Genomic DNA, 144,179 nt, shown 5'->3' with positions numbered 1-144,179 from the left:
CCAAGTCTTCATTTTACAGGAAGTCTTCTCTAATCTGATCACACACACACACACACACACACCCTACCCAAGTTGATTTCTGTGCTCTTTTCAATGCTGCCATAATACTCTGGGATATTTCAATCACTATAATTATCAAATTATTTTCCAATAATTTATTTGTATGTTTAACTGCATTAAACTGCAAGCCCTTTGAAGCTCAGGGCTATATGCTTGTGCTCCTGATATCTCTAGTGCCTGCTATACTTCTTGGTACCCAGTAAGCATCAAATAGGCTTGTTTTGAATGAATGAATAAAATGGAAAGTGTTAGAGCCAAGTATGCATGCCAGTGGTCAAAGTATTGCTACTATATTATAAAATCCTGAATTAATGCAGAGGAAACATAAAAGAAGACAAGGAGAAATGTTAGAGATTAACTCAACAGACTTATTATTGGAGCAAAGGAAGAGGCCAATGTTGGATCAGTGATATCTTTGGTGACTAGGGAGATTGAAATACAGGAAGAGGTGCACTTCTCAGGGGGATTTGTGGGGTGCAAAATGGTGAACTCTGTGGTAGATATGTTGAGTCTGTGGTATCAGAGGGAGCTGGTCTGAGAGATGGGAGTTGCCAACATTAAATGGTGTTAAAACCATGGGCATAATTTAGTTTGCCCAGAGAAATGTAAAGACTGAGGATAGGAGACATCAGTTGTCTTTTATCTTCATTTTGAAACTTCCTTCTTCCCCATTATATGTTCTCCTTGGCATTCATATTAACTTGAGTTTATTTGTACCCAGATGGATGTGCACTAGAGAGTAGAGGAATTCAGAGTGTGATTTGTCTGTCTGGATTGCCTGGAGAAAGTTTGACAAAGGGATGTCTTCTGAGATAAGATGTATCAAGAAGAGCATTTTGTTTAGCCTAGTGGTTAAGACAGCTGTGTCCAACACCACAGTGCCTGGCATCAATTCCCAGTTCTGGTTCCTGATGCCAGTCACCTGCCAAAGCACAGCCTGGATGACAGCAGTGTTGGCTCCAATGACTGTGTTCCTATCACCCATGTGGGAGACCCGAGTTGTGTTCCTGGCTTTTGGCTGCAGTCCCAGGCTAGCTCCGGTCACTGTGAGTATTTGGGGAATGAACCAGCAGGATCAGAGTTTTTCTCTCCCCCCTCCAATTAAAAAAAGTTAAAAATTGTAAAAAGTATCAAGAATGAGATCAATGGCAGAACCTGGTATTTGCAGAGAAAGTTCTTCAAAGATGTTATATTGAATGGCTACTATTAATGAATCCTAGAATTAAGGGCTAATTATTCATTTCTCCACTTTGCTCTCTTTCTAGAAGTGTATCTTCAAACTATTCCTATACATAATCTTGACTTATTTACTATTCCTAAATTAGTATTACATGATAAGGAAAGCATATATACCCACTTGTATGCATAATTATGCTAAACAATAAAGTATACTTAGGTTCAAATAAAATACATTTTTAATAATCTCTGGCTTCAACCAAGCCCTGATAAGAAACCATTTATGATATGAGATTTGAACTTCAAGAGATAACTTAAGGAAAGAACTACACATTTTAGATTTTGTTTTTTCTCTTTTATTTCACGTTTAAAATGCTTTATTTATTTATATAAAGGGAACAGATTTCATTATTTCACATATACAGTTTTAAGAACATGATACTTCCTACCATTTCTCCTTCCCTCCCATCATCATCCTCCTTCTCTTCTTGTTTATCTTTTAATTTTTGCATTGACATACCCTCAGTTATTTCTTTATTGAGTACGGATTTAGTAAGAAGTTATCATTTTTTCAGATACTAACTAGATCCTGGTCACACAGTCATGGTTATGTCAGTCTACTGGGGCTTAAAACAATATGGTTCTTGGGTAAAAATTGGGGACTAAGATGGTATACCAGGAGAAAAAAGCTGGAGAGTTGGAAGAACACTATTACTGATGATAAAAGTCAGTGGGAAGGATGGGGAGTGAATGAGTGAGGAATTACACAATATATAAATGGAAACAGGAAAGATACAGCCACATTTAACAATATGAGGGTACTTCAAAAAGTTTGTAGAAAATGGAATTAAAAGGTGTTTATTTTGGCACAAAAATTTGACATCCATGTATATGAGGGCTCTTCAAAATGTTCACAGAAAGTACATCTGAGGGGCCAGTGTGGTGGCCTAGCAGGTAAAGCTGCCACCTGTGATACTGGCATCTCAAATGGGCACCGCTCAAGTCCCCACTGCTCCACTTCCGACCCAGCTCCCTACTAATGGCCTGAAAGCCAGAGAGGATGGCTCAAGTTCATGGGCCCCTGCACCCACGTGCAAGACCTGGAAAAAGCTTCTGGCTCCTGGTTTTGGACCGGCCCAGCTCCGGCCACTGCAACCATTTGAGAAGTGAACCGGTGGATAGAAGATCTCTCTGTCTCTCTCTCTCTCTGTCTCTCTCTCTCTCTGTCTCTGTGTGTGTGTATCCCTCTCTGTCTGTAGCTCTGGCTTTCAAATAAATAAATCTTTTTTTAAAAAAAAGTACATTGGCAAATATGCACAGATTTTAAAATTTTTGTATAAGGGCCGGCGCCGTGGCTCAACAGGCTAATCCTCCGCCTTGCGGCGCCGGCACACCGGGTTCTAGTCCCGGTCGGGGCACCGATCCTGTCCCGGTTGCCCCTCTTCCAGGCCAGCCCTCTGCTGTGGCCAGGGAGTGCAGTGGAGGATGGCCCAAGTGTTTGGGCCCTGCACCCCATGGGAGACCAGGATAAGTACCTGGTTCCTGCCATCGGAACAGCGCGGTGCGCCGGCCGCAGCGCGCTACCGCGGCGGCCATTGGAGGGTGAACCAACGGCAAAAGGAAGACCTTTCTCTCTGTCTCTCTCTCACTATCCACTCTGCCTGTCAAAAAAAAAAAAAAAAATTTGTATAAGAACAAAGATATAAGTTTCAAACATTAAGTGGGCTTTTGGATTCCTGACATATATTCACTAAGGTGAATTTGAGGAGGCCTTAATTGATACTGTGGCATACCAATGTTATTGAAGACTTCTATGATATAATCTAATATAATTTGTGAATAATCTGGAAGTCTTTTGTTCTCTTTTCTTTTTCCTTTTCTCTAATTTGTTGTTCTTTCTTAATATATACTGAAAATATTATTCTTGTTCTGAAGTTTGTATTTTAAAATTCTTTTTAAAGATCTATTTTTGCTTAGATAACATATGCCTGCATTTTGTACAAGCTACATGGGAAAGACATAAATATATATAAATATAACATCGCATTATTCATATTTAGGATTACTGCAAATTGAAATTTCAAGCAGATTCTAAATTGCCCTTTAAAAATCTCTGCTGAACTTTCAAAGAGCTTAGATAATACAGCAGTCTGATAATTATCTACTCACTTTCATTCTCCTCCTCTTCCATTGTGATCAGTTGTGACTGGAGTCCAGCACTGTCGTGTAACAGGAGTGAACCAGAGGATGGAAGGCTGACCTCTCTCTCTCTCTCTCTCTCTCTCTCTCTTTCTCTTTCTGTGTAACTCTTTCAAATAAAAATAAATAAATAAATCTTTTTTAAAGTATGTATTTATTTGACAGATAGAGTTAGTGAGAAAGAGAGACAGAGAGAAAGGTCTTCCTTCCATTGGTTCACCCCGCAAGTGGCCACCACGGCCGGAGCTACACCAATCCAAAGCCAGGAGCCAAGTGCCTCCTCCTGGTCTCCCATGAGGGTGCGGGGGCCCAAGCACTTGGGCTGTCCTCCACTGCCTTCCTGGGCCACAGCTGAGAGCTGGACTGGAAGAAGAGCAACCGGGACTAGAACCCGGTGCCTATATGGGATGCTGGCGCCGCAGGTGGAGGATTAACTAAGTGCACCATGGCACTGGCCCCTAAATAAATAAATCTTTTAAAAAATTGTGAGTGGAACATAATTGTTCAGCTAGACTTGTTTCCCAGACTCACCTGCGGCTACTGTGTCCTAGAAGTGATGTGTGTCCCTTTTAGAACTGGACTTTAAGGTAATTAGTGTGTACTTCTCCCTGCTACTTCTTCTCATGGGCTAGATCACAGAATTGTTCACAACCAACTTGTACTACGCACATGAGGACAGTAACTTGGAACTGTCAGGATGACAAAACAGAAAGAATCTGAATCCCTGAATATATGGAAGGGAGCCATTGATCGGAACCACCAATTTGAATCTGATGTATGAGATAGAAATAAACTTTAAAGAGTTAAGCAATGGAATTTTTTTTGTATAATGACCAATTTACCCATTATTTTAATATAAGGACTGATCAAATATGGGAAATGTTTTTAATTGCTCAGCTGTTTCAAGTGACATGTCAATCCAGTAAGAGAACGAAGATAAGCTATTGGTAACAGAAGGCAAATTTTAATCACTTGATCTGAATCTTAACTCGTTTAGCATTATATATTTTGCTACACAAAGAGAGAAGTAAAGTGACTGCTTCACACAATGGAAAATACAATGGCCAAACTGTGCTAGAGTTTCAGGTAAAAAAATTGTGTTATCTACAAGCTTCAAAGACTGATGTTAGATTACAGAAAATTATTGAGGTTGGAGAAACTTTTTTCCCAATTGTTTTTATAATTTTGTTTCCTTTTGAAAAGTTATCATAAAATAAAAAATCACAAAACAAAAGAAAAGTGATTGTGGTACTAGTGCGCTACACAAGCATCCTGGAGGTGTGCAGCATGTGTCAAGGGAACAATAGCAAGTTTAAAGAGAGGGAGTAGGCAACCGGTAATAAGAGTGCTTCCAAAGTTTATTTAAAAATAGTCTCTTCTTTATGATTTTTAAACCAACTTCCAACACTTCTGTCTTTTCTAACTTTTGGACTGGGTCAGAGAGGGGCATTAAGACAGTAAAATGTTTTCCACAACTCACATTTTCTGTGTAATGTGGATGTGCTGGTGTAAAAAGGCCAATGTCCACCCCTTAAGATTACTTGTGGGTCACTTGAACATACATCATGGAGAAAGCAGTAACTTAAGAGGTGGAGCCCACAGCACACTCTCATTCCTCTAAACGCTTAGTCCCATCAGCAGCTTCAGTCTCACTTCTACAATCTTTCCCATCTATACTCTCAGGTCTTCATTGTCTTCCTTCTACTTTATCCCTGAAACCACAGAGAGGATTAAATTTCATATTTGAGCAAAAACTAAAGTTCATCCATAGTTTTTTAGTCTTGGAAGTTAAAATCAAGAAAAGCTTAATATAGCCAGCACCACGGCTCAATAGGCTAATCCTCCGCCTTGTGGCACCGGCACACCGGGTACTAGTCCTGGTCGGGGCACTGGATTCTGTCCCAGTTGCCCCTCTTCCAGGCCAGCTCTCTGCTATGGCCCGGGAATGCAGTGGAGGATGGCCCAAGTGCTTGGGCCCTGCACCCCATGGGAGACCAGGAGAAGCACCTGGCTCCTGGCTTCGGATCAGTGCGGTGCACCAGCCTCAGTGCGCCGGCCGTGGCAGCCATTGGAGGGTGAACCAACGGGAAAAGGAAGACCTTTCTCTCTGTCTCTCTCTCTCACTGTCCACTCTGCCTGTAAAAAAAAAAAGAAAAAAGAAAAAAAAAAGAAAAGCTTAATATAGAAGTTTTAAAGTATTTCTAATGAGAATAAACTTTTCTGTTCTTCCCCTTACCCCATTTTTTTTGTTTTGTTTTGTTTAATGATCTTCACTGACTTTATTTTTGATTCTAGAATCAGGCAACTCTAAACTTTGTAAAATAGAATAAAGGTTCTGATGGTCTGAGTAAAGGAAGTTGGTTTTATAGACAGAGAAAGGCTTGAAGAAGGCAGAAACAAAAACAAAGAGTAAATTGCTCATTTCCAAGTTACTCTCCTGATAAAGCAGGGACAAGGAGACAGAACCACAAGGAAATAACTATTGTAGTTAATATCAGGTTATATAAGATAACTTTTTTTTGTGGATTCTTATTTTTTAAGTCTATGAAGACTTCACAGCTTTTTGCAGGTAGTATATTGACAAACTGAGCCTAAAAGTTATTTGGAAATGCAAAGAATTACAACAACCAAAACCATTTTGAAGGAAGAAATAAAATTAAAAGAATTACACTACCTGACTTCCACCCTGACCAGGAAGCTACATTAATCATGAGAGAGTCATATTAGCAAAAGGAAAAACATAAACTCAATAGTTCAGAGTAGAGTCTAGATATACAGTTACACATTTGCTATATTCAAATGATTTTTTAACAAGACTCATAAAGAAAGTCAGTAGAGAAGAGAAAGTCTTTTCACTGTATGGCACTAAAATTGGGAGGTGTAGACCTTAACCTCTATCTCGAATCATATACAAAAGTTAATTCAGAATGTACTATGAACACAAATGTAAAAGCTAAAGCTAAAAGTTTCTAGAAAGGGCAGAGGCGGTGGCATAGCAGGTTAAGCCAATGCTTGGGACGCCTGCATCCCATATCTGAGTCCCAGTTCCAGTTCGAGCATCTCAGCTTCTGATCTAGTTTCCAGCTAATGCATTCTAAGAGGCAGCAGATGAGGGCTCAAATGCTTGGGGTCTTGCCACCCATTTGGAGACCTGAATGGAGTTATAGGTTCCTGATTTCAACCTGGCCCAGCCCTGGCTGTTGTGGTCACTTGAGGTGTGAACCATTGGATGGAAGATCAATATCTCTCACATTTCTCCCTCTCTCTCTCTCTGTCTTTGTCGCTTTCAAGTAGATAAAAAGAAATAATAAATGAATGAACAATTTTTAAAAGCTTCTGGAAGGGACCAGTGCTGTGGTGTAGCGAGTAAAGCCACTGCCTGCAGTGCCGGCATCCCATATGGTTTGAGTTCAAGCTGCTCCACTTCCAATCCAGAGCTCTGCTATGGCCTCGGAAAGCAGGGAAAGATGGCCCAAACCCTTGGGTCCATGCACCCACGTAGGAAACCCAAAAGAAGCTCCTGGCTCCTGGCTTCGGATCAGTGCAGCTCTGGCCATTACGGCCAACTAGGGAGTGAACCAGCAGATAGAAGAACTGATTGAAAATGAGCCAAGGTCCAAGAGAAAGTATAAACAACATAGCAATCTGAAAAGGACTTTTAATCAGAATATTAATATTTTTAAACTCCTATAATGCATTCACAAAAAACAACTCAGTTTCTACAATTAGCAAGACTTGAACAAATGCTTCAAAAAGAAGATATGTGAATGTCCAATGAACACATGAGAAGTATTCAAGATCATTAATCAGTCGTTAGGAGGCCCAAATTAAAACTACATTAAGATGTCCTTGGAAACTCACCAGAATTACTAATATTTAAAAGATTTTAAAACACCAAATGTTAGCCAGGATGAGGAGCAAGCAGAACTTTCATCACAGCAGGAAGGTAAAATGGTATAACTGCTTTAGAAAACTGCTTGACATTTTCCTATAGAATTAAACACATGTCTATCCTATGACTCAGCAATTCAAATTCTGGTACTTATCTAAAAGAAATTAAAACATTAGTCCACAAAGGATGTTGTGTAAGAATGCTCATAGTTGCTTTAATCATAATAACCCCAAACTGGAAATAGCTTATGTGTCCATGAATCAGGCAAAAAAAAAAAAAAACAAGAAAAAAACACAAAAATATAGTATAGTCATACAGTGAAATGCAAACTCAATAAAAAGAGACAAACTAGAGACACAGGCAAAAATATGAATTAATCTCAAAAACTATTGAAGGGCGGTGCTGTAGCATAGTAGGTTAAGCCTCCGCCTGTGGTGTAGTAGGTTAAGCCTCTGCCTGCAGCACCAGCATCTTATATGGACACCATTTCCTGTCCTGGTTGCTCCTCTTCTGATCTAGATCTCTGCTAATGGCCTGGGAAGGCAGTGGAAGTGACCTGAATGCTTGGGTCTCGGTGCCCACATGGGAGACTCAGAAGCAGCTCTGGGCTCCTGGCTCCTGGCTCCTGGCTTCAGCCTGGCCCAGCCCTAGCCATTGCGGCCAGTGGGGGAGTGAACTAGCAAATGGAAGATCTCTCTCTGTCTCTCCCTCTCTCTCTCTGTAACTCTGCCTCTCAAATAAATAAATAAATCTTTTAAAAATAATGAATGAATGAATGAAAATATGAATGAATGAAAGAAGTGAGATACAAAAGAGTACTGGGTATATAAAGTTACGTAGCACAATCAAACCCCACCAAATTTATGGTGAAATCAGAACAGTGGTTGCTTCTAGAAGTGCTTGGATGTAAGGAAACACTCTGGTTAATGAAAATGTGTCAATATCTTGATATTGGTATGAGGTATTTGGATATATGCATTTGTAAAAATAAGTCTACACTTAAGATCTGCATGTTTCACTGCTTCGATTATATTTTGATTTAAAAAGAGAAACTTATAACCTGTAAACAACCACATCATGCATTCACTCGCCCTTCTAGCCTTACAAGTTCAAAAAGAGTACGCTAAGTTTAAAGATCTATCCTAAATGCACCCACTCCATCATTTAGCATTTTGGGCCATGGAGGGTGTTACCATGAACATCATATGCAAAAATAGAGACACCATGTCACTAGTCATAAACCACAGCAGACCAGAACACGAAGTAAAATCAATCAAATTACCAACCTCAATTGGAGGACACATTGTATATTTCCAAAATGCAAATAAAGGCTAGCAGAATAAATTTAACTATATTTAAATAATATATCTAGATATTTAAAAGAGAGGATTACGTTCCTTTAGTCCTTAAAGATAAACCAGTCCATATTACCATTTCTTCTCTTCATTAGGAACTAGTCAATAATATGCAAGATACTTAAATTAAAATCCAGCTCTTGGGGCCGGTGCTGTGGTGCAGCGAGTTAACGCCCTGGCCTGAAGTGCCGGCATCCTATATGGGTGCCGGTTCGAGACCTGGCTGCTCCACTTCCTATACAGCTCTCTGCTATGGCCTGGGAAAGCAGTAGAAGATGGCCTTGTGCCCCTGTACCCACATGGAAGACTCCAATAAAGCTCCTGGCTCCTGGCTTTGGATCAGCCCAGTTTCATCTATTGCAGCCATCTAGGGAAGTGAACCAGAGGATGGAAGACTTCACTCTCTCTCTCTCTGCCTCTGCCTCTCTGTAACTCTGCCTTTCAAATACATAAACATACCATTTTAAAAAATCCAGCTCTCAACATTAATTTTCATCCTGAGTGTCCAGATATGCATGAAGTAAATAGTTTTTCTGGTTTAGATTTTAGCAACACACAGTAAAGACAATACACTTAGCTTTGGAGGCTGGAATTTGGCAGTCTTTTCAGCATGGAATGTAATTAAAACTCTCCCCTATCTTGTTTCCCCATAGCATTCCACCCCTTTTTTCAAAACCTTGTATTGAGATCATAGTGGACATTTCCCCACTTGTCCCTAATTTTCTTGACCTATTACCCAAATTCCTTCCTTAAGCAAACTTCAGTCAGGCTCCTGTGAGTCCTCTTCTTGACTACTCCCCAGTCTTGACCTATAAAAAGATTTAAACAAACATTGGCATAGTTTCTAGCAGCTCAAGGCTGCATCCCTATAATAACACTAGCTCTCCTCAAAATGTCTTCCCAAGATTGCCAAAAGAATTCACTGTTTGTTCTAGCCAATACCTAATGACAGAGTTCCTATGTCCCAGTCTCTGTAGGAGAGTAGAATTTTAACTCTGATAAGCACCAGTAAGCAAACCCAGAGGAGTTCCATATGGATAATCTCCCTTTCCCACTTTTTTATAATTTCTCACTTCCTTGATTCTACTGAATCTCCTCTCAACCTCCTCCGTGTTTCCTTATTTTCCCTTTATATTATTTGATTTTATTTTAAAGGCAGAGAGACAGAAATAGAGAAAGAGAGAGAGAGAGACAGAGAGAGAGAGAGATAGAATCTTCCATCCATTATTCACCCCCCAAATACCCACAAAAGCAGGGACTGTGTCAGGCTGAAGCCAGGAGACAGTAACTCAAACCAGGTCTCTCCCATGGTAGGCAGAGACCCAACTACTTGAGCCATCACCTGCTGCCTCCCAGAGTACAATTTGCAGGAAGCTGAAATCAAGAATAGAGCCTGTACTTGAACTCAAGCCCCTTATTATCCCTTTAAAACTTTATCCCTGTGGTGTAGTAGGCTAAGCCTTTGCCTGTGGCACCAGCATCCCAGATGAGTGCCAGTTCTAGTCCTGGCTGCTCCTCTTCTGATCCAGTTCTCTGTTATGGCCTGGGAAAGCAGTGGAAGATAGTTCAAGTGTTTTGGCCCCTGCACCTGTGAGGCTCCTGGCTTCTGATCAGCCCAGCTCCTTTGCAGCCATTTGGAGAGTGAACCAGCACTCTCTGTCTCTCCCTCCCTCTGTCTGTAACCCTACCTCTCAAATAAATTAACACCGAGAGAGAAAGAGAGAGAGAGAGAGAGAAAGAAATGTAATTGAAATAGTGTAGATGTGCATTAGGTAAAAAGTAAAGCTGTCTCTTGCTCTTATTCCCTGATTTCTTTCCTAAGAGCTTTTATGATACCTTTCAAAATTTTTTTATGTAGCCTCAGAGAATTTCTGAAGTATGTTTAAAACATATGTTTTCCCTCCACAATTAGAATCATAACGTATACACTATCATGTAACGTTACATGCATCCCTATGTCAGAATAGATACCTCACAAATTTTCAAACATTGAGTAGAATTATCTTATTTGAATTTTTAATTATATATTTGAAAGGCAGAGTGACAGAAAGGGGAGAGAGAGAAAAAGAGAGAGAAAGAATCTTCCATCTGCTTGGTTTATTTCCCAAATGCCTGCAACAGCTGGGGTTATGCCAGGCTGTAACCAAGAGCCAGGAATTCCATCCAGGTCTCATGTGGGTGCAGGGACCAAGTGCTTGAGCCATCACTTGCTGCCTCCCAGGATGCATGTTAGCATGAAGTTCAATGGGAAGTGGAGGTGGAACTCCTGCATCCTGGCTTCTGATAGCCCACCTTCAGCCGTTGTGGCCATTTGGGAGTAAACTAGCAGATTGAAGGCCTCTCTCTTTCTATCTCTTTCTGTAATTCTGTGTTTCAAATAAATAAGTAAGTCTTAAAAAAAAAAAAGGAATCCTTCCTTCTACCACTCTTTGTAGATTGTTTGTGTTCATTTTTTAGATTTGTATTTAGTTATTTGAGAGGTAGAGTTACAGACAGAGAGAGGGAAAGACAGAGAGAAAGGTCTTCCATCCACTGGTTGACTCCTCAAATGGCTGCAATGGCTAGAGCTGAGATGATCTGAAGCCAGAAGTTAGGAGCTTCTTCCGGGTCTCCCATATGGGTGTAGGAGCCCAAGCACTTTGGCCTTCCACCACTGCTTTCCCAGGCCACAAGCAGAGAGCTGGATCAGAAGAGGAGTAGCTGGGATACGAACTGGTGGCCATGTGGGATGCCAGTGCCACAGGCAGAGGCTTAGCGTACTATGCCATAGTGCCATCCCAGTTTGTGTTTTTAATATATCAATTATTCTGAATGTTCCTATTACTTCATCATTTTTAGTTGATTCTCTCAGAAAACACTTTATTTCTTGCATTTAATGGTAACTTTGACTCCTCTGTTCCACAATACATACCTCTCCTTTTCAGTCTTTCATTGATTCATTCAACAAATAATTGCATTTCTATTGTGTGCTAGGAACCGGATTGTCTTGAATCGAACAGCTTTGAGTACTATTTTTGGAACTGTGTTCATTGTAGGGTACAATGAAAGACATATATGTCTTTTTCAATTAATTTTCATAGGAAAATTAGTGTTCTTATGCATTATTAATAAGTGTGATAGCAGTATTTGCTTTGAATTATATACATTTTTCAGTGATTTTATCAAAAATGAATATTAAATTTTATCAAATGTCTTTACCAAAACTGAGGATGATCAAATTGGTTTCTTAATCTTTTCATATAGCTAACTGTATATTAATCTCATTTTAAAATTAATTTTATATTTCTGCAAAGAACTGAAACATACTGCTGGATTCCATTTACTAATATTTCAAACTCCACTGGAATTCTAATGCGGACCTTATTCTATTCACTAATATTTTACCCAGAACTTAAGTATAAGTGAAATTTCTATAGTATTTTGTAACTATTTAAATGCCAGAAAAACATGCATTCCCTTAAACAAAAAGTCACATTGACTTCGTAATTTTGTGTTGACAGACTCCTGATTTGAGAAAGAAGCAGAAAAAAGCAGGAGAAGGCTCACAGCCTTTATTTGAAATCTTCATTAATTTGATTTATGAGGTCATCAATAGAGCTGAAAAAGATAAAAGAGCCTAGCCTTTGATTTGCCAGGCTATAAGGGCTAGTTACCAACAAGTAATGCACAAAGCTTAAAGCTTAGGGTATGTGTTTGTCATCAGCCAGACTGGAGTTCAAGCTTTGGCTCTGTCATTATTGGCTTCATGACCTTGGAACAGTCATTTACCTCTTTGTGGTTTACAAAATGGGAATTATCACACTAACTGCCTCATAAGGTTGTGATGAAGATGATATGATACATTAAAATGGTGGACACAATAGCTAATATGTTGGACGTATTCAATCAACTTGGCTATTATTACAGATTTTTAGTTTGCACTCTTCTCTAAAGTTAAGACAAAGGGCTCTGCAGTCCATAAGCTATAGGTGTTTTCACACCAAAAAGCTTATGCATTTATCCTCTAACCCATTGTGGTTAACTGTATGTCAAGGAGTGGGTCACAACCTCTGCAAGGTGTTTGGACTCACAATGTTTACAAATTTAGAGAATATTGATATTTACTGTGGTCTACTGTAGCATCTCCCTCTGTTAGAAGTTAAAGTAATTTTGAGCCAAGGCTATACAATCAAACAAACATAATTAAAACAAGAAAAAAGATTTTATAAGACACAAACTTTTCTGCCTAAATTAAATATGAAAGTACCAAATGTGGGATATTGATCTGGCAATGGCGGTAGGTCACACCACAGTCAGTTTCTACTAATGAAGCTGTTCTTTAAGGGACAGAAACAAAAATGTCCTATTTTCTGAATCTTAAAATAGTTACCTTTTATTATAGACCCTCCTTGCTTACTGAATTCCACTGGGAATGTTATTTCTCTCTTTCTAGTCAATGTTCTTAAGAGCCCATTCTAGTGTCCACTATGATTTCTGGAAACAAATTACACAACTGAGGTTCCGGGTCTGACTTCCACTGAAATGTCCAGAAGAAAAACACCCTCTTACCCCCCAAATGTGGGGGAAATGATGACTAATTATCTCTCCTCATTTCCAACTCCTCAAATGCATGAATCTCCACTGACAGTCACAGCCAACCCAGAACCCTAGAGGACATCAGGTCATTGACTTTACAAGAATGGTTGCAGCAACTGATCATTCTGAGTTTTGACCAAATGTTGTTAATCCTCTGATTATCACTTTCCAGGACAGTACAGACCATTATATGCAAAGGTTTAATGGAATGGCCCCATGTTAGGCCCAACCCTTTTTTTAATAGAAAACTTTTATTTTATAAATATAAATTTCAAAAGTAGAACTTTTGGATTATAGCGGTTCTTCCCCCCATAACCACCCTCCCACCTGCAAACCATCCCATCTTCTACTCCTTCTCCCATCCCATTCTTCATTAAGATTCATTTTTACTTATCTTTATATACAGAAGATCAACTCCATACTGACTAAAGATTTTAATAGTTTGCACATACACAGATACACAAAGTATAAAGTACTGTTTGAAGATTAGTTTTACCATTAATTCTCATAGTACAACACATTAAGGACAGAGATCCTACATGGGGAGTAGGTGCACAGTGACTCCTGTTGTTGATTTAACAGTTGACATTCTTATTTATGATGTCACTAATCACCTGAGGCTCCTGTCATGAGCTGCCAAGGCTATGGAAGCCTCTTGAGTTCACAAACTCCAACCTTATTTAGACAACGCCATAATGAAAGTGGAAGTTCTCTCCTCCCTTCAGAGAAAGGTACCTTCTTCTTTGATGGCCCTTTTCTTTCCACTGGGATCTCACTCACAGAGATCTTTCATTTAGGTCATTTTTTGCCATAATGTCTTGGCTTTCCATGCCTGAGATACTTTCATGAGGCCCAAGTCTTTAATGAAACTCACAACTCCTGGAACAAGCTAGGGTTGTTGCTGGTCTACTTTTCCTTGCATAAGAGTAATCAGATTACACATAAGGCTGTTAAAGCAAAAATATAAGATACTCTAACTAGAACTGGGAAAATAACATAATCCCCCCAGCCCCAGGGACTTGCTGTATAAATGAAATGCAGCCAAGTGTCCTAGAAGACCAGACACAAAGGTCTTGTGTCAGGTAAATGTGTAACAGAGGGATAACTCCAGAGGTAACCAGAGTGCAAAGGATTTGCGATTCAAACACACACACACGCACACAGGATTTGTTAAGCAAAATTAAAGCGAAAAATTAAGAGTATATGTGTATTAAGGTATGTTTGTCTAAATTGTGTCTTATAAGCAAAAGAAAAAAGGAAAATGCAATAATATAAGCCTTTACCAGTGAGTTGTGATATGATGGGTAGTTTGGGTTATTTTCTTCAAATTTTAGTATTTTCATATTTTCTACAATGAATCTGTGTTACTTTTATGAAATAGAAACACAAAAAGTGGTCTTTTTTTTTTAACTAAACAGACTCTCAATGAAAATAGCTGTAACTGAGCTTATTTAAAAGTATACTTAAAATCAACACTTCCTATTCAAGAGGCGTGGGTATAATCCTTAGCTGCACCTGCCTCTAAGTTTCCTGTGTGGGATAGGGCAGAGGCTTTGGCTGAGAGGGTTGGAAAGTCTGCTTGGGTGATTCCAACAACCCTTCTGCACCTGAGATGAATGTGGGGAGAGAACAAGGTGTTCCTGTTTGGTAATCAGACAACCCTCACTGTGAAAATGATGACTGGCCAGCTGTGGTTAAGAGGACACAGAACCACATCTCCCGATCTTTCTCACTCTGCAATTAATGATCAATGTGAGATTGGAAGGCAGTTTTGTAATTATTAAACAAAGGTTCACAAATATTAAGGTAAGACAAAGTTTATGGTCCACAACCAAGACAGAGTCAGTGGAACCATCACGAACAGGATTCCAGACCTGATACTACAGAAAGACAGAAAGCGGTAAGACAAGCAACAGCTTGTTATTATGGAAAGAAATGGGGAGACTACAAAAAATGAATGGAGAGAAGGCACATGGATTGAAACTTACTTGCCTGCTCAGGAAGAACAGGAGCTGATATAATAATTGGCATTCAGGCTGGAGTGTTTGACTCCTTTGAAATTTTAAGGAAAAGTTAGAAGACTCACTATTCCTGACTCAACCAGGCACAAATTGCCAGAGACACCTATGCATATGGAAGGAGTACAACTTCATTATCACCTATTACAACTGATAGTTGGGAGAAAATGTCGATCTGCTTTTATCAGATGAACTCAGAAAAGCAATACTGGAAAATCAGGAGTTTTAAAAGAGGTTTGTCCAAGGGCTTACAAGGTTCTTTGCAGCAGTTAAAGAAGTTGCCCTTGTTAGCTGAGTTGCCTAGGAACTCACCAAAAGGCCCAGGTTGTGGCATTTCAATCAGTTCAGGAGTAGAATAAAGAGATTGCCAAAGTATGTCAGCTTGAGTCTGTAAGTATAGTCTACAGTAAGTTGAAATCATCTCTGTCATCCCTTTTCCTTAGATGTTCATAGGCCTGGATTTTCACTCACACATCTTAGACTGTCTCATCGAAGGACTTCACTTGGAATTTCATAGCATATCCACTATACTTGAGTGCACATCAAGTTCACTTTTGTTACATGTTTCTGAATTTGGTCATTTCAGTAGGTATATTTAGAGTAAAATATTTTCAATTAGAAAGTTGTTTTTGTATCCTATCCTATTCTAACCATTACAGCTTGCCCTTAAAGAGCTATATCATCTTCCCCTTCTCTGCGTCCTGATGGCTTCTTTACCTCTCTTATGAAACATCTTATTTTACATTTTATTACTATTTGTATTTAATTCGTCTATCATATTGAAGCCATTTAAGGCAGTGTTTGTCTTACTTGCCTTATATAATCTCTAACACTTAGCAAGTGGCAGGAACATGAGAAATGTGTTGAGTCGAACTGAATGTAATTACTTGATATAAATGACGCGAAGTATGTTGTCCTAGATAATTGGTACAGAATGTCCAGATTGCATTCATTGTACTACTTATATCCATCAATCAAAAGCCTCCTTATTGTCCTGCATTTTTAATGACGAATCACCACAAACCTCCCAGAAATCTCTTTATTCCCATCAAGAATTTTCTCCTTGGAGAAGGAATTTGGCAGTTAAGCTGCCACTTATGATGCCTGTATTCCACATTGGAGCCCTGCTTCTGACTCCAGCTTCCTACTAATGTACGTCCTAGGCGATGGCAGATGATGGCTCAAGTAGCTGGGTACCTACCGCCCATGTGGGAAAACTGGATTGAGGTCCTTGTTCCTGGTTTCAGCCTGCCCTGGCCTCTGCTGGGGGATTTCTTTTTGTCTTTTTCTGCCTTTCACATAAATAATTTTTTTAAAAACTGACTTATAAAATTATCATTTAACAGAAAAATGAATTCTCTCCTTCCTTTCATCCCATCAGCCATGGAGCTCTGCTGTTTCTGCTTCTGCAGTGTCTTTTCCCTTGTCTCATCCCTGCTGTCCTGGTATGGGCCTAATATTTCATAACCAACAGTGTGTAAGATGCTCCTAATTTGTCTCAACCTGTCTGCTACATCTTTCTCACCACTACCATAGTGACCTTCCTCAAATAGCTTCAAATCACTCTCAGTTACCCCAGATCTAAGTGGTTTCTCCCAAGGACCTCAACTCTGGTCTCAAACCAACTCCCTGATCTTTTCTCCACCTAATGGCTCCACAAACCCCATGCTCTGCCCACGTGGATCATACACTAACACAAAATATTTACTGCATTTTCATCACTCTGTCTCTGCCAAGACCCTTTCCTACAATTTCAAAAATTCTACATGAAACTCAGATTTATGTAGAGTCAAGATTAATGGAAAGAAGTAAAAGGGAGGTACTGGAAATTTTTTTATTTATTAGCAATCATTGTGTTACTTCAGCAACATGAGGTACAGAAGAACTGAAGCTGAAAGTAGAGACATTCTTAACATCACTCCTACAGTATAGACCATGTTGGTATCAAAATCCCAGGAAGCAAAAAGGGATTCTTTTTTGTTTTGATTCTGGAAGAACAGAAAGTTTTCTGTGTTTTGTTTCCTGATCTCTTGAGTGCCTACAAATATGCCAGCCACATAGTAGAAACTAAATAAATACTGTTACATGAAGAAAAAATATCATGAAGCATATTCCATTTAGAAGAGATTGAGTTCAAGATGTATTTAATATATGCCCACTCTACATATGGCAGTGCATGACCACAGGGGACCAAATACAGAAGGGCACAGGAAGCCATGTCCTGCTCTTGAAGCCCCAGACAAGAGACCAGCACAGTAGGAGTATTTGCAATAATTCAAGTGTGGAATCCATGATGCCCAGGCTCATTTACCTCAACTGTAAAGGAAGAACACACAATATCTTCTAGTTCCCAGTCTTCTCTTGCTTTAAGCATACTCTGTACATTTCCCAGATGATAGCCCCCGGGGGAGCTAATGTCATGGCCACTTGCAATGCCAGCATCCCATATGAGCACCAGTTTAAAGTCCTGGCTACTCTGTTTCCAATACAGCTCCCTACTAATGCACCTGGGAATGCAGTATTGGATGGCCCAAGTATGTGTGGGCCCTTGCACCCACATGAAAGACCCAGATGGAGTTCTAGGCTCCTGGCTTCGGCATGGCCCAGCCCCCTGGCCATTGGGTCCATTTGGGGAGTGAACCAGTGGATGGGAGCTATCTCTCTCTCTCTCTCTCTCTCTCTGTGTGTGTGTGTGTGTGTTTCAAATAAATAAATGAATAAATCTCTTTTTTAAGTGTCTAAAAGCCTGGGGCTGTGCCTTGTCAACTCTGTATTTCCTACAGTACCTGTAGGAACTTTGAGGAAATTTGCAACTAATTGTTGTTAATTACCTGTTTACTTTTCTATTTTAACTGAACTGATGGGACTGTAGTTGCCCAATTTTTAAAATTAAAATTAGAATAAAATAATAAATGCTCTCTAGAAAATATCTCCAGTAAATAAATATAGAGAGAGTATGCTGTGAGGCAGAAAACCACATTCAGACAACAAAGAGTTTTGGGCAAACTGCTTGACAAACTTGAGCATGGCTTCCTCACAATCTCATGAGGTGGTGAACATGAAATGGCTCTCTAAGTAGAAAGAACATTCCGGGGGCTGATGCTGTGGTTTAGTGGGGATAGCCACCGGCTGCAGTGCCAGCATCCCACATGGGCGCCAGTTCAAGTTCTGGCTGCTCCACTTCTGATCCAGCTCTCTACTATGGCCTGGGAAAGCAGTAGAAGATGGCCCGAGTCCTTGGGCCCCTGTACCCACGTAGGAGACCCGGAAGAAGCTCCTGGCTCCTGGCTTTGGATCAGCTCTCAGCTCTGGCCATTGCGGCCATTTGGGGAGTGAATCAGCAGATGGAAGACCTCTCTCACTCTCTCTCTCTTTCTCTCTCTCTTTCTTTCTCTCTGCCTCTGCCTCTCTGTACTGCCTTTCAAATAAATAAATAAATCTTAAAAAAAAAAAAATTCCCTACATGAGTTAGTGCTTTTACCACCAATCAGTTCCTCAATCAGTTCTTCATGGATGGCTGCAGTCCCACCACAAACTGCCACTGCCATCTGCTCCAATCTGATTAGTCAACCAGGTAGAGAATGGGAGAATCTGATCTTTCTTTGTTTACTTCCCCAAATTTAAACTGTTGCCCATGTAGCATCTACAAGTTAAAATGTAGCTAGGGGCCAGTGCTGTGGCACAGTGGGTTAAAGCCTGGCCTGCAATGCCGGCATCCCATATGGCACCGGTTCGAGTCCCGGCTGTTCCACTTTCGATCCAGCTCTCTGCTATGGCCTGGGAAAGCAGTGAAGACAGCCCAAGTCCTTGGGCCCCTCCACCCACTTGGGAGACCCAGAAGAAGCTCCTGGCTCCTGGCTTCAGATCAGCTCAGCTCTGGCAGTTGCAGCCAATTGGGGAGTGAACCAGTGGATGGAAGACCTCTCTCTCTCTCTCTCTCTTTCTCTCTCTCTCTCCCTCTGACTCTACCTCTTTCTCTGTAACTCTATCAAATAATGAATAAAATAAATATTTAAAAAATAAAAAATGTAGCTAAAATCATGTTTATTATTGGAAATATTTGTTAACTAATTCAGGAAGAGGATATAAGAAAGTCAAGAGTAGGTAAAAAATTCTGCCTGTATTTGTAAAAATATATGACAGAACAAAAACTAAAGAAATTATCTAAAGAAGGTAAAACATATGTTCAAAGGAGTATTTATTGCAACATTGCTTACCATGGTGGAAAATGATGACTTTTCAATTCAGCATCAGAGACACTCCTACAGCTCCTCCTGTCCTTGATTCTCAGGGTCAATACCTTTGGTAAAGCAGAAGAACTTATTTAATAGAGGTTCTTGAGTTCACCTCAGTATTTTTTGTTCAGTAGGTTTAGTTCAAGGCCTAGAAATTTTCACTGAGCATCTGTGACTAAAGCAATGGATATGGTGCACTTAGAGTACATGTTTTTAAAGACAATGTAACAACATGGAAAATATCATAATTAACTCTTAAGTTAAACAAGCTGAAACAAAGGTGTACAAATGTGTAAAGAATGTATATTCAGTAGACAATGAAGATACAAAATAGATTTTATAAAATAGTTTGTTTCAGAGAAATATTGTCTTATTTCAAAGGCTGTATGCTTATACTGCTTACATGATTTTAAAATATGTACAAGTATTTATTCAGATCAAACAATTGGTGGATTTGGGATTTTATGAACACTTGAGAAAAAGAAGCAGTCAATAGTTGTGGTTCCCCCATTCCCATAAAGCCTTCTATTTCATGGTAGTGAGTAAATACTTTAGAAAAATATCTCAGGTTTGTCAATGGGTAAGAGGACAAGGCATGACATGGAGCCATAATTAATGTCTCTCAGATAAAATACCAATAATAATAATAACAGCAACTACTACAACAAATTTAGAACCCAGAAATGTCCACCCTATGACAATGTAGGATGCAGACATTGTAAATGCATCATATGTTATAATACCATAATTGTTCTTCCAGAACCATCCCGAGGACTAAAGAACTTTGCCATCTATAGGTTATGGTTGTTCCTATATTAAAAGACTTTGGTATGTTTTCATTTTAAAGATTTATTTGAAAGACAGAGTTGCAGAGAGAGAGGAGGTAAGAGAGAAAGAGAGGTTCCCACCCACTGGTTCACTCCCCAAATGGCTGCAGTGACAGGACTGGGCCAGACCAAAGTTAGGATCCAGGAGCTTCTTCCAGGTATCCCATGTGGGTGCAGGGGCCCAAGTACTTAGACCATCGTCCACTGCTTTCCCAGGTGCATTAGCAGGGAGCTGGATTGGAAATGGAGCAACTGGAGCCCATTTAGGATGCCAGCATTGCAAGTAGTGGCTTTAACCCACTGTGCCACAGTGCCTGCCCTGACTCTGGTATCTTTTAATCCTTCAGCACTTTTAGCTGAGATGCATTCTCTGGCATCACATAAGAAGAAATCAATCAAAAAACTTCCTAATTTACAAAATAATGACTTGTAATAGCTTTATCTTTGGAGTCAAATCTTAATAGCTAAATCTTGGGCAATTACAAACTAGTAAGCATTTCTTCCCCAGGTCTCATTCATTTCCCCGGGCAACTTTATAATGCCCATATGTCCCCATTAAAGTGAGAAGTGGTGGATGCTGGAATCATTACCAGGTTAAGTTAAACCTTGTTACCTGAAAGATTCAGGTCAAAGTGGACCTTCTCAGCTTTTCAATAGCTACCTCTAATTTCTACTTTGTCAAGAACAAACATAGCCTTAGAATGCCTTGGATATAGTGGGCACAGAAATAGCTGTCTTCTCAGAACTGACAGAAAGGAACAATTTACTCCAGCAAATCAATTACTTGTAATATCTAGAAATGTAATGCAAACTTCAGGCCATGATCAGAGCAACATAGTATGAGCTATCAGCAAAGTCCCATCAAATATACTATTTAACTACATAGGAATAGGAAAAAGGAATTCAGATGGCATTAGATATATACTTCCCTTACTCACAGACAGATAGGTGCAGGAATTGGCTTTTGACAAATATTAGAATGGTCAGATTGGCACCTAATCATAAGCCCTACAAGGACATTTAGAAATGACTAAACTGGGGTGGGTGTTGTGCTACAGCAGGTTAAGCTGCAATTTGGGAACCTTGCATACCATATAGGAGTGCATGATTTGAGTCACAGCTACTTGGTGCTTCATTTCTTTTCTTTACTTCTTTCCTTCCTTACTTCTTACCTTCCTTCCCTCCTTCTTTCTTTCAAGAGAACAAATACGGGGCCTGTGTTGTGGTATAGCAGGTTAAGCCTTCACCTGTAACACGGGGTATCCCATATGGACACCAGTTTGAGATCTAGCTGCTCCACTTCCAATCCAGCTCCCTGCAATGGGAAAGCAGTGGAAGGCCGCCCAAGTCCTTGGGCTCTTGCACTCATGTGGGAGATGTGAATGAAGCCTCAGGCTCCTGGCTTCAGCAGGGCCCAGCCCCAGCCATTAGGACCATTTGGGGGAGTGAATCAGTGGATGGAAGATCTTCTCTGCCTCTCCTCCTTTCTCTGTAATTCTGCCTTTTAGTTAGTTTGTTTGTTTTTAACTTTTATTTAGTAAATATAAATTTCCAAAGTACATCTTATGGATTACAATGGTTCCCCCCACCATAACTTCCCTCCCACTTACACCCCTCCCATCTCCCGCTCCCTCTCCCATTCCATTCACATTAAGATTCATTTTCAATTCTCTTTATATACTGAAGATCGATTTAGTATATATTAAGTAAAGATTTCATCAGTTTGCACCCACACAGAACATAAAGTGTAAAATCCTGTTTGAGTACTAGTTATAGCATTAATTCACATTGGACAACACATTAAGGACAGAGATCCCACATGAGGAGTAAGTACACAGTGACTCCTGTTGTTGACTTAACAATTTGACACTCTTGTTTGTGGCGTCAGTAATCTCCCTAGGCTCTAGTCATGAGTTACCAAGGCTATGGAAGCCTTTTGAGTTCGCCGACTTCGATCTTATTTAGACAAGGTCATAGTCAAAGTGGAAGTTCTCTCCTCCCTTCAGAGAAAGGTACCTCCTTCTTTGATGGCCCGTTCTTTCTACTGGGATCTCACTCGCAGAGATCTTTCATTTAGAGTTTTTTTTTTTTTTCCCAGAGTGTCTTGGCTTTCCATGCCTAAAATACTCTCATGGGCTCTTCAGCCAGATCCGAATGCCTTAAGGGCTGATTCTGAGGCCAGAGTGCTATTTAGGACATCTGTCATTCTATGAGTCTGCTGTGTATCCCGCTTCCCATGTTGGATCATTCTTTCCCTTTTTTATTCTATCAGTTAGTATTAGCAGACACTAGTTTTGTTTGTGTGATCCCTTTGACTCTTAGACCTATCAGTATGATCAATTGTGAACTGAAACTGATCACTTTGACTAGTGAGATGGCATTGGTACATGCCATCTTGATGGGATTGAATTGGAATCCCCTGTAGTAGCCACATTTTTAAAAAGTAAAAAGAAATAATTGGAATTCATTAAAATTGTATTGCAACAAAATGTACATAACATAAAATTTAACATTTTTAGCATTTTTAAATATACAATTCAGTAGCATTAAGTATATGCACAATATTACACAATTCTCACCCCTATTTGATTACAGAATTTTCTCACCATTTCAAACTGAAATTCTATACCCATTAAGCAATTACTTCCTATTTCTTCTTTCCCCAGCCCCTGGTAACTGTCATTCGACTTTCCTTTTCTTTAAGGTTTATTTATTTTTACTTATTTGAAAGGCAGAGGGGAAAAGAGAGAGAGAGTAAGTTTCCATCTGCTGGTTCACTCCAAAAATGGCTACAACAGCTGGAGCTGGACAAGACGGAAGCTAGGACCTAGAGACCCCTATCTGAGTGTCCCATATTGGTGGCAGGGACTCTAGTACTTGAGCCATCTTTTGCTGCCTCACAGGGTAAGCATTAGCAGGAAGCTAGAATTGGAAGCAGAGCAAGCTTTCTGATATGGGAAGTAGGTGTCCCAAGTGGCAGCTTAACCCATTACACCTCACACCTAGCCTTCTACTTTTCTTTTCTTTTTTCTACTTTTCTTTTCTATGAAATTTGCTTATACTAGGTATCTCACATAAGTGGAATCATGCAACATGTGTCCTTTTACTTCTGGCCTATTTTACTTAGCATAATGTTTTCAAGGCTAATCTACACCATGGCATGTATCAGAATTTTATTCTTTTTCAAGGTTGCATAGTATTCCATTGTAGATAATAGATAGAAAGATAGATAGATAGATAGATAGATAGACCACATTTTGTTTATCCATTTATCTGTAGATATAATTTGGTTGTTTTCATCTGTATTAGTCCACTTTCATTACCTTAACTAAAATACCTGAAAAGAGCTTCTTGGAAAACAAAAAGTTAATTGCAGCTTGCTGTTTACAGGTAAGGATCAGGTGGCCCAGTAGTCCAGTGTCTGTAGAGCAGTGATCACACGGTGAGCCAGGGAGCAAAGAGAGAACAACTAGGTAGAACTTGAACTTGAGTACTCAAACCTCTCTTGAAATACACCCTCTGAGGTGACCCCAGTGACCTAAACACCTCTCACCAGGCCTACCTCTCAGATGCCATTATTAGATCAAGTCTTTCTTTTTCTCTTTGCCTGTCTCTCTGTGCATGCGCACGTGTGTGTATCTTTAAATAAATGCTTAAAAAGAAAAAAATCATATTTTACATTATAAAAATTCTCAAAAATCCTATATAGTTGTAGTATTTATTAATTTAGGTCCTAAATTTTTTATCAGAAATAATTTGATCTATATTTTGATTACATGAAAGTTATAGATTCATATACCCAAGTTGTTCTACACATACTTTAGAACATGTAAATTAATTAAAACTAAAAGAAATTTTAAATTTAATTCTTTAGTCACTCTAGACACATTGTAAGTACTCAATTGCCACATTGTCTTGGAGCTGCTAGATGGGATAGCACAGATGTAACAAATTGGACAGAAATGCCTTTCTCTTGTCCCTCACAATGTGGCTCCAGCCTACTTTGCTTAGCCTCTTTCCTACTACTCTCAGGCCTATATCCTAAGCCAAGTGATCAGGATATGAACTTAGCAAATATGTATTGAGCACTGACCATGTGTCAATCATTATGCTGCTAAGCACTGGATATCATAGGAAACAAAATCGTGTCTGCATGGAGCCCCAAAACAAGTGGAACTTGCAGACATAAAGATAAATACAGTCCACATTATAACATGTTGTGAGTCCAAATAGGGAACATGGTGTGAAGATACGACAAGCACATTTAAACAAGATAATTAATCACAAAAGAACAATACCTTACAACTTTGGCTAAGTACACTGAGAAAAAAAGTAAAGGGGCTAATGTCAGACATAATAGTATGTCTTATCTAGAAGGGAAAGTTCCCTGGGTAGAAACTGAAACTAACGTAGAAGGGACATGTGATGGAGTACAGAGAGGGGCCGGGTGGTGAAGCCTACAGGGGAACACTTCTCTTCCACATTTTGCCCTCCCTTACTCCACTGACACTCTGGCCTTGTACTAATGTATGTCACTTTATGTGCTGGTATCTTTTCCACAGGTCAGAAAAGTTTTCTCCTTCACCTTCATGTGCTTATACCATAGAGGATGGAGCAGATACACTTGGCCAATCTGGTTTTTCCTTTTTAAAGATTTATTTATTTATTTGAAAGTCAGAGTTGCACAGAGAGAGGAGAGGCAGAGAGAGAGGTCTTCCATCGCTGGTTCACTTCCCAGTTGGCCGCAACGGCCAGAGCTGCACCGATCCAAAGCCAGGAGCCAGGAGCCTCTTCTGGGTCTCCCACGCGGGTGCAGGGGCCCAAGGACTTGGGCCATCTTCCACTGCTTTCCCAGGCCATAGAAGAGAGCCGGATCGGAAGCAGAGCAGCCGGGTCTCGAACCAGTGCCCATCTGGGATGCCAGCGCCTCAGGCCAAAGTATTAACCCACTGCCACAGCGCCTGCCCTGGCCAATCTGTTAAATTGGATTAGTTAATGGCTCAAGTAATTGAGTCCCTGCTACCCAAGTGGGAGACCCAGATTGGATTCTGGGCTCCTGGCTTATGGCTGGCCCAACTCTGGCATTTAGGGAATGATCCAGCAGATGAAAGCGCTCTCTCTCTCTCTCTCTCTCTCTCTCTCTCTCTCTCTCCCTGCCTTTCAAATAAATAAAAAGTTTTGAAAAAATAAAAATCAGATTGAAATAAAAGTATCATTGTAATTGGCTACTTTGTCTCATCCCAAAACAGTCTGTGACCTAATTAACTGTCTTTATCAAACTATTCAGTCCTCTGCTTGCCTCAAAGCGCCTGAACAAGACTTGGGCAGCCCTCCAGCAACTCAACCACCCAAAGGGGTTTTGTTTTAGGTCAGGTTAGGGCTACAAAGTCTTCAAACCCATATGGGACATTTCGAGGCCTCAAGGAAATATCCTGACATGCAAACTCTGTACTTTACATGGTTGTCAAGAAATGCAAACCCGTCTCCAAGAAGAGCTTGCTCTTGGCTAGAAGCACCATCCCTCTGCTAGGGACTGCAAACACTATGGGATTCTTTGCTCCCTTCCATTGGTTGTGAATTGAAACTTCATGATCTGGGGCAAAGAGGTATGGAAAGGGCCCAGGCTTGGTTCCTTACACACCTCACCTGGGCCAGAATCTCTGGGCCTGTTTCTACATCTGATCCTCCAGACACGTCGGGAGGATTGAACCACAAGTGAAACTCTAACAGCCATGGATGAAGAAACTGCTTTTGGTGCCTCTAAGGTTTACAAGGAACTTGGAGGGTGGGTGGGGGGAAGGCAGTGTATGACCTCGGTGCCAACAGAAAAACCACTAGGTTTCCTTTTCTTACCCTCTCTGGTGAGTCAGCCTTCACGGAAGATGGCTCAGTAGAAAAAAAAAAATAGCCCGTTTGTAAAGTACACCAGGAGGAAGAGTGTCAACGTCACAAATTTGTGAAGGCATAAAAATCATATATATATATATATATATATATATATATATATATATACACTTAACCTCAACGGGAGCCGCCGGTCACTGTTCCACCCTCGCCCTGGGCGGCAGCCACGCAGGGGTTAGCCCAGTTTATCTGGCAAGGCTCAGCGGGGATGATAGAGATGAGTTACGACTTGGCGGCTTCTCTCCAGCGGCCCTCCAGAGCACTAGGCCTTGGCCGAGCCGCCCACAGGGACATATTTTCTTCCTGCCGACTTCCCCTGAGCCGCGTCTCCGGACCCGGGGCGCCCCACGTTCCAGCCTGGACTCTGGGGTCTCACGGGCGTGGGGCCACCGGGAGGGAGTCAAGGCCGCTTTCCAGTCTTCCCTCAGGCCGGCATCTGCCTTGGGATCCCACACAACTCTGCGCCCCCTGCTTCCTTCGCCCCAGCTCCCACCCCCACGTCGCGCGCAGGGTCAGCGCGGGGACGAGGTCCGGTCATTGCCCGGGAATGACCCGGCCTGGCCGCGAGCGCCGCGCGGGGCGGGGAGGGAGCGAGAGCGCGCCTCGCGAAGCCCCGCCCCATCGCCAGATGCGGCGCCGTTGGTGCGCGGTGATTGGTGGGTGCGGCCGCGGGATGAATGGGGTGACCGCGGCGGGGAGGGGGAGGGGTGAGCGAGGAGGCGGGGCGGGGCCGCGGAGGGCGCGGGCGGCTAACGGTCCGGGTTCCCCGCGAGGGGAGGGGAGGGGAGGGGAGGGCCGCGTAGGTGGGCGTGGGTGCGCGGCTGGCGTGGTGTGTGGGGCCAGCCTTTGCACTGGGGGCGGAGGACTAGGTGCACAGGGAAGTCGCTCGCGCCCGGGACCGGGGCCTGAGGGAAGCCGTGCCCCTGAGGCTGCGTCCCGGGCGCTGGCAGCGCGGTGCGCAGAGATGGCCGGGCTCGTCCCAGGGGCCGCTGCGGTTCTCGAGCGTGTGTGTCTGTGGTACCCTGCGGGCCCCGGCTGTGGGGAGTGCTGTGAGCTAAGCAGACGGGACTGAGGAAGAGGCAGTGTGACTAGGACAAGAGCCCTCGCCAAAGCTGACTGGTAGCCCCGCCGAAGGCCCTGGCGCCTCAGTCACTTCCTCATCTCTCCCACGTCTGAATTCCCATAGAGCTTTTTTTTTTTTTTTTTTTTTTTTTTTTGCACTTCCTAAGGCTCATGACTTTTTACCATGTATTGTAGTTTTATCGTCTCAATTCCTGGCGTAGAACAGGTCCCCTGAACATAGTAACCATGTACTTAGCATCCAACTGACTTCCAGATTTCCGCTAGGTACTGAAGATCATTTTGAAAATGAATACGGCATTCATGAATGTTTCCTGAAAGTTACTTCGATCCTTTTGTGCTTGCCCTATACACCCACTGTGGCATCCCTACTCCTTGGGAATTTTTCTTGATTATTAAACTTCAAGGCAGCTTTCCAGGCTTAGTTACTAATTTTTAAAAAGATTTTATTCATTTATCGTTCCAATTTTAGTATATGTGCTGCCAAAGCGAGCACAAGATTTTATTTATCTATTTGACAGAGTTACAGTGAGAGGGAGAGACAGAGAGAGAGGTCTTCCATTCACTGGTTCATTCTCAAATGGCCGCAACGCTGGGAGCTGGGCCGATCTGGAGCCAGGAGCTTCTTCCAGGTCTCCCACATGGGTGCAGGGGCCCAAGGACTTGGGTCGTCTTTTACTGCTTTCCCAGGCCGTAGCAGAGAGCTGGATAGGAAGAAGAGTAGCCAGGACTAGAACCTGAGCCCATATGGGATGCCAGCACCGCAGGCAGAGGATTAACCTACTGCGTCACAACGCTGGCTCGGCCTAGTTGCTTCTGAGTTGGCTGATCCAATAAACTGCACCTGCCCATTAGCGAATGCAAACGTGTTGCATTGTTCTTCCCCTTTAGACATGTGTGTATTTATGTGTTATAATAGTAACCTGCAATGACTTAATTCAAAGTAATAGAGGAAATGTTTACCAATGTTGGGGAACATGGATTGGGAAACGGAGGTGCCTTCCCAATAAATTTCCTTGATCAACAAAGAAGGAGCTCAATTTGTTTTCAAAGTGGCTGGCCTTGCTCAATCCCTCTTATGAAAGTTGGCAACCTGTGTGCCAATCTTCTTTGATATGAGAAAAATATACTTGGGAAAGGCAAATTTTTGTAACTGGAATATTGACACAGTTATCAGTATTGTTGATTGTTGTGACAAGTAGAGTAAATAAACTTTTATTTCAGTTTTTCTGTCTTTGGTTCTATTTCATAAAGTTTTTTTTAAAAAGATTATTTATTTACTTGAAATTCAGATTTACAGAGAGGGAGAGACAGAGAGAGATCTTCCACCCACTGGCTCACTCCCCAGATGGTCACAACAGTCAGGGCTGGGCCAGGCGGAAAGCAAGGAGTTTAGAATTCCATCTGGGTCTTGCCCATGGGTGCAGGGGCCCAAGCACTTGGACCATCTTCTGCTTTCCCAGGTACATTAGCAGGGAGCTGGATCAGAAGTGGGGTGGCGGGGACTCCAACAGTGATCATGGCATCGCAGGCAGTGGCCAGTTGCCAGCCCCAAAGTTAAAGTTTTAATGTTATCTTTTCCTACATAATAAATTATTCATAAAATTAATGACTCGAAATGTCTTTTTATCTCAAAGTTTCTGCAGGTGAGTAATTGGTTCTCTGCTTTAGGGTTTCTCACAGACTACTGTCAAGGTGTCAACGGGGGTTGTAATCATCACAAGGCTCTACTGGGAAAGATTCATTTGCACGTTCACTTGTGTGGATTCAGACCTCATAGGATATTAGATTGAGGACCTCAGTTTCCTAGTTGTCTGTCTGTTGGTAGGAGACCAACCTTAGTTCCTTGCCAGCCATATGAACATCTCCAATATGGCGTTTTTGTAGGCAAGAAGCTATGAAGAGAATGCCAGTTAGATAGAAATTACCTTCTTTTCTAACCTAGTCTAGAAACTGACATTCCATTTGTTTCGAAGCCGGTTGCTAGGTTCAGCCCACGGCCATGGATATCAGGTGTCAGAAGTCGCCTGCCACATCACAGCACAATACACTGATGATCTGAATGTGGGACTTCAAAAGTCCTGGCATATCCTGAAACAGCCTGCAGTGTTTTGTTAGCTATCATTATCATACAGAAAGTAAACAGCCTCTGAGAGTCCAGTTCAATAAACAGTTATTGAATGTTTACTATGTCCCTAACACAGCACCGTTGTAGAGATAACAAATATGAATGCCTTTGATTTGGGGAAGATAGGTATAAACAATCAGTATTATAAGTGAAATAAAAAGCAATCAGAATTATACGTGAAATAAAACCTTCACAGAGTGCTCTGATCATGGGAGAGAGAAGGAAAGAAGCACTTTGTTCTAGATCACATTCAGGAAAGTAACAAGTGTGAGGAGATGAATAGAAAAAATGGTTAAATGTAGATCAAGACTCAGAAGTTAATTTTATGTACCAACAAGAAATAAAAGCAATAGCATATTGTATTCTGCATTTTCTAGATGTCAGTCTAAAGCTGCCCCAATGTTATGCTCATAGGGTATCTGACAACTTTTAAATTTTATAACCATTCTATGGAATACATTTGATATAGGGTAGCATATCATTTAGCCATTCAAATTAGAAGTCAACACTGCAATGCTGTTTAATCCAAGAGAATAAACTGAATAAACCCCACATAAAGACATACATGAATGCCAAACAATAATTTTCAAAAGTAATTAAACTAAACAGAAACTTGTAGAATTGGAGCCTTAAGACATAGTCACTCTTAGCAAAAGGTGAACCTAAGATTGTGAAAAGAAATTGTATTAAAAGTTTCTGATACTGGGGCCAGTGCTGTGGCATAGTGGGTAAACCTGCCACCTACAGTGCCACCATCCCATATGGGTGCCGGTTCGAGTATTGGCTGCTCCACTTCCAATCCGCTATGGCCTGGGAAAGCAGTAGAAGGTGGCCCAAGTCCTTGGGCCCCTGTACCTGCATGGGAGACCCAGAGGAAGCTTCTGGCTCCTGGCTTTGGATCAGCTCAGCTCCAGCCATTGCAGTCATTTGAGGAGTGAACCAGCAGATGGAAGACCTCTCTCTCTCTCTCTGCCTCGGCCTCTCTGTAAATCTGCCTTTCAAATAAAAATAAATAAATCTTTTAAAATTTTTTGATATGTAACAGCATGCCTAATACTGCAGGTGCACAAAAACAAGGTCTTTTGTGGTACCTTATACAGATAATTAAAAACATCACACGTTCTAAAATGATAATCACTTATGACTAATTGAGAACGAGTTTTTTTATTTTATTTTTTAATTTTTTAATTTTAATTTTTTATTTTTTGACAAGCAGAGTGGACAGTGAGAGACAGAGACAGAGAGAAAGGTCTTCCTTTTTGCCGTTGGTTCACCCTCCAATGGCCGCCGCGGCTGGTGCGCTGCGGCCGGCACACTGCGCTGATCCGATGGCAGGAGCCAGGTGCTTCTCCTGGTCTCCCATGGGGTGCAGGGCCCAAGGACTTGGGCCATCCTCCACTGCACTCCCTGGCCACAGCAGAGAGCTGGCCTGGAAGAGGGGCAACCGGGACAGAATCCGGCGCCAGCCGAGAACCAGTTTTATAAATGATAGAATTAGGGCAAAGCATATTCTGTACTGTATTATCAGTTCCAACATCTAATAAACTACTTTCAGAACATACTACTTCAGCCAAACATGCTCCTTATCCAAACATGCTCCTTTTTTGCCAGCTCTGCACAGCTGGCTTTTGGCTAAAATTTTAATTATCTATTTCCTAGAAATCTTTAGCTCATTAATATGCTACAGAATGGAATAAGTAAGTTACAAAAGTTCTGACAAGCAGCAATGTTGAGAGTCTGTCCTTGTTTAAAATGTTATCTTTAGCATAACTTAGCATTTGAAGTAATTGAGAACAGACTTTAGTTCAAGTCTTAATTCTGCACTAATTGGCTTTGTAGTCTCAGGTATGCCCCTTAACTCTTCTTTGGTTCCATATTCTTATCTCATTTTGGTGCTGAAAGAATAAAATGAGACTTTAGGAACTTATAAGTAACCAAAAGGGAAACAATTGGTACCAAATTTTATTTATCATCAAAATAAATATCACAATAGTTTGTATTTCTAGAGAAAGTCCTTGGTATTCAAGATAACTAGTGCATTTAGAGAGAATAAGATAGCTCAAACCCACGCAATTTAAAACCTAATGTTTCCTTTTCGTCATAACTGTAGTCACAGTCTTTATTCACAGCACTTTAAGAATGTTAACTTTCTTGGCACAAGTTAATTCTTCAGATTTTAACATTTCAGGAAGATGGAAGAGAAATTTACTTTCATTAATATGTTACCGATAGATAATACTTTTCAAATTATTATAGTTGATATTTTCTTCTCTTTGACAAGTTTTGACCAAATGGTACCTAAAAAAAAAACAACGTATTTTACGGATTTGCACTTCACTTTTCTATTCACTCATTTGCTAGCCATTCAATATTTATTTAGCTCTTACTAGGTGCCAGGCAGTGCTCTAAGTGCTGGTTGTACAGTGATCAAAGCAAAGTTTGTGCCCTCAGCTTACTGGGGCGGGGGGAGGAGGAGATGATAAATACTAAAAAGTAAATCTATAATACAAGAGGATTTCCGACATTTGTGGGAAAATATAATGAAAATATGTGTTTTGGTGCAAAAACATTAAATCCTCACATAGATTTTCCATAATATGAATTAAATGCTAAGGAGAAAACTTAAGCAGAGTGAAAGGTCTCTACAGTGTGGGAGACAGGGAGAGACATGTTACAAAACTGAAGAGCGGAAAAGTCTCTGAGATGACATTTATGCAGAGAACAGAATGAAACAAAAGATATAAATCTCGGAGTTTTCTGGGTTAGATCATTCGAGGCCTGAGGGACTAGTAAGTGCATAGTCCTTGAGGCAGTCAGGTGTTCAAGGAATAAGAAAGAGGTCATTGTGGATGGAAAACAGGGAAGCTTTAGAAGGCCAGAGAAATGGCAACGTGCTAAGTCATGAAGGATCTTATAGACCATTGTAAAGATTTGACTGTTCCTCTCCATGGGATGTGAAGTAGATAGATGGTGGTAAGCAGACATGTGTCATAATTTGGCTTTGGTTTGAAAAAAGATCACTCTGACTGCTGGTGTGGGCCTAGACTGTGGAAGGCAAAGGCAGAAGGAGACATTCAGTTAGGAGGGGCTGTGGTTTGAACATGCCTATGCATGGATTTTCAAAAATTTTTTGTATCAAAATAAACATCTTTTGATTCCACTTTTCACTAACTTTTGGAGGTATCTTTGAAAATTTTCCCCTCCAAAACTCATGGTGTAATTTGATTGTCATCATGGCGGTGTTGACAGAGGGACCTTTAATAGTTGATTAGGTCCTTAAGTGGGATTAATGCCTTTCTTGCAAGAGTAGATTGTTATAAAGGAGGCCCCTCTTCACACCTATTTGCTAACCCTGCTGTTTTTCTGCGAAGTTATGATGCATACAACAAAAGGTTGTTTCACAAGATGCCCAGTCTTAGATTTCTAGCCTCCAGAACTGTGAGCTAAAGAAGCCTCTATTCTTTATCAATTAATTAGTCTCAGATATTTTATTATAAAAACAGAAAATGAACTATTGCAAAATTCTGGACAACTAAAAGTCACAAAGTGGGTGGCTATGGTAGAGATGATGTAAAGTAAACATCCTGGGTACCTTTTGAAGGTCAAATAGTAGGATTTTGCTGATGTCTTGGAAGTAGGAGGTGGGAAAAAGAGAAAAGTTAAACCCATCTCTAAGACATTTGGCCTGAGAATCTGGATTGGTGCAACATGGCAGGCTAGGCCTGGGCAGTGCCTTCAGGTAGCTCATAGTCATCAAGATGAACACTCAAGGATGAGAACAAGATAACCCACGGTACATGTTGTCCAACAGAAGCAAGAGGAGGAACGGCAAAGTGACAGTGGACGTGTGGAGCTGACTCTCAAGATCTAAGGAGGAAAGGACACGAAAGGACACTGCCTTTAATCACTTCTGCCTCCAGTAAAGATAATACAGGCCAATAGGAATTTAGGGCATCAAGATAGCAGAAAATAAGAATTAGAAGAGAAGGAAAAAAGTATCAACAGAGGGACAAAAAAAAAAAAAAAAGACAGGAACAGAGACTGTGTATTATCCGCATAAAATAGTTTATACTTGGCCTATATGTTAATCAACTTTGAAACATCCAAAGGCAAATGCCATGCAAATACTGCCTAATCAAAGAACAGTTTCATTAATTAGAAATGCATTCTAAGGAACTTCCAATTGTATTTTTAAATTCAACTGTAGCTGCTATAACAATAAAATGCCCAGGATGTTACATACTTTTTTCTCAAAAGCAATACTATTCCAACTTCTAACACAATTAGATTGTGTGGAGATTTGGGTCCACTGATGAAACCTAACAGCAAAAGGTAGAATGCTGCAGAATTTAAGAATAAATAAAGAGAAGGAGGAGGTAGAGAAGAAGAAAATAGCTCTAATGAAGGTAACAAAATATCATTTCTTGGGGGACTCCCACAGTGTTTTGTTACCAAGCCTATCTGTGTTCCTTATCAGGAAGGTGGGTTAATGGGGCAAGGATGGCTGCAGCACAGTCCTTAGATTTTGGCCGGCCTGGAGTCTGGTTCTGATGCTCCATAAAATCTTTCTTGAACTCTATTACTCAGTATGCCTGGTATGGAATCCTAGGTGTTCTTTGGATTTATTTGGAAAAAATGCTCACAGTTATGTCAGTTTGACCATTTTTCTTGCAGCTTTACCCATGAATGCCATGACGCTGAAATCTGGAGTGATTCTACCATGGTCATATTAGTTCACACACCAGGGTGTACGGTTAGCTATTGGGGAGTGGGGAGTTCCTTCCAAACGACATATTTATGTCTTGGGAATCCTAAGTCTCTGGCTGAGGGATGAATGAGAATATGATCTTATTAACTTAATGTTTGAGAGGACTTAATAATCCTAGGACTTGACCACCTGATTGAGAGTTGGAATGTGGAGCTGAGAATGGAAGCACCAGGGTGATGATGGTGATGGTGAGGGACTTCATTCATTCATTCATAACCGAGGGAACCACACTAAAATCTACAGATAAACCTCCAACGGAATTTACAACCCAAAACAATGGAGTACATACACCCAAGAGATTGAGTGAGATAAAACAGTAAACAGCTATGAGGCAGAGTTGTCAATGCTATAATGGAAACCAAGATAACAGTCAACTATGAGCCATTAGCCACAGGGTATGGAAAAGATACCATGGGAAGAAAACATTACAACTTCATTTTTATAGTAAAAGTCATCTACTATTTAACATTAACTTGAAGTTACATGTCTATAATTAAAGAAAAATGCAGATATTTTAGTAGCATGGGCTTAACATTTAACTGACAATTGAATACAATACAAACAACTGACTGTGGTATAAAACTCGAGAGTGTTTGAATCCCACACAAAATCTTAAACTTTTAAACCCGGAAAGGCAGAACTTAGGGTGACAGACAGCTGCACCAGCCCTGGTTTTGAGCTGTTGGAAGAAGAGAGAACAAAGGAGATATGATACCAAAATCTCTATGGCACCAGCTTATGCTTTTCACATGCCCAGTGAAACAAAGTTCTGTAACTCTTGGACTTTATTGTAGCATTTACCGCTCTGCATTATTTTTCCCAGCTGTATGTCATTTTACAGGTGGAGGTGGCCCTTGAAGTATTTTCGTTTTCTTTACTTCTAACACCTAGCATATATTGTCTGGTAAACTGAAGACATTCAGTCTATAGAGTTGAAGGGCAAATGGGCAACAATACCAATTATCTGTGACGAAGACATTTAAATTATCCAACACAATAGCTCAGTGCCTGGGACACACTGGCACGTGATAAACAGACTGTAAATCGGTGAAAGAATAGATTTGCCTTCATTAAATGGCTGACGGATGGGTGAACACGGTGTAGTAGAAATACAGCAGGAAGGACATAAGAAAGCTAAATTTCTGACGCTTGAAATAGGATGAAGGCCTTATCTGGGTAAGTCCAAATATCGGTGAAAAACTGCAAGACTCCTCTGCTCGTGCCCTGAGCCTCTTTTGTCTTAAATGCAGACTCTGCCTCTTGGAAAAAAGCATCACTCACTCCACCACGTTCCCTCCATTTACAGGTCTTTGGAGTAACTTCTAGAGCAGAAATGGAGCTGGTAGTGACAAATAAAGAAAAAAACGCCCAGGAAAAACAACAGGGTAACTCTGTCCTAAGGGAGCTGAGGCTGCAGCAAGTTTTGAGTGTTTTTTTGTTGTCGCTGTTGCTTCCCTCCAGTGGTCTCCCGCAGGCATTTAACCCTTTCAGGCAAAACCAAGACCTACATCCCCTTCAGGACCGTGGAGGCCGTTCGGAGGGCGGGCTGCGGCTGCCCAGACGCGGCCACCGACTCCTGCCACCACTGGGATCAAAAGAATCAAAGAGTTCAGCGCAAGGGGAACTTCACTGGCGCTAATGCGCAGGCTCTCGGTTCCACGCAGGCTTATTCGGAAGAAAGGGGGATAAAATCGCCGCGAGACACGTGAACCCGCGGGGACCAACCCCGGCCTCGGCTCCCCACCGCATCGGATCCTGGAATTTACAATCACGAAAGTTCTACCGGCCCACGATTGGCTGCGGGGCCACATGACATCATAGCGCTTGATTAATCCTTCGCGCCCCGATTGGCCGGCCGCGCCATTGTGACGTCACGGTCAGCCCACGTTCTGATTGTAGATACCCGGCGCCTTCCTCTTCCCATCGCGGCGGATCCTCGCTCGCGGCGCCTCCCTCCGACATCCTCCCAGGCTCCTGCTGGCCACCGGCGCTCCGCTACCGCCGCCGCGTCGCTGCTGCTGCCCCTGGGGCCAGGAGGTAAGCCGGCGGCTCCGGGAAACTTCGTCTGCGGCTGCCGCTCGCCATGACACCCACGTTCGCGCGCCCGGGGGAGCGGGGAGGCGAACTGCCGTTAGGTCCCGGACCCGGCGGTGCGGACCGAGAGCCGCCGGCGTGGCCCGCGCTCCACCCCGCGGCCGCCAGCCGGGCCGGCGTGGGGACGGCTCGGCCCCTCGGCGCCGAGGCCGAGGAGGGCGCCGCGGGAGCTCCGCCGTGATGCTGTCGCACCTGTTCGGCGGGCGGCAGCCGCGCGCGGGCTCTTGGCCGGGCTGACGGACGCCGCGGGGACTCGACGCTGTGCCCGGACGGGAGCAGAAGGATGGGGCTCGGCGCGCCCGAGTCCTCCCGCCCCGTCGGGGTGCACTCGCGGGTGAGAGGTTCTGCGAGCGCCCTCCGCCCTTCCTTGTTGGGGGTGGGGGAAACGAGACGTAGGCGAGTTTGGGGACCTGGTGCGGGGGTCGCGGGTCGGCTTAGGCATCCGTCGCTCCGGCCTTGCCCTCTTCTCCCCGCCTCGGTCAGCCTTCGGGACCTTCCATCCGCCCCTCGGAGGGAGGCCCGCTAGTCGCGGACCTCTTCGGTTTTTATTGAAACCAGATAACCGCAGCCCTCGGTATTCGGGGAGGGATGAGGCCGGTGGGCTGGCGAGAGGGCGGAGACTGGAGGGCCACCCGGCGGCCCTTTTAGGGAGTCTGGGCGCGGGAGCGGCCGGCGTGCTGGGAGGCGCGGCGCCGGAGCTGCCCTGGGCCAGTCGAGCGGTGGGGCGCGTTGTGTTTCGAATTTTAAGAAAAAGTGCCCTTTTCGTGTTTGCACGCTAGCGAGACCACCCTCCCCCAACCTCGAGGCGCAGGGAGCAGTGACTAGAGCGCGAGTTGTTCTTTCCGAACTGCCTTGCAACCGTTCCGTGCTCTTGCACTTGGTAGTTCCCCTTCTCACGATTGTGAGTTAAGATCACCGCCGGGTTCCTGGACTGCAAATTTGGAGAATACATTTGGCTGGGTTTTGCAAAAAAGGCCGGGGTGGGGGGAGAGGGTAGGAGGGGTGGAGGCGACGGGTCCAGCTTGGACGAATCCTGTGCATGACTTATTAGCTGGACTAGGGAGCCAAGAGCTGCTGCTGGGGAATTGTGGGGAGTGAGCAGCCTTATTTCTTTATTCTAAATAGCGGGACCGTGGCAGGAAGTGCTCTGTAGGGTTGTATGAAAAGCTAATGTTGCTTCTTGGGTTTTGAAACTCATTCCCCTAACCACTTGGCAGGTAACCTGTTGGTGTGCACTTGTTTTGCTTGCACGTCTCAGGAAGCAGCATTTGATGCAGCATCTATAGATAAAGACAGCCAACTGGTTTTGCATTAGATGGCGGTGGCCAACACTTTAGCTTTGCAACTGTGGTTGGAGTCAAGTGGATCACTTTCCTAGTCAGCCTGGGATTCTTCAGGACAGCTCTGCTTTTGAAAGAGAAATGGTGCTCATTTTCGCTTTTTAGATTCTTAGCCCAGAATCATAACTTCTCGTTGCCTGGAACTTTTACTATACTGTTTCTCTCTCTTTTTTTTTTTTTTTGCATTTTCATTTCTCTTTCGATTCTAACAAAGGCAAAAGGGAAAATGTAGATGGTTGCAGATGGCTGATTTTACCAAGTGTAGGCTAGAACTTTACAGAGAAGGAAAAGTAGAAAGCGTATTCGAATCTGGTGGTCACATTTTTCAAGAAAAGTATTTCCTGGCTTCAGACAGTGTTGTCACCCCCTAACTCAGTTTCCTTGTCTGTAAATGGGGGCTCCTTGTTGCTTTCTCAGAAGTCCTCTCAGATGTTAGTTGTCCTTAGGCTGATTTTGCAAGATGACTGTCTGAACACCCCTGCCCCCATGAATTTCGAGAGATGATAGAAATGAAAGAGCCCAGCGTGGGTCTGCCAAATGTTGGCTTGATAAATGTCTCCTTCTCTCTTTTGGCAATCAACAGAGCTGCTTTTTGGTTAGAGACTTCATTTTTGGATGATTCATGTTTACAAGTGTCTTGTTTTCAGTACCTGTTCTTTTGTTGTCTCTGTAATTATTGTTTGTCTTCCTGCTTCCAGAGGTGACTGTCCTGTCCTTGGATGTCTTATTTCCAACTTGAATTACATAAAATCACAGCCATACTGTGTTTGCCTTCCTTGAGGGTGACTTTGGTGCCTAAGTAGATAGTGGAGTGTGTAAGTAGACAGTTCTGCATTTTTCTTTCTCCATCCACTTATTTGCCCTTCCCTGAGGAATTTTGTAATTTTTCGGTTACATCTCTGAGCCTTTCCATGCTTCAGCTATCAATGAGTAACCATTAAGTTGCTCACGTGTCTCAGCCAGCAGCATTTGGTGCAGAATCTGCAGATACAGACAACTGCTTTCCACACATGATCCTTATGACATCCCTGTGAGAAGTTTTATCTCCTATGTCTTTTTTTTTAATTTTTTTTTTTTTAATTTATGTGACAGGTAGAGTTATAGACAGTGAAAGAGAGAGACAGAAAGAAAGGTCTTCCTTCCATTGGTTCACTCCCCGGATGGCCACCACGGCCTGCCCTGCACCGATCCCAAGCCAGGAGCCAGGTGCTTCCTCCTGGCTTCCCATGCGAGTGCAGGCGCTCAAGCACTTGGGCCATCCTCCACTGCCCTCCCGGGCCACAGCAGAGAGCTGGACTGAAAGAGGAGCAACCGGGACAGAATCCGGCTCCCATGTGGGATGCTGGCACCGCAGGCGGAGCATTAACCAAGTGAGCCACGGTGCCGCCCCCCCCCCCCTTTTTTTTTGAGAACAGAGGGCTATAGATGCCAAGTGACTTGCCCAAATTCACATTTGAGGATACTTTAGAAAGTTAATTAAAAAACAGAATTAGAAGATTTTTTTGGTGCCAAAATTTTTGAAATCTGCGCATAGCTTTTTTAAAAACTTTTATTTAATAAATATAAATTTCCAAAGTACAACTTTTGGATTATAGCGGTTTTTTCCCCCCATAACCTCCCTCCAACCCTCAACCATCCCATCTCCCACTCCCTCTCCCATCCCATTCTTCATCAAGATCCATTTTCAATTATGTTTATATACAGAAGATCAACTTAGTATATACTAAGTAAAGATTTCAACAGGCTGCACCCACACAGAAACACAAAGTATAAAGTACTGTTTGAGTACTAGTTTTACTGTTAATTCCCATAGTACAACAAACACATTAAGGACAGAGATCCTACATGGGGAGCAAGTGCTCACTGACTCCCGTTGTTGATTTAACAATTGACACTCTTATTTGTGACATCAGTAATCACCTGGGGCTCTTGTCATGAGCTGCCAAAGCTATGGAAGCCTCTTGAGTTCACAAGCTCCGACCTTATTTAGATAAGGCCATAATCAAAGTGGAAGTTCTCTGCTCCCTTCAGAGAAAGGTATGCCCTTTGATGGCCTGTTCTTTTCCAAAGCTGGGATCTCACTCACAGAGATCTTTCATTTTAGGTCATTTTTCTTGCCACAGTGTCTTGGCTTTCCATGCCTGAGAAACTCTCAAAGGCTTTTAAGCCGGATCCGAGTGCCTTAAGGGCTGATTCTGAGGCCAGAGTGCTGTACGTAGCTTTTAATGATGTGTTTTCCTCAGACTTATTGAAGATACCACATAGCTCTTGTCTCCTGCAAGTTTCCTGCTTATTCATGTATGCTCACGGGGCTAGATCATTTGCCCAATGTACTTTGTGCCATAGATCTAACCCTGTTACTCCGTATCTTAGAAATCTAGCATTGTGCCCTAATAATCCACACAAGATTATCATTTTGTTATCTCAAGTCCACCTAAAGTCTGTTCCCCTTCTTTTTAGCCCATATGAACTCATTATTGTTATTAATTTATTGACTTTTCAGTTATTGAGCATGTATTTATTTTTTTTTAACTTTTATTTAATGAATATAAATTTCCACTGTACAGCTTATGGATTACAATGGCTTCCCCCTCCCATAACTTCCCTCCCACCTGCAACCCTCCCCTCTCCCGCTCCCTCTCCCCTCAAGATTTTTCAATTCACTTTATATACAGAAGATCAATTTAGTATAAAGATTTCAACAGTTTGCACCCACATAGAAACACAAACTGAAACATAGTGTTTAAGTACTAGTTATAGCATTAAATCACAATGTACAGCACATTAAGGACAGAGATCCCACATGAGGAGCAAGTGCACAGTGACTCCTGTTGTTGACCCAACAAATTGACACTCTATAGTTTATGGTGCCAGTAACCACCCTAGGCTGTCATCATGAGTTGCCAAGGCTATGGAAGCCTTATGAGTTCACCGACTCTGATCATATTTAGACAAGGTCATAAAAGACAGGGTTAGGATAGTAACCAATGATCCTAAGAGTGGCATTTACCAGGTCTGAACAATTGTACAGCATTAAGTGGGGAAGAGGACCATCAGTACACATAGGTTGGGAGTAGAGCCATTGGAGGTAGAGTAGAGGTTATGATTACGAAGCAATGAGGCCCAAGTGCACTAGACAGGGTCTAGAACAAAGGACAGAGTCATTATTAGAGGAGCTAAGAAAGGTGCTGTCTAAGCTACAATTAAGTTTTCTGATGGAGAGGCAAATAGAACCTGATAGCTTAGAGCCAATAAGATCTGTGGCTCTGACCTGGGTATCCTTCGACTCCAGGGCAGGTCCATTTCCAGTGATCCAACTCTTGGCAGAGCTGCCAGGGCTCTTCACAAGCTGACTTCTGCTGAAGCCCAGGCTTACCACATTGAAAGCCACTGCAGTGGACTGGCCTGTTGGGTCTCCTTGAGGGCAGATCACTGTACAGATCAGCCATTAATAGGCCTGCCACCCATTGCTTCTGATGCCTAGCTTTCTTTTCCTCCTGGTTTGTGTTAAAGCAGACCAGAGGATGCAAGTCAAGGGAGTGCCCGTTTCCCATCTCTAATCTTCGGTGGCCTGAACTACAAGTCTATAGTCACAGGCATGTTCTGTAGTAGTTTTTCTAAGGTAGACAATGCCCATGAGGAAAATTATATTCTCACTTTAAAACTTTCTTTCCCTTTGGTCTGAAAGGGAGGTTTTTTCTACTTACTGTATACTTCGCTGATGGCGAAGTAAATCTAGCTATGAGATTATTATTTAAGCTCTTATTTTGGCTATGCTATTCCAGAAAAATGTTAGCCATCTCTTTTATAAGGTCTAAAGATTAAATTGTGCATCCTACAGATTCCTTCATAATAGAATTAGTTTCCTACCTTGAGGAGAATAGAGAAATGAAAGAACAAGTTGGGCTTAGGATAGAGAAATGAGGGAGCAAGTCCTAGATCACTTGCTGACAATAGCAATATTACATGATTACTTAGCAAACCGTTTCAACCATTAGATAACAAGTTAAGAAAACATTTACCAGAAGGTCCAATGCCTTCTATAAATTTTAAGAATCATGTATTTGGAAACACCTCTTAAATATCTAACATGGTGTAGTTTGTTTAACCAGTATGTATTTAATGAGTGTGTGTGGGTGGTAGGTTAGGTATAAAGACAAATGACACAGTTCTGGATATTCTAAAGGACCTCCTGATTTGTTTTGCTCTTTAAACTTTTTAGTTCCCAAATTAATCTGCATCTTGGACCAAAGGGAATCAGAAGCAGATTTCTGGGGCACTTGGCAGCCTCCTTCTGGGAAAGCTTTATGGCAGTGCTATCCATGTTGGACATATGAGTCCTTATATACCTTATAAATGGGTAAGAATGCTTTTGGTGCAAGAAACAGAATATCTGACTCAGATAGGCTTAGTTGTGTACCTGTCCTGGACAGTCCTCAGGGCAAGATTTTTGTCCCATTTCTCAGAAGTCCTTCCAGATGTTAGTTGTCCTTAGGCTGATTTTTGCAAGATGACTGCCAGGAATTGTCTGAACATCCCTCCTCTACCCCACATAATTACACATAGGAACTTCCCTTCCTACCACCTTCCAAAGAGTCTTCTTGGTCTTGAAGTGATTAACTTAGCCTTGGTTACTTGAAGCACTAACTGGAACAGTGGAAAGTTGATAACCTGGGACTATCCTCAAGCTGGAAAAGTGAGGAGTTAAATCCTACCCAGTCATGTTGGCTATAACGCCTTCAGGGAGGGCAAGCTCGAACAGGAGAAAGTTAGCTACAGTGACCATTATATGGACCTCCAGAATGTCAGCGCTGTGAACAGATGACTGGACTAGATGCAACAGAAATGAATCAACATTTGGCTTCTTCAGCCTTATCTCTCTCTTTTTAAAAATATGTGTTTATTTATTTGAAAGGCAGAGTTAGAGAAAGAAGGAGAGACAGAGATATCTTCCATCCGCTGGATGACTCTTCAAGTGGCCATAACAGCCAGGACTGGGCCAATCCAAAGCCAGGGGCTAGGAGCTTCTTCTAGGTCTCCCAGGGAAGTGCAGGGACCCAAGCAACTAGGTCATCTTCCACTGCTTTCCCAGGTGCATTAGTAGGGAGCTAGCTTGGAAATGGAACAACTGGTGGCCGCATTGGATACAGGGCATGGCTTTAGCCTGCTGAGCCACAGCCTTATATTTCATAGAGGAATTTTAATTGACATTGAAAGCAGTATATGCATTTTAAATCAGAGGGAATTTAAAGAGCAAGCAAGTGTAGAATTATCGGGTAGAAAGAAAGTAGTCCAGTTGGCTGAAGCTGATAGGGTGGAAGTTATTATAATAATAGCAAACTTCTGTTGAGTTAGTGTGTGTCATTGAACACTGGGAGGATTCATCTCAGTTGTTAGTTGGTTCTGAAGCATTTGTACTTTACAGGTGAGGAAGTGGAGACTCTGAGAAGCTTAGACAATTGCCCAAGGTCGTAGAGCATCCCAGCCCAGATTGTCTTGAAACCCTAGCCTGCTCACTCTCCTGAGGTGTTTGGCAACAGAATAGCACTAAGCTTTTGAACTAGAACAGGTGCATGATGAGTGCTGCGTTCCAGAAATAGGAGTCTCATCATAGTATATAGGATGGATTGGTGTGGACAGAGGCTAGGAGAGTGGAGAGGGGCTGGGAGGCCATTAGAGGTGTCTGGGGCAGTGGTAAGGCCTGACCAGAGACCTAACCATGAGCCCAGATTGGAGAGAGAGCAAAATGTAGGAGGTTGTGTCCAGGATAGAACCTGAAGACCAGTGGATTCCAGGGCTGACAAGGAAGGATGCTCTAAGACTGGGTATAGAAGAAACATGGTGTTGCAAGGAGAGGGGGAAGCTTTATAAGCAGATGGAAATTGTCCTGACAGCCCAGACAGATACCTAGAAAAGCCATCTCTTTCTCTCTAATCTAGATTTCTCCTCTTCATGGTCGGACTCTGTCTTGGCCACTTTTTTTTTTAAAGATTTATTTTATTTGAAAGGCAGAGTTGGAGGGAGGGAGGAAGGAAGTGAAGGAAGGAGAGAGAGAAATAGAGAGAGAGAAGTATCTTCCATTTTCTGGTTCACTCCCCAAATGGTCACAGCAATCGCTGGACCAGGCTAAAGCCAGGAGAGAGGAGCTTCATCTGGGTCTCCTACGAGGATGCAGGGGCCCAAGCACTTAGACTATCCTCTGCTGTCCTCCCAGGCACATTAGCCAGGAGCTGGATTGGCAGTGGAGCAGCTGAGACTGGAACCCCAGGGCCCCTATGGGTTGTGTGTGCTGTAGGTGGTGGCCTAACCCACTGCGCCACTGCGCCACTTCACTGGCCCCTTATCCACTTTTTTGGCTGCCCTTTTGCAAGTCCATGTTTCTACAATATCTTATCCATTCTCAGACAGCTTTTCACATTTTTAACATCTGGGAAGACACACAACTTACAATTAGACACCTTTCTGCATTTTAGTATTACTGAAATCAGGATGTGCATACCCACCTTTCAGTGAAGTTTCATTGGAGAGAGAAGGAAAGCCCCAGTATTGCAAAAGCTCCTGAAACCAACTGCTGGCAGAGCCACGGGTAACAACCAAAGCCCCTGGGATCTTTCCATTAGCCAGTATACCTTGGCTCACATAAGAGTTATTAAAATATACATAGCCTCATGATACAGGATTAGAATAAAGCACTTGCAGATTTGTCTGTTTATTAAAATGCAAATAATGGGAGAAGACTAGAAGGCATGGCTGTTTCAGGAAGGTGCCCCATTCCTGTAAAAGAACCCGGCTACTGTGGTTTCTTGGCCTAACTTACTACTAAGCATAAGAAAGTCTACCCTGGGCATTGATCTCTCTCTCTCTTTCTTTTTTTTTAAATGAAGATTAATTTTTTTTTCATCTTTGCCAAGAACAAATCCTTTGTTTCTGTTTGGCCAGGAACAGAGAATGAAAATTGAGATCATTTGGGTCTACAAAGGTCTGTGTCAGAATTAGTGTTGGAAATTGACAATTACCAAAGCAAACAGCTGCTGCTTTTCTCTTTAAGATGTTCTGACCTAACAGAATGAATTGTTCAAGAAACCAACCTGATCTAATTTTGAGTGTCTGTAACAGGAATGCGTAACATCCAACCCCGATTTCAAACCATAAATGTTACCATTGCCAAACTTTCTGGGTCCCTTGGGGGTTCCTGCTGCCATGCTTCTTCCCTGAGAACATTTTTAGGTGACTTGTGGGCATTGGCTTTTAAGATTGTGTGGTCTGGATTTAAAATATTCATACTTGGTGAGTTTTTAGAAAGACTAAATTCCCACTCTTCTCCTCCCCCTCCCCCGCCCAGTTCTGTCTGATGTATGCTTGGGATTGCAAGCATACATATCTTCAGTTAGACTTCTGTACTTTTTGTTTGCTGTCTTCATGCTGACTAGGACTCAGGAAGTTTCTATTTCAGCTTTTTAGACTTCAAGCTAAGGGAGGGAGGCTAGCAGACTGCGGCCTGATGGTTTCTAGTGCCTGCATTCAAGGCACTGTTTAGGGACTCAGTTTCACTCCTTCACTCCCTCTGGCCCCTAACTGACCCTAGTACTTCCCTGTGTGGCCTTGCCTGTGTGGTGTGGCCCTTCCTCTTTGAACTGTAAGTAATAAAACTTCTTTTAATGGCAAAAAAAAAATCATTAGTACTGAGACTGGCATGCTTTCCCTGATTGGGATAGTAATCATTTTGTGATTTTTAGCTGTAATTCTCAGAGTTATGCAACAGATGTTCAAGGTCATGGAAATGTATACTATGAGAAAACTATGCATGAATTTCAGGGGTTTTTGCACCAAATAAACTAATTATTTAATTCCATTTTCCATGAACTATCCTGCTAATGCTGTCACCTGCTGTGCTTGTGAGTCTCATTGATATTATGTTCCCCTTTGTCCCCTCCCTGTTGCCTGGGTCCACAGTGTGGTCCTGTCGGAGCCCATCTCTTATAAACTCATACTAAACAGACTTCATGAAAGCCACACTAGAGAATTGACCATCCAGGTGCTGGTGCTGATGTGCTTTATCTGAGTTCTTGAGCTCCAAGTTACTTGTTCCCTCTGTGTCTTGACACACAGCAAAAGCTACAGCAAGGTGAGCTGTTGTGAATTTCTCCCTCCCCAAAGGATAGTTCTCATGATACCAAATTCAATAATTGTTCATTTGCTTCCCTGGGAGTTTGGCAGTGGGTTATATGTCCCCAGGGATAGTGTTCAGGGTCCCTCTGCTTCAGTCTTTGGCAGAAGAAATAAATTACATTCATATTTGCAGAAGTTGTTGACACCTCTGTTTGCTGTATTTGTTAGCTGATAATGCACCTCTGTGAAAATTTGAGTTTGCTTCTGACAATTTCTGAATATTTGTTATGCATCTGATATGAAATCAAAGGGCATCTGCTGTGCTGCCTTTAGTGAGGAAAGCTGTAGAAAGTAGGTTAAAGATGATGCCTTTTGGATTAGCAGCCACAACACACTGTGTGGAATTCCAGCTCTGTCACTTTGGGCTGTCTGGGCTCAGGTACGTCCTCAAGACTTCAGGTCCTATCTAGAACTTGGAGGTGAAAGTTCCCGTGCGAATACTGCAGGATGTTAGAAACACTAGTGGTTTAAGTGAAAGGTAAATGGAACCATCACTTAATTTGATTCACATGGTAAAAGATCCATTGGATAGGATGTTTATTGAGGCATTTTTTTATAATAGCAGAAGATTGGGAGTCAGTAGGATAAATGTCTTGAGTTTTACAACATCTGAGCAGTAGAATACTCTGCAGATTTGTTTTTAGAAATTCTTTTTTTAAAAAGATTTATTTATTTATTTGAAAGTCAGAGTTACACAGAGAGAGAGAGAGAGAGAGAGAGAGAGAGGGAGGGAGAGAGGCCTTCCATCTGCTGTTTCACTCCCCAATTGGCCGCAATGGCCAGAGCTGCATCGATCTGAAGCCAGGAACCAGGAGCTTTCTCCAGGTCTCCCACGTGGGTGCAGGGGCTCAAGGACTTGGGCCGTCTTCTACTGCTTCCCCAGGCCATAGCAGAGAGCTATATCGGAAGTGGAACAGCCGGGACTTGAACCAGCGCCCGTGTGGGCAGCTTTTACCTGCTACCCTACAGTGCCAGCCCTGAAGATTATTCTTATACAAGCCCCATCGTGTGGGGCTGCTGTCTGTATCTGTAGGCTGTACAGATATTGCCCATCACCTTCAGTTATGGGGGTTCTTAGACTGTTTCAGAACTGAGTTTTATTTCTGGGTGTGGGTCACTAGGTCTGATGGCTAGGAGTACCATAATTCCTAAACAAGAGAATCAGAATTCACAGGATGGCTTATACATTAACATGGAGTCTGACCAGGTGATGAAACAACTGTTTGCTTTAGACACAGTCTTATATATAGAAGAGATGAATACATGATTACTTGTATTTGCTTTTTGAAAAAGAATGCCACATTATAAACAGGCTTTTCTCCCCTCTTTTACACACTTCAACACTGCCTTCTCCCTCTCTTCATTCACTCCCACACCCAAACAACAGTTATAAAATGTGGGTGTTTAGATTGAGTTTAAGAAAAGATATGTTTTCATGTTTCATGCCTTATTTATGGTACACAAGTTTGAATTAAAATCTTTGAAGACATTTTCTCTTTGGGGGTTGCTAACTATATCAGTTGTTTGTGCTCAACTTGGGCTGTAGCACTGCCTTTATAAGTTTTGCATAAATTAGTTTGGAGAACATGATAATTTATTTTGAATATTCAAGTAATCACATCAGTTAAGTGACTGCAATCAAATAAGAATTATAAGTGACTGCCCATAGAAGAAAATGTTGCTTAGGAGTCTCGTGAATATGTGTCTTCCAGCTATTTGTAATTGCACTCTGTTGCTTTATGTGTTTAAAATATGATTGAAGTAGTGCCCAGCCTCTTTAAATTAAATCTCAAAGGGAACAGTGAAAGGCATGCATAGTATCTTGATGTGCATTATCTGCTTTGGCCCTTGTCTGTTTTCTCTGAAAGTATGCTTCACCCAAGAAGGTAGTTGCTCTGTGAAATAGATGGAGCTTCTCCCAAAAGCCCCCAAAAGACAATATCTCAGGGTTTCCTTGTCCCTAGGAAAATGCTGTAAATACTGTGGTGGTTTTAGTTTCATACCAGCTCACTTTGCAAAGAGTGACAGGGTTTGGAATGGGCTCAGTAACCCTAAAGGAGGTTGGCCATGACCTCACTGACAGCACGATAGGTGTTTTGCATTGAGCAGTGGTATAAAATTCATCATCTTTTTGAGAAAAGGGACTGGCATATTTGAAAAGGCCTTTCAAAGTTCAAGATTTAGATCATCCTTGTGAATTGCTGTTGGAAGACCAAATCTCACTGGAGGGTTCCTTGCCCATGAACTCCAGTATCCACTGGACTATCCATTGTCCATCTCAGATATTATGTCTAACCACCCCTTTCTTCTGCACTCCAGAGGCATAACTTCGTAACTTCTCATCAGCTTAGTTGGTATGGATGCCTCCAACAAACCTCTTCTATTGACCAGCATGGTCAGGTGTACTAGTGTCCATCAGTTTGTCCAAGCTATCAAGCTGGATGGAAGCAGTGCTTGGGTCCTTTTCTCTCATCATCTACCTTCTACACTACTCCCTCCAACTGTTAGTCATCATGTGCTATTTGTTCAGGTTCCTTTCAGTCCCTCTGAGCCAGTCCTTCCTAGGCACCCTAACCCCATGGTTCCAGTACTCCCAGTATATTGTCGCTTCAAAAAATTTTTGGAAAAATGGATTTAAATGATGTTTGGGGTGGGCATTGTGGCATAGTGGATTAAGCCACTATTTGGGATGCTCATATTGCATATCAGAATACTTGGGTGTGAATCTCCGCTCTCCTCTTAATTCTTTTTTTTTTTTTTTTTTACTTTTTTTTGACAGGCAGAGTGGACAGTGAGAGAGAGAGAGACAGAGAGAAAGGTCTTCCCTTGCCATTGGTTCACCCTCCAGTGGCCGCCGCGGCCGGCACGCTGTGGCCGGTGCATTGCGCTGATCCGAAGCCAGAAGCCAGGTGCTTCTCCAGGTCTCCCATGCAGGTGCAGGGCCCAAGCACTTGGGCCATCCTCCACTGCACTCCCTGGCCACAGCAGAGAGCTGGCCTGGAAGAAGGGCAACCGGGACAGAATCCGGCGCCCCGACCGGGACTAGAACCCGCTGTGCCAGCGCCGCAGGCGGAAGATTAGCCTATTGAGCCGTGGCGCCAGCCACCTCTTGATTCTTGCTAGTGTACACCCTGGGAGGCAGCAAGTGATGGCTTAAGAAGTCAGATTCCTGCCACCCACTTGGGAGATGTGGATTAAGTTTTAGGCACCTGTCTTCAGCCTGGGCTGTTAACATTTAGAGAGTGAACTAGTAGATGAAGGATCTCTGTCTTCTCTCTCTGTTTCTCTGCCTTTGAAATAAAATAAATAGAAATTTCAAATTACAATAAAAGATCTTTATTAGGTACAAAAAGTTCTAAAGTTCATACATATAAGAGGTCTTAAGAAAGTTAATGAAATGCATCTTAGGAGAAAAATATTCAAGGATTTCAGGTTTTTTTTTTTTTTTTTTTTTCCAAAATAAACTTTCAATTCCTGTTTTCCGCAAAATACTGCCCTACACCCTGGATTACTACAGTTTCTCCCTATGCCTTTCTGTCCTCTCTGTGTTCTGGTCCCTACTCTATTGACAGAGAAGAGTGGTGTTCTGGAATGTTTATAGGATCATTGCAGGCTACTTTGAAAGCTTCATTTATTCCCATAATCCAGTGCCATGAGGCAGGCAAGGGGCACGCGACCAGCTTTCACCCTGAACACACAAGGCTGGCATTGCGCGAGTGTGCCTTGCCAGCTTCCATCCATGCTCTGCAGGGCTTGAGCTTCAGTGGCTTCCTCATCACTTGTCCCTCAGCAAAACCACAGCAACACAAAAGCAAAACAAAATCCTCACTAAGGAGGCTCTCTTCCTCAGACTCAAACCCTCACACCCTACCTTTGGTCCTCTCCATGTGAATTGGACGTTCCCACCGCTTGCTGGCTGTTTGGCCTTGGTCCTCACACCTAACCTGTAGGTACCTGTTTCCTCACTCTTAAATCAGGATGACCCATGCTTTCCTTTTCTTGAGTCCTAAGCATTAAAGGAGGTTCTTCCTGTATAGTGCTTTGCAGAGTGTCTGGAGCGTGCTTACTTACTGTCTGGCACGCAGTGTGTCTCTTACTTGCATGAATATATCATAAATGCATAAGTACCTTTCACATAGAATTCAGTTCTGTAACCTGTGCTAGTGGTTGTATGAAACTGAGCGTGCCTCCCTGGCCTGGGAACACTTCAACAATGAGGAGCCTACCTGGGCAAGGGGACTCCAGCAGGCAGGTTTCCCAGGCCAGGGGAGTAAAACAGCAACAACTTTCAGACCATGCAAATGGTTAGACCTCCTACCTGTTCAGAGTGGAGGTTACACGTGCTGTTTTTTTTTTTTTTTTTTTAAAAGGGCCTTTCTTATTTGCATATACCTTGTTAAGCTTTCAGGAAGATGATGCCTGTGCCCCAGAAGAAATAGACTCTGGTGTATAGGAACCCAGCTATTTCATGATAATATTTAAAATTTTATTTATTCAAAATGCAGAATTGAGAGGGAGGGAGGGAGGGAGGGAGGGAGAGAAAGAGAGAGAGAGAGAGAGAGAGATCTTCTATCTGCTGGTCCACTCTCCATATGACTACAATGGCCTGAGCTGGGCCAGATGGAAGCTAGGAGCCAGAAGCTTCTTCCAGGTCTCCCACGTGGGTACAGGGGCCCAAGCACTTAAACCATCTTCTACTGCTTTCCCAGGCCATAAGCAGAGAGCTGGATCGGAAGAGGAGCAGCTGGGACATGAACTGGTGGCCATATGGGATACTGGTGCCACAGGCGGAGGCTTAACCTACTATACCACAGCTCTGGCCCCTTAGATATTTTTAAACTTGATTTTGGTTGGCAGCAACATGGTGCCCAGGCTAAAATAGATCTTAAAGTTTGGACAGGGTGTATCTGTTTTAGTAGCCACATGGCCATTACTTCATTGGTCACTCATACTCACTGTTGAGCATTTCTGTGTACTATTCTCTGCTGAGAAAGGTAGATCCTATAGAAACATGTAACGGTCCAATTAGGAAGATAAAAGATTATAATCCAATAGGGAAGATGAGGTATGTAGCAGTTGATTTCTCAACAATGTTGTGGTGGATTCGTTTCTGAGAGGAGCAGCATGGTGGGGGCAAGAGGTGCGGAGTCAACACACAGACCCCGGGAGTCGGGTGAAAGCAGGCTTGAGGCGAGCAGCCCGCAGACTCGTTTATTTGAGTTAGTACAACAGCTTATGTAGCCAAGATCAGCCAATCCGGTCAAGGGGCGGTCTATGCCCCAACCAATCACAGCCTGTTGCCAGGCAGTTTCCAAAGCCATCCAATCACAGCCTGTTGCCAGTCAGGCTCTTGTCGCCAGTTTCTGAAACCACCCAATCACGGCCTGCCGTCAGTCAGGCTCTGTTGTGATGTGGTTTCCTCTGTTGTCATGTGGTTTCTGAAGCCATCCAATCACGGCCTGTTGCCAGGCAGTTTCTGTTGTCAGTGGCCATCTTGGCATGACCTTTTCACCTCAGCGGCCATCTTGGCATGAACTTTAACCTCAGCGGCCATCTTGATATGACATTTTCACCTCATTCCACCACAGAGGTGTGTACTTGAACCAATAGATAATTATTGATACTGCCAATATGGTTATATATGTTGCTATTAGATTCAGCTGCATGGGATCCCAAAATTATAATGGCTCCAATTTTGGGATTTCAAAACAAAGGAGAAATGCATCACCCAAGAAAGGTCATCCAGAGCTGATGGAACCCTGCCAAGCTCCTTATAACTCACTGTACATAAGACCTAAGAGTGTGACACACCCCCCCCCCCCCCAATCTTCCAGGCAAGAGGATGGAAGAGACAAAGCAGAAGCATTAATGGTGTGTTCTCTTAGGGGCATTCATAGAAATTCTCCCTGTACGGTTTTATTTGCATCTTTTTGGCCAGAACTTAAATGTGTGGCTCCAAGAGGCCACACATCCTGGCTTTGGATCAGCGCAGCGCCAGCTGTGGCAACGATTTGGGGGATGAACCAACGGAAGGAAGACCTTTCTCCCTGTCTCTCTCTGTCTAGCTCTGTCAAATAAAAAAAAATTTTTTAAATTTTAAATAAAGCTCCAAGAGGCTGGGAAATCTCATCTCTCTTTTAAAAGATTCATTTTACTTATTTGAAAGGCAGAGTTAGAGAGAGACCTTCTGTCTGCTGCTTCACTCCCCAAGTGGCCACGACCACCATGGCTGAGCCAGGCCCAAGACAGGAACCTGGAACTCCGATCTAGGTGGGTAGAATTCCCACATGGGTGGCAAGGGCTCAAGCACTTGGGCCATCTTCTGCTGCTTTTCCAGGTGCATTAGCAGGGAGCTGGATCAAAAGTGCAGCAACCAGAACTCCAGCTGGTGCCCATATGGGATCCCAGTGCTGCAGGTGGCGGCTTAACCCACTGCACCTCACTGTGACTCCTCATCTTGATTCTCAAAAGCTGTGTGCAGCTAAAAGCCATGCTACTATGTCAGGAGTCTGAGCAACAACCAGCAGTCTGTACCACAGCTGGTGAACAAGATTGACGGTCCCCACTGGATCTGCTGGAGCTTGGAGTCTGGTGGAGGACACTGCCAACATGAACAGACCTTAGCAATGCAGCGATGAGGCCTAGGGAGGTGTAGATTGCAGTGGGAGCAGACAGAAAGGACATCTCAGACCGACTGAGCATCAGTGTTAAGTAGTAATGCGTCTGGTGGGAGGAGGAAATGGGCAGGAATTTGGAGGGCAGAGGGCCAAGACCGAAGAGGATGATGTGTTGGGGATGGGTGACCAAAATTGCAGAGCCAAGAACAGACCTGAAAGCTAACGGGCCTGCTGTCCAGTGTAGGGGGAAAAGTCTAGCCTGCTTCCAGGGCTGGATTCCTGGGGAAGTTATGGGGCTAGTAACAGAAATAATAGAGTCAGAGGAACAGCCAGTTAGGAGGGAAAAGTAATGAATTCGGTGATTGGCTTGTTGAGTTTAGGGTTCAGAAGTATCCTGTGTAGGGGGAGAGGAAGGGCACGTAGATAGATACAGGCCCTTGAGGCTGGGATTGGCATGTAGGATGGGTGACATTGGTCATGATTAGTTTTGCCCTTTCTTTACATTTCTCCAGTGAGAAACCCTGTATACCTCAACAAATCCACTGTGTCACCTTCTCTGCAGATGCAGAAGGAAAAACAGACTGAAATTCAGTCTCATCACACAGACTACTTCAGACGCTGGGCGCTGGGCGCGTGAGGCAGGAGCCCCTTCTGCAGCAGGTGCTAGCAGAGTGTCCCATAGATCAGCTCAGTTCCAGCACAGTCTGTCTGGAGGGAGGGCAGGTCCCGTGGTTTGCCCCCACCGCGGACACCAGGCACAAATGCACGCCTCTGGAACTCCTTCCTGGCTGACAGGCCATCAGTGGGTGTTCTCACAGTCTCCTTGGGTTCAGTTTGCCAGAGTGGCTCACAGAACACAGGGAAATGCTGTACCTACATTTACTGCTTTATCGTAAAGGAGGTTTTGAAGAACACATTGAACAGATGAAGAGATAAGTGGGGCGAGGTCTGGGAGAGGGTCATGGAGCTGGGGTCGGCTTCCTGTTTACCTTCCTATAAGCCTCAGCGTGTTCAGGTGTCCACAAGCTCTCTGAGCCCTGTCCTCTTGGGGTTTTGTGGAGACTTATTGAAGCATGAACAGCCATGGAGAATTGTGATTGGGCATGATGGTCTAAAGGGAGTAGACTGGGAGGGGAACCCAGCAAGGCCTGTCGGTTCAGATTCTTCTTGCCTCCTCCTGGGTATGGGGCAGGGCCCCTTCTGAAATGGGAGTCTTAGGACCTACTGTCGGAGAATTGCTTCATGACTGACTCCGAGACAGAATGGCAGGAGAAGATTAAAGGTTATTTTTAGCTTTTATGACCTGCGTTGCAAAATAGAAATTGAAATTTCTGTGACCTCCCTAGGAGAGAGAAGGGAGCAAGTGGAAGGAGGGCATGAGATGGCCAGAGAGACTCTGCTTTCTGAGGCCTGCCTCTGAGTGTAGTGCTCCAGCATCCCACATCCCAACAAAAGATGATGTGAAAATTCTCGGTTTCTTTTTTTTTTTTTTTGACAGGCAGAGTGGATAGTGAGAGAGAGAGACAGAGAGAAAGGTCTTCCTTTGCCGTTGGTTCACCCTCCAATGGCTGCTGTGGCCAGTGCATCTCGCTGATCCGAAGCCAGGAGCCAGGTGCTTCTCCTGGTCTCCCATGCGGGTGCAGGGCCCAAGGACTTGGACCATCCCCCACTGCCTTCCCGGTCCATAGCAGAGAGCTGGCCTGGAAGGGGGGCAACCAGGATAGAATCCGGCGCCCCAACCGGGACTAGAACCCGGTGTGCTGGTGCCGCAAGGTGGAGGATTAGCCTGTTAAGCCATGGTGCCGGCCGAAAATTTTCGGTTTCTGAAGTTCTTTATTGTTGGTAATTAACTTGGCTGTAGTGATTAAAAGTACAGCCCATTTCCTGAGAAATGGGAGAGAGGCCGTGTTAGAGCAACTGTGGAGAATATTTTGGTGTTAGAGGTTTTTTCCCCTGTGGCACCATAAGGCCTCTGCACCTGTCTGTTGGTATTTTATCTGTTTGGTTACTGTCCTACCTAATCACTTCTGTACCATGGAATTTGAGAGAGAGAAACAAAGAGCTCCCATCTGCTGGGTCACTGTCCAAATTGCTACAATTGCCAGAGCTGGGCCAGGTAAAAACCAGGAGCCAGGGTTCCATTTGGGTTTGCACATGGATGGCAGAAGCCCAAGCATTTGGGCCATCTTCCGCTGCTTTCCCATTTCAGGGAGCTGGGTCAGAAGTGGAGCAGCTGGGACTGGAACTGAAACCCATATGGGATGCTGGTATTACAGGCACTAACCCACTGTGCCACAGTGCTGGCCCTTGAATACAATTTAAACGTTGGAAATCTTTATAAAGTTATGAAGTATGACTAATAAAGTAATGACTTCAACAAGCCACAAATGAAAACCTGTTTCATTATAACTATTGTTACTTACATTTCATTCTCTGAAAGGGGAAGTAAGATGGAAGCAAGAGATCCCATTTGTTCTGTGTTGACCAATGAAACTTTCTGTTCTCCCTTCCCTCGGCTCTCTGATTGGCTGAAATAAGATGTATCTGTTAAATCGCCATGTTGTTATTGGTGTAAGACAGAGCCCTTTAGTATCCTGAAAGCATAAGCTGAGTGCAGCACAACTTTGCTGTCCGACGCAGGAGGAAATGGTGACCGTCTCGTTTTTCCATGCCCATGGTTAACTTTGGAGCTGCACGCTCTCCTGTAGTCAGGTTTTCTTCCTTCTCGTCAAGTTGTTTTCCCTTGTGAGACAATCTACCTGTCTTTCAGACTTTCTTCTGTAATATTTTCCAAACTAAGAAAGCAAACAGGAAACATTTGGTAGGGAGAAGCCTGAAGATGTCCACTGTTGGGATAGTGATGTTGTAATTGCTCTGAATTCTGGTGTAAAAGCTTTGGGTGTCTTATTACACATGGGGATACATCAGTGTCCCCTTACCGCAGGTGCTGGAGGGGTGTCACACGGGATCTCCTCTGTCATTGACACTGTTCTATTGGCAAAGGAATATGCTTCCAAACTAGGAAAGGAAGGCATGCGTGGAGAACTGGAATGTCACTCTCAGATTCTTACTCTGAAGGCAGGTGATGTCATTTTCTCCCTTCCCTCATTCATCCATTCATTCACTTCCTCATCCTTCCCCAGCCCCCGTGTACAGATGTGTGCATACAAACACTTTCGCACTTAGGAGGAGGTTAATAATGAAATGCATGGCATTTACATTCGGTAGTGTCTAATGTGACTTAGTCACAGGAAACTGGCTTCTCTTGTTATTTATGATTTAAAATTTCAGTCTGTGGCAAGTAAGTTTCCAGGAGTAGTATCCTCATTTGAACTGAAGGTTAGTGTCATTCTAGGGCTAAAGAATACTCAGTTTTATGCCCACACCATAATGTGAAAATCAGCTCACCCCTGTTTGGTTGCTTGTGTTGAATTTCTCTTACTGCCACACTATATATAATTTAATGGGTTAGTAGGGAGCCAGAAAAAACTTAATTATTTCACAGGTTACTTATAATGATAATTATTATATTTTTTTATTTTATTCATTTTTGTTAGCACAGTTTCAGAAAAGCCCATTTTAACTAACTAAGGCTTTGGAATATCTGTTCATTGTTTAAAATTGTGTACTCCGGGTTTAACTGCTAATGTTGAGTATAAGCATTCCTTTTTTTTTTTTTTTAAAGATTTATTTATTTATTTGAGAGAGTTACAGAGAGGCAGAGGCCGAGAGAGAGAGAAGTCATCTATCCGCTGGTTCACCCCTTTTGCCACGGCCAGAGCTGGGCCAACCCAAAACTGGGAGCCAGGAGCCTCTACTGGGCCTCCCATGCAGGCACAGGGGCCCAAAGACTTGGGCTGTCCTCCACTGCTTTCCCAGGCCATAGCAGAGAGCCAGATTGGAAGAGGAACAGCCAGGACTCAAACCGGTGTCCGTGTGGTATGCTGGCACTGCAGGCAGCGGCTTAACCTGCTACGCCGCACACAGCATAGGCCCCTAAACATCCCTTTTTTTTTTTTCCAGGTTTATGATACTTCAAAGGTTTGTGGGAAAATTAAAATTAAAATATAAGGAAAAAAGTTTGAAGTACATAACGTAGCTTTTTTTTGTGGTATGCATTTCACATGAACTTTTTGAAAAGATTCCTCATATGCATGGGAGCTTCAAATTTTTTTGTACCAAAATAAACTTAATTTTTAATTTTATATTCCATGAACTTATTGCAGTACTTTAATGTGGTATATTTGCCTTTAAGCTGAGAAGCTCAGTTTATAATGTCTTTTTAGAGATAAAACCTTCTAGAGTTCTTAGTGCAACAGCTCTCAAACTATTTGGTCTCAAACTAAAAAGTTAGTGAGAACCTCAGAGATGCTGGATGATATTTACCTTACTAGAATTTCATTTTAAATTATTTTAAAAGAAAATTTCTAAATAATTATTAATATTTAAAATAACAAATGCATTACAGGATTGTTTAAGTAGCTCATTTGTTTATGAGATGTATGCTTACCAAAACAAAGTGATTTAGTGATGACAGACAGTGCTTGACATTTGCTAGTATTTTAGGTCTCTGGCTTAATGAAAAACAGCTGGATCTTTTTACGTGTCTCTGTAGTCATTCTGTTGAAATATCCTATAGCATGTAGCCTCTGGAAAACTTGACAATAATGAGAGAGAGGAGAAGGAAAAAGTAATACTTTAAGATTATAAGATAACTTTGATCTCACAGAACTCCTGACAGGGTCCAGGAACCTTGGGGTGACTGGACTGTACTCTGAGATTCTCTATATGAATAGATCCTTTTTATTGTGTTTTTAAAGAATGGTTAAACTTCTGCTTAGCTATTAGGGTGACTTTTTCTTTTACCCTTCTTCCTTCAGTAGCCATTACCTCCTGTTTCCTTCTGAGTAAATTTCTTGATTTATGCTGCAAGATACATGTATGTCACATTAACATCTGAACTTCATTGGGTGGACTGACTTCGGTCTTTTTAGCAAATGAAATATTTCTGGGGTACCCATTTAGGAGGAATAATACTTGCAAGTAAATTCATGCCTCATAATACCGGTTGCTTGGGTGGGACTTTAGCAGTTAATTTTACAGATAAAAATCCAAAGTGGAAATGAGTAAATGAATAGATTAAGGAGTGTAATGAAGACCTGGGAAGACAACAGTGAAGGCTCAAGTAATTGGTCTCCTGCCTGCCACCCATGTGGAAGATCTGCAGCTTTGCTGGCCTAACCCCAACCCTGGTTACAGACATTTGGGGTATGAACCAGAAGATGAGAACTCTGTTGTTTTGCCTCTCAAATAAATTTTAAAAATTATTTTTTGTTCAGTGTTGCTTGACATATTTATTATTCTTATTCTTTATTTTGGACATAGCCTTGTTTAAATAAAAACTTGAAGTGTCATGTCCTACATCTTCATCCTGTTCCATGTAACCACTTAACTTTAATCCCGTGTGTTACAAAAGGATCCCTCTGACCGTTGTCAGAGATCCAGTGTTGGATCAGGTCAAGTCTACTCTGAGTAAAAGTTAATAGCATTAGCTGTCCTTTTATTTTGTTCTAGGGAATTCTCTCAGGATATTTATAACCTTAGGTTCTGTGCTATCTGATTCAGGTGCTGGTACAGTCAAGCTACTACATTTTAAGATACTGATGTTTTTCTGTCACTGAGATAGTAGATACTAGCTACATGTAGCTATTGAGTACTTAAAAAATGGTTAATGCAACTGATTTAATGAATTTAAATAATTACATGTGGCCTGTGTCTGTTGTATTGGACAGTATAGTGTCAAGAGTGTGTGGCATCTTCCTTTTTTGAAAAAAATTTTTGACACATAATAGTTGCATATACTTATGGAGTACAATGTGATAATCTGATGGCTGTGTACAACGTAGGATGATCAACTAAGGGTAATTAGCATTTCTTTAAATTGAGAACCTTTAAACTCTTTAAGTTATTTTGTGATATATTACTAAATTATTGCAAATTAGTCACTCTACTATACCTTAGAACAATAGAATTCATTCTTCTACCTATATTCTGGTACCTCTTTATCCATCTTCCTTTTATCCCCACCCCCTACCCCCTTCAGTCTCCAATGACCACTATCCTGCTATTTCTATGAGGTCAGTTTCTTTGACTTCCCATGTATGAGGGAGAATATGCAGTGTCTGTGTTCTATGTCAGGCTTATTTCACTTGACACAGCATCCTGTCCTGTGTTGCTGCAGATGATGATTTTATTCTTTTTTATGACTGAGTAGTATACCATTGTGTATAAATATTTTAACCCATTCATCTGTTGATGGGCACCTTGGTTTGTTCTTTATTTTGGCTACAATAAACAGGGGTGTGAAGATATCTCTTCTACAGACTGATTTGAATCCCTCTGGATCTTGTCTGGATTGCAGTTCTATTTCTAGTTGTTGTGTGTGTGTGTGTGTGTGTTTTTTTTTTTTTGAGGAACCTCCATACTGTGTTCGTGGGACACTAGTTTACATTCCCTCCAACAGTGTATAAAAACATCTCTTTCTCCCCGACCTCTCCAGCATTTGTTATTTTTTGCCTTTTTGGTAATACCCATTTTAACTGGAATGAGATGATACCTCATCATCTGATCTTCCTTTCCCTGGTGGGTCATGATGTTGAGCATGCTTATATACTTGTTCTGCACTTGTCTTCTTTGAGAAACATCTGTTCAGATCCTCTGCTCTTTTTTTTCATCAGATTACTTGTTTTTTGCTGTTGAACTATTTGTGTTCCTTACATATTCTTGCTATTAATCCCTTGTTGGATGAGTAGATTGCAAATATTTGCTGATTGTCTTTGGCAGCTTCTTTTTAATGACTCATTCCTGGCACATTCCTGACCTCAGGGTTTCTTGCAGGCTCATCCATTCATTTTAGCAAGAGTGTTGTTTTAATATCTTGTCTCTCAGTCTCAGATGTGTCCTAGCAGGTAAATTTGACTCATTTTGCCTTAATCCTGGAAATGGAACTAGAAGGTGAAAAGGGGGGGCTGTTGATATTTGCTGCTTTTTTGTAAGATCTTGAGATTAGATGAGATTTGAGAAGAAAACGGGGTTCAGAGAAGGATTTTTAGGTTGGGGAGGCTGGAGGTGATTTGTCAGCAGAAAGGGGGATCCTGTGGAGAAAAACAGTTGAAAGTGAAAGGGGGAACGGGAAACGAATCATGAAGTGGGCAGGTGCAGTGAGCGGCTGGACAGACTGAGCTAGTTCTAAGGAACCAAATGACGTTGCAGCTGTGTGGCTTTTGCTGCCGGGAAATGGTGCAGCACTCCTGCTCTGAGGGTGTCCAGTCTGGTGGAAGCAGGATCGTGGAAAGCTGACCTTGACCTTCTGTCTACTGCCTCTGATGAAGGCTGCGAAAACTGAGTCAGCCATTCTTGCTGGTACCTATGGGACAGCCACCACAGGCAGGGTGCAGCACCCCAGCACCTGCAGGGTAAAGGTGGGGCCACTTCTAGCTTTCCACGTCCTCCCTGTTTTATCCCCTGCTGCTTTCTAGCCACAGGACCTGGCAGACTGTAAACCCCACAGGTAAGTAATGAGCCCCAGAAAGGCCTAGCTTGTGCCCTCAAGGACTTAGATGTTAATCACGTGATGAAGAACGTGTATTTGGGAACCAGAGTGAGAGCCTGGGTGGAGGGTCCTCATCCAGCCCTGGGCTTTTGGGGGAGGAGTCAGGGAAGATGTCTCTGGCGCATGCCCTCTTTGAGTGTGGGTTTCCTGCACAGGCAGGAGGGAAGTGAGTGGGGAACAGGATATGCAGATAAGGGTGCACTGGAGAAGGTGGAGGTAGTTGTAGGGGACAGTGAGGACAGTGAGCAGGAGGGAGGGTGGAAGTAGGGCTGGGGAAACAAATGTGGACCAGGGCTTGGAGGGGCCTCTCAGCAAGGCAGGGATTGTGGATTGTGTCCAACGAGAAAGGGGTACAAGGCTTCAGGTGCCATCAGTTTGGGAGGCTTAAAGGAAACTCTCCAGGGCGGGGGTGGGTTGGAGGGGACCAGTGTAGATGCCTGAAAGGCAGATGGAGTTCACAGACAGGCCTTGGTCTGGGATGGTGGTCCACGAGGGAAGAAGTGGATCCACAAAGTAGCTGTGTACTGCGGTACCCTGCCTTCTTTCCACTGCATCCTTTCATGCTTGCATGTCTCTTCTCACGCTGTGCCTTCAGCTCTTGAGAGCCCCATCAACATTCTTCCTGCCAGGCCTTCCCCCAGGTCAAATCCTTAACAGCCTGGCCAGATGCTACTTGTGTGACATCTTCCCTGATGCCTTGCTTAGAATCTATTCATTGAGCAGATATCTACAGAGGGTCCACATGTGCTTTTAAACTCATTGCCGACCTGGTTTTCTGGCGCAGCAGAGTGTTAACATATGACAACCAATTACATGGCTGCTTAATGAAATTGGAAAGTAGGATGTGAGCCATTCCTCAGGCCCACTCAACATCTCAGACCCTCTGAAGTGTGTGTATAGCTCGCTTCCAACTCCACTCTTCGGGAGCATTTTCTTTTCCCCATTCCTTGACCTATGCCCACTCTCTAGATTTTTTTGTTTAAGATTTATTTATTTATTTATTTATTTGAAAGGCAGAGTTACAGAGAGGCAGAGGCGGGGAGGGGGGGTGTCTTCCATCCACTGGTTCACTCTCCGGATGACCGCAACTGCCAGAGCTGTGCCTATCTGAAGCCAGAAACCAAGAGCTTCTTCCCTGGTCTTCCATGCAGGTGCAGGGGCTCAAGGACTTGGGCCATCTTCTGCTGCTTTTCCAGCCCATAGCATCGAGCTGGATCAGAAATGGAGCCAGGACTCTAACTGGCGCCCATATGGGATGCCAGCAGTGCAGGCAGTGGCTTTACCCACTACGCCACAGCACTGGCCCCTACTGTCCAGCTTTTAAGCAGGAGTACCCTGGCTCTCCCTACTTGCCATAGCCCTGCCCCCTTTGGCCTGTACTGGGTGCTGATGTGGTCGTTAATACTACAAGTGTGCGTGATTCCAGTTGTGTTGGAGAGCTGTAAACTCACTCCATACAGAAGCATGCTTGTACAGTATCTGCAGATAGCAGCACATCACCTTCACCATTTCCCATAAATGACAGATGTGGTGTGAGTACTTTTTAAAAAAGAATATATATTTGCAAGACTTAAAGAGAGAGAGGGAGAAATGGAGAGAAAGAGATCGATCTTCTATATGCTGATTCACACCCCAGATGGCTACAGTGGCCCTGGGCTGGCCCATGGTGACGCCAGGAGCCAAGAGATTCATCCAGGTCTCCCTATGGGTGCCAGAGGCCCAAGCACTTGGTCTATCTTCCTCTGCTTTTCCCAGGTCATAACCAGGGGACTGGGTTGGAAGTAGAGCAGCTGGAATACAATCCAGCATCCATATGGGATGCTGGCATCACAGGCAGCAGCTGAACCCACTGCACAGCAGTGCCGGCCCCGATGTGGGTACTTTTTAAGAAATGATATTTGGATGTAAGCATACATTTGGCTTAAGTTACAATAATGGAAATCTTAGGCAAGATTTTGTATTTTAGTCTAAAGGATGATACCCAAATTATTTCCTTTGCTTTTTTTTTTTTTTTAATAAATTGTCTGATTCTTGGTTAGGCCATCTAAACACATATGAAGTTGGTCAGTAGTAGGTTGAGTGAGAAGTTTAGAGCAATCTGGAGAGTTATCTGACAACTGATCTTTCTGAAAGGACATTACCAGGAAGGGTAGGCTGTGCAAGTTAGAGAGTGGGACTGAGGGTAGGGCAGAGCCAGGGAGGCCAGATGACCTTTAACACAGTGCCTTTCCAGCTAGGTGCACTCTACCTGGAACAGTGTTATCCGCGTCACCAGAACCCCCTTTGTCTCAGGTTAACCCACACTTCCAGCCCCGGAAGGAGAGGCGGGGCTCCTCTACACTGGCCCAGCACAGGCAAACCTCTAGTGTTTGCTGTGGTTCTGCAAGTTCTCCCTAACAGCACACCTAGGGGTAGCCTTGTCTCCTGTTGACTCATTGTGCAGATGAAGTCCTGACTTTTCCTTTTTTTATGCCAGCTCATTCCTCTGCTTTTTAGTCTCATTCTAGGCCTCTCTAGTTGTTGCAAGCTCATTGCCATGCCCTGATTTTTTGTCCCCATAATTCTTTTAACTCTATCTAATCCATGGTTTTAAAATGTGTGTTGTAGTTACATACATTTAAAAATTAATATCCATAGATTAGAGATCAATCTGTCACTGATTTTTTTACTTGCTGCATACTCATGCTTTAAGGGAATCATGAGAAAAACCTGCTCCCTTTCTGGCCCTACAGAAATGACCAGTGCTGAACACACAAACACACTTAAATACACTTCTTATTCCAAGTTGTGTTACCCTCCAGGGCAAAAAGTTTCTAGTTGAGATTTTTTCAGTTACAGTCTCCCTGAAGTCAGGTTATCATTATACTTGCTTGTATGTCATTTCTGCCTGAGAATGAATACTCAGGTGTGCTGTCTCCAGGAGACCAGAGTCTAGCTGATGAATCATTTGAATGGGGGAAGAGAAACCAAATCAAGTGTTATGTTGCTAAAGCATTGTAACTAGTTGGACACGGTAGCTTGTTGACATTCTATTTTGTTCACCATCATCTTGGTGTCAAGTGGCTCTGGTGGTGTTTCTCACATTTTGGGTTACTACTTGGGACCCAGTACTGTGTCATGGGTTTCGACAGGTTGCTGGCTTGATGCACGGTTGTGTTTTCCTAGCAGATAAGAATTAAATTGAGAGCTCAGGGTGTGGAGCCAGCAGCCAGGGTTTGAATCCCATTTCCAACCAAGTACAGGCTCCATAACTTCTGTGAACCTCCATTTCCCCTGTAAATGAGAGAACTAATCCTTTCCAGGGTCACTGAGAATGAAATTAAGTAGTACTGGCCAGCGCCGCGGCTCACTAGGCTAATCCTCTGCCTGCGGCGCCGGCACAGCGGGTTCTAGTCCTGGTCAGGGCGCCAGATTCTGTCTCGGTTGCTCCTCTTCCAGGCCAGCTCTCTGCTGTGGCCCGGGAGTGCAGTGGAGGGTGACCCAAGTCCTTGGGCCCTGCACCTACATGGGAGACCAGGAGAGGCACCTGGCTCCTGGCTTCGGATCAGTGCGGTGCACCGGCCGCAGCAGCCATTGGGGGGTGAACCAATGGAAAAGGAAGACCTTTCTCTCTGTCTCTCCCTCTTACTGTCCACTCTGCCTGTCAAAAAAAAAAAAAAAAGAAATTCAGTAGTATGTGTGAAATGCATGGTGTGATGCACGTAAAACATGATCAGTATAAGTGGCTATTATGATTATCACGGGTATGTGTTTTGTTTTCTATGTTACTGAAACGAAGTACTTGCCGATGGAAGAGTGTTAGGGCTTTTGAATGAAATCTTAACTTGTTAAACATTTTAGTCCCTAATGATGCAAGAATTGTCTGATGCTGGAACAAATCAGGCGGGGGGATGCCACCTCATCCTATTAAACCTTTGATAGCTCATCTCAGTGACTGCCAGACGTTTTGCTCATGAAGTTGTCCTTTCAGTGGGACTGCATTCTCAGATGGGGGGCCACCTATCACCACGATGGTGTTATGACCCAGGTAGAAGAGGGTTGACTCTAAAGTGAAAATGCTTGTGTCCCACACTGCTTGTTTACTCTGGATGTGGTGGCTGAGCCCAGAAGTACAGGCAGAATTCATTGGAGTTTCTCATTTGTGTCTTGCGACACGTGTGTGAAATTTATCTGTGAGCAAGTCAGAATGTTTTCCCAACAGCTCCCTTTGTGCCTCTACGTGGGATTGGGAAAAAGATCAAGCTGTTTTATGCTGCTTTATTGACAACAATAATAATGACCTAAACTGAACTTGGCTGACGCAGCTGCTGATTAATGAAAATGTCCTGTCTTCTGCAAAATGTTATGTACACAGTTAAAAAGTCAGCTGGAAAAGTCATCCTCCCTCAAATTCTTCACGCATTGGGCTTTTTAAAGATAGTTTTATAGACGTCTCTGTTTTCTGTGTGGTGCAGGGCCCCTTTCTACTTGGGATTGTAGATTTAGTTTTTTAAAAATAACAGGCCACAGCCCTATACAGAACAGATACTTAGGAAATGCTTGAACTGTGCTTTTTAAATCCAAACTGTTCTCAAGGATCCCTATTGTTTATGTGGGGTGTGATACTTCTTATAGGTTTTAAAAATAACTAGACTTAGCTCCTCGTGGAATGCAGACAATTCCATTTACTATTTACTAATAACCCTAGAGAATGAAAGGCTCTTAACATAAGTAACCAATTAACAAATACCAGATGATATTCACAAATTAATCTTTCGGAAAGCAGAGACACACAGAAGTTGTTATTCATTTTTTTATTATGACTGCCAGCCAGAAATGACTGTTTTCACAAGTTTTCAGTGTATCTACTTTAATTATTTGTTTGTAAGGCAGTGTTACGAAGGAGAGAGAGGCAGAGAGAGAGGTCTTCTATCCACTGGTTTACTTCCCAAATGGCCACAATGGCCAGAGCTGGGCCCATCTGGAGCCAGGAGCTACTTCCAGGTCTCCCATGTGAGTGCAGGGACCCAAGCACTTGGGCCATCTTCTGCTGCTTTCCCAGGTGGATTAGCAGAGTGATGGATGGGAAGTGGAGCAGCAAGGTCTCAAACCAGCGCCCACGTGGGATGCTGGCATCACAGGTGGAGACTTTATCCTCTACACTACAGCTCTGGCCCCTCTATTTTTGTTTTTAGAAGATTGGTTTATTTATTCAAAAGTCAGATTTACAGATGGGGAGTGGGAGGAGAGAGAGAGAGATATGCTGTTTGCTGGTTCACTCACTCCCCAAGTGGTGCAGTGCCCAAGGCTGAGCCAGGAATTTCCTCCAGGTCTCTCACATGGGTGACAGGGAGCAATCACTTAGTCTGTCTTATGCTGCTTTTCCCAGGCCATTAGTAGGGAGCTGGATTGAAAGTACAATACTGAGACATGAACCAGTACCCATATGAGATGCTGACAACACGTGCGTTGGCTTTGCCCGCTATGCCACAACAAGGGCCCCAGTGTATCCAGTGTTTCAGCCATTGGGATTTTGATTGATGCTTTGGACATACCTGTAATTTCATATTACACTGAATTAGTGTAAAGCAAATTCCCCTCTATGAGATTACCCAGTTGTGTCCATGGTGCAGTTCTTTTATTTTTTATTTTTATTTTTTTTTTAAATTTTTTGACAGGCAGAGTGGACAGTGAGAGAGAGAGACAGAAAGGAAGGTCTTCCTTTTGCCGTTGGTTCACCCTCCAATGGCCGCCGCGCTGCAGCCAACGCACTGCGCTGATCCGATGGCAGGAGCCAGGTGCTTCTCCTGGTCTCCCATGGGGTGCAGGGCCCAAGCACTTGGGCCATCCTCCACTGCACTCCCTGGCCACAGCAGATAGCTTGCCTGGAAGAGGGGCAACCGGGACAGAATCCGGTGCCCCGACCGGGACTAGAACCCGGGGTGCCGGCACCGCAAGGCAGAGGATTAGCCTGTTGAGCCACAGCGCCGGCCCATGGTGCAGTTCTATAGACTGCTTTGTTTGGACTCTGCTGGTGGGACTGTTTATAGTGGTACAGATGTTTTGGAGAAGAGTTTTGCAATATATATTAAGATGCTTTGACTTAATTGGGCAATTTCTGGGAGTCTCATCAATGGAAATAATTTAATACACAGCTAAAATTTTGTGTGTAAAGATATTTGTGGCAGTATTATATAAGAATAACAAAAACTTGGAAATATTACATGATAACAAAGTTTATATAAATATTACTTAAAAACTCAAAATGATTATTTTAATTTTAAATTTAAGATTTATAAGTATGCACTTTCTTAGAAAAATACAATTACATTTTATTTATATTTATTATGTAATAATAGCACAGCTTCAGGCTAAATGTTCCACCTGAGCTATCTTATCTGATTAGGTCAATACTATTCTCATTTGACAGAAATAATCCAGGTGAGGAAACAGAGGTTATCAGAGGTTAATTTGCTCTAGATCACTCTACTTGTAAATATTCTAGTTCTTCAGAAAGTTCATGGAAAAGTGGGATTGACAGATAAGTTGATTTTGCTTCAAATAAAATTTTGAAATTCATGAACAATATTTCGTAACATTCATTTTCAGTGAATTCTTTGAAGGCCTCTTGTATGCATGCATCTCAAAATATCTTGCACCAAAATAAATTTCTTTTCATAACATTTTTCTATGATCTTTCTGAAATCCCCTCATAGTAAAAGAGTTCTTTTACTATACTTTTAACACTTTTTACTACTACAACAGTTTTTGCTACACTGTTGGTTGCTTTTTTTGTCTTTTCTTTAAAATGCAACATTTTTTCTCTACTTTTCACATTGCCCATAGTAAATATCCTTTTTATAAAAAATTTCTATAGTTAACAGAGGGAGTCAGTGGATGTAGTGGTTGAAGGAACAGGCTGTGGAGTCAGTCAACCTGCTATCCATGTGACCTTGGATAAATGACTTAATTGATGTCTATCTCAGTATACTCAACCATGGAAAGGGGATATGTGAGAAGCTAGGATGAGGATTAAATATAAAAGAGAAAGCATCATTTGAAGTGGTGGGCCGGGGTGGGTTCTAAATAATTATCAGCTTCTGGATATATTCAATGCCTTGGGAAATAGCACTTTGGTTTGGAAAGCTTTCTTGTGAGCAGTCATTAGCAGACCATTTAGTGAAGGAAATAGCAATTTGCTAAATAATTCAACCCGCTGAAGTGTGTAATTCACAGTGGAACATAGCTGGCTTAATGTTTTCTTGGGACAAAGGTACAGCTAACCTCCACATCCATGGATCAAAATTATTTGGAAAAAAATTGTCTATATTGAACATGTACAGACTCTTTTTCCTTACTGTACTTTTATTGTATGACAGCTATCTGCATAGCATTTACATTGTATTAGGCATTGTAAGTCATCTGGAGATGAGTTGAAGTATTCAGAATCATGTGCATAGGTTATGTGCAAATACGATGCCATTTTATATGAGAGAGTTCAGGATGCATGGATTTTGTTTTCTAAGGGGAGTCCTGGAATTGATCCCCCATGTTTAACCAAGGGATCTCTATACATACATCCTTAGACAGATGGGTAGTTTAGATTCTAGTTTAAGCTTGAACTTACTAAACTGAATGTTATAAACTCAGTGTGCAGCTCATCTGATAAAATTTTCCCCACTAGAGAACATATCAGTACATGTTTTTCACTGATTTGTACTCCACTAATTCAAAATATGTGGCATGCCTCCTAACTCAATGTGTATAGAACATAACACATGAAACTGTGTAGCTGACTTATGATGAATAAAATAAATGGAGCAGCACATTTTTTTTTTCAAATTGTTTCTTTTTTTTTTTAACTTTTATTTAATGAATATAAATTTCCAAAGTACAGCTTAAGGATTACAATGGCTCCTCCCCCCATAACTTCCCTCCCACCCGCAACCCTCCCCTTTCCCGCTTCCTCTCCCCTTCCATTCACATCAAGATTCATTTTCAATTCTCTTTATATACAGAAGATCAATTTAGTATATATTAAGTAAAGATTTCAACAGTTTGCACCCACATAGAAACACAAAGTGAAAAATACTGTTTGAGTACTAGTTATAGCATTAAATCACAATGTACAGCACATTAAGGACAGAGATCCTACATGAGGAGTAAGTACACAGTGACTCCTATTGTTGACTTCACAAATTGACACTCTTGTTTATGGCATCAGTAATCACCCTAGGCTCTTGTCATGAGTTGCCAAGGCTATGGGAAGCCTTTTGAGTTCACTGACTCTGATCATATTTAGACAAGATCATAGTCAAAGTGGAAGTTCTCTCCTCCCTTCAGAGAAAGGTATCTCCTTCTTTGATGACCTGTTCTTTCCACTGGGATCTCACTCGCAGAGATCTTTCATTTAGGTGTTTTTTTTTTGTTTTTTTTTTTTTTTTTTTTTTTTTGTTTTTTGCCAGAGTGTCTTGGCTTTCCATGCCTGAAATACTCTCATGGGCTTTTCAGCTGGATCTGCATGCCTTAAGGGCTGATTCTGAGGCCAAAGTGCAGCACATTTCTTTTCTTTCTTTCTTTTTTTTTTTTTTTACTGAATATTACTTTTTTTATTTTTTTTTATTTTTTATTTCATAAATGTGAATTTACAAAGTGCAACTTTTGTATTGTTGTGGCTTCCCCCCCAACCTCCCTCCCTCCCGTGGCCTTCCCCTCTCCCTCTCCCATCCCGCCCTTTATCGAGTTTCATTTTCAATTACCTTCATATACTGAAGATCAACCTAGTATATACTAAGCAAGGATTTCAACAGGCTGCACTCACACAACCGCACAAGGTGTAGGATATTGTTCGACTAGTAGTGTTTTTAAGTTTCATAGTAAAACACATTAAGGACAGAGATCCTACGTGGGGAGCATGGACCCAGTGACTCCCGTTGTTGATTTAACAATTTGCACTCTTATTTGTGACGTCAGCAATCACCCGAGACTCTTGTTATGAGCTGTCTAGGCTATGGAAGCCCCTTGAGTTCACCGACTCTGAACTTGTTTAGTCAAGGCCGTATCACAGTGGAGGTTCCTTCCTCCCTTCAGAGAAAGGCGCCTCTCTCCTTGATGACCTGTTCCTTCTGCTGGGGTCTTATTCACCAGGGTCTTTCATTTAGATTGTTTTTTGCCACCGTGTCATGGCTTTCCATGCCTGTGAGACTCTCATGGACCTTTTAGCCAGATCCGAATGTCCCAAGGGCTGATTCTGAGGCCAGAGCGCAGCACATTTCTAATTGAGCAGTGCTTTCCATATTCCCTTCCTTGGGTCCGCCTGCCCCTGTGCTCCCTGAACCATTGCTGGCACCACGTGTGGGGTGCAGAGTGAGAAGCCAGACCTCTGACTTCCCTCTCCCACCTGCCTTGCTTAGGATGGGCTGCATCTCTGTCGTGTATATTGTTGCGGTAGTTTGCTAACTGACCTAATGCTGATCTCACCTTCTCGCCAGCCTTTTGCCTGCCCCAACTCCCACCCAATCTGATCCCCAGTTGAAAGTCAGAAAAGGGCCCTTACCTCTTCAAAATGGTTTTTTTCTCACACATTCACGTACACATGTCTAATCCCTGACAGCCAAGCCTTTACTCTCTGCAAAGCCTCCTCTGACCTGCTGGTCCCCACCTGGAATTGACTGTTCTCTTTTTATGCGCCTTGTTTCCCGTCCATGTACTTGATAATGGCACCTCCATCTCTTCATTAGAGTGAGTTACTGTTTCTCTGTGTCTCTGAGGATATTAGGAGAAACAAACCCAATTTTTTCTATTTGCTCTTGATACAGGCCACTTCTGTAATCGCAGCATGTGGGCATTTTCCCTACCAGCCAGCAAGCAGTCAGCTCTACAGAGACACCAGCAGGGGACCCTCTCATTCAGTTGAATTCTGACACTTTCCACCTGAGCTCACAGAACTCAGGGACACCCCTCAGAGTTACTGGTTCCTTATAAAGGAATTTTAAAGCATACATGAGCAGTCAGATGAAGGGGCTGGATCCGGCTCTGGAAGGGTCCCAGAGGGGATGGGATGTGACACACCCAGCACATGGACGAGTTTCTGTGCATCTTCATGTAAGCCTCCACGTGTTCAGCTGTCCAGAGTCTTCTCCAACCCTGAGCTTTGGGTCTGCACAGAGACTTCATTGCATGGGCACGATTGAAGCCTAAACAACTATGTAGAAATGTGATTGGGCAACAGAGCTGTGCTCTAATGCAATAGACTGGATGTGGAAACCCAGCGATGCCAGTCTGTGCAGCATTCCTTGCTCCCAGGTACGGAGCAGGACCCCTTCTGAAATTGGGGTCTTAAAATTTAGCATCAGACCAGGCAGGTTGGGGAATTTCTTTATGGCCAGCTCCAAGACAGAAAGGTGGGAGAAGATTAGATAATTAGTTTCCATGGCTTTCCTTGGATAAAAGAAGGAGCAGGTGACTAAGGGCAGGAGAAGGTCAGAGAGAGGGGGATTTTGCTTGAGGTGTGCTTCTGAAGCCTAAAGTGCTCCAACACAAGAAAAGTCTTTCATCTTTATTACGCTGATGGTGTTCTGAAGCTGTTGTAGGAACCAAGGACAGAAAGCCAAATATGTCCTAGCCATTTAGGAAGTAACAAGAGTTAATGAGCCCCGGGGCCAGGGCTGTAGCTGCTGCCTGCAGTGCCGGCATCCCATATGGGCGCCAGTTCAAGTCCCAGCTGCTCCATTTCCAATCCAGCTCTCTGCTATGGCCTGGGAAAGCAGTAGAAGATGGCCTAAATTCTTGGGCCCCTGCAGCCACGTAGGAAGACCTGGAGGAAGCTCCTGGCAGCTGGCTTTGGATAGGCGCAGCTCCGGCCATTGTGGCCATTTGGGGAGTGAACCAGTGGATGGAAGACCTCTCTTTCGCTTTCTGCCTCTCCTTCTCTCTCTGTGTAACTCTGACTTACAAATAAATAAATAAATCTTTAAAAGAAAAAAAAAGGGTTATGAGCCATGAATGGTGGCTGAAAACCAAGAAAGTATATATCATAATTCATGCTCCCCCTAATCTCCCTGGAGAGGCAGATTTATCATCTTGCGGATGGATTTGAGTCTCCTGTGCCTATGCCATTGTGTTAAATATATACATTTGTGTGTATGTATGTATGTTTGATGAATGTTTGCTGATGGTAATAAAAATAGCTGCTGTGAGTTGAGATGCTTACGCATTGTTGAAGTGCTCCATATAACCTCATTTAATTTCACAGCAGCCCTGTGCAGTTTAAGCATTATTACGCTCCTGTCCATAGATTAAGAAGTAGGGTTAACAGCTTGCCCGAGGTCATTACAATATCAGAGCTCAGTGGACTGTAACACAAGCTAGCTGTATTACTGTTTGCATTTGCTCATAGACACAGTAGGAATTCTGACGTAGGCCTATTGGTGTCATTTCATTATGAGTCTAATAGTTAAGTCTGGAGATTTGTCAACCACTGGCAGCAAGAGTTCTTAACTTCTGCTGGGGACTTGTCAGTAGATTTTATCCAAACTCTCTGTCTTTTGGTAAAAGGGAGGAGGTTGCATTGCTTTAATTATATTTTCACAATTGGTTTGGGACTCCCAAAAGGTTCAGACCCACTAATATAATGTTATTTCTATAGAAAATTGTTTTCCAAAGGGCAAGTGACCGATGTGCAAATGGACAGCTGGAACACAGTGGAGATTGTGTGTTTTGATAACTTGGCTGATTGAATGAAATGAGTGAAAATGATTCACCCTGGAGACTAGGTTTTTAAAAAGTGGTAATTTTCTTTAGACTCTGTACTCATTCCCTTTACTCTCAAATAGAAAACTGCCTCTCTGTTGTGGTGAATATGTGCTCCCGGTCCCCAGATTCAAGCCTGGAAGCCTTCTAAGCCCCAGTGGGAAGGTGAGGCTTTGGGGAGGTGATTATGTCTAGTTCAGTATGTTTATAAGCACAGGAAGAGAGACTGCCTCCTCTCCCTCCCAAGTTCAGCGATCTGCAGGCTACAAGGAAGGTTTTAATCAGGAACTAAATTTGCTGTCACCTTAATCTTGACTTTCCCAGCCTAAAGAGCTGGAGGAAATAAATGCGTGTTGCTTAAGCCACCAAGTTAGTGAAATTTTGTCATAATGGAGAAAGCTGACTGAGACATTCTTCCTTCCCTTTTCCAACCTGGTGGTCTATGTTGAATTGTTCACATATATGAAAAAAAATTATTGGAGAAAATAGTAAAACACTTTAAATATGCCATTACTTCTGTAGTCATATTCATGTTCCTTACATAATTGTTTTCATTTGATTCTGCATGGGAAAAATGCGATAGCTTTTCTAAATCGAAGTAGATACTGTACACCATGTTAAATTCTTTCCTCCATGCCTCCACATGTTCTTACCTTTTAGAGGGGTGTGTGTGTGTCTGTTTCTGTGTGATTGTGATGTGCTGTTGTTAATTGTGCTGAATTTCTGTGTTTTGAAATGAACTGAAAATATGTGTTCCCATAGGATGACAGCTGGATTCTGAGCTTCAGGAGACAGACCGTGTTCTCTGTACCTGCCACCTACCATAGTGCCTTACACATGTTTGGGGCTCAGTAACAATGATTTGTGCCACTTTATCATCTAAAGTCTTTTTCTAAATTTTTTGCCTGATTACTCTTGGGAAGGAATTTTTATAGCTTCCTTACCCAAACAGGTATTTTCTCTTTCTTTAGCTATGTCTTTAATTTTCACTTTGGGACCAGTTGGTGTCATTCCCTTGGTATACCGGTGGTATTTGGATACCTAACTGACTTCATGCTAATTTGATCACTAGCTTTCCTTCATTTTGTTACAGCAAAATGGCTTTTATGACAGCTTAGAGTTGAGTATTGCTATTTGGGGAGAAGTGAAATGGAGGAAAAATCTTATAAGCCAGTCAGAATATTCAGTTACATTAGTATGACAAGATGAAATCCTTGTAGTTCCACTAGAATGTAATCACCTTTGGGCCTAATTCTCAGTCTGTCACCTTTAATGGTTTTCAAGGGAGTTTTAAACACAGTGACACATTTGTGGAAAGTAGTACTTGGTGAAAAGGGGAGAGGCATTGCCAGGAAGGGTTCTAATCTTGCTGGAGACTTTCCAGAGAGGGTTATAGAAATCATCTCATCCATTTCTGGAACTCATCCACTGTGCTCTGGAGGGCTGTGGGCGTTGAATGGCTCCTTCCTGGTTGTCCCAGGCACACCCTGTACACTGCATTCACAGTGACAAGATTCCCCAACATGGTCAAAGTGTTTCTTAACCCCTTTGTGTGTTTCAGTGGGTTGACAAAATGATCCAAACAATAGAAGAAAGCAGTTTTCATTTTTATAAGTAAGCTCTTACTGTTTTTTTTTAATCATCAAAAACTTATAGAATCTGACAGTCTGAAATTATTGATGATGTTGTATCATTCCATCTATGAGAAAGGAAGATGGTTATGGAAGCAAACTGTTTTTAGGAACTTCTTACGTGAAGCTGTAGAGTCCTAACAGATTTATCCCAATTATCCATGCCTACTCATATACATACTGTAAAGTTGAGATAATGGCATTTCCAATTCTCACTCTGAAGTACTTGGTGATCAAAAATATGCCTCGAATCATCCAGTCTATTTTATTCAGGAGGGTTGTGTTTAGTACTTCATGATGATTTTACTCTTCAAAAACTAACCTCTGTGTGAAATGTGTGATCCTTGCAGTGAATCAGAACACTAGGCTCATCAAAATACCATCCCTAACGCCAGAGTAGTCTAGGTAAGTAAATGCTCCTGGGAAGCTAGGTCAGACTGCTAGGAGACTGATGAGTAGTTAAAATACCAGCATTTAAGGAAAGGCCTTAACTGTAGTGAATGGAGACTATCCCTTTCCAACACAACCTACTGCAGTCATAGATACCCAAAAAGTTACCATTGGGTTGGAGAGGTTGGTTTCTTAAAAAAAAAAAAAAAAAAAAATGCTTAGACTGGCTTGTTGGTTTGTTTTCCTAGCTGTTGTGGATTTACAAAAAAAAAAAAAATTTTTTTTAAAAACTAGGCCGACATAATTGTAGATTTACTTGAAATTTTAAGAGAATACAGAGGTGGGCATTCAGTTTAGTAGTTAAGACACTAGTTTGGATGCCTGTATCCCATATAGAGTGCCTAGGCTCAGTCCCTACCTCCAGCTCCCAGCTAACGTGGACCTGGGAGGCTGCAGTGGTGGCTTGAGTAATTGGGTACCTGCCATTGCTGTCACCCACTTGGGAGACCTGACTGAATTTTTGGCTCCCAGTTTCATCTTGGCCCAGTCCTGACTATCATGAGCATTTGGTGAATGAACCAACAGATATTAGGGTGCTCTCTTCATCTGTCTCCCTGTGTGGTTGTGTGTCTGTGTGTCTCTCTCTGCCTCTCAAATAGTTAAAATTATTTTAAAGAATACAGAGATCCTGAGTACTCTTTGTCATACAGAACCATAGCATGGGATCAGAACCAGGATGCTGACATTAATGTAGCCCAGATGCAGAATATTCTTTTTTTTTTTTTTTTTTCCTGTTTGGTTCCAATGTCCGCCCACTCCCTCTCCCCCCAAAGAAACCTTTTATTTCAGGAATACAAACTTTATTGCATTTCAGAAGTACAACTTTAGGAACATCGTGATTCTTCCCACCATACCCGCCCTCCCACCCCCTCTCCCCAACCCTCTTCTTCCTCCCTCTCCCAATTCCAGTCCATTCTCCACTAAGATCCGTTTTCGATTAACTATACACAGAAGACCAACCCTCTACTAAGTAAAGAGTCAACAATTTGCACAAAAACAACAACAACCAAAAAAAACCAACTCAGAGAATATATATATATATTTTTTGGACAGGCAGAGTGGACAGTGAGAGAATCAGACAGAAAGGTCTTCCTTTGCCGTTGGTTCACCCTCCAATGGCTGCTGTGGCCGGTGCACTGCAGCCAGCGCACCGTGCTGCAGCGCACCGTGCTGATCCGAAGCCAGGAGCCAGGTGCTTCTCCTGGTCTCCCATGCGGGTGCAGGGCCCAAGGACTTGGGCCATCCTCCACTGCACTCCCGGCCCACATCAGAGAGCTGGACTGGAAGAGGAGCAACCGGGACAGAATCCGGCACCCTGACTGGGACTAGAACCCGATGTGCCAGCGCCACAGGTGGAGGATTAGTCTGTTGAGCCACGGCGCTGGCCAGAGAAATTTTTTTAAATATCTTTTTTAATATTTATTTGAAAGGCAGAGTTACAGAGAGAGAGGAGAGCAAGTGCGCTTGATCTTCCATCCACAGGTTCACTCTAAATGGCTGTGATGGCTGGGGCCTGAAGCCAGGAGCCCATAGCTTCTTCTTTTTTTTTTTTTTTTAATTTTTTTTTTTAATGTGTTTATTTCAGAGGCAGAGAGAGAGAGAGAGAAAGAGAGAAATCTTCAGTGCACTGGTTCACTCCCCAATTGGCTGCAACGGTTGGAGCTGGGCCAATCCAAAGCCAGGAGCCAGGAGCTTCTTCCAGGGCATCTATGCAGGAGTGGAGTTTTTGGCTAATACTGTTGCTCTGTGTTTGACTTTTGAGGATCTGCCAAATTATTGTCAGCAGCAGATGTCCCATATCCTCGGCAGCATTTGTTACTGTCTGTATGATATAACCGTCCTAGTGGGTCTTTTTTGGGCAACCCTACCTCTCTGCCTGCCAGTAGCATGGTCTGGGTTGAATTCCCATAGTGCCAGTTGACTGTCTTTGAGCGTCTGTAGAAGAAAAAAGTGTGTGCCCTACTCGCTGCTGCCAGAGCATGGGACTTGGTGTGTAGTTCTGCGGTCATCTGTGATCATCTGTCAGCTCTTTGAGCCACACCGCGGGATCTGGTGAGACCCAGGGGGTATGACCAGTGTGCTGTGTGGACTCAACTGCTATTTGAATGGAAATTTGCAGAATCTCTTCAGCTGGAATTTTTCCACGCTACTAGAATGTTTCACAAAAGCAGCAGTTGTTTTACTCTTTCCCAAGGGAAAAAAAAAAAGCCACAACAGCCTTTCCTGGGTGCTGTGAGATTAAAAACTGGAGAGGTTTGTGGTTTTCTTTTTAATAGATGACATTTCAAAATTCATTGCAGATCATAAGCTGCCAAATGATTGCTTAAAGATAAACATTAAAAATCAACTGTGTGGTGAGTTGCAACCAACTCCAACGTCGCTTAACATTATGAGATACTTAATAGAAAGTAAGGTAGCCAACTCTTCCTAGTGTGCCCAGAAATTTCCTGATGTTAGCATTGAAAGTTGCAGTTTGGTTTCAGGAACCAAAAAACAAAAATAGAAGACAGCACATTAACCTGGAGTTAATAAAGTATCTGTGTTTTTTGTTTGACGAGATTATTTAAAATCTCTGAACTTCAGTTTCCTCATCTAAAAAATGGAGCTAATTCCTTATTGAGTCTTTGAAAAGTTAGGTACACAATAGATGTTGGTGTGTTAGATCCCTTCTCTTGGACGAGTTATCAAGTGTATTGTTTTCATGACCAAATTCTACACTAAAAATAGCAATCCTTTCCTTTCTCTTCCCAGTTCAAGTGAGATCAAGGGGGAGCTTTTCTGCTTCATTAAGCCAAGCTTAGAATCGGTGCCTGCCTTGTAGGAACCGAAAGGCAGGCTGGCAAGGGAGAAAGGAGCGTTGACTTTTCAGAACCTCTTCCTCTCAGGGATGCGGAACGGCTGGCCCATGGATTGGAAAGGGCCTGCACAGTCCTTTGATCTGGTTTTGCCAAGGCAACTGCAGGTGGGACTCAAAATTCAATAAATCTATAGTAAGCTAATTTTTAAGTTAATAGTTCTGTGTGTCCTGTGAATGCTGTTACACATATCCAAAAGGTCCTTGGCAGAAAAAAGGTTCCCTGCCGCCTGCTTGAGTCTAACAACACTGACTTCATTAATTCCTAAGCCTTTTTCTCTGTTTCTGAGTAGTAAATTATGCTGAAATTTAGCAACATAAAATGTATACCTTTCTTTTTATTTATTTATTTTTGCAGCACAGTAATGTTTATTTAGAAAGTGAGAAGAATACACAGGGATGTGAGGGCTTCATTTAGGGAGAGTGGGCCAGGAAAGGTGCAGGGGAGAATTCCATACCCTGCTCTGCTTGACTTGGATCCATGAGGTGAGGAGACAGGAAAAAAGGCCCTCCCTGTCACTGGGCTTTTATTAGCTTCGAAGAGGGAAGTGGTTACATAGTGCTGCCCCCAGGTCCCAGGTAAAGGGAGGTGCATTTTGGTGAGGGGTCATCTAATTGATGATAGGATTGCATTGGGGTAGGGCAGGAATGGCCTCCGGCTCATGAACTTAATCTATTTCCTTGACATTTCTCTCTTCATTTCCCCCTCAGAGATTTCTGACCCTTAATCTTAAGGAAATGCTGAAGGGCATAGACTCATCATATCTTCTGTATCTACTTGCTGCTGATCTGAATGCAGGCCCTGCCTGTTGTGGGTCTTGAAATCTTGACATATCTCATCTAATGAGTATGTTTCATGAGCTGAAGTATTTTCAGTCACCACCGATGGCTGTGTTCCTCACATGGTTATGATTACTCTCAGAAGTTGCTAAATTCTGAAACACAAGTTTATCAGTCAGTATGAGCAGAACTGGAATAAAGCAGATTGCAAGTGGAGTGCCTTTAGGATGGAAAGAAAATATTCTGTTGATTCTCAGATAGTGGGTGGGGATAGGCTGTCCTTTGCAGGTTGTAAAACCAGTTAGCTCGAGCATAGAACTTTTTAGTGTCTCTTTCAGTAAACATACTACTTGTTAGAGATGGCAGATTCCACTAATGCACACGTTCCTCCTTGATCTGTCAGTATGTATTCCAAGGCCTGTCGATTGTCCCTAACTACCTTAGACAGAGTGTCCATGGATAGAAGTACTTGCTGTAAAAGTTGGCCTGAAGCCTAAGCCAGAGTGCCTAAAGCAAAGGTCAGGCAAACCTTTCTTATGTCACAGTTTCTGAGGATCAGGAATCCTGAGAGGCTTAGCTGGGTGGATCTGGCTGAGTCTTTATCATTGGGAAGGAGTGGGGCCAGAGGATCTGCTGAGCCCCCACGTGCCCTTCTTAGAGGGCCTTGTTTTGTTGCCACATTGACCTCCTTGCAGGACTGCTCACAACCTGGCAACTGGTGTCCCCCAGAGCCAGTGTTCTGAGAAACAGAAACAGGCCACTGACCCAGACGGAGGCCACATACTGCCTGTCGCCTAATCTTAGAAGTGACAGACCATCCCTATGTGTGTTCTGTTGTTCCCACATAACCCTGGCTCCATGCAGGAGGGCACTGCATCAGGGTGTGGGTATCAGGAGAAGGGGATGCTTGGATCCATCTCAGAGTCTGCCTTCCGTGAATACCAGATTCACTGGAAGAGAGCTTGGGATCACCTAGCCCAGGTAATGAAGTTTGTATAATAGGAAGTGACTCCGTTCAGAGCTGGGGCCTGCATCTCTCAGCCAGTGTCTCGTTTTTCCTGTCTGTACCTTGCCTCCTCCCAAAGAATGTACCTAGTTGGCTGTGGCCAAGTATATGCATGATTTGGTGGCAGCAGCAGCCACTCATTGGTACCCTAAGCTGCCCCCACTTGAATATGAGTAAGAAAGTAATGACCTAATATTTTTGTGTGCCAAGAACAACTGCTCAGGATCAAAGGGTGCAAGATAAATGGGTTCCCTGCCTTCAATGGGCCTTACAGACTGGGTCACCCTGACTCCTGTCTCAGGATGTGGTGGCAGGTGTTAGGGTCTCCTGCACCGACAGTGGAATTTTTACCAAAACATTTCAAAATGAGGGAAAAACTTGTACTGTTTAATGCATGTTAATCATATGTGGTGTGTGCTTTGTGACCTAGTGTTGGAGAAGTAGAGAGCTGATCTCTGCCTTGGTGGGTGTTATTTCATCTGAGAGATGATTGGGAAGGAAATGACTTTTCTTTCCTGGCTAGTGGAGTTAGGGCAAACAGAGAATTGTAACATAATTTGTTGGAATAAAAAGTAGCTTGTCCTTGAGACCATCCTGCTGGTGTAGGCCCTGGCAGTGTAACTGCCATTGAACTAACAGAGGATTTTGTTAGTCTGGGAGCCCAGTTTGTTGCATACAACGATTTTAAAGACAATTTTCTCAGCCCCTAGACCCTTGGATCAGAATTTCTAGGGGTAGATCCCAGACATCTGTGCTTTTTAAAGCTCCCAAGGATTTCTGAGTTGTAGCCAGATTTGAGATCCCACTGCCACGGAACTCTGGAAAGGCATTCATTCATTCATTCATTCTTGGTTTCCTCTAGCAATGAGCAGTCTGTCAGCCTCAGTTCCAGGCTCTCTAGAGATGCAAATTAGGACACCAGAGGTTCTGCCCTTGAAGAGCGTAGGACCTGGTGAGGATTGTGACACATGAACAGATAATTACAGTATAACTGATAATCACAGCACTTTAGAAGGTCTATCATTTTATCACTCACTGATTGAGATATAATGGAAGTGATGATGAGAGCTTGAAAATGAGGCTCCTTTTTCTTCCCATCTAGGTCTCGAGTACAGAGATTTCTAGGGCTTCTGTTACCAAACATTCTTAGATGGACAGGTGAGTTGTGTTTTATGGTTTTTTTTTTTTTCCTGGACACTGTTACATTAATCAGGGCCAGTGCTGTGGCGTAGCGGGTAAAGCCGCTGCCTGCAGTACCAGCATCCCATATGGGCACTGGTTCAAGACCGGCTGCCTCACTTCTGATCCAGCTCTCTGCTATGGCCTGGGAAAGCAGAGGAGGATGGCCCAAGTCCTTGGGCCCCTGTGCCCACATGGGAGACCTGGAGGAGGCTCCTGGCTCCTGGCTTCAGATCAGCGCAGCTTCAGCCGTTGCGGCCAACTGGGGAGTAAGCCAGCGGATGGAAGACCTCACTCTCTCTCTCTCTCTCTCACTTTCCTTCTCTCTCTGTGTAACTCTTTCAAATAAATAAATAAATCTTTTAAAGTAATAAAATTACATTAATCTTCGTCATATTCTAATAGATAAAGTTGTATGAGTTCAACCAGTACTGGTATGTATTGTCATCATCTTCTTAGCAATAAATACATGGAGATGCTACCTTGAAAAGCTGCCTGGGGTATTGTAAGAGTGCTTGACCATCGAGTAGGAAACTCGTGTCCAAATTTTGGCTCCACCCCAGCTGTGTGATCTTTGTACACCTAGCCTTCTCTTCAGCAAACGAATTTATTGAGTGTCTATCATATGCTAGTTGCTGGGAGTACAAAAGAGGGAGATGAGGTACTAGTTCCTCTGGCTCTGTATTAACGATGGGATTGACACTGATCTGCTCTTCCAGCATCCCCTTCACATTGCAAAGGAATTTGTCTAGAATCTCTTACAAATCCATTTTGGCATGTGATTCCGTCTGCAACAGAGAATCACAGAGCTGTGAGATACTGCTGTGGGCAAGCATCACTGCTCGTGCTCCTTGCACAGAACTCCAGCTTACAGTGTAGCAGAACTGTCTTAAGCATAGGTTGTGACATTGATCAGTGTTGAAAGTCTGCAGTAGGGCCATGATAATACAGTACTAGGCTGTGTACCATGTACTGTCCGAAGCATTTTACCTGTATTAACATAATTATATGAGGAAGGTACTTACCCTCATTTTACAAACTGGGAAACTGAGGCACAGAAAGGGTGAGTAACTTAACCAAGGTTATACAACAGTAAGTGGTGGAGCAGGGATTTGAATGTAGACGGGCAGGCTAGTTCCTGAGCATGTTCTCCACACTGCTGCCTAAAACAGGGTGACCCCCCAAGTGTCCTTGCCTACTGCTTACTTTTTTGTTTCAAGGGGACAGCAAACATGTGCATGTGTGTCTGTCACTGTCCTTTTCCTAACTAGCAGTATTCGGTTTGGTACACAGGAAAGTGTGAACTCACGGAGTCGACTGCTTTTCAGAGGGGCGGTCGCGTGAAGAGCAGTCGTTTTGAGAATCATTGGGAGCACAAAAACAAAACCGGTCACGAGGTGACCCATCCCCACATTCAGTGGATCATTTACCTTGCTGCACGGCAGCCCTGGGGGCCTTCATTGGTCCCTGTCAGCAAAGGTCTCTGTGAGAGTGCAGTTCTAAGTCCATGTGCAGCACCCTGGCTTTCACCTACCAGCAAGGAGCGTTCGTTTATGAGTTGTTGTTTTTCCAGACGACAGAGTGTGCTTTACCCGAGCAAACACTGTCCCCAGGTCTTGTTCTTCTGGTTTCAAAAAAAATGAAGTTGGCACCTTTAAGACTGTAAGCCGGCACAGGGTGATTTCCTGTGCTGGGGAACCCTTCTCCCACTGCTTGTTTGTTAAGTGGATTGGTGAGTGGGGTCCTTGTCCTAACAGCTAATCCCTGTGGAGAGCTGGGGGAACTTTGAACCTGACAGTACACTCTGTTCTTTGGCTGTGAATGATAGTCTTGCTAGACTAAAATTCTAAAATGATATCTTCGTCCGCTTTCCACTGCTAAAAAAAAAAGTCTCTGAGTTTTTTCTAGATCAAGTGTATTTATGTGTTGCCTTCCAAGGCTAGACAAATACATCTGTCTCTGAGTAGGAAAGAAATTCCCTTGATTGTTTAAGGGGTATATGTGTGTGTATTTCATTTTTTATTGTTTCATGCCTTACAAAATGCCTTTCAGATCCAGTACTAGGTAAGGATAGAATACGTATATTAGGTTCCAGATCACCAGCATTGAGGCGGTTTTCCCCGGGGCAGTGGCCTCAGTGACTGGGATATAGTCCCGGTTTTAGGAAGCTGGGGTCTTCCTTCCTTTTCATTCTGTACTAGCAGGTGTAGTGCCTCGTCTACAGTATCACTAGAAGATAATTATTGTCCTCATAGAACACACTGAAGTACCTGTCCTAGGAGAGTTTGAGTTGCAATTCTTGCCATAATTCCTGAACATGTAAGCGTTCAAGTCCTGTGGAAGTGGAAGCTGCTGTATTCTGAGTGGTCCAGACAGCAAGATTGCCGGAGGCCCTGGTGGGGCTGGGAGTTGGTGGGGGTGTCAGGGACTGGCTTTTTAAGGTCTGTTCTGGTCCACGGAGAAAGGATAGAACACAAGGGAGAACAGGGAGGGAGGACCTCAGGTGATTCATTTCAGAAGGGAGCCGCAGGGTGACTGTCCACTGCCTTACAGGAATGTCCTTCAGCAGCGGTTAGCACATTGCTTTTTAATTAACTGGGGGCAACCGAAGAGCCGGAGAGAGACGCTTCCCTTTTGACGTGGCTGCGCTTATTTTTGTACAGGGGAACGCTGAGTGCTGTAGCAGTTGATAGCCTCCCTGCCCTTCTCAAATTGTCCACTGTTCCAGAATGGGGTAATTCTGCCTTCCTTAACTGTGGAGCTAACCTGGTGCGGTGCCTTCTGGAACATATCAGTACCTGGTTTTGCAGTTACTTACCTGAGACCTCGAATAAGGTTGTGTTCCTTTCCTCCCTATATAATGTAAGGAAGGAAGAAATGACTTTATCAGAGTGTTAAGGGATTGTTACATCCTCAGAATGGAGGTTGGAGAGGAAGCACAGATTCACAGCTTCTGACTAGGACGACCACATGCAGTCAGAGGGGTCACTGTTGATGCAGCAGATGTGCTTTTCTGAGGCCAAGATTTAACCCAGAGTTGTCATTTATTTAAATTTATGTCATTTATTTAATTTTAGAGGGAGTCTGTCGTCGAGGTCCGTGTTCTTTCCTTCGTGGCCTTTTGTATAGTAACATCTCTGAGCAAGGTGTGTTTCCTCCTTCCATTCAGGAGCCAATCTTCCCAGCCTAGAAGAAGCTTATTACACTCAAGAAATAGTGTTGTGACTGCCAAATCAAAGCACCATTGAATTGTGTTGTGATCTGGGGTAACTGGCAGCCAACTCACAGAGTGTTCCCATGCCTACTTGACCCAAGTTGAGTGTTAAAAGGGAGGGTGGGTATGAGAAGAGGGAGAAGCAGGCAGTTCTCAGAGAAGCAGGCAGTTCTCAGCTTGACCCTTTGCCTCTCATGTACTTGTAAGCTCAGCTCATTTAATTCATTTTTAAGTGAACTCTGACAATTCAAAAAAAAATGAAAGGTATTATGAAGAAGTTGTGCCAGGCATCAGTTGAACTACAGCAATAACTTTTTATATCAAAAGGAATGCAGCTTGACTGATTTCATGGGAAAGGGAGCTTTCAAAGCAAGCTGACTGCTACCTGCCAGCATCACCTTAGCAGCCAGCACACCCAAGGCTGGACCTGAGATCTTGACACTTCCGAGTCAGCCAGCAGCCTAGCTCTGGGCTCAGACAACTCTCTTTGAAATGTGGTTTTACCAACCTGAATGAAAGATCTCGGTGAGTGAGATCCCAGCAGAAAGAACGGGCCATCAAAGAAGGAAGTACCTTTCTCTGAAGGGAGGAAGGAACCTCCACTGTGATATGGCCTTGTCTAAATAAGATCGGAGTTGGTGAACTCAGGAGGCTTCCATAGCCTTGACAGCTCATGGCAAGAGCCTCGGGTGATTACTGACATCATAAATAAGAGTGTCAATTGTTAAATCAACAACAGGAGTCACTGTGCACCTGCTCCCCATGTAGGATCTCTGTCCTTAATGTGAGTACTATGAGAATTAACAGTAAAACTACTAGTTGAACAGTACTCTATATCTTCTGAGGCTGTGTGGGTGCAGTCTGTTGAAATCTTTACTTAGTATAAACTAAATTGATCTTTTGTATATAAAGATAATTGAAAATGAATCTTGATGAAGAATGGGATGGGAGAGGGAGTGGGAGATGGGATGGTTGCGGGTAGGAGGGAGGTTATGGGGGAAAAGCCACAACAATGCAAAAATGTAAATTTATATTTATTAAATAAAAATAAATAAAACAAAAAATAAAAAATAAAAAAGTTAATGTAACATCAAAAAAAAGAAATGTGGTTTTTAAATCTTGGTGTTCTTCAGTTTTTTATTTTTTTTATTTTATTTTTTTTTTAGCATTAAATCACAATGTATTTTTTTAAATTTTATAATGAATATAAATTTCCAGTGTACAGCTTATGGATTACAATTGCTTCCCCCTCCCATAACTTCCCTCCCACCCGCAACCCTCCCCTCTTCTGCTCCCTCTCCCCTTCCATTTGCATCAAGATTCATTTTCAATTCTCTTTATATACAGAAGATCAATTTAGTATGAAGATTTCAACAGTTTGCACCCACATAGAAACACAAAGTGAAACATACTGTTTGAGTACTAGTTATAGCATTAAATCAAAATGTACAGCACATTAAGGACAGAGATCCCACATGAGGAGCAAGTGTACAGTGACTCCTGTTGTTGACCCAACAAATTGACACTCTAGTTTATGGCGCCAGTAACCACCCTAGGCTGTCATCATGAGTTGCCAAGGTTATGGAAGCCTTCCAAGTTTGCCGACTCTGATCATATTTAGACAAGGTCATAAAAGACAGAGTGAGGATAGTAACCAATGCCTGGTATTTTTTATTTTTTTATGATTTATTTGTTTATGTGAAAGAGTTAGAGGAGGAGAGAGACAAAAAGGGAGACTTCTTTCATCCATTGGTTCATTCTCCAAATAGCTGCAACAGGACCATCTGATGCCTTTCCGAGGGCATTAGCAGGGAGCTGGATTAGAAGTGGAGGCGCCGTGGCTCAACAGGCTAATCCTCCGCCTTGCGGCGCCGGCACACCGGGTTCTAGTCCCGGTTGGGGCACCGATCCTGTCCCGGTTGCCCCTCTTCCAGGCCAGCTCTCTGCTGTGGCCAGGGAGTGCAGTGGAGGATGGCCCAAGTGCTTGGGCCCTGCACCCCATGGGAGACCAGGAGAAGCACCTGGCTCCTGCCATCGGAACAGCGCGGTGCGCCGGCCGCAGCGCGCTACCGCGGCGGCCATTGGAGGGTGAACCAACGGCAAAAGGAAGACCTTTCTCTCTGTCTCTCTCTCTCTCACTGTCCACTCTGCCTGTCAAAAATAAAAAAAAAATAAAATAAAATAAAATAAAAATAAAAATAAAAAATAAAAAAGAAGTGGAGTAGCCTGAGCTTAAATCAGCATCCAAATGGGATTGCCTGTGATGCCGACATATGTAGGTGGCACAGCATAAGCCACTTCTGATCCAGCCCCCTGCTAATGCGCCTGGGAAAGCAGCAGATAATGGTGCATGTGCTTGGGTCTCTGCCACCTACATGGAGACCCGGATGGAGTTCTTGGTTCCTGGCTTCTGCTTGGCCAAGCCCCAGCTGCCGTTGTGGCCATTTGGGAAGTGAAACAATAGATGGAAGATTCATTCTCTCTCTATAGCTCTGCCTTTCAAGTAAATAAACTGTGAAAACAAACAGACAAAAAACAAAAACCTTATCAATTTGCCCTAAGATCCAGTGTGCTTCATTTACTGGGCAGCTTTCTGCTGTCTCCTGCCTCAGAAATAGCCAAGAAGATTCCTTAGCATTTATTTTTACTCACCCTGAGGCACAGCAACCTCCTTCCACGGTTGCCAAGCCCACCCTGTCACTGGTGTTCTGCCTTGTGCCTTATAGAAGCCAAGTGGAAAGGAGGAGGGAGGGACTGTTGCCCCATCAGCTCTCAGTCTTGTCTTCTTTCAGACAGGCTTCTCGGGACTGTTTCTCACGACTGTTTGGTATTAGTTCAGAGGGAGCACCAATGTTTGCTGAGCTTCCCACACATAATTCACCTGGGCATACACTGCTCCTGCGGGGTAGCCAGCGAGTACACAGACAGATTTTCCACATGAGCAGGGTTGTCTTTCGGGGACTTGGTTTCTGCCCTTTGGGTTCTGTTCCTATCGGGGTTTCCAGGATCCTGTGTTTCATGCTATGGCAGTTCTGATCTTTTGAATTCAGACCTAAGGATCCTAAAAATCTGCAACACTTGGCACGTGTGACAGGAACTTGATTGGGGTCTCAGAGCTAATGTCTGATGGGGTGATTCAGAACAAAAGGTGTGCTAGCCTTTCTCATATTTGCATGTCCCTTTCAGCTGTCTATTTAAATCAGAGCCACATTTTAAAGAGAATGACAAGCCCCAGTCAGTTTTTCACACTGAAATACTTGAAATGAGGTACCATTATAATAATAGTTGCACGGCTACCAAAAACATTCCAGAATTATATAGTGGGAAGTGGCTTCAACCAAGATTATCTTTGGGAAAATATGTATAAAAACAGGGATTCTTTAAACTATTCTAATTTACTTGCACTTACTCCATTTGTCATCATTTTCTGTCTAGGGAAAAGCTTTGGGATACTGTTGCAGTTATAGGTGTTGTAGGAATAGCCACCTAGATTGACCAGAGGTTAGTAATTCTGAGTCACAGAGGATGGGAACTGATGTTTTGCCTTAATGTCAGCATGCTTAGATTCCTGCGAGGTGCTGGCCACTTCTAGCTGTGTCCCTTTTCCTGACAGTGTATATGGGAAACCAGCAAGATCAAAGAATAGATTGTTCTCATGCTGCATGTGGGACCAAGGCTTTTCTTGCGCAAGGCCCAGTGCCTGGGCTTGGTCCGTGCTAGTACAATTGTACAGAGAAGCTGTGTTCCCACTTGGCCCAGCTCGCCCAGGCAGCCTATACGGTGGCTCGGGTTATTGATAAGTGATGTCAAGGGCCCACACAGCTTGGAAAATGGGGAACTGCAGCAGTCATGACAGAGCAACCGGGTATCTTGTGCAAAGTAGGTCATTCCGTTCCCATAATTCCAGATCACCAGGCAGAGTGTCAAGCTTTTTGCAGAGCCCTGTGCCTCCCATTACTTTAGAAAAGTACAAAAAAATATAGCTCAGCCCACAGGCCACTCAGCAAGTGCCCAGCCTACCCAGCGGAGCAGGCTGGCCCAGCTTGGCAATGAAGAGATCATTGGCTGAGATATTTTGTGCAGTTCATGTGGCACAGCAGATGAGACTCCGCAAGGGAGATGAAAATGAAAAGGGCATGCTGCTGGCAAGGCAGGCTGTCGCCAGGAGGGCGAGGGAGCCCTGCTGTGTGAGCAGTTAAGAACTGGCACCCTCTGCTGTGCCCAGCTCATTGGCCACATGCTCTCTGCAAGGTGCGCTATGATGCTATTGACCTCTGTCCACCACTGAGCGACACTTGAACGCCGGGCCAAGAGTGGGGAGAAAAGGCTCCCTGCATTGCTGTCCACTCACCTGTCTTGGCCAAGTGCTCCTTGGCCTCGGGGCCATGATGCTCACCTGTCTCTGTGTGGAACGCTCTTTTTCTTGATGGGCGTGTAGTTTGCTCTTGCCGTTCGCACCTGGTCTCTGTTGCTACCTTCTCAGGACAACCACCTCTGCTTACCTTTCCTAAAATAAGCCTCCACTCCATGATTCCACCCTCTTTTCCCTGCTTTGTTTTCTTGCTAATAGTTATTTTGTATATTAAATATATATGGTTCTGTATGGAATTATTATTTTTTTAAAGATTTGATTTATTTATTTGACAAGTAGAATAACAGACAGTGAGAGAGAGAGACAGAGACAAAGATCTTCCTTCCATTGGTTCACTCCTCAAATGGCCACAGTGGCTGGAGCTGTGCTGATCCAAAGCCAGGAGCCAGGTGCTTCTTCCTGGTCTCCCATGCAGGTTCAGGGGCCCAAGGACTTGGGCCATCTTCTGCTGCTTTCCCAGGCCACAGCAGAGAGCTGGATTGGAAGAGGAGCAACTGGGACTAGAACTGGTGTCGATATGGGATGCCGGTGCTGCAGGCTGAGAATTAACCTAGTGCGCCACAGTGCCGGCCCTGGCATTATTTTTTTTTTTTAATATTTATTTATTTATTTGAAAGGCAGAGCTACAGAGAGGCAGAGGCACACTCTGTTCACTCCCCAGATGGCCACAACAATCAGGAGCTAGGAGCTTCTTCCGGGTTTCCCATGCAGGTGCAGGGCCCAAGGACTTGCTTGGGCCATCTTCCACAGCTTTTCCAGGCCACAGCAGAGAGCTGGATTGGAAGTGGAGCAGCTGGGTCTCAAATCGGTGCCCATATTGTATGCTGGTACCACAGACATTGGCTTTACCTGCTATGCCACAGCACCAGCCCCTCTGTATGGAATTATTACAGTAATCTCTGTTTATCCATGAGCCCCAGGGGAATATGAACTCAGAGATAATAACAAGCCCTATTTATACTGTTTTTTTTTTCTATACATATATTAAATACTTCAAAAAGGTTGTGGAAAATGGAAATAAAAGACAGGTTTTTTAGCGCAAAAGTAGTTGATATCTATCTATCTATCTATCTCTATATATATATATATAATCATAATTTTTAAAAAATTACTTATTTGAAGCCGGCGCTGCAGCTCAATAGGCTAATCCTCTGCCTGCGGAGCCGGCACACCAGGTTCTAGTCTTGGTCAGGGCACTGGATTCTGTACCAGTCGCTCCTCTTCCTGTCCAGCTCTGCTGTGGCCCAGGAGTGCAGTGGAGGATGGCCCAAGTGCTTGGGCCCTGCACCTGCATGGGAGACCAGGAGAAGCACCTGGCTCCTGGCTTCGGATCAGCGCAGTGCACTGGCTGCAGTGGCCATTGCAGGGTGAACCAACAGAAAAGGAAGACCTTTCTCTCTGTCTCTCTCACTGTCCACTCTGCCTGTCAAAAAAAAAAAAAAATTACTTATTTGAGAGGCAGAGAGAGAAAATTTCCATCTGCTAATGTGTACTCCCCGGATGCCTGAATGGCCCTGGGCCAGAAGCCTACAGCCAGGAACCAGGAACTTGATCCCAGTCTTCTACATGGACAGTACACACAGTCTCTTAAGCTGTTGCCTGCTGCCTCCCTGTGTGCATAGTAGCAGGACACTAAATCAGGAACAGAGCTGGGTATTGAACCCAGGCACTGATACGGGCCATGGGCATCTTAACCACTGGGTTCAGTGCCCAACACTTCCATTAACTTTTTGAAGACCCCTTATATGCATGGATTTCAAAATATTTATGCAACAAAACTTATTTTACTTTATTTTCCAGGGGCAGCAGTACAGTTACTGCTTGAGATGCTCACGTCTCATATCAGATTGACTGACTTGAGTCCTGGCTACTCTGCTTGTGATCTGACTTCCTGCTAATGTGCACCCCGGGAGGCAACAAACAATGACTCAAGTGCTTGGGTCTCTGCCATCCATGTGGGAGACTCAGATTGAGTTCTGGGCTCCTGGCTTCAGCCTGGCCCAGCCCTGGTTGTTACTGGCATTTGGCGAGAGGGCCTACAGATAGATGGCCCTTCTCCCTGTTTCCTTGCCTATCAGATAACTTGAAAAATCAATAAAAGTTTTAAAAACTTTCAATCTCATTTTCCATGAACTTTGTGAAGTACCCTCATACATACCTGTTACTTCCATTTTAAATAATCTCTTTACGGCTTCTCGTTGGTGTATCTGAGTTGCCTCTTGTGCATTGTGGCCATGATGAAATAAGATAAGGGTTATTTGAGCACAAGCACTGTAGTACTGTGTCAGTCAATCAGTCTGATAGCCAAGATGGCTACCAAGCGACTAATGGGCGGGTAGCACACACAGCATGGATACACTGGACAAAGGCACAGTTTATATCCTGGGAAGTGGGAAGGTGTGAAATTTCATCAAGATAATGAGAAGGGCTTGCAGTTTGTAACATGAGCTTATTTCTGAAATTTTCCATTTAATATTTTTGGATTGTAGCTGACAGTCACTAACACTGCAGAAAGTGAAACTGGGTGAGGAGGGGGTACTACAGAGGAATGCCAATTTCAGTGCTTTTTGGGTACCAAAATGAGATTATCTTTTCATTCTGTTTGTCTGAAAACTATTTGAAGTCCTCTTGTCTGTGAGTATAGTCTGGGGTACTGAATCATTCCCTGCATGTTTCTCAGGGCCTGGCACTTGTTCTGTGTATGGTGAGAGTACACACGGCATTGAGGGTTACTCTGTATGTGGCTGGCTTGACAGAAACAGGATATTTTCCCGAGTAAATGATGAAAGGAAACTTCTAGTGAGGGTGTCTCTTGGTAACTTGAGTGGAAACAAACACCTTTGTCTTGGAAGATGGCAGCGGGTATCTAATTGTGGGTGTGGTGGAGGAGAGTGGGGAAGTATTTAACACATCTGTGTCCAGGCCAGAATTGGCCTGTGATCCACGGATCAGGGCTCACTGATGAGGGGCCTCTGCCAACCCTTTTCTCTCTTTTCCTCTTGGACAGTTGGGGAACAACAAGCAGCTCTTTGAAATGTCATTGTCGCTGTTTCCCAAATCTATTCTTTTAGAGAATCTTTTGAGTTCAGTGTGTTCCAGAGTTTGATTGTGAAAAGTTCCACTAAACCTAAGAGAAGAATTCTCAAGCCGAGAAGAAAATGCCTCCCGAGAACAGATGCACTGTGTTTTGACAGTCACCTCTTGAGTGTGCTTCTGCAGAGAAGTGGTTCCGTTTTATAAAGATGAGAGGCTTCCTCGGGGCCTCTCTTCAGGCTGGGTTTAGACCCAGATTGTTGTGGACAGATGGCGTGTAACAGGATTCTCCAACATCGCCCAACATGAAATCCCACAGTGTCTTGGGGTCGCCTGCTGCTGGGTTCGCTGCTCTTGGACTGGAATTTTACCTTATGTTTGATCAAGCTGCTTTAACCTAGATTCCCAAATTGGACTCTGTCCTAGGCTGGTGTCCTTGTAATAATAGGTTGTTTAGAACAATTCCTGAACATCTTTTTATTTTTTCCCCCGGGTCCACTAATATTCTACCATCCTGTCCTCCACCCCCACCCCACCCATTGATATTCTGCCTTTTGAAATGTTTCTTCACTCCTGTTTCCAGCTTTTCCTTACATAGAAATCAAAACTGATTGCAGCCATCTGAAAGGCCTTTTAAAGGGTGAAATGAAAAAGGTCTCTTTGGGGGAAAAAAAAGAGTGGAATGATTGATTTCCTTACTGTTTTTGCTTATTTTTGAGTTAAATCCTAGAATCCTATTATTTAAATTTTATTTTTACAGCATGGTATTAAACGTGTAAATGCAGCTTGTGTTATTTATCTTCTCATTTTCAACCTGGATTTTAATGTACATCTTTTTATATATTTATTTGAAAGTCAGAATTAGAAAGAGAGATCTTCCATCTGCTGGTTCACTCCCTAGGTGGCTGCAATGTCCAGGACACAGCTAGGCCAAGGTCATTTGCCAGGTGCTTCATCTGGATCTCCCATGTGGGTGGCAGGGGCCCAAGAACTTGGGCCATCTTGCTCTGCTTTCCCAAGCCATTAGCAGGGAACTGGATCAGAAGTGGAGCAGCCAGGACAGGAACTGGCGCCCATATGGGATGCCAGTGCTCTAGGTTGTGGCTTAACACGCTGTGCCACAATGCCAGCCCCTTCAACCTGGATTTTGCTTTGGGTTTATTGCATCTGTCTTCATCTCTATTATGAGTGTCTCACCTGTTGCAGATTGCCAGGTGTGCTCCTTTGATTGTCCCTCCCTATTTAGCAACCCTTTGTATATAGTAAGTATTTGATGTTTGCATATTTAATGAGTAAATTCATTTGGCCTTTCCTGTTGAAATAATGTCTCTTGCTGACAGATCCCTCTCTTGAGATGTTATAAACTCCTCCTCACCATTTGTTGTTCTCCCCCTAGGGGTGTGCTAGGACTTCACAGAGGACCCCTTGAGTTGTCATAATGACTGAGGTCTCACTGAAGGCATTTAGTGGACAGGGACTGGGGAACAGCCAGGGATGGTTGACAACATTCATGGCATTGGTCCTGTGGCTGGCAGACAGTACTAAAAAGTCATTGAGAGTTTGCTATATGCCAGGTACTGCTCTAAGGGCCTTAATTGTCTAAAATAATTTATCTTCCTAAACGTGGAGGCAATTACTTTGCTGTTTCCCCCATTTTATAGATAGGAGGTTAAATAACTTCTTCAAGGTCACATTGCTAATAAGTGGGAAATAATGGGTTTCAAAGCCTAGTTGTCTTACAGAGAATCCACCATGGAGCTACTTGATCATGTGCCAGTTTAAGTTATGCCTCTGTGTCTTTTTAAAGCCCCTTCATGCTTAATATCTGGTGATTGTACATTTAATGGGACTCATTAGTAAGTTAGTATTCCCCATCAGGTAGTAGGATCTAGATTTAAAATGTCTTGGTTGAAAGTAAATCTGTTCCCAGGGAGCAGCTTGTCCATCAGTTATTCAGTCTAACAGTCATGGCCTTTGTAGCCTTGTTCCTTTTCCCTTCCTTTTGATGGCTGCTAGGGAAACAGCCAGTGAGGTTTAGGGAATCCTGTGTCCTCCTTTTATCAATGGTCCAGCATTTATCATAGCTGAAGTTAAATTGTGTTAGTGTGATTTGTATTTCACAGAGACATGACTGTCTTTTAACATGGATTTTATATATATTATGGTTTACTTCGCTATCTCAGAGTTACAGGGAGAGAGGGATGGGGAAGGAGGGAGTTACCTTCCATCGACTGGTTTACTCTCCAAATAGCAGCAGTGGAACTCAAACCAGGACTCATGGGCTGCTGGCGTCACAGGCAGTGGCTCAACTTGCTACACCACAATATTGGCCCTTCTAAGTGATTTTCAACAAATGAGTTGTCTAGACAGCAAAACTGCTAGTGGCCATGGTGGCTGGTGAGATGGGAGGATGAGGGACTGACTTCTTAACACCCGTTCTGAGCCATAGATAAATAAGAAATTGTTTTAGCTATTTTTCCCCAAAGAAACCTTTTATTTAATGAGCTCAGATGTCTTAAGTACGACTTTAGAAATATAGTGTTTTTTTTCCCACCCCCACTTCCACCCCACCTCCTCCTTGTTTTAGCTATTAAGAAAACTTCTCTTTGGTAGATTCAAAGCTAAATCTGTTCTCATGAGGATTTTCAGGGATTTCTGTCTCCTGAAGAAATTCAGTCTGGAAGAGGAAAAGGGCTTAGGAGCAAAATGGTCATGGGAGTTCAATATGTTAAAAAGCTATTTGTTGGAGGGGATATATGGTGTAGAAGTTCAGATGCCACCTGGGATACCAGCATCTCTTATCGGAGTGCTGGGTTCCAGTCCTGGCTCTGCTTCTGATTCTAGCTTCCTGCTAATGTGCGCCCTGGGAGGTAGCAGGTGAGGGCTTACGTAAGTAGTTGGGTCCCTGCCACTCATGTGGGAGACCTGGGTTGAATTCCTGGCTTCATCATGGCCCAGCCCTAGGTCCTGTACGCTCATTGTTTCTGTCTCTCTCTCTCTCTTTGCTTTTCAAATAAAATAAAGTGCTTTTTGTTTTTTACATTGTTTATGGAATTTCAGAAGTGACCTTGTACCAAGGCTGTGTGATTGAGGAGGGTCAGAGGTAGTTGCTCTAGTCTTTGGCACTTAACTATACAGGAGCTGGTGTCTTCGTGGTGAAGCCAATGGGCTGAGGGAGTCAGTACCCTTTCCAAATCTCCCTGGGCAGGAAAGCTTTTGGGACAGAACTTTGGTGGATCCTTCTTTCAAAGTGTCATTGTTTAGTCCTATCTGTCCCACATATCAGGGCTGGATTGACTTAATTGTAACTATTAAAGCTATTAAATAATTTATGGATAAATTAATTGATCCTGAAATTGTCAAAAGACTGTATACACCTCAGTGTGGTGAGCCAAGGAAGAGAAATATTGCTAATTGGTTATCAGCTGTGCCAACAAAACCAGTCTTGCCTTTGCTCTTGGAAGTTGTATGGTATTGGTGGTTAAATTCTCTCAGGGGAATAGCCAGAAAAGTTGTAGGTATATGCTCCCTACTTCAATAAATAAAAATCTAGGCCATGGCATTGGAAAGATATCAGCCTCTACATATAAACCTTTTTTTTTTTTTAACTTTTATTTAGTAAATATAAATTTCCAAAGTACAGCTTATGGATTACAATGGCTCTCCCCCCATAACTTCCCTCCCACTCACACCCCTCCCATCTCCTGCTCCCTCTCCCATTCCATTCACATCAAGATTCATTTTCAATTCTCTTTATATACAGAAGATCGATTTAGTATATTTTAAGTAAAGATTTCATCAGTTTGCACCCACACAAAACATAAAGTGTAAAATACTGTTTCAATACTATTTATAGCATTAATTCACATTGGACAACATATTAAGCACAGAGATCCCACATGAGGAGTAAGTACACAGTGACACCTGTTGTTGACTTAACAATTTGACACTCTTGTTTATGGCGTCAGTAATCTCCCTAGGCTCTAGTCATGAGTTGCCAAGGCTATGGGAAGCCTTTTGAGTTCGCCGACTTCGATCTTATTCTGACAAGGTCAAAGTGGAAGTTCTCTCCTCCCTTCAGAGAAAGGTACTTCCTTCTTTGATGGCCCCGTTCTTTCTACTGGGATCTCACTCGCAGAGATCTTTCATTTAGGTCCTCTTTTTTTTTTTTTTTTTTCCAGAGTGTCTTGGCTTTCCATGCCTACAATACTCTCATGGGCTCTTCAGCCGGATCCGAATGCCTTAAGGGCTGATTCTGAGGCCAGAGTGTTGTTTAGGACATCTGTCATTCTATGAGTCTGCTGTGTATCCCGCTTCCCATGTTCCCATGTTGGATCATTCTCTCCCCCCCCCTCCTTTTTTTTTTTTTTTTTTTTTTTTTACAATTAGCAGACACTAGTCTTGTACATATAAATCTTTTTTTTCTTTTTCTTTTTAACAGCAGAGTGGATAGTGAGAGAGAGAGAGAGACAGAGAGATAGGTCTTCCTTTTTGCTGTTGGTTCACCCTCCAATGGCCGCTGCGGCCGGCGCATCGCGCTGATCCTAAGCCAGGAGCCAGGTGCTTCTCCTGGTCTCCCATGCGGGTGCAGGGCCCAAAGACTTGGGCCATCCTCCACTGCACTCCCGAGCCATAGCAGAGAGCTGGCATGGAAGAGGGGCAACCGGGATAGAATCCAGTACCCCAACCGGGACTAGAACCCGGTGTGCCGGCACCGCAAGGCGGAGGATTAACCTGTTGAGCCACGGCGCCGGCCATAAATCTTACCTTAAAAGAGGAAAACTCTGGGATCTTAAAGTGTAGAGGTAAATTTGTGATTACTATCTCTGGGACATTTCATTACATGAAAGCAGCAATAATAATTCATTTCTACATATAGCAGTGCTTTCTATTTTTCTTTTTGCTGTGACCTCCACAGTAAGAATTCATTTTACATCACAGCTGCAGTCATCATAGTCATAAACATGATGCAAGAAAACCAAAGTTTAATAACACAATATTTATTCATTCATACTAAGCACAAATCACTATGATTCTGAATGCTAGGTTGAATTGATCATCTGTTAATGGGTTTCAGCCCACAATTGTAGGAAGCATTTAGTATGATCTCTTTTGTGCCCCAAAAAGGAAACATATTTGGAAGCACACCCAAAAACTATTGCCATGTGTTCCTTCTGACTACGGAGTTGATGGATTATGGATGAATGGAAATGATAAGATTTATGCCTCTTTTTTTTGTATTTTTAATATTTGAAAATTTGTATACATCAAGTACTTCAGAACAGTAATAAAAGTAACATGCAGAGGAAATTGTCTTTTCACTGTGGCATTCCATTCCGTGTTCTGGCTCTTCCTGTCTTGTTGTCTTACAAGTCTCAGTTCTTGCCCAGCTGGGGCTGTCTTCTGTCTGCCACTTTTCAGTCCAATTCCACTCTTCTCTCCACTGAGATTTCAGCTTCACCCAGAGAATTTTTATGGAACCAAGAATAGAAGTTCAGAAAACTGGCACTTCATTCATAAAGTGAATCCACGGGACTGTGCCTTTCCTTTTGATTTTTCAAGTTAGAACTAGCACAGAAGCTACTTTTGGGAGTTAACTTTGTTTATTTTAACATGAAGAACTTTTATCTTATTTACAGCATATTCTTTGAAAAGAATTTATTCTTTTATGAAAAAATACTTTTGAAAAGCCATTTGAGTAAGTACTAATCAATGTCTTTTTTTTTTTTAATAGGTTTTAAAATGGAACATTTTGATGCATCACTTAGTACCTATTTCAAGGCATTGCTAGGTCCCCGAGGTAAGGTGGTTTTGGTTTTGATTACCTTCTGCAGCCCTCCTGCCCCATCCTCATTATAGCCACTTATAAATATTACATGAGGAGGTTCTAGAAAAGGTTAGCATTTTCTGTGGTAAGAGGAAAACTTTGTCCCGGATAGATATGGGCCATGATGAAGTCCTGACAGTTGCTGAAGTTGTGAGTGTCCCTGGGCTCCTGGGGCAGAGACCCAGCTGCTGTGGTGGCCCTCTTCTGACTTCCGCTGGAGATCCAGTTAAGCCATGACGCAGATCTCGCCATTATCATCAGAATGCTTTTCTCTATTCTTGTGACTCTCAGAGCAAAATTGGCTTCCAAAAAGCACTGCTGTTGGAGTTTAAGCCTCTCCCTTACCGCAATTGTAAGACTTTTAAAATGGCCTTTCACTTTGTGTCATGTCACTAGGGAAATGTATGCATCTGAACTCAATTGTCCTGTCTCTGCATCTTTTGTTATCTTTTAGTAAGTAAATCAGCTCCATATTGCTTCTTTAATGTCATCCATAATGTCTTTTCTGTAAAGAAATAGGTTCACAGAAAAGCTACAAATGACTTTTAAAACAGTTGAAAAGATGTTTCACCCATTTAAAAAAAAAATATATTTAAAAGAAAACTTCATCTGTTAGTGTAGTCGAGATGAACTAGTATTGGATGCTGTCTATGGTAATAGAGTCTAAATTGGTCCAGGCTCTCTGGAGCCTTCTGTGGAGCTTTCTGTTGGCATTAAAATGCGCATGTCCTTTGGCCCAACTGTTGTGCTGCTAAGACTTTATTCTACCAAGAACCTTGATGCATTCTGTAAAGCAGCATACCAAGATGGTCAGTGCAGCATTGTTACAGGACTGGAAATCATCTAATGCCCGTTGATACGGCACAGGTTAAGTGATGAGGGCACAACTAGTTGAAAAGAATGAGTTAGATCCATCTAGGTGAGCTTGTTTTGAGAAAGCATATCTTACTTCAGATGTAAGGGACAGAATCCAACTGTAAATGGTAAAGCAGTAAACTTGTTTTATCAAAATCAACAGCCCAAAGCCAAGAGCTGAGAACAAAAGGTGTTGAGAGTAGCCAGCAGGGGTAAGCGTTTGGCCCAGTGGTTGAGATGGACAGGTCCCCTCTTTACCTGGGTTTGATTCTCAGCTTCACCTCCTGATTTCAGCTTCCTGCCAGTACAGGCCCTGCGAGGCAGCAGGTTGTGGTTCAAGAGTCGCTACCACTCAAGTGGGAGACCTGGATTGAGTTCCTGGCTCCTAGCTTTGACCTGACCTGCTCCAGGCCCTTGTGGGCATTTGGGGGAGTGAATCATTCACTCTCTGCATTTGTCTCTGTCTGTCTGTCTGTCTCTCTCTCTCTCTCCATCTCTTAGCTTCTCAAATTAAAAGAATCCACAGAGGGGCCCAGCCACTTGCCTAAAGGACCCATGTGAGTCCACAGTTCCACAGAACTGACAATAACACCTTCCCCCTACTAATAGTCCTAATGGGAAGCGTATAGGGATACATCTCCCTCTGAAGCAAAAGAAAGAAAGCTATGAGAGGGGGAAGCAAGTCAGTTGCCCACGAGGACACTGAGATTGGGAGGAAAAGTGCTAGAACAAGTAGCAAGATGGTCCAGCTAAGGGGTCAAAAAAGGGCAGAACGCTTCCTATTAGCTGTTGCTACTCCTTCAAAGATGCAGGAGGGAGCCGGCACCGTGGCTTAACAGGCTAATCCTCCGCCTTGCGGCGCTGGCACACCGGTTCTAGTCCCGGTTGGGGCGCCAGATTCTATCCCGGTTGCCCCTCTTCCAGGCCAGCTCTCTGCTATGGCCCGGGAGTGCAGTGGAGGATGGCCCAAGTCTTTGGGCCCTGCACCCCATGGGAGACCAGGAGAAGCACCTGGCTCCTGGCTTAGGATCAGCGCGATGCACCGGCCTCAGTGGTCATTGGAGGGTGAACCAACGGCAAAGGAAGACCTTTCTCTCTGTCTCTCTCTCACTATCCACTCTGCCTGTCAAAAATAAATAAATAAAAGATGCAGGAGGGAAGTCCTTTGCACTCCAGGGTAGGAGGCCTTGGCCAGGAGGGAAAATGTAGGAGCTGCAGGCTTGGGGAAGTCTTCACAGCAGAACGCAAAGGGGCATGTGCTGCAGAGGCGACTCTGGGTCAGGCCAGAGGATGAAGTTGAATCTCTGCAGGGACACACACCATCTGGGAATCTGGCTGAGCTGCCTGCCATCCAGGGAGAGGGCCGGCTGTCTGCTGGCAGCTAGTGGAGCCTGGGCTTCCTTTCCCTTTTCATCCCTGCCACTCTGGGAAAGGAACCGAAGGCAGGGCAGGGCAGGGCGGGATGGAGAGTGTCTGTTACACCTATGGTCCCTTGAATCAAGGGAAGTCTTCTCTCACAAGGGACTGTTTAAAACTGTTCCTTGTTACATAGTTTTAAACAGTCCTTTCTCTGATCAAACATTTTTTTAAAAGATTTACTTTATTTGAAAATCGGAGTTGCACAAAGAGAAAAGGAGAGGCAGAGAGAGAGAGAGGTCTTTCATCCGCTGGTTCACTCCCCAATTGGCTGCAATGGCCAGAGCTTTGCCAATCCGAAGCCAGGAGCCAGGAGCTTTTTTCGGGTCTCCCACACAGGTGCAGGGGCCCAAGCACTTGGTCCATCTTCTGCTTTCTCAGGCCATAGCAGAGAGCTGGATCAGAAGTGGAGCAGCTGACACTCAAACCGGCGCCCATATGGGATGCCAGCATTGCAAGCGGTGGCTTTATCCACTATACCGTGCCGGCCCCTCACCTTCGTGATTTTTTTAATCCTTGTCCCCTCCACTATTGGCCATTAGAACACAGCAGATGCTTCCTTCCTTCCTTCCTTCCTTCCTTCCTTTCTTTCTTTCTTTCTTTCTTTCTTTCTTTCTTTCTTTCTTTCTTTCTGACAGGCAGAGTGGACAGTGAGAGAGAGAGACAGAGAGAAAGGTCTTCCTTTTCCATTGGTTCACCCCCCAATGGCCTCTGTGGCCGGCGCACTGCGCTGATCCGAAGCCAGGAGCCAGGTTCCTCTCCTGGTCTCCCATGTAGGTGCAGGGCCCAAGCACTTGGGCCATCCTCCACTGCACTCCCAGGCCACAGCAGAGAGCTGGACTGGAAGAAGAGCAACTGGGACAGAATCCTGTGCCCCAACCGGCACTAGAACCCCGGGTGCCGGTGCCGCAGGCAGAGGATTAGCCTATTGAGCCGTGGCACTGGCTGATGCTACCTTTCTAGTGAGGGTCACTGTCATTGACCTGGTTCAGCAACACATTTTCTTGGCATCTGCACATGCTAGACAGACGTATTGATGGGCCACTGAGGCCATGGACATCCGAGTTGACAGCTGGCATTCTTTGGGTTTCAATACCGTGTGCAGAACTCAATACATCTGGTTAATAATAAAGCTAGTGAATGGGAAATTTTGCTTTCTCATTTTCTTTTAAATTCTTTGGAAATGATATTTTCATTATAATTATTTTGCTTAGCAAAAATCATGAAGAGGGGCAGGTACTGTGGCATAGAGGGTAGAACCGCTGCCTGCAGTGCCAGTATCCCATATAGGCACCGGTTCCAGTCCCGCTACTCCACTTCCAATCCAGCTCCCTGCTATGGCCTGGGAAAGCAGTGGAGGATGCTCCAAGTCCTTTGGCCTCTGTACCCGCGTGGGAGACCCGGAAGAAGCTCCTGGCTCCTGGCTTCAGACCGGTGCAGTTCCGGCCATTGCAGCCCACTGGGGAGTGAACCAGCGGATGGAAGACCTCTCTCTTTCTTTGTCTCCTTCTCTCTCTGTGTGGCTCTTTCAAATAAATAAATAAATCTTTAAAAAAAGACATTAAAGAATATACATTTCTATTCAGATCACATGACAAGGGGCTTCACCTTGTTTGATGTTTATTAAAAATGCATGCTGCCTCTTGTTGCTTTGTTGGGACATGAATGTTAGATGACTTTTATAAAATATTGGTTAGAGAAATGTTTAAAATGCTTGACAAGTTGTGTTTGTGGTTATTGTTATATATCTACATTGTTAATCACTATGACTTTTTCTTGTATTATTTTTCAGATACTAGAGTAAAAGGATGGTTCCTTCTGGACAATTACATACCCACACTGGTCTGCTCTATCATATATTTACTAATCGTATGGCTGGGACCCAAATACATGAAGAACAGACAGCCATTCTCTTGCCGGGGCATTTTAGTGGTATATAACCTTGGACTCACATTGCTGTCTCTCTATATGTTCTGTGAGGTAGGTCAATGGCTGTACTTGGATGTACTCATAGCACTGTCCTGCTTTGTATTTCTAAATAAGGAAAGGCAGCTGCTTGGGCTGAGGGGACAGTTGTGTGAGCAAATATGTGAATGCATTTTGAGAGCTTTTGCAGACTGATGTTTGAAATGCCAGGGTGGTCTGCACACGTCTTCTAGAATATCTGAAACAAACCCTCTGCTGTGGATTCTTCAGTTATTATGTTATAGATGATCACAATTAAAATAAATCTTCCCAGAATTCTCTGTCATGCATGCAGAATGCAGAGTGGAAAATGAGTGGGCAAAACAGATGTGTGAGCATTTTGTCATTAAGCATTTAATTAACGCTTTCTTTTTGTTTGGAGTGGAAGGAGGAGGGTACTTGCGTTTGGTACATTTTGTGGCAAGTCAGCTTTTGTCCTGATCTGAAAACTTTTTGTACCTCACAAGTTATTTTTTAAAAACTAAGAAGAGTGAGTGGGCAGTGAGAACCCTGTTAGGTTTAGAGTGGTCTGTATGAGTTTAGGCCGTAATCATTTCTTCTACATGACTGGGATGTAAAAGTCAGATTTGGTGATCCTTGGGGCTTGAGAAATGAAAGACAAACTGGAATCAACACCTGGGTTCTCTCTGTTTTGCAGGGAGTTATAATATAGCCCTGAAAGTTAAAAGTGGGGAGGGCTGTGCTCTCCAGCATTAACTACAGTTTGTGCACATTTTTGATGGAAGGACTGTATGCTTTTCCAGCTTATGACACAGACCTGACGCTAAGTCCTCTGGGGTGGGGGAGGGGGATAGAATTAAGCATACATAAAACAGACATGTTCAAGCATTCCTAGGTTTTTAACCTTTTATTATGGCTTTCATTCTCCAAGCAGTAGGAAAGAAGAGGATTGGGGGGATGGGGAGGCAATATAAATCTTGAAATTAGTGTTTAGAGTTAGAAATGAGTTCTCCATCAGCCTCAGCCTACGTGTGGTGGTACATGGGCTGTGGAAATGCTGTATCTGATCATCAGTCTGATTCTTCGATGTATAGTTCATAAGCAAGGTACGGATTTTGTGATTAGATCATAGATACTACTAGTGTTGCTGTTATGCCTGACACTCCAGGAAATGCTTACAACTCCTTTTTTTGCTTTTTTCCTGTCCTATTCTAGAATGAAGGCAGTTTAATTAGCCTCCAGGATGGAGATCGCAGGACTGGAGGCAGGGGAAGTATGCAGGAGTGGCTCCTGGGCCCCGCACTGGGTACAGCTCTCAGTGCTCAAGGGACAAAACCACAGCAAGTTGTCAGGTTTTTCAGAGCGAACTGTTTACTCTACCATAATTGATAAATGATAGAGCCTTTACTTTAAGATAGCTTTTTATAGCATTTATTATTTCACATAGCAATATTCTAGAGAAAAAAATAAGATGATTAAGTCTTTGTGAGCTCAAGCATCTACTCTATGTGTTTGTCCAGCCCTAGAGGTCATGATGTGACGTCATAATTTAACCTGTCTTCAGTGGGTGCTTCCCTGAGAAGATTGCTGCAGAAACTGCTGCTGTGTGTGTCCAAGTGGATTTTGGGATTCTGAACACACTGTGATAGAAAGTATAGATTTTCCTCTGACACCTTGATGAGAGCAATCAAAGAATTTGAACAAGTCTAAGCATGAATATAGAGATACAGAGGAGGAAAATCACACATTTAAAACTCACAATTTAGAATACATAGAGGGGCAAGAGATACTGGGCAGTAGTTCCTCAAATTAAATCAGATTTATAAAAATATATCCACATAAGATATGCTTGAGTTGAAAATAAGCCCTAGATTTGAAGTTGATAATCTTTACACTTAACTTTTGTCTGTCCTTTTCCCATACTTACCTAATCCCATCGGCAATACCATTGTAATGTATCCTTTGTCAAGTTTTGGGTTTTATTTTACCTACAGGTTTTTCTCCTCCTACTTAGCATTTCTCCCCTATTAAAACAGTAAGGAGCAGTAGGGCAGCCATGGAGTTTCACAGCAGAAAGTTGGAGAGATTTTGAAGCCCAGTTGGGCCCTCCTTTCAGAAAAATGTTCCAAGAGTTGGAGCAGTTTCTCTGTGGTCACACAGCCTTTCTTTACCATCTTACTTATCTACATATTTGCAATCTGCAAAGCCTTTTTAAAGTAAATAAGCAGTCATTGGTATTTGTTTATTCAGTTCTGTGGCATGAATTCCCAGCTGCCTTGGCAAGTTCTGGGTTCATAAATGTAAAATTATCTGTAGCTTAAAGGAAACAAGAAGTCTTGAAAGAAGAGAGGTAAAGAGGAAATGAAAGAGGAGTCATGGAAACTTTAAGATTACTGGAAGGAAAATAATTCAATTCCAGTTTTAAAACTGTGAAGCTGAGTTTAAAATGCAAAAAGAATATAGACCTACTCGGTCTTTACATTTGGTGGGGGAAAAAAAACTAAACGGAGAGAAGAGATGTTACTTCTGATATTTCATTAATAGAGCATTTATTTCCAGGAAAAAGATCAGACATCCCTGATTTGAAGTATATTTGAACAGTGGTATGTTTTCATTTGAAAGTATAGAACTTGACAGCTGGCCTCTTTGCTTTTGCTTTTTACGTGAGATGTTGTCTAACATCGCAATCCAAAACAAAGCTTCAGAAGTAAAATTTGAAGTCCTGAAGGAGGAGCCACTTAGTTCACAATAGTCCTCCTGCCTTGTAAAACTGCGCGATCGTAGCAAGCATGACAGTCTCATGTGCCTTCCTCCCAGCCCTGAGATTTAAGGCATATTTCATCCGAATGGAAGCTCAGCCATTTTTTTCATGTTACCCGTTTGTCCCAATGTCCCAAACTGAGAGCCGTTGCTGGCCTGGTGCCAAACTGGCCTTCCGTCTTCCTGTGGTGTCTACATACTGGGTCAGACCCCGGTTTCTCCAGGCCGGCCCAGCGAGCTGTCAGAGCCACTTCTAAGGGCTGTTAGAGAATTACACAGTGTCCCTGTAGGCAGCTGCTGTGTCCTGATGTGAAGCCACTTTGGTGCCTTTGCTCTCTCCCTCCCTCTGCTTCTGACCTCTCAGACCCTCGGCAGAGACTAATTGGGTCGTTTGTTACAGTCCAAAAGGGAACATCCCTGCTGATCAGCCGGTGCCTCACATGCTGATGCGTGGACTCAGCAGAAGCTGGAGGCAGAGCAGGGTCAGTGTTGCACGGTGCACGTGGCTTTGAACCCTCCCAGGAACACTGCATTGAAAGGACTGCTGGCTCCTTTCCCTAGCAGAGCCATTCTGGGCTTGCTTAGCCGATCATTCTGCCTAGCTCTCCCTGCACCCCACCTGCTCCAGGCTTCTTTCTTCTGGGCCTCTTCCTTGCAGATCTGAGCTCTCCTCTGGCAGTCACCATCCCACCTTAGAGATCTCCGCGGAGGAGGCAGTGACCCTGTGAAGCTGCCTGCGCTAGGACCATGATTTTTTTTTTTTTTTTCTTTAACTCTCCTTGGCCTCCCTGTGGTACCCAAGGAGAGGAACACATTCCATTCACTGACAATGCCCCCTGGAATGTGCTCCGTAACACTACACTGTATCCCTTACCCCACCCGACTCCAGGTCAAGATGCCTGTAATGACGCAGTCTCTTCCGCATCGTTGTCACCGTGGCTGATGGCTCCACCAGATGTATCCTGAGCATCGGTATAGAAAGCAAATGCCAGAGCCATGATTGTCTGTTATTTAGCAGAGATAAGTCATAGTTACTAATGAGGTGATTTTTTTAATCCATTTGTTTTTACTTCCCTTGCAGTTAGAACTATATGTTGTGAATAGTATGAGAGAATTATCTTTCCAGTATTCAAAACATGCAAAATGTAATTTTGGGGAAAAATTAGGATAGTTGATAGATGAATCTTATTGGCATAAATTCATTTTTGTGAATATGTCTTTTCTTTGTCCTTTTCTCTTCCTTTGCTGCTTTTCCTTTGCTGCTTTCTGTGGAATTTTTATGTTCATTATTTCTTTCTTCATTTTACTGATTTGAAAGTTACAATTTGAGTCCATTTGAGTGGTTACCCATCTACCTTTTTTTTTTTAAAGATTTATTTATTTATTTATTATTTGAAAGGCAGAGTTACAGAGACACAGAAGCAGAGAGAGAGAGAGAGGTCTTCCATCTGCTGGTTCCCTCCCCAAATGGCTGCAATGGCCAGAGTTGTGCTGATCTGAAGCCAGGAGCCAGGAGCTTCTTCCGGGTCTCCCACGTGGGTACAGGGGCCCAAGGACTTGGGCCATCCTCTACTGCTTTCCCAGGCCATAGCGGAGAGCTGGGTCAGAAGTGGAACAGCCAGGACTCAAACTGGTGCCCATATGGGATGCTGACATTGCAGGTGGCGGCTTTACCTGCTATACCACAGTGATGGCCCCCACCCATCTACCTTTAACATGCATCCATGACTAAAAAGTCCAAGGTCAGCGAGTATTTCTGTTCAACAATACAAGGAAGAAGATTAAGAAAATTAGAAATTTTCAGTTCCATTCCCCCATCTTCTGTGTTACTATTATCAGGTGTTTAATTCCAGCTTTTTTTTTTCAAGGTCCTAAACAATTGTCATTGTTGTAGTCAGTTACATAACTGATTTTCTTCACTCACTGCTGTTCTGTGAAATCCATTCTTTACTTTGAGTTTCAGTTGTTTTCTTGCTCTGAAAAGCTGTTCTTTCTCTGAGAGGCAAACACTTAGTTAGTCCTTGTTTGGGCACCATTTTATTTGCCTTTCCACTTGAAAAATATTTTAGCAGGGCGTACAATTCTAGATTGACAGGTTTTTTTTTTCTTAGCACTTTGAAGATTTATCCCAGAGAAATCTGTGGCAGTCTCACTTTTGTTCATTTGTAGGTAATCTTTTTCTTTCCAAATACTTGACAATGATTGCATTCTTCTAATCCACTGATAGATGCTTTAGTTTTGTGTAGTATGTGCTGTTTCACACAGCTGTTGAAAATTTAGTATAAATAACAGTATGTCTTTTACTTCTGAAGGTTTCTCCCTTTTTTTTTTTTTTTTTTTTTTTTTTTTTTTTTTTTTTAATTAAACTTTTATTTAATGAATATAAATTTCCAAAGTATAGCTTGTGGGTTACAATGGCTTCCCCCCTCCCATAACTTCCCTCCCGCCCGCAACCCTCCCCCCTCCCGCTCCCTTTCCCCTTCCATTCATGTAAAGATTCATTTTCAATTCTCTTTGTGTACAGAAGATCAATTTAGTATATATTAGGTAAAGGTTTCAACATTTTGCCCATATAGCAACATCGAGTGAAAAAACTACCATTGGATTACTAATTATAGCATTAAATAGCAATGTACAGCACATTAAAGACAGAGATCCTACATAATTTTTTTTTCAAAATAATTAATTTTCTATGCCATTTCCATTTTAACACCAGGTTTTTTTTTTTTTCATTTCCAATTCTCTTTATATACAGAAGATCACTTCAGTATATAATTAGCAAAGACCTCATCAGTCTGCGCCCACACAGAAACGCAAAGTATAAAAATACTGTTTCAGTACCAGTCCTAGCATCACTTGGCTTTAGACGACACATTAGGGACAGATCCCGCATGGGGTGTAAGTACACAGTGACTCCTGTTGCTGACTTAACAATTTGACACTCCTGTTCATGGCGTCAGTAATCTCCCTAGGCTCTAGTCATGAGTTGCCAGGGCTATGGAAGCCTTTAGAGTTCGCTGACTTTGGTCTTATTCCGATAGGGTCATAGTCAAAGTGGAGGTTCTCTCCTCCCTTCGGAGAAGGGTATCTCCTTCTTTGATGGCCCCGTTCTTTCCACTGGGATCTCACTCACAGAGATCATTCATTTAGGTCTTTTTTTTTTTTTTTCCCATGATATCTTGGCTTTCCATGCCTGCTATATTCTCATGGGCTCTTCAGCCAGATCTGAATGCCTTGAGGGCTGATTCTGAGGCCGGAGTGTTGTTTAGGACATCTGCCATCCTATGAGTCTGCTGTGTATCCCACTTCCCATGTTGGATCTTTCTCTCCCTTTTTGATTCTATCAGTTAGTATTAGCAGATACTTGTCTTGTTTGTGTGATCTCTTTGACTCTTAGACCTATCAGAGCTATCAATTGTGAGCTGAAATTGATCACTTGGACTAGTGCGATGGCATTGGTACATGCCATCTTGATGGGATTGTGTTGGAATCCCCTGCACATTTCTAACTCCACCATTTGCGGCCAGTCCGATTGAGCATGTTCCAAATTGTTCATCTCCTCCCTCTCTTTTTCCACTCTTAGATTTAACAGGGATCACTTTTCAGTTAAAATTTAAACACCTGAGAATAATTGTGTGTTAATTACTGAGTTCAACCAATAGTACTAGAACAACAACAACAACAACAAATACTAAAAAGGATAAAGTATTACATTGTACATCTAAAGTCAGGACAGGAGCTGATCAGTTCATTGTTGCTTATAGTGTCCATTTCACTTAACAGGTTTCCTCTTTGGCGCTCAGTTGTCATCGATCAGGGAAAACAAATGATATTTTTCTCTTTGGGACTGGCTTAATTCACTCAGCATGATGTTTTCCAGATTGCTCCATCTTGTTGCAAATGACTGGGTTTTGTTGTTTCTTACTGCTGTATAGTATTCTATGGAGTACATGTCCCATAATTTCTTTATCCAGTCTACTGTTGATGGGCATTTGGGTTGGTTCCAGGTCTTAGCTATTGTGAATTGAGCTGCAATAAACATTAATGTGCAGATGGCTTTTTTATTTGTCAAATTAAATTCCTTTGGGTAAATTCCAAGGAGTGGGATGGCTGGGTTGTATGGTAGGGTTATGTTCAGGTTTCTGAGGAATCTCCAGACAGACTTCCATAGTGGCTTAACCAGTTTGCATTCCCACCAACAGTGGGTTAGTGTCCCTTTTTCCCCACATCCTCTCCAGCATCTGTTGTTGGTAGATTTCTGAATGTGAGCCATTCTCACCGGGGTGAGATGGAACCTCATTGTGGTTTTGATTTGCATTTCTCTGATTGCTAGTGATCTTGAACATTTTTTCATGTGTCTGTTGGCCATTTGGGTTTCCTCTTTCGAAAGATGTCTATTGAGGTCCTTGGCCCATTTCTTAAGTGGGTTGTTTGTTTTGTTGTTGTGGATTTTCTTGATTTCTTTGTAGATTCTGGTTATCAATCCTTTATCTGTAGTATAGTTTGCGAATATTTTTTCCCATTCTGTTGGTTGCCTCTTCACTTTCCTGACTGTTTCTTTTGAAGTACAGAAACTTCTCAATTTGATGCAATCCCAAATGTTAATTTTGGCTTTGACTGCCTGTGCTGCTGGGGTCTTTTCCAAGAAGTCTTTGCCTGTGCCTATATCTTGCAGGGTTTCTCCAATGCTCTCTAATAATTTGATGGTTTCGGGTCGTAGATTTAAGTCTTTAATCCATGTTGAGTGAATTTTTGTGTAAGGTGATAGGTATGGGTCTTGCTTCAAGCTTCTGCATGTGGAAATCCAATTTTCCCAGCACCATTTATTGAATAGACTGTCCTTATTCCAGGGATTAGATTTGGATCTTTGGTCAAATATAAGTTGGCTGTAGGTGTTTGGATTGATTTCTGGTGTTTCTATTCTGTTCCATTGGTCTATCCATCTGTTTCTGTACCAGTACCATGCTGTTTTGATAACAACTGCCCTGTAGTATGTCCTAAAGTCAGGTATTGTGATTCCTCCGGCTTTGTTTTTGTTGTACAGGATTGCTTTGGCTATTCGAGGTCTTCTGTGTCTCCATATGAATTTCAGCATCATTTTTTCTATATCTGAGAAGAAGGTCTTCGGGATCTTGATGGGTATTGCATTGAATGTATAAATTGCTTTTGGGAGGATAGACATTTTGATGATATTGATTCTTCCAATCCATGAGCATGGAAGATTTCTCCATTTTTTGGTATCCTCTTCTATTTCTTTCTTTAAGGTTTTGTAGTTTTCATCGTAGAGATCTTTAACGTCTTTGGTTAAGTTTATTCCAAGGTATTTGATTGTTTTTGAAGCTATTGTGAATGGGATTGATTTTAGAAGTTCTTCCTCAGCCGTGGCATTGCCTGTGTATACAAAGGCTGTTGATTTTTGTGCATTGATTTTATATCCTGCTACTTTGCCAAATTCTTCGATGAGTTCCAGCAGTCTCTTAGTAGAGTTCTTTGGGTCCCCTATATAAAGAATCATATCATCTGCAAAGAGGGATAGTTTGAGTTCTTCCTTCCCGATTTGTATCCCTTTAATTTCTTTTTCTTGCCTAATAGCTCTGGCCAAAACTTCCAGAACTATATTGAATAGCAGTGGTGAGAGAGGGCATCCCTGTCTGGTACCAGATCTCAGTGGAAATGCTTCCAACTTTTCCCCATTCAATAGGATGTTGGCCGTGGGTTTTTCATATATTGCTTTGATTGTATTAAGGAATGTTCCTTCCATACCCAGTTTGCTTAGAGTTTTCATCATGAAAGGGTGTTGTATTTTATCAAATGCTTTCTCTGCGTCTATTGAGAGAATCATATGGTTTTTCTTCTGCAGTCTGTTAATGTAGTGTATTACGTTGATTGTTTTGCGAATGTTGAACCATCCCTGCATACCGGGGATGAATCCCACTTGGTCTGGGTGGATGATCTTTCTGATATGTTGTTGCATTCTATTGGCCAGAATTTTATTTAGGATTTTTGCATCTATGTTCATCAGGGATATTGGTCTGTAATTCTCTTTCAATGTTGTGTCTCTTTCTGGCTTAGGAATTAAGGTGATGGTGGCTTCATAGAAGGAATTTGGGAGGATTCCCTCTTTTTCGATTGCTCTGAATAGTTTGAGAAGAATTGGAGTTAGTTCTTCTCTAAATGTCTGGTAGAACTCAGCAGTGAATCCATCTGGTCCTGGGCTTTTCTTTGTTGGGAGGGTCTTTATTACTGTTTCAATTTCTGTGTCAGTTATTGGTCTGTTTAGGTTTTCTATGTCTTCCTGGCTCAATTTAGGGAGGTTGTATGTGTCCAAGAATCTGTCCATTTCTGATAGATTTCCCTGTTTGCTGGCATACAAGTCCTTGTAGTAATTTCTGATGATTCTTTTTATTTCTGTGGCGTCTGTTGTTACGTTTCCCATTTCATCTCTGATCCTATTGATTTGGGTCTTTTCTCTTCTTTTTTTAGTTAGTTGGGCCAATGGGGTGTCAATTTTGTTTATTTTTTCAAAAAACCAGCTCCTCGTTTGGCTGATTTTTTGTAATGTTTTTTTGGATTCAATCCTGTTGATTTCTTCTCTGATTTTAATTATTTCTCTTCTCCTACTGGGTTTGGGTTTGGTTTGCTGCAGATTTTCTAGATCCTTGAGATGACTTGAAAGCTCATCTATTTGATGCCTTTCCAATTTCTTGATGTAGGCACCTATTGATATAAACTTTCCTCTTAACACTGCTTTTGTTGTATCCCATAGGTTTTGGTATGTTGTGCTGTTATCCTCATTTACTTCCAGAAAATTTTTGATTTCTCTTTTAATTTCTTCTATGACCCGTTGTTCATTCAGGAGCATATTGTTCAATCTCCATGTGTTTACACGTGCTCTAGGGATTCCTGAGTTGCCAATTTCCAATTTCATTCCTTTGTGGTCTGAGAAGCTGCATGGTATGATTCTAATTCTTTTGAATTTGCTGAGACTTGCTTTATGGCCTAGTATGTGGTCAATCCTAGAGAGGGTTCCATGTACTGCTGAGAAGAATGTAAAGTCCTTAGATGTAGGATGAAATGTTCTGTAGATGTCTGTTAGATCCATTTGGGCTATAGTGTCATTTAAATCTACTGTCTCCTTGTTGATCTTCTGTCCTGTTGATCTGTCTATCTCTGAGAGTGGAGTATTGAAGTCCCCCAGTACTATTGTATTGGGGTCTAAGTCTCCCTTTAAGTCCCTTAACAAGTCTTTTAAGTAAGCTGGTGCCCTGTAATTAGGTGCATATACGTTGATAATAGTTATATCTTCTTGTTGAATGGATCCCTTAATCATTATATAGTGCCCCTCTTTGTCTCTCCTAACAGTTTTTGTAGTAAAGTTTATGTTGTCCGATATTAAGATGGCTACGCCCGCTCTCTTTTCATTTCTGTTGGCGTGGTATATCTTTTTCCAGCCTTTCACTCTCAGCTTGTATGGATCATTGTTGGATAGATGGGTTTCTTGTAAGCAGCAAAAGGATGGGTTTTGTTCCTTAATCCAATCAGCCAATCGGTGTCTTTTAACTGGACAATTCAAGCCATTAACATTCAATGTGACTATTGAGAAGGAGTAACTTTGCCCTGCCATTTGCCAAAGATATTTTCTAATATCTGGTTTGAGATTCCTGTGATCTTTTGCTCTGAGGTTTCCTTCCTTTACCTTCTTTCATATTGGTGACCGTGTTTCTGTGTTTCTGTATGTAACACGTCTTTAAGCATCTTTTGCAGGGCTGGACGAGTGGCGACAAATTCTTTCAATTTCTGTTTGCTGTGAAAGGTCTTAATTTCACCTTCATTCACAAATGAGAGCTTTGCAGGATATAATATTCTGGGCTGGCAGTTTTTCTCTCTTAGTACCTGGGCTATATCTCGCCATTCTCTCCTGGCTTGTAGGGTTTCTGATGAGAAATCAGCTGTAAGTCTAATTGGAGATCCTCTGAGAGTAATCTGTCGTTTCTCTCTTGCACATTTTAGGATCTTTTCTTTGTGTTTCACTGTGGTGAGTTTGATTACGACGTGTCGTGGTGAGGATCTCTTTTGATCATGTTTATTAGGGGTTCTCTGAGCTTCCTGTACTAGGATGTCTCTGTCCTTCTCCAAACTTGGGAAATTTTCTGCTAGTATCTCACTAAAAAGGCCTTCTAATCCTTTCTCCCTTTCCATGCCTTCAGGAACTCCTAGAACCCGAATGTTGGGTTTTTTAATAGTATCCTGTAGATTCCTGACAGTATTTTTTAGATTTCTGATTTCTTCTTCTTTTCTTTGATTTGACTGTTTCCTTTCCTGTTCTCTGTCTTCTAATTCCGATATTCTCTCCTCTGCTTCATCCATTCTGTTTTTAAGGCTCTCTAATGTGTTTGCCATTTGATCTATTGAGTTCTTCATTTCATTGAGGTTTTTTTTCACTATCGCAATTTCCTGTTCCACTAGTTGTTTCATTTCATTTTGATTCCTCCTTAATATTTCATTTTCACGGGAGAGATTTTCTATCTTGTCCATTAAGGATTTCTGTAGTTCAAGAATTTGTTTTTGAGAACTTCTTAATGTTCTTGTGAATTTTTTGAAATCTGCTTCTTGCATTTGCTCTATCTCTTCATCTTCATAATCTTGCATTGGCATGTCTTGTTCACTTGGGGGCGTCATAGTGCCTTCCTTGTTCTTGGTAGCTCCGCTTCTATGTTTCTTGCTTGGCATGTTAGAGATAATTTGTGGTGTTTTTGTTTTTGTTTTTTTTTCTCTGGTTATACTATGCCTCTAAGTGAGCTGTCTGTTTTGTTGGAGCCTTAGGGGCTGTGATGGGTGTGGTCAGAGGGCTATGCTTGTTTCTTGAGGTTTAAGGCTGTGTAAAGAGCGACTCTCCCAGATTATTTGCTCCTTGCTGGGACGCTCTCTCTCTCTCTCTCTCTTTTTTTTTTTTGTTTTGACTTAGTTGGGAGTGGGGTTGAGGGTAGTTGAAATCTAGCCTCTGTGAGTATTCGTTTGATCTACCCCTGGGACCATACACAGCGTTTATGCAGCCCTCAATGTGTTCTCCAGTTTCGCTAAAGATACTGAGTTTGGCTGAGCTTTACATATGTAAAATCGCGGTGCTCTTTGTTTTGCTTGGTGAGTGAAGGGAGAGGCCTCTGTTCCCCCTCCCCCCAATGTCTCGGACTTCTCAGGTCTTTTGTCTTTCTTACCCTCCTCTGTTCCCGCTTGGCAAGTTAGAGATAATTTGTGGTGTTTTTGTTTTTGTTTTTTTTTTCTCTCGTTATACTATGCCTCTAAGTGAGCTGTCTGTTTTGTTGGAGCCTTAGGGGCTGTGATGGGTATGGCCAGAGAGCTATGCTTGTTTCTTGAGGTTTAAGGCTGTGTAAAGAGCGACTCTCCCAGATTATTTGCTCCTTGCTGGGACGCTCTCTCTCTCTCTCTCTCTCTCTCTTTTTTTTTTTTTTTTTTTTGACTCAGTTGGGAGTGGAGTTGAGGGTAGTTGAAATCTAGCCTCTGTGAGTATTCGTTTGATCTACCCCTGGGGCCACACAAAGAGTTTATGCAGCCCTCAATGTGTTCTCCAGTTTCACTAAAGATACTGAGTTTGGCTGAGCTTTACATATGTAAAATCGCGGTGCTCTTTGTTTTGCTTGGTGAGTGAAGGGAGAGGCCTCTGTTCCCCCTCCCCCCAATGTCTCGGACTTCTCAGGTCTTTTGTCTTTCTTACCCTCCTCCGTTCCCGCGCTGGCGAGATTCTGTGGCTCTGCCTCCTCTCCCGCCGCTGCCGCTCGGCTTGTCTCGGTTGGTTTTCCACGCGGTGGGTTCCCTGTAAGTCCTCTGTGTTTCCTCCACAAGATCCGGAAGCGATTCCTCTGCAGTTTTTTTCTTGAATTTTTTCCTGATGCTACAGTAATTCCGCTTTTATGAAAGTTTATTTTCCCAAACTAAGGCACACATCCTCACTATCCGCCATCTTGGCTCCGCCCCCCCGGTTTCTCCCTTTTTTTAATTCCATAATATGGAAACACTGGACAATCTCAAACATTGCAGAATTACTTTTAAAAATGTACTTGCTTCTACATCTGGGAGTCATGCCTGTGAAATAATTAATTCTAAATTTAAATGTCTTTAACATAAAAGCAGAGCTTTGTTGAGTATCCTGAGTATGCATCCCAAACTAGTATTGCTGGAATCATCTCAGGTAAATGACTCTTCCCCAAATAAAAAGATGATTTGGAAAGGATTTGAACGCAAACTGGTTTCTTCTTTTCTGAAGAATGCTTCTGGGGGAAGGCAAAAAGCCTCACCTAAGTCATCTTCGATGGTGTTGGCATTGTCTGGTATGTTTTTTGTAGCATTTCTGTGTTGATGGTCGGAGACTGGTTTTGCTTTTGTTCAGTTTGCCTCATGACCAGGACCAGAAATCAGTTTGTTTTTTTCTTTGAATCCTCTTTTGAAGGTTTCTGATGTTTCATTATTGGAAAGATGAGGGGAAGCAAGCACTTGATGGGTTGGCTGTTGTGCATGTGCTTTCTAACCTCTTCATAACTGTGGGGCTGTGGGAGCCGCTCCCCTGGCACCTGCTGCGCCCCTCCCGGGCCCTGGCTTTGCAGGTCCTCTGACGGAGTCACAGGAGCAGTTGCTTTGGAAACACTGCATTCTACACTGCCTCCTTGTTTTTCTTTCCCTTCAAGCTTTCCCAAAATAGATATGTCATTGTGGGAAAATAGGATTCAGAAAAACACTTAAGCTCTCTAGCAACCGATTATTAAATTTTATTTTCAAAATTACTTTGTTTACCAAAATCCTGAGAAAAAGATGCTTGTTCTTTTTCCCATTTAATCTTCCTTTTCCCATTTAGCAGAGGTACAGAGAAGTTGAAATAGCTGGTGTGAGATTCATAAATAAAAGAAAGGCCAATCTGTTGCGTAAAACACTTCTTAGTTCCCTTACTAATGCAATTTCTAGCCTACAAGGAGGCTGCTCTCTTGGGGAAGGAAGGGTTACTTGCCTGCCCCCTAGTGTACCTATGACTCAAATTGAGGAGAGAGAGAAGGATGCAACTGAGACACTCCTCCCCTCCTGCTCACCCACATCCAGGGGAAGGGAGAGGAAGGTTTGGGCTTGGCCCAAAGCCAAGCCTCGCTGCTGTAAACCAGCTCTGTAAACCTTTGGTCACTTGACTTTGCAACTGGTGCAACAGAGGGCACCGGCACTCTTCGCTTCCCCAGCTGAGCTACAGTTCTCTGCAAGGCTAGGGCCACCAGTAGGCGGAGACCTTTGTTTAAATTATGCAAAGGCTGGGGCTGGCACTGTGGCACAGTGGGGTAAAGCCCCAGCCTGAAGCACCCACATCTCATATGGGTGCCAGTTTGAGTCCTGGCTGCTCCACTAATGATCCAGCTCTCTGCTATGGCCTGGGAAAGCGGTAAAAGATGGCCCAGGTCCTTGCGCCCCTGCACCCATGTGGGAGACCGGGAAGAAGCTCCTGGCTCCTGGCTTTGGATAGGCTTAGCTCTGGCTGTTTCGGCCATTTGAGGAGTGAACTAGTGGATGGAAGACCTCTCTCTATCTATCTATCTCTACCTCTTTCTGTAATTCTGTATTTCAAATAAATAAAAATAAATCTTGGAAAAAAATAAAAAATAAATTATGCAAAGGCTGCTTGGGCAGACACCACTTCAGCCCTAGTGACCAGCCTGGAAGCATTGGAAGCAGAAATAGCAAACAAACGTTTGGCTAGAATCACAGCAAAGACTCATAGTGCCTATCTTATGCCAGGTTCTAGGTGAACTCGCCAATATGCATTGCCCTATTAGCATCCCTTTCGGCAGAGGGAAAGTTCTGGGAGGCCTGAGCAGGGAGAAAAAAAGACTGGTAGCATAGAGGGCAGGGTCTGGAGTTCAGAGAAAGTGCAAAACATACCTGTTTCAGGTTGGACTGAGGACAAGCTGTTTCTTTGTGTTTTGTTCTCAAGACTTCTCAAGTGTACAGTAGCTGTCCTTATGACTTGAGCTATAACCAAGGGTGTTCCTGGTCATAAGGAGGGGAAGGAAACACTTTTGGAGGTCATGGATGTGAAATTACTTAATGGACATCCTTATGCTCTGGCCATGAAAGATTTGAAATTCAAAACCACATGCTTTGGCTTGACTTGGTTCCAGAGTGGCACTGCCAAAATTGCCTGGCTAAATCCTACAGGAAGTAAGTGCTATAATTTTGGAGTAGTGATAGTTAATTTTAAACCAAACATCTGCTGAAGTTAAAGATACAGGTAAAGGTCCACACTTTTCCACAGAATTCTTAATGTACAGAATATCCCCATCGTACTATCAGCAAGGATTGAAAAACAACCTAGGAAGGTCAGAGGAGCTTGGAACTACTGCGTTAAGGTGCATGTGGATCACGTCAGGATTTCTGAGTGCTAGTCTCAGTGACACCACCAAGAAACTGTGGCCTCAGGCCTCCCATGTCACTTCTTGGGCTCTGTTTTCTCTTTGAAAACAAACATAAGAGTAGGCATTTGACTTAGCCATTAAGGTGCCTGTATCTCATTTTGGTAACCGGGTTAGATACCTGGCTCCAGCTCCTAACTCCAGCTAGCTTCCTAAAAATGCAGACCCTGGGAGGCAGCGATCATAGCTCGAGTACTAGGATTCCTGACACTCATGGGGGAAACTGGATTGAGTTTTTGACTCCTGGCATGACCCATCCATTGCAGGCCTTGGAGACTGAACTGGATACAGGGCAGCTTGCTCACTTGCTCGCTCTTTCTCTCCCTTTGCTTCTCTTATGTCTGTTGATAATAAATTAAAAACATTTACTTCTACCAAGTCTAAAACAAATTTAGCACATTTAGGGATTCTCATAAATACAGTCAAAGCTGTGAAAGATGTCAACCCTGTACCCTCTTGGTGGTGTTACTTAGGGAAGTGCCTTGGGAAGGCACTGCTTAAGCCCGCCACTTGTGACACCTGGGTCCCCTATTGGAAAGTCACTTCAAGTTGCAGCTACTCTGCTTCCTACCCAGTTTTTTGCTTACGTACCAAGGAAGCAGCAGATGATGGCTCAAGTACTTGCATTCTTCCTATCCACATGGGAGACCTAGATGGAGTTCCTGGCTCCTGGCCCAAGTCCCAAACCCTACTGTTGTGCAATTTGAAAAGTGAACTAGTGGATAGAAGATGTGTGTCTCTCTCTGTGTGTGTGTGTGTGTGTGTGTTGCTCTTTTCAAATTTTTTTTTAAGTGTCTTGGGTCCTAAGATCCAGTTGAGTTCACGTGTAGATAGGCTTTATTTTCATTACCTTTCATTCCATCTCTGCTTATGGGGAGTAATAAGCATACAGTTCACTAAGCTCTTATCACAAAAAGCAGTCAGCCCCTTCAGAAAGGCCTTATCCTGTTGCTCTGACATCTTGGGGTAGAAGGCTGATAAAGGCTGCCAGGACAATGTTTTTATGTGTTTCAAATGAACTTGCTTCCTGAGATGCTTGGTAGCAGTCTGGAAAGTACCATGGAAAGGCTTATCATGCTAAAGGTTACATCTCATTTGTGGTTAAGTGGGTTGTTAGATGGGAAAAGACAACTCTCGCCATTAAAAATGATTCATTCCGTGAATTGCGTCATCCAGACCCAGCTGTGAGGCTCACCCATATTTTCTTCTTTCAATGAAAAGATGCATGAAACCACCATTGGTTATTGAATTTGTCTCCTAAGGAGGGAAGAAAGCTTCCAGCTATGTTTTAATTATAGCTCTTCACACACCCCTGGCCTAATTAAGATTTGCTTTACTCCAAGGAAGGAGAAAGCACATATGGTTTTGCAGTGGTACTACTTGTATCTTGGTTTCTTGGAAAAAGCAACGTAAATAGTGCTCCCTCCTTTGTTCTTTTGTAGTAGGGTGGTATGGGGAGCTGTGTGGGTAGTGGCAAGCTGTTTATTGTGGCCTCTTTTTTTTTCTTGTAGTACATTCAGTCATGCCTTCTTTTGAGCTAATTCACAGAAGCCCAGGGTAGTCACCTGCCCTTATGTTGAGTGCCTTGCCTTGTCCAGCCTCCTGTTCCCTGTCAGCCCATGGTATCTGCTTACATGCGACTTGATGGATTTCTGGGGGGTTGACCAAAGCAGCTTTTTGGAGAGAAGTCAAGCCAAAGCTCTAAAGGGACACAGTCACTAACATGACTTAGAGTAGAGCCTGTCTCTGGTGTGTTCCTGTTGAGGCTAGTTTGCTTTGAGAGTCTCTGGAGTCCACTACCCATGGATGTACTGTGTTTCTCTGATGGGGATGGAGGGAGCAGAGTGCTCTAAAACTGGCTCATTTTGTGGAGGTGTGATGAAGGTCTTAGGGAAAGAAACTTGAATTCAGGTCCTTGGTCCTCATGTGCTTGAATATTTTACTCCTTTAGAAGCCAGGATATTTGAGAATTTCTGTCCCCAGTATGAAGTTTGATGAAGAATGGTTTTCATCTTGTAAACACAATTCAGATGACTGTCATCATATTAAATTTTATGAATATGCTGATATTTTAATTTCTCCATTTGCAAAGCAGAAATGAAATGAAGTGGTATTTTTCTGCTTGAAATGAAACATTAGGCCTAGATTTGGGGAAAGGAAACATAATACTTGAAACTCTTCATCATTAGTTTAGCAAGCATTTGTTCAGCACCTTTGGTTTCCAAGTCCTTATGCTGGATTCTGTCTGTGCAGCCATAGCCACCACTCTCCAAGAGCTGACAAATGGGCATAAAACAGACCTATTCACAAGGCTGAAAGGCGATTTATGGGCAAATAACTACAAGTCATGGCAGGGTGAACTTGGAGGAAGAGCAAGCTTCAGGGTGCAGTGCTCAGGGGAGAAAACATGAAAGTGACAGAACTTTGGAGATAGATAGCATTTTGAGATCTGGCCATGGGAGTACATGGGTACAAATAGTTGGAAAGAGGAAAATAACAAGAATTGCTAACATTTATTTTACTTAACCTATGCACTATGTTAGGTGAGGAAAGCAGTATACATTTCATCTCACTGACTTCTCAGGGCACCCTTAGAGGTGAGAAGGTTTTGTTTATCCCATTCGAGGAGTAAGGGAACTGAGCCTTAGAGATTGGAATACCTTGCCCTAGGTCACCCAACTAAACGTGGAGAAGCTAGGATTTAATGAGCCATAGCCCAACATGTATTCTTTCCCTTTGTCCACTGTGTAGTGGTTATGGAAAGCCATGCGTGGAGAATGGGAAAGGTCTGGTGTGACTGTAAAGTAAGGGAGTAAAAGATAAGCTTTGGGGATGCATCGTGCAAGAACACGGGTACACTGTGCCTAGCATTTGGCGTTTCGTTCTCAAGGCAGTGACGAGTCTGAAGGGTTTAAACACGGAATTCAGTGGCCTGTGAGGCTCAGCCGCTCCAGTGCCGGTGGCAGTGGCAGTGGCGGGAGTGCTGCAGGAAGCTTTGCAGAGCGCCTCCAGAGAAGAGGAACAGTGGGCTCGGATCAAATGCAGTGCCACCAGATGAGACACTTCTGGTGTGTGCCTGGTTTATGCTTCTGTAGTAAAGAAGTTCATCACCCAGTGCCTGAGTTGCCTCCAAAGACTGTGTGTGTGTGTGTGTGTTTAATGTTAACTTTATTTTCATTTACTTGAAAAGCAGAGCAACACACAGAGAGGCAAATACACACAGAGGTATTTTCCATCCACTGGTTCATTCCCGAAATGCCTGCAGCAGCTAAGTCTGGGCCAAGCCAAAGCCAAGGGTCAGGAACTCCTTCCAGGTCTCCCATGTGGGTGGCAGGGACTCAAGCACTTGAGTCATCCCCTGCCTCCCAGGATGTGCATCAGTAGGAAGCTGCATTGGGAAGCAGAGGACTTGGGACACAAAGCAGGACTCTGATGTGGATACAGCATCTTGAGAGGCTGCTTAACCCACTGTGCCACAACACTCACCCCAACAGTGGGTATTTTATATAGGAATTTTTTTCTCTCATTTATAGAGGAAAGAGAAAGTGGAATTTTAAGTTAATTAGCTTATAGAGTCAAGGTAATCCTACCTGGATTCCTTCTGAAAGCAAAAGGAAGCACATGTCAGGAGAATCCCTTCAATCAGCAAGATCCCTCGGTGTGCCTACTCCTGGGATTGAGGCACCCATAGGATTACAAAGGAGGATGTGTCCTTTTCTTCCCCAGGAGCTCCCTTGATTTTCCCAGTCCTTGCCACTGTAGGTATTCATGAATGCTGTCATCTGCACCTCCACATACATGTACATATGTATGTATGAGCCTTCAAAAAATTCGTGCAAAATGGAAAAGATAAAAGTACAAACTTTATTTCTAAACATAAGGTCCATCAATTTCAAGACACTTTTCTAAGTGGTGATACCAGGCAGTTGGTCCATCCCTAAAGAACTGAGGATTCCGGGAATTTAACCATGTCAATGTAGGCTTTTTTTACGTTACCTGAACAAAAAATGGATGCCCTTTAAATAGTTAAGGAAACAAAAAGAAATAGATGGAGCCAAATCCGACTATAAGGAGGATGCCTAACGCTCTCCCATCAGAACTCTTGCCACATTGCCCTTGTTTGATGAACGGAATGTACGGGAGCATTGTGCTTGAGAGACTCTGGTGAAGCTTCCCAGGGCGTATTTCCACTAAGACTCGGCTAACTTTCTCAACACTCTCCAAATAAGCAGAAGGTATCATCTTTTGGCTCTTCAGAAAATCAATAAGCAAAAAGTCTGAGTGTCCCCAAAAGCTATTGCCATGACCTTTGCTCATGACTGATCTGCTTTTGCTGTGACTGAACCACTTCCACGATATGGTAGCCACTGCTTTGAATGTGCATTGTCTTCAGGATCATACTGGTAAAGCAGTGTTTGAAGAAACCCTTCAGGAACTTGATCTCACTTGTTTAAAATTTCTGCTGAAGCTCTGCCTTTGTCAACTGCTGTCAGCTTTATTTGTCCAGTATAACTTTTCAGTCAGAATCGTGTAAGCTGAATCAATTCAGATGTCTAGGTGTGGGCTGTTTGTGTCATTAATCGCAAGTGTTCTTCAATTAGGGCGTGAACAAGCTAGATTTTTTTTTTCTCACAAATTGATGTGGGTAGCCTACTACAGCAGGCTTCATCTTCAATATTGTCTTGTCCCTTCATTATCACCGTAGAGTTCTCATAAAGCGTGAGTAATTTCACTGTTCTTCCACCCACAAATTTGATGTTTGTTCTTCTTTTTTAACAGAATTCATAGTATTCCAACAGGGACTCTTTTTAAACAGATTATCTTTTTCTTCTTAGTGCCTCGAAGTAGATCCTGTTCAGAAATGTTACAGCAAGTTAGTATGAGGCATTTTGGTGCAAAAAATATTTTTAATTTCATGTGATTTATTTATGTGTATAAATATGTCTCTATATATAAAATACTTATTTTCCATGAATATTTTAAAGACCCTTTATACACCAACATCCTATTTTTAAATTGGCAAAAGCAAAAACAACCCAGAATATCTCAGGATATCATCAACCAAAACAGTAGCTGGAAAAATGATGATAATAATTCCTAGAATGTAAGACATAGTAAAATTTAAAATATATATTTAATAAAGATAATCATACATTAGTAAATTTTTAACTTTCCCAAATAAGCCTATTATTTTAAATAAAATGTATATCTTTTATATTGTACAGTTTTATCTTTTTGAAAACTTCACTGCATTGTCCTTATTTTTTCTCATTTGTGATAGGCCATGTAAATTTCAGCAAGAGTCATTAGTTCCTTGTGTATCCTCAAGCCGCGGAAGACAGTTCATCGATTTCCTCCAGGGGTGGAAGGAAGCAACAGTAACAGAACACTGTGCCAAGACAGCACTGCCCCCTCTCCACCCCAGGTCTCTTGAGGACACCACTGCCTGCCTCCCGCTGCACTTTGGGCTCAGACTTTGTAGTTTGATTCTTAGACCTTCTGATAGGTGTGCATATGACCTAGGTAACTGGCCATGACTTTAGAGAATGGCGTAAGACTGAGAAGATAAAGTAACTCTTAATAAATTGCCGTGTGACTGCCAGCCCTTCAGAGATGATATAGAATAGTTGGTGACCTATTTTGTAAAATGTTAACTTAGAAAATCAGAACAGACCATTGGCAATCCTGTAGTCCGCCCTCATGTCTTCATAGTAAAAACAACAAAGGCAGCAGCTACGAGGCCTCCCACTCAGATCTTCCTAATCCACAGCTCTGTCCATCCTACAGTGACACGTCCCCTACTCTGTATCACAGCACACTAAATCCTTGTGCCGTTCTTTGCCCATGAAAACCCTATTAACTCTTAACAGCTCTTTTATGATTAGAGGGTGACTAGACAGAATGAAAACAATAAAAAGGAAGTTAATGGAAGAAAATTCAGATACTAAGCCTGGTGTTTAGTGTAGGGCAGTGGCTACACCCACTGCTGGCGTTTACTTTTGAGGTCAGGCTGGATGGAAATGCAACAGGATGTCTTCAGAGCCTTGTCTGAACCTGCTGTTCCCTGGAGGGAATTCATGTTGCTCAGCAAGCTAAATGCACGTGTTCAAGGGCACTGGGGAGCTAAGCCAGCGTCTCTCGAGTCCTGAGTTCTCAGTTACACCTTCCCAAAAAGCTATGGAAGGTGAATCATTTCTTAGGGAAAGTTCAGTCGCATGAAGCAAATTCTAGTTGTGCGTTGTACTTGCATTAAGACCTTTAGGAGAGACTCCTCAAGAATCTGGTGTAGGGGCCTGGGATGCGGCCAGGCGTTGGTAACTTAAAATTCCCCAGGTGATTTTGTTAGGAGCCGCGGCGTTACGCTAGTGATTCCCAAGCTTGGGCTTCATCAGTCTCCTGGTAAAACACACCGCTGGGCTTCATACCCAGAAGACCTGGGGTGGGGCCCAAGACACTGAAGTTCTACCCAAGTCCTGGTTGGTGTCCCTCAGTATTGCTGCTTGGAGACCACACTTTGAAACTGCAGAAGTAGATTCTCAAAGGGGTATGTGAGCTAGTGAGGCCCTACCTGGATAACCCACCCAAGATTTAGATTCTGAAGGTTTGGGGTGGGCTGTAGAAGTTGCATATCTTCTAAGTTCTTGTGTAATGCTGGGGATAGGAACAGGCTCTGAGAACCAGTGGCCAGTTTCCTGTGCCAGGTCCAATTTATCCCCTGCTGGCACCTGTTCATCAGCAGGAAAAGTCACGGGTGCCCTAGGCTTCAGGAGGAAGTGGAAGGGGCACAGTGAGGCAGTTTTTGCAGAGAGAGGTAGTATCTCATAGATGTTTGTCCAGAACACTGTGGATGGACAATGTGGAGATGTACAGGGTGGTCCAGGAAGACTTTGCATCCAGGGAAGGGCTCCTTCTACAAGGTCCAAAAGTCTCTTCTAGGGCATTTGTTCTCCTTGTGTGCTGATGAGGAGACTGAGGCGCCCCCATGAGCCAGTGATGCCTGCAGGGCTGCGATACAGACCTTTCAGCCCAGTCCTGGTCCTTTGTGTGACACCAGAGCCTGCAGGTGAATTCTGAGGCAAGGACATGATTTCCTGAGTGTGCAGAAGCCAAATTCACGGGTCTAGAGAATGCCCCAGCCACAGGAACTTACAAAGATGAAGTGGGGCACATGATCCCCTCAGCCCACAGCATTGCTTCTCAGAGTACAGCCCCCGTACCAGGCATCACCAGGGAACCTGCTGCAACCCGACCCAGTCCCCCACCCGGTGGGCTGGGCTGTTACTTCCCCTGCAAGTGAGTCTGATACTGCCCTCTGGAGTTTGAGGAGCACTGACAGGGAAAGTGGCTCAAAGCTGCTGGGGGCCCCGACACAGCCCTGTCGCTGCGTTGGTTCAAGGGATGATGAACTCGGGACACTGCCGTGGCGATGTGAGAAAGGAGAGCCTGTGAAGATAGCAGGCTGGGAGTGCCTCCCAGGTCCCCACTCAGTGTGTGGACGTGCCCACCCCTGTGGACGTGAGGCTGCACTCATGCAGACTTCCCCTTTGGTCACATGTCCCTACAAGTACGTTCTCCCTTAAAGTGGAGCCCCAAGTGCATTGTCACAGATCCTGAAACAAATGGCATTGAATGCAGTTGCGCTGCCTGTGGTTGGTGACTGGCTTTTCCCTCTTTTTCAGTTAGTTACTGGAGTATGGGAAGGCAGATACAACTTCTTCTGTCAGGGCACACGCAGCGCGGGCGAATCCGACATGAAGGTATTGGCTGTCTCTTGTTGAAGAGTATTTGTGATTTCTATGTGGTTGCGTGGCTTTTAAAATAAAGAAATTGTACAAAAGACAAAATGGATCATAACCTCACTGCCCAGGTAATTCCTGTTGACCCTTTGTAAAACAATAGGAAAAAAGCAACATGAAAATTTGAATAATGTGAAAGGTACAAAATGAAAACTAAAGCTTCCCCCTTTGGAAAAATAGCTCCTGTTATTGGTTGAAGGGAAAAAATATGCATTTATCGTTATTTGTGTTCAGTTTATATAAATGGACTCATGAGAATAATCTCTTGAAAAAAAAATTTTTTTTTATTTTTGACAGGCAGAGTGGACAGTGAGAGAGAGAGAGAGAGACAGAGAGAAAGGCCGTTGGTTCACCCTCCAGTGTCCGCCGCGGCCAGCGCATCGCGCTGATCCGAAGCTAGGAGCCAGGTGCTTCTCCTGGTCTCCCTTGTGGGTGCAGGGCCCAAGTACTTGGGCCATCCTCCACTGCACTCCCGGGCTATAGCAGAGAGCTGGCCTGGAAGAGGGGCAACCGGGACAGAATCCGGTGCCCCGACCGGGACTAGAACCCGGTGTGCCGGTGCCGCAAGGCGGAGGATTAGCCTATTGAGCCACGGCGCCAGCCAGAATTTTTAATCATTCTTATAAATACTCTCTGAGCAGTGATGTTAAACATGGACTCCAACTTCACTCAAAAAAAATTTTTAATGAAGTCTGTCAACTTAGCATGGGCGGTCATTTTCTTAGAGCACCTGTTTGGCATATTTAACTGGACAGGGTCCTGACCCTGCAAGTCTGATTCTTTTCTTTTGTGCTGCATGTCACTTGCCCTATGCAAAGTCCCTGGCATCAGATGGATCTTTCAGGTAGTTTTTGTGTAACAGTAGCTCTGCAGGCTATTTCCAGAGGGAATACACCAACGTCAAGGTTTTAAACCCTGAGCTTCCTGTTTTTGTTAGTCTTTAAGGGTGTCAGGGGGCCTTTTAAAACTTCCCATGTTGTCATTTCAGCTGCCCTCACCCACCTCATGGTATATTTTAAAAGGTGCTTAGAGTGCCAGGAGCTCCCCACTGCTCAACAACATTAGAAAGCAGTAGGGTGCTTGGGCTGCTCCCAGTTGGCATTGGATCTTGGGATGTTAGTGAAACAGCTCTGAGACGATGATCCAGAGTAGCATGGAGGATGAGCCTTCAATCTTTTGACCCTTTCCTCTTAGATTATCCGAGTCCTGTGGTGGTACTATTTCTCCAAACTGATAGAATTCATGGACACCTTCTTCTTCATCCTGCGCAAGAATAACCATCAGATCACCGTGCTGCATGTCTACCACCATGCCTCCATGCTGAACATCTGGTGGTTTGTGATGAACTGGGTCCCCTGCGGCCACTGTGAGTACTGGAGACAAGGGGGCTTGGGGAACAGGTGAGAGCAGAGGTGCTGAGGTCCAACCAGGGCTTTCAGAAAAGGTGCTTCTTTGTTGATTTCAAAGTCAGGAATTTGAACTGTATGTCCATATTGCTTTTAATGAGAGTTTGTGTGGCTCATGCTCAGAAGACCTTTTTCTGGTTGCGTAAACATCCTTTGCCTGAAGGACAAGATAAGAGAGATAACCAGCCAGGGGAATACTGAGAAATAGACACAGCATTTTCGTCATAGAGGGCAGATGTTGCAGGTTCTTTCTAAATCCTCCTGTCTTTGTGGTGTCAAAGTGCTGCAGACCAGGAAGGAGGAATCACACCATGGAGTGATTGCCAGGAAAAGAAACTGACTGTCAAATACTTTTGCCAAGTCATATACCGGGACATTTTCATTTAGTCTAATGAAATCTAGTTGTCAGGGTGTGTATATGTGACAAGCACTAAAGTTTGGTGTAAATTCTGTAAGGTTCCATATGGTTTCTGGAACACTTCTGTTACAGCCTTGAAGCTTATTGTCTTAAGTCTTCGCTTTCAAAGGCTAAATTGTCAGGACTTTCCCCATACATGTCCTCTGGGCGTGGGAGGAAGCTGAGACCCTGGAAGAGTTGGTAGAGCTTGGGCTCCATGTCCCACCCCTAGTGGTTTTTCCCTTGTATCACACTTCATGACTGTGGCTGAGCTAACCTAACTAACATTCAGCATAAATAGCACCTCCTCACATTCAAGGAATGCTCTAAGTTTGTAGAGAACTTGCAGGATGATAGATTGTAACTAGTCCCACCCGGCCCGTAAGAATCTGAACCAGAGAATGGACCCTGCTCATCCAAGGGCACAGGGCCAAGGTACTGTCATAGCTCAGAGTGGAAGCTTGTTCCCCGACACTGATCTGTGCACCTCCAACTGCAGAGGGAGAAGCGGGATAGCTTTGGTTGGTTGCTTACTGTCAGGGAGGAGGACAGAGAATCTAAAAAAAGAATTTGTGGTTCTACTAGAAATTGAAAATCATGTGACAAGAAAGATCTTTTATCCCTAAGGGACTGGGCTCTATTAATAAAACTGTATGACCTCAGCACTGCAGTCCTGGAGAATAACAGGAGGTGACTTCAGAGGCCTCTCCCAACCTCAGCAAATGTGTGCAAACAGCCAGCTTTGAGCACGCTGCCCGTTGGCTGCCTTCCCCCAGCCTGCAGAGTAGCACAGCTGAGGCACTTGAGTGTGGAAAGAGAAGCAGCTGCCTCTGGAAGTTGCTCAAAGTCTGGCAGCAAAGCCTGCAGGTGCCAGAGAGGGCAGGTGGTACCATGGCTGCTGTGTCAGATGCCCACCTGGCAGCTCCAGCTGACCTCTGAGCTTAAAGAGCATCCTGACTGATGGCTGCCGGCCAAAGTGGAAGTTGACTTCTCATTACACATCTATGCAGTGCTTGGGGCTGCAGTGTTTTTCAGCCCCCGTTCAAAAACATCCTATTCAAAGAGAATGTTGGGAGCCGGTATTTGGCATAGTGATTAAGATACTGTGTGGGACACCTGGATCCCATACCAGAGTTGCCTGGATTTGAGTGGTGGCTCTGCTTCCAATTCTGGCATCCTGCTAATGTGCACCGTGGGAGGCAGCAGTACTTGGGTCCCTGCCATCCACATGGGAGACCTGGATTGGGTTTCAGCCTCCTGACTTCAGCTTGGGTCAGCCCTGGCTGTCATGAGCATTTGGTGAGTGAACCAGCAGATGGAAAATGTCTGTCTCTGTAATTAAAAATAAATAAATAAGTGATCTTAGAAAATTTATTTATTTGAAAGACAGAGCAAGAGAGACAGAAAGACATCTTCCACCTGCTGGTTCATTCTCCAGATGGCCACAACCCAGGCTGAAGCCAGAATACTGGGACTCCATCCAGGTCTTCCACATGGGTGGCAAGACCCAAGTACTTGAACCATCATCCACTGCCTTCCCAGGCACATTAACAGGAAGCCGAATTGGAAATAGAGCAGCCTGGACTCAAATCAGCACTCTGATATGGGATACCAGCATCACAAGTGGCTTAACCTGCTTTGCTACAATGTCAGCCACATAAATTTCTTAAAACAAGAATCTTGCCCTTTTTTTCTGTTATATATAAAGTACTGATGCATCTTCTTCCCCAAATTCCATGTGTTACTGCAGCTTATTTTGGTGCCACACTTAACAGCTTCATCCACGTCCTCATGTACTCATACTATGGTCTGTCCTCTGTGCCATCCATGCGTCCATACCTCTGGTGGAAGAAGTACATCACTCAGGGGCAGCTGGTGAGTGACTCCATCCTGGGTGGACACAGACCTCTTCCTGGCTTTAGTAGGAGTCCCTAAGACCCTTCCCCTCCCTTGCCTCATTTGATCCAAGTAAGTGCTTGAAAGAGGCAGATGAGGGACTTCTCTCATTTTTAATTGATGGAGAAACTACTCATGGTGTACAGCTAGTTGAGTTGTAGAATGAGGACTGTAATTAACTCCCCACCTGCAAGTTCACTTCGTTCCTCTGTGAGTGTGTGTGTGTGTGTGTGCTGATTGTAGTCCCAAACCAGGATTTAGAAGGAGCTGTGGAGTAGCAGGAATCGGACGCTTGCTGCTGATTAGGCAGCAAGGGTATTTGCTAAGGCAGGTGCGGGGTGGCCATGCAGCCCCTGTGCAGTGGGGCACCTGTCGGTGGGGGTGGCACTTGCTCTGCCTCTGGTGACAACCCTTATCCCCAGGCCCACCCTGCAAGGGCCAGGACAACTGTTAGCACTTGATGCTCACCATTCTTTCTTAAGCCTTTCCCAGTTGTCGGTATATTATAGACCCCCACTCCTCACTCATGAATTCTTTCATGAACTAATTATTAACACCTCACTACTCAAAATCAAGATAGAGAAACTGAAAACAAAGCGGGACATGGTTACAGCTGGACTTGTATAGCTCCAGATATGAGAAAGTCACCTATGGCTAAATGACAAGCTTGCAAGACCCTGTACAAGCTTCCTCATAGCCCAAAGGATTTAAACCCCGAGACAGCTTCCCTTACTCCATTGGAGACCCGTTCCTCACGTGAGGGCTTTGTCCTTTTTTTTTTTTTTTTTGGCAGGCAGATTTAGACAGAGAGAGAGAGAGAGAGAAAGAGAAAGGTCTTCCTTTCCGTTGGTTCACCCCCAAATGACCGCTACAGCTGATGCGCTGCGCTGATCCAAAGTCAGGAGCCAGGTGCTTCCTCCTGGTCTCCTATGCAGGTGCAGGGCCCAAGCACTTGGGCCATTCTCCACTGCCTTCCTGGGCCACAGCAGAGAGCTGGACTGGAAGAGGAGCAACAGGGACAGAATCCAGTGCCCTGACCAGGATTAAAACCTGGGGTGCCGGTGCCGCAGGCAGAGGATTAGCCTAGTGAGCCGCGGTGCCGGTGCCGGCCCGAGGGCTTTCCCTTTCTTCAGTAAACTTTGCTTCTGTGCCTGCCCTTCCTTGTCCATGAGCTTCATTCTCTGTGGTCTGAGACAAGAATCAAAGAGTTCAGAACCACAGATGCCTGCATCCTTTTCCACAGACTCCTGCAAAGTTACCAACACATGATCAGAAATGCAACCATGAGTGTGTCCTCTGGTAAACGTTTATTAAAACTCATTGTGTCTTGTTCTCAAAAAAAAAATTACTATTTATTAATACCGACAATGTTAAACACTGACTTTTGTTAAATGTTTACCACATGTCAGATCCTCATGCTAAGTAAATGACTTTACATGGAATGTTCCAGCAGCCTGATTTCATATTATTGTCCCCACTTGGTAGATGAGGACATTAAGGTGTTGGGCCAAAGCTAGCTGGCTGAGAAGTAATAGATATTAAACCCCTAGCCTTATTAGCATGTTTTCCTAAGCAAAGCAAGCTGATTCAGATCCCTCCAAGTGAATTGTGATTTTTCCCCCATTATTTAAAAATAACAACCTAGGAAAAAAAAAACCCCAAGAGACTTTTCTGAGCTACTTAGGTGTTTGACGTTTCATTATCACCTCTGCCAGCTGCTGTGCAGTCCTGGTTGTGTTTCTCTCACCCCCCTGTGAGGAAGGATGATTGTTCTTTAACTTCCTTGTTATACTTGACGATCAGTTGGTAACCATGCAGTGTGGCTCCTGCAGAAGGAGGGTTTGAAAGAAGACAGGGAAAGATGAGTATTAATTAGGATCTGTGCTTTAAGGTGGAAGATCGTACCAGTTTGTCTAAATTTATTGGGTGCACAACTCCTAGTTTTTCTTCAGCCTAGGGTGCTCACCTTGAATAAAAAGAAGGGGGAAAGAAAAGCGACCTTCTCTGTGAGGAACGTTGGGAGCTGCCAGACATGCAGTGAGTGGCACTCACTGCTCGTCACTCTTCGGAAGGATGCGGGCCCGTAGCCACGCCTGGTTCTAACAGCCTTTCACTGTGTTCCATGCAGTCACATGCTGTTCAAGGACCACTCACCAGGAATCATTCATTGACCCGGCATTGTGTGCCAGGAGGAGTTAAATCCCTTCGTCAGCCTTCCCCAAGCCAGAGGGTACACCGCTGAGGACAAGGAAGAGTGTCCATCCTGCAGGGTTGTCAACAGCTCCATTAAACCCACTCCCCTCACCCTGCCTTTCTCTCCTTAACACATTTTTCAGGCAAACCCTTGTGCCTGCCTGTTGTATCCTTGGATTTTGGTGAAGGTGGTTTTAGTAGCTTGAAGGGGAGAGAGAATATACAAGTGAGTGAGATACACATAGAGTTAGGATGAGTGCCATGCATGCATCGTATTTGTGAAATGACTGCCGTTACCCATGGAAAGGCTGGTGGGTGTGAATTCAGGAGCTCGGGGGTGCAGGCCAAGCAGTCTGGTGAGGGACCTCGTGCATCCATTGTCACCACTGGGTTGTGTCCTTTCTCGCCTGCAGCTTCAGTTTGTGCTGACAATCATCCAGACCAGCTGTGGGGTCATATGGCCATGCACGTTCCCTCTCGGCTGGTTGTATTTCCAGATCGGATACATGATTTCCCTGATCACCCTCTTCACAAATTTCTACATTCAGGTAAGCCTCACCCTTCTCTTACCTATTCTGACAAAGACTCTCGTCCTTTTGTTTTCCAAAGATGTGTGGAATTCCTCTGGGTGCCAAGCGCTGTGCTAACTAGAAGATGCTAGATCAGTTTTGGGTTCTGGGTGAGGGTGCATGGGGAAACACATGGGAGATACGGGGCTGTTTAGCTGGCTCTGTGTTGCTTCCCACTGACCCATGCCAGGGCACAGGAAGTTCCAGTCAGAACTTTCTCAGCCTTGCCAAATAAAATTTCAAAAGAAATGTCTTCATCACCGTCCTCAAATACAAAAAGAAACCTTGCCGTTGGGGGCGGGTGTCTGACTTAGCGGTTAAGACTCCACCTGAGATGCCCTTGTTCCGTATTGGAACACCTGGTTCAGTTCTGGCTCCCCTTCTGATCCAGCTTCCTACTAATGCACACCCTAGGAGCCTCAAGGGATGGCTCAAGTGCTTGAGTCCCTGCCATCCATAAAGGATACCTGAATTGAGTCCGGAGCTCCTGGCTTCAGCCTGTTCAGCCTGGCCCAGCCCTGGCTGCTGCAGGCATTTGAGTGGTGAATCGGTGGACAGATGATCTCTCTCCGTCTCTCTACCTTTGAAGTACAAAATGAAAATTTAAAAAGACGATGAAGTCTGCCCTTCTGTCCCCTTTCCTTATCCATCCACTGTGGGTCTGGGGGTCCAGTGCGTCCCCAAGCACATGACGTGGTGATGTAGGTTTTTCTCCCGGAAGAGTCTGTTTTAGGGCAGATCATCTCTGACTACTTGGCAGCCTCTGCTGATTCCCCTGCCGCTTGTTGGACCATGTGTGTTCCTGCTTTTGTGGCCAGCGCCTGGCAGGCGTGCTGCCACTGATGTGAGGAAGACACAGGAGTTCAGGAGTAAATCAGAGGCCGGGGGTTCTGAGGCAGGGAAAGCCCAGTGGTGTGGAGCAGCTGCACAACTATGTGTGGCATATTGAGTTTGAGTTGACTCCATGCCCTGGTGAGCTCAGCAGTTTGACTCGACTTTGGAACATGCACCAGGTACAGGGGATGACAGGAAGAGACACAAGGAAGATGAACTCACACTTTTAGCTGCTTATAGCAGCATAGGGCTGTGTCTGAGGCCTGAAATAGATGCTGAAGAAAGGAGAAAATTTTGAAGATGAGCAAGGGATATGGATGTCGAGAGAGCTACTACTGGGTGGGAGAAACCAGTTTGGCCACATAACTCCTGTCCTTTGCCATCCAGGCACTGAAAAGGCTAAGCAGAGTAAAGTATAACTGCATTTTCTGTGTAATATTTTTAAATTGTTTATTTAAAGAGGGAGAGAAAGAGATCTTCGAACCACTAGTTCACTCCCCAAATGTCCTCAACAGCCAAGGCTGGGCTGGGTCAAAGCCACAAACCAAGAACTCAATCCAGTTCTCCCCTGGTAGGTGGCAGGGACCTAACCACCTGCTGCCTCCCAGGGTACACGTTAGCACAATGCTGGAGTGGACCAAAGCCCAGCACTGGAATTCAGGCACTCCAGTTCGGGATGAGGACATCTCAAGCCATTCCTCCTCAGTCACTGTGCCAAATGCCTATCCTTGTGTAATGTTGGAATAATATTTCTTTTGGGAAAGAAAGGGAAGAGTAATTGAAACCAGTGGCAAAAAAAAAAAAAATTTAGTCAGTTTCTTGACCCAGGAATTTCTTTCTTAACAACATTTGCTCATAAAAGGAAACCAGACCTGTGTTAGGAATTCAGTTCCCAGTGAGGTTGTTCATACAGGCCCTGTGGTCACCTGGCTAGCCGTCCACCCTTACTGTGTTTCAGACCTACAACAAGAAGGGGGCCTCCCGAAGGAAAGACCACCTCAAGGACCACCAGAACGGGTCCGTGACTGCTGTGAATGGACACACCAACAGCTTTTCCACCCTGGAGAACAATGTGAAGCCACGGAAGCAACGGAAGGATTGAAGTGGAGGAGCCGAGAACCTGCAGACCACGTCACCCGATTGTAAGCACAGTGTGAGTTGTGTGCCGACGCTGTTAACAGCTGCTGTAACTAGTCCGGCCTACAATAGCGTGATTCATGTAGGACTTCCTTCATCAGTTCAAAACCCCTAGACAACCTAGACAAATTATCCAAGTAGGTTTAAGATTTCTTAACATTTCTGGGCTCTCATTGACCCCCGCGCTAGACTGTGGAAAGGGAGTATTATTGTAGTATATGACACTGCTGTTGCCTTATTAGTTATAACATGATAGGTGCTGAATTGTGATTCACAATTTAAAAACACTGTAATCCAAACTTTTTTTTTTAACTGTAGATCATGCATGTGATTGTAAATGTAAATTTGTACAATGTTGTTACAGTAGAAAAACACACATGCCTTAAAATTTAAAAAGCAGGGCCCAAAGCTTATTAGTTTAAATTAGGGGATGTTTCAAGTTTGTATTCATTTGTAATAGCTCTGTTTAGGAAAAAAAAAAAATCAAAGACCATGATTTATGAAACTAGTGTGTGACCTATAATTCCAAGTGACTTAGAGATGTGAAGTCAGAAATGGCACCTTCAGTTTTGTAGTATTGGCTTTGAATCAGGCAGGCTCAAATCTAGTGGAACAAACCGTCAGTTTAACTTTTTAACAGATCTTATTTTTTTAGTTTGAGTGCCACTATGTACAAAAAAGGGGGCCGGCGGCTCTAAAGTAGTCTTGATGAAACTTAAAATATATATTCTTTATCCTCAAGATTTTAGGATGTGTGTAGGGCGAGTAGGCCATTGTTAATTTCTGAAGTACTGGGTGTTTTTATACAGGAAACAAAGTCCATTGTGCTTTCCACCCATGTGCGAGAGGATGTGTACTTTTCAAGAGAGATGCCTGAATATTTGCTCTTTGACAGAGTCCCATGGATGCGCAGTAGGGAACTGGTTGCCAGGGTCCAGACTTGGGTTGATTTCTGTACTGTTACCTGTTTTGACATGAACTTCCTTTTAAAATGTGCCTAGTTTACCAAAATTCACACAACAGGAAGAAAGAACCTTAAAGAAATTTAATATAATATAAAATTAAACAGATTGCTACAGCATAAGAGACCTGGGAAATTGGATACAGATAACTTGTTTAATGTAAATCTAATAGCCTTTATAATTTTTTTTCTGCTTAGAATCTAAAAATTTGTTAGAACCGCTTGTTTAAAAATAATATACTGCTTATTGTAAAATCATGTCTCACACATTTGAGGCAGTGGTCAAACAGATAAGGACTATTATATGTGTCATTTTAAAGTGTTGGAATTTAACCTCTGAATACCACCTTCTCTATTGAAAACAGAAACATTCATTGAACCACTCATGACATATCCTAGAAGGTCATTGACAATGTATAAACTAATTGTTGGTTTGATATTTATGTAAATATCAGTTTACCATGCTTTAATTTTGCACATTCATATTATAGGGAGCCAATTGGCTCTCTTATTAGTCTTGTGGGTTTTCTGTTTGGACAGAGTCTCAGCATCTGTTTACATTTACCTTATCGAATCTAGAACGTGTATATTTGTAAATGTGTATCTCCATTCCTAGGTACTAGTTTGCAGATGTCTTTACATATTTCAATACAGAAACTGTAACATTCAATAGTGTGCTGTCAAAGTGTGCTTAGCTCATCTGGATATACCCACACTGTTAAATAATGTCTAAACATTAATCATTAAAACATTTTTGATTACCTGTGCTTGTGTTTTTACATTTCTTACATGCTGCCAGTTCTGAAAGACTGGGGGCAAAAATCCACCTTTCTCAGCTTACCTAAAGAGATGGAAACAATGCACTTCGGTTGTTGCTCAGTTGGCTCAACAGAGAACCAGCAAGCTAAGTCTTAGTGGTAGTTCCACCTTCATTCTTTCCTCTTGGTCCTCTCTAGCTGTCACCAGAGGTCCTGGCCCTAAGCACACCTTTGTCCTTCCTTCCATTGACCCCACCCTCTCTCCTAACCCCTGAGCTGAAGAGTTACTTCCCTGCATTTTTTTTCCTGAAAATAGCCAAATAGAAAATATTTCAGGCTTTGCAGACCATACAGTCCCTGTCACAGCCACTCACATGGTAGCTTGCAGAAGCATCCGTGGACCATGAGTAAGCAAATGGTCATAGTTGTGTTCTAACAAAACTTTATTTATGGAAACAAAAGATTTGTGTGACCATAGCTTGCTGATCTCTTCTGGAATAATGAGGTCCCTCCTAAGCCCCAAAGCTCTATTGCTTTCATTGTCAAAGATAATTTCAAGTCCCAGACCCTGGCCCCCTCCCAGCCTACTCATCTGGTTGACTTCACAAGTCATCCGTGTCCACATGGGAAGGATGACATGAATGGGCCCAGCTTCCCTCCATTCTCTTCCTACTGCACAACCCCTATTATAGGTTTGACTCTGGCTTGCAGGTGCCATCAAGTTTGCCAGTGTTACCTTAAAAATGACACCTGCAGCTGTTTTTAGTGTTTGTGATATCATGCCAGAAGTGTAAGAGGATTGTTGGAGGGTCAGTGGTAACAATAACTTCCCTGCCATTTCCCTTTAAGTCTAGATCACATTGAAAAAAAATAAGATCATTGTAATAAGAGCGATAAAAATCAAAATAGCACATCTCCTACTGAAAAGAATGAATCAGTGAAACTAAGATCACAGTCTGGCTATCTAATGACCCCAGCTAATCCTCCTGCTGGCCTCAGCCCAGCAAGGATGGCCCTAGCATATCAGTGTTGTTCTGCTTGCTGGCCTGGCAATGAACTGGTTAATATATCATTTTGAATGTGAGTCCTGGGGTTCACACACCGTACAGGTTTCCCTTGCAGAAGCACATTCTACCACTGTGACCTTCCCAGGCCAAGAAGGTAGGCCCAGTTGAATCTCCCAATTTCAGCAAAATCTCTCTCCTCCCCTCAGAGGAATGAGTGGGTGAGAGCACAGGGCGAGGCTGGGTGTGTTCCTGTGCTTTTCCAAGGATGCTTTCACTAAATGGAAAAAAGGGTTCTCAGTTCCCATTTTTATCAGCCTTGGTATTCATAAGGACAGGCAGTGTGGCCTAATGTAAGAAGCTAGACTTGGGGGTCACCATTGCCTGGGCTGAAATCCTACCTGTATGACCGTTAGGCAAATTGCTTTAACTTTGCCTCAGTGTTCTAACAAATGGGAATAATGTTAGTTCCTATATTAGAGGGTTGTTACTAGGATTAAATACATTCTTGTATAGACAAATCCCTTAGAACCACATCTAACACGAAGTAAACTAAATAAGTGATCTCAATGCACCCCACTGTTGCTTTTTAATTATAAGCTGTGGTTTTGGTATTCATGGTTGGCTGTTCAGTAATCATATAAAAAAAGGGAAGGAAGTTGGCATGACATGTTCTTGACTCAGAGTTGAAATCAGTGCTCTCAGGAGGCAAAATGTTTGCCATGTATATACGTATACTTCAAAAAGTTTGTGGAAAATGTGTGATGTGAATACACGCTGTGTGGACCTCAAAAAAGTTTTGCACCAAAAATAAACATATTTTAATTAATTTTTTTCTTTTTTTAAAAGATTTATTTATTTGACAGGCAGAGTTACAGAGAGAGGCAGAGACAGAGAGAGAGGTCTTCCATCCGCTGGTTCACTCCCCAGGTGGCCGCAACGGCCGGAACTGTGCCAATCCGAAGCCAGGAGCCAGGATCTTCTTCCAGGTCTCCCACGTGGATGCAGGGGCCCAAGGACTTGGACCATCTTCCATTGCTACCCCAGGCCATAACAGAGAGTTGGATTGGAAGAGGAGCAGCCGGGACTAGAACCGGCTCCCACATGGGATGCCAGCACTTCAGGCCAGGGCGTTAACCCACTGCACCACAGCGCCGGCCCCTAATTCAATTTTTTCTAAGAATTTTTGTGAACTGCCTTCATATGTTTCCCAGTTTGCTAGGGTTTTACATTAAGTTCACCATTTTGGAGCTTCTAGGATCTACTTATTTCCTTGTTGGAAAATAGAGCAGTGATGTTCAGACTCTGGCCTTTTGTCCATGATTTCTCCCAAGTTCTGACAGCAGTTCTGTAATCACGGGCACAGATTTACTGTCCCTTTATCCATCTGTGACCTAAAATCCTAATCAGATTTTCCTCTACACTTCATCTGGAGGTAACTGGCAGCAGTGGAGAAGACAGGAGTGGAATAGTGGCTGCCATAGTTTGCTGTCTGCTCGTTAGCATTGCACCATTGGCTCCTCATCCCTGCTCTAGACATACACTGAGAACCCACTTTTGCCATCCTTGACATCTTTATGAACATCTCTTTTTCTCCAGTGTGTTTATGGCATTTATCTGAAGGGACAAAGTTCCTGGGCCAATTTTGAAAACAAGAACCTAAAGGAAATGGGTAATAGGTGGAATGTGGAATTTGGCTTGCAAAAAAAATTTGTAAGCAGTTATGTCAAGAAATACTACTGAAATACTTTGCATAGAATGTGTGGACTTGGCTCTTGATCTAAGGTCATGGAAGACTTCCAGGGTGCAAGTTGTAGGAACAAGCAATGTGAGATCCAGTGAGATGATAACAGCCCATTGGCAGAGATCCAATCCTCTGGCTGTCAGTGATTATCCCGTTCTCGGATAATCTGAGCTCTCCCCAAACTGTTCCTGCTGTTGCTCATTTATGTAGCTGTGTTGATAACCAGATCTTTGCAGAATGTGTTAGGAGGGTGTACATGAGAGAATACAGAAGACTGAGCTAGGTGTGTGAAGCAAGGGGGATCTGTGAGGAATGACTTCAGTCCCCAGAGGAGCCTTTGCTGGGCTGGGATCAAGCAGACATGCAGGTGGCTTCACAGGGTAGTTTCTGGCAAGTGCCTTGGGAGTACCATAAACCGACTACTTTGAGAGTCCCAGGAGAGAGAACTCTGGCTTGGGGAATTGGGAGGAACTCTGTGAAAGAGTGGGCTTTTGATCTGAGGCTCCAAAGATTATCTGTGTTTCAGTAAGCAGTCTGGAGTTGGGCTGAGAGACAGCATTTCAGTTTGGGAACCAGCATTGTAGGGAAGGGTCTCCAGCTGTGTTTATTCCAGGTTCTTGTCTCCATGTGACAGAAGAATTCAAAGAAGAGACGTAGACAAAGTGCAAGACTGGGAGCAGGATTTACTTAAAGAGATAGACTAGTACATTCAGAGGTACGTGCAGACAGCCCCATTAGGAGAGATACAGGCCATGAGAAGAGTCAATTGCACCCTAGTTCATTCACCCCCTTTATTGGTTAAGGAGTGGTACCCTAATTGAATACACAAATGGTATGGAGTTTGGGTGGGGTCCAGTATACGTGGTGATCTATGGAAGGTCTCATGGCATCTCCACATGGAGCTCAGGTTATACATGTTCTCCATGGTGGAGCAGACTCAGGTGCCTCACGGGAAAAATGGGTGAATTGACATGTAAGGGGTGGAGTTAGGGTGCAGGCTACAGCACAGAGACTGCTGGAAACCTCTCAGCTCCTTTGTCCCCACTAACTCCCTGCCCAGCGCACATTAACAGCACAAGCAAATGTGTAGAGGGAAGAGACAGACACAACACCTCTCACTGAATTAATGAGTGTGTGGGTGAAACTGCTTGTTTTTAAAATAGAGGTAAAGTGGGAAGAGGGTGGAATTTGTCTGGATGTTCTCATTGAGGAGATGTGTAGAAGCTTGCTCAGAGCTGCCAGGAGAAAGTAGTAATTACGCCACGCAGTAATCACTGATCTTTGCCTACTGGAGCTTGCCAGGCTGCCCTCATGCCCTCCTCACGCTCCTCTCACCAGCAGACCTAGCGAGGCTTAGGAAGGTGGGGGTAACAAGAATTGGGACTCATTCTGCCAGATAGGGCAGATTCAAAGGAGACCTCAGCCCTTTGCCAAGAACGTTCTCCTAGCTAGAGCAATGACATTTGAAGCCCGGAAACAGGAACCTGAAGAAATGGATTGTAGGTGGAACATGGAAGTTGGCTGCTACAGCAAACATTCTTCTGTGATGAGGTTAAGAAATAATTCTGGATTCTTTGTTCACGTAATGAGCTTAGATGCGGATTGCCTTTGCCTTTGATGGATGGGTTTGGTGATGTTCAAACCAAGCTAGTAGTTTGCAGCAGGTTCTGTGCCTTCTGCTTGACAGTGTTCCCAGTTGAATGGGTGTCTGTAGCGAAGCCTCAGAAGCAGGTCCCAACAACCTTATGTACTCCACTGCTTCCTTGTGAATTGTGTTTCTCTCCATCCTTAAGGAAGGCTGCATAGCCCAGGGTTCACCAAGCCCCACCTGATTGCTCCCTATGCCACCATTCATATGAAGCAGAGGGTCCTCTGCTCTAGGAATACTGGGTTATGTGTACTTCAACTAAGGCCAAAAGTCATACCCTGCCCTTACAAGGAAACGGTCGGAAATCAAAGCTAAGCAAGCAGAGCTGCTTTCTCAAGGGCAGTGGAAGAGGGAAACGGTGATGGTTCCAAGGTAAACCATAAGTTATATCTTTGCTTTAGGAGTGTGTGCTAAAGGATGCATTCTGTGGGGCACATAGAGCATGCCTGTCTACACCAGAGGAGGTCCATCTGTGCATGCTTGTTGGACGCACAGTGTACCTGTAGGCTAAGGCTTTGCTCTTTACCAGTGTGGGGCCTTACAGGCTTTTCTGAGACTCACTTTCCTGAACTGTAGAAGAGATACCTAGATGCTTTGTTTGGTTGAGGTCAAATATGGACACAAAGTGCTAAGCGTTTAGCACAGCTTTACAATAACCAGGCCTTTATGACCAGTAGTGGTTTGTTATCAGTGAGGGAAGAAGGAAGAAGGCATGTGTTAATTTTGCATCAGATTTCAACTTCTGTTGCTCAACACATTATTTTCACCAAATTATCCTGGTTGAAGCTCCGTTCATGTTAGCTTTTAATAAGGGAACTCATATTTCTCAAAAAGTGGATGAACTGGATGGCTTAAATTTTATTGACTCGCAATGATTTTAACATGAGAATTGCCTAATCAGAAGTGGTGACCCAAAAATTATGTGTCAGCACCAACTGGCATGTAATTGTGGTACATTCATGTGATTCTCTGGGCCTCCAGTCTGTATTGAAGAAGTCAGTACACTTCCGGTTCATTCCCCAAATGGCTGCAACAGCCAGAGCTGCGCCAATCCGAAGCCAGGAGCCAAGAGCTTCTTCCAGGTCCCCCATGCGGGTGCAGGGGTCCAAGCACTTGGGCCATCTTCTACTTCTTTCCCAGGCCATAGCAGAGAGCTGGATTGGAAGAGGAGCCCCCAGTACTCAAACCAAAGCTATGATATGGGATGTCTGCATCACAGGTGGTGACTTACCCTGATGCACTACCCCTCGCAGGTTAGACTTTAATCACCATGGGCAATGCGAAGAATCCTGAACACAGAAAACCTGTTTGGCTCTGCAGGCCTGCAGACTGTAAGGCCGTCCTGTGTATCTGAGCACTGCTGGGGAAAGCAGCAGTGAATAACCAGAAGGTGAAAGTAGGGGAGGGCTGCTGCCTCTGTATTTCATCCGGGACGATGTTATTTGGCTTTTAGGTTAGTCCTTCACATTTGGAAAATATAATTGAGAAAGAGTCTCCGATGCATGTTTTAAATGTACCCCAGTGCAAGGCGGAATTGACTGGAGGGGATTCACATGTGATCCTATATGAAATGAGGCCGAAGGATTGAACAGCCTCTCCAGTGTCTGCACTGGCCCAGGATCCAAGCGAGGCCGTGGGGGAGACTTGTAAGTGGGGATTCTGAAGATGCAGGGGGAGCAGTAGGAGAGAAGAAAGCACCAAGTCTGGATCACAAAAGGGGCCAGAGGGCAATGTTGACAATAAAAGCCCCACAGAAGGAGCACAGCTCCAGAGAGAGACAGGACTTTTACTCAGGATCCCTAATAAGTAGAGTGGTGCTGTCCGCAGCTGTCTGTGTCACGGACTGCATCACCATGGGTTCTGAAGGTGTTCTAGAAGGGAGCTGGTAGGAGCACCTTGTGCCGGGCACCTGCTGCGTGCAAGACACAGCCCAGAGAGGATAAAGGACTGCCCAAGGGAAGTGTGACGCCAGAGTTCCAATGGGCTCTCCTATTCCAGAGCTCATGCTGGCCTTTCAAGTTCACGGTGCAGGGAAAGCAGCACCCTCAGCCGGAGTCCTCCCTGTGCAGTTACAGCCGCGCGTACGCGCATCGTGCCGAGGCTTCTCTTCTAAGCAGGACGATAGCCTACAAGTGACGTCACTGTGGTTTTTACATCATTGGGAAAGTCCACATTTTCCAGCAAGGATTTTCATTTCATTTCCTTCATTCAAAGGAATCCCCCAATGGTGAACTATCTGATTTCACTGGGCTTTGAAACAGTTAAGGACTTTCACGTTTATTTTACTGTTTCCTTCACTCTGCGATGCTGTTGAGTAAATGAACTTCCAGGTCATAAAAGTTAGCACCTAGTGTCTCTCTCTCTACATCTGTTTTCCAGAAAAAAGATCATATCTTCATGATTCTCTCTTTAAAAGACTAGTTAATAGTGGCATAAATTTATTTGTACAACTACCTAGTGCTTACTTTAACACTACAGTAAAAATTTCGAGTCTAATCTCCACCCAGACACTAAAGACGGTTGGAACGTGGAAGTCAGTTTGGCCCTGGGTGAGTCTGCAGTTTCTCAGAAACCTGCAGCCCCCGCCCACCTCTGCAGTTTTATAGCAGTGCTCGCTGAGTGCCCACCCTGCTCCAGGTGTCCTGCCGGTGGCTGGGGAAACATCAATGAAAAGATAATCTCATTCTTGGGAAAGACAGGCAAACAAAATAACTTCTAATTATGGAAACTGTTCTGAAGGAAACAGGATACTGATGCTGAGAATAAACTCTTAGGCACCTGTAGAGGTCATTTTCAAGGATCTGGTGTTTACAGTAGCAGTTAAGATCCCTGTGTCTCTTATGGGAGTACCTGGGTTCAAGTCCCAGCTCCAGCTCCTGACTCCTGCTCCCTGCCAGTGCAGTCCCTGGTAGGGTTCAACCCACATGGGAGACTTGGGCTGTCTTCTTAGCTCCAGGCAATGGCCCACTGGCCTAGTCCCTACTGTTGTGAACCTCTGGGAAATCAAACAGTGGTTAGCAGTTCTTTCTTTCTTGTTCTCTATCACTCTCCTACCTCTCTGCCTCTCAAATAAGTTAGATAATTTTAAAGCATTTCAAAAAATATTGGAGTTTTTAATAAATGTAGTTAAATTGGAAGTTTGTAATATTTATCCATTATAGGTAGTGTGTAATTATATTTATTTTTTATATATTTAATATAAGTATATACATATATAGATATATAGGTAGTTACATATAAACAAATACATAAACTTTATGTATTTATAAATTAGTAGTTTATTTCATTGGAGGTTTCACATGTCTAGAAAGCCATCCGGAAGCTTCTGATAGAGCTGTCTTCTCTCCACCTGAATAGTAGTCCTTCATGCATGAGTCAGCCATGCCCAGCACTCTGACAGTTCTCAGTTGCATTGCTCCCATGTGGTGGGCCGTCTTCCACATGACGACTTTCCATTTTAGTCCATAGTGTGATACATTGAAGGTTTTTTTAAAAAAGATTTAACTATTATTTGTTTTAAAGGCAAAGTTACAGAGAGAGGGAGAGAGAGAGAGAGAGCAATCTTCCATCTACTGGTTTGCTTCCCAAATGGCTGCAATGACTGGGACTGAGCCAGGCTAAAGCCAGGCGCCTGGAACTCCATCGGGGTCTCCCATGTGGGTGCAGGGGCCCAAGGACTTTCAGGGCCATCTTCTTTCCAAGGCACATTAACAGGGATTTGATGGGAAGTACAGAAGCCAGGACTCAAACCAGTGCCCATATGGGATGCTAGTGTTGCAGGACATAGCTTAATATGCTGGGCCACCTTGTCTAATAATGTCAGAGTTGTGGATTCAAGAGGCTTCCATAGCCTTGGCAGCTCATGGTAAGAGCCTCGGGTGATCACTGATGTCATAAATAAGAGTGTTAATTGTTAAATCAACAACAGGAGTCACTGTGCACTTGTTCCCCATGCAGGTCCTCTGTCCTTAATGAGTTGTACTATGAGAATTAACGGTAAAACTAGTCTTCAAACAGTACTTTATACTTTGTATGTCTGTATACTGTGTGGGTACAAACTGTTAAAGTCTTTATTTGGTATAGAGTTGATCTTCTGCATATAAAGATAATTAAAAATGAACCTTAATGAAGAATGGGATGGGAGAAAGAGTAGGAGGTGGGATGGTTTGGGGATGTTATGGGAGGAAGAACCTCTATAATTCAAAAGTTGTACTTATGAAATTTATTAAATAAAAGCTCTCTATAAAAAAAACATGCTGGGCCACAACACTGGCCCCCTTTGAAGATTTTTTTGAAGTGACAATTAAGGATCTATCTTTAAGTACCAGTGTCAATTGGAGACAGATGGATCAACGAGTGGTTTTCATGTATGGCTATCACAGGTGCACAGACGATAACAGCCACATTGTGTCCTGCCAGGCACCTGGCAAAATTGCTTAATGACAAAGAAAAGCAAACTTCCATTTCAAAAAGCCTAAAATAGTATGTGGGTTAAGGGGAGAGTAGGGGAGCCTGCACCTTATAATCTCACTCTATGCTGGGAGCTATTATATAGAGTCTAGATGGCCACGTGATTCCTAGACACTTGAGAGCTGGAACTGTCTTTAATTTGTCTCTGCATCTCTGGTATGTGCCCAGCACCAAACATAGCATAGGTTCAATACATGTTTTTGATGGATGAAAGTATAGGTGTTCCCTCAGTATCCATGGAGAGTTAGTTCTAGGACCCCTGCAGATGCAAAAATTCACCAGTGCTCAAGCCGCTTATATAAAATCACATAGATTTGCATGTAACCTACACACAACCTCCATACACTTTAAATTTCTTTAGATAACTAATAGTACCAAGTACAATGTAAATGCTGTGACAATCTTTGGCAAACTATATTGTTTAGGGAAGACAAAACAGTCTACACGTGTTCGGTACAGAGGCAACTTTTTTCAAATATTGCCAGCCCATGGCTGAATTTGTAACCCACAGACACAGACCCTGTTGATACAGAGGGCTGTCTAAATTTGGGGAATGTTAGTGTGGTGTTCAGTGGGAAAAGCAGAATTTCCAGCCAATTAGATCTTGCGTTTGAGTCCCACCATCAACCTCGTGACCTTGTCAAGAAACCTAACCTAAACCTCAGCACAGTTCTGTTGGATTGGAGAAAGTATAGTTAAACAGCACGAGCTGCAGGAGAGCCCAGGAGGAGTGATGCTTCACGTGTGAGTAGATGGCTACATGCAGTCATGAAAACGTGCTGGGGACACAGCAGGAATAAATCTCAACTGCTTTTGCTAGATGCAGGCCATCAGAACAACTTGCTGGAACTATGGGACCTTCAGGACGGTAGGCCTGGCTTTCTCAGGGGCCATGTTACGGAACCCAGTGGTTCTTCCCAGAATCCCTAACTTTGTTTCCAACTTACTGGGAAAACAAAGTGGTGGCTGCAGGGCTCGGGCCAGTGGGAGTCTGTATTGGATTAGCTGTCTGGGTAGGGCATGGTAGAGCAGGGCTAAGGTCCCCTGTGCCTCGGGGCCACCTCCAGACAGTCGCTTCACAGGGAATAAAATCCTCAGCCTCACTCCTCGCCTTGCAAGCTCTCCTGGAGCTGACCTTGGCCACACTCAACACTTTCCTGGCCCTCTCTCACCACATTCACCACTACTCACCCTGTACTGCTTCCGTCTTAAGACCTTAGTCCTGCTTCTTCCGATATTTGCATGGCCTGTTGCTGCCCTTAAATTACACCTGCCCAGAGGCCTTGTGGAAGTACCAAATGTAAAACATCAGGCCCTACCCACCCCAAACCACACACTCACTGATCTCTTACTTAGCTTTATTTTTCTTTGCAACATTTTCACTGTGTTGTGTATTCATTTATTTGCCACCCTCCAGGAAGGCAAGGGCCTTGTCTCTTGCCGGGCACAGAAGGAGAATCTTAAATATTCGAATAAATGAATTTGTGAATGAATGAACCTGATATGATTAGGGTGAGTGTCACCCCCACGCTCCCTTGTGGAAGCTGTGACCTTGTCTCCCGTGTGAAGGGCACTGTGTCTTTAACAGCCCTGTGGTTGTCAATACGACATCTTCATCGTCTCAGAAAAGCGGGCCCCAGTGTGTGTCAGAATGGAGCATATGATGAAGAAAGTCAGATCCTACCAGTGTTCAGAATTAATGAGCCTTCTGTTCTCCAGTGAACTCGCATAAACTCTGCTGCTCTGTGCCATTCAGCTTTAGACTGAAGACAAAAATAATTGTGAAGGTGAAGGCCAATGTTGGCAACTATTTTTAGAACACT

At 43.4% G+C, this 144,179-nt stretch overlaps 1 protein-coding gene across 3 annotated transcripts; it reads left to right on the top strand.

Moving 5' to 3' along the window:
• The first annotated feature begins 36,129 nt into the window (after positions 1–36,129).
• Positions 36,130–133,495, top strand: ELOVL5 (ELOVL fatty acid elongase 5). Of its 3 annotated transcripts, none has more exons than XM_062186288.1 (9): positions 36,130–36,254; positions 96,033–96,098; positions 100,189–100,376; positions 123,223–123,300; positions 124,534–124,705; positions 126,893–127,017; positions 129,645–129,779; positions 131,593–131,776; positions 132,581–133,495. In XM_062186288.1, the coding sequence occupies exons 2-8, from the start codon at positions 96,041–96,043 to the stop codon at positions 131,734–131,736; spliced, it is 900 nt and encodes a 299-aa protein (XP_062042272.1). In that variant the 5' UTR covers positions 36,130–36,254; positions 96,033–96,040; the 3' UTR covers positions 131,737–131,776; positions 132,581–133,495. The 3 variants fall into 3 exon arrangements, with proteins under 3 accessions (XP_062042272.1, XP_062042271.1, XP_062042269.1); XM_062186287.1 differs by adding an exon at positions 79,603–79,658 and having other exon boundaries at positions 36,131–36,254; positions 131,593–133,495; XM_062186285.1 differs by having other exon boundaries at positions 36,131–36,254; positions 131,593–133,495.
• The last annotated feature ends 10,684 nt before the right edge of the window (positions 133,496–144,179 follow it).

The sequence above is a fragment of the Lepus europaeus genome, chromosome 3 (genome assembly GCF_033115175.1).
Source record: "Lepus europaeus isolate LE1 chromosome 3, mLepTim1.pri, whole genome shotgun sequence".
Lineage (NCBI taxonomy): Eukaryota > Metazoa > Chordata > Mammalia > Lagomorpha > Leporidae > Lepus > Lepus europaeus.
This window is presented reverse-complemented; position numbering and strand designations above follow the sequence as displayed.

Bases quoted from the DNA above. Each gene is read 5' to 3' on its own strand.
- ELOVL5 (XM_062186288.1), top strand. From the start codon at position 96,041: ATGGAACATTTTGATGCATCACTTAGTACCTATTTCAAGGCATTGCTA. The intron at 96,099-100,188 runs GTAAGGTGGTTT...ATTATTTTTCAG, and splicing joins GGCATTGCTAGGTCCCCGAG to ATACTAGAGTAAAAGGATGG. The intron at 123,301-124,533 runs GTATTGGCTGTC...CTTTCCTCTTAG, and splicing joins CGGGCGAATCCGACATGAAG to ATTATCCGAGTCCTGTGGTG.